At 36.7% G+C, this 144,179-nt stretch overlaps 3 protein-coding genes and 1 long non-coding RNA gene across 11 annotated transcripts in view; 2 read left to right on the top strand and 2 right to left on the bottom strand.

The window, feature by feature from the left end:
• Nucleotides 1–8,930, top strand: part of LOC115225117 — a 27,460-nt gene extending 18,530 nt beyond the window's left edge. The window contains exons 5-6 of one of the 3 annotated variants that reach the window (XM_036515007.1): nt 2,563–2,589; nt 8,878–8,930. In XM_036515007.1, coding sequence (XP_036370900.1) covers nt 2,563–2,589; nt 8,878–8,915 — 65 coding nt within the window. In that variant the 3' untranslated portion in view covers nt 8,916–8,930. Of the gene's footprint in view, nt 1–2,562; nt 2,594–8,874 lie in introns of all 3 variants that reach the window. The other 2 variants (XM_029796067.2, XM_036515014.1) reach the window with 2 other exon arrangements.
• Nucleotides 8,931–26,841: 17,911 nt separating this feature from the next.
• LOC115232328 (rhomboid-related protein 4) lies at nt 26,842–43,232 on the bottom strand. 2 transcript variants are annotated; one of them, XM_029802151.2, is made up of 6 exons: nt 43,077–43,232; nt 38,209–38,695; nt 33,269–33,415; nt 31,284–31,364; nt 29,272–29,463; nt 26,842–28,197 (listed from the first exon to the last, which is right to left on the bottom strand). In XM_029802151.2, the coding sequence occupies exons 2-5, from the start codon at nt 38,663–38,665 to the stop codon at nt 29,330–29,332; spliced, it is 819 nt and encodes a 272-aa protein (XP_029658011.1). In that variant the 5' UTR covers nt 38,666–38,695; nt 43,077–43,232; the 3' UTR covers nt 26,842–28,197; nt 29,272–29,329. The 2 variants fall into 2 exon arrangements, with proteins under 2 accessions (XP_029658011.1, XP_036370882.1); XM_036514989.1 differs by lacking the exon at nt 43,077–43,232 and adding an exon at nt 41,634–41,838.
• On the top strand, nt 33,471–45,650 carry LOC118768456. The gene is made up of 3 exons (XR_005004302.1): nt 33,471–33,553; nt 36,274–36,278; nt 45,639–45,650. It is a non-coding gene; the product is annotated as an uncharacterized LOC118768456 (long non-coding RNA).
• A 13,495-nt stretch (nt 45,651–59,145) lies between these two features.
• LOC115232649 (protein TFG) lies at nt 59,146–138,274 on the bottom strand. Of its 5 annotated transcripts, none has more exons than XM_029802649.2 (8): nt 138,105–138,260; nt 120,915–121,113; nt 117,030–117,113; nt 113,188–113,334; nt 112,079–112,237; nt 106,776–107,141; nt 98,276–98,595; nt 59,146–60,226 (listed from the first exon to the last, which is right to left on the bottom strand). In XM_029802649.2, the coding sequence occupies exons 2-8, from the start codon at nt 121,105–121,107 to the stop codon at nt 60,029–60,031; spliced, it is 1,467 nt and encodes a 488-aa protein (XP_029658509.1). In that variant the 5' UTR covers nt 121,108–121,113; nt 138,105–138,260; the 3' UTR covers nt 59,146–60,028. The 5 variants fall into 5 exon arrangements, with proteins under 5 accessions (XP_029658509.1, XP_036370859.1, XP_036370852.1 ...); XM_036514966.1 differs by lacking the exon at nt 59,146–60,226 and adding an exon at nt 77,808–78,441 and having other exon boundaries at nt 120,915–121,128; nt 138,105–138,274; XM_036514959.1 differs by lacking the exon at nt 59,146–60,226 and adding an exon at nt 77,808–78,441 and having other exon boundaries at nt 138,105–138,269.
• Nucleotides 138,275–144,179: the final 5,905 nt, after the last annotated feature.

The following is a 144,179-nucleotide window of genomic DNA, read 5'->3' as shown; positions in this document are numbered from 1 at the left end:
TATAGGGCAATGTGGTGGTGGAACAATGCTGTAGACAGGGCCATTAGAACAACGAAACAGGCCTGGAAGAGTAGAAGTAGCAGGGAACTGTATCAGGTAACCAGTAGGGAAGCTAAGAGACAGGTATATTTTGCCAAAGTAGAAGCAGAAAAGAAGTTTGACTATGTTCAGTGACATGAGGACCATAGATTGAAGTGTTTTGGAATGCAAGACAATGTGTGAGAGAAAATTGTGATTCATAGGAGAGAAACGTGTCTGCATGGATGATGGTACACTTGCATTTGGGAATTCTGCTAAGAAAGGGGCTTGGAGATGCGATTATGAAAGACTGCTGAACATGGAGAATGAATGGGAGGAATGGCCCAATTGAGGGACCAGCTACTTGAATCAACAGTACCTTGGTAGATAAAGCAATTAAGGATATGAAGACAAGGAAAGCATTTGGCCCATCAGGAATCACCTCTGAGATGTTTAAAATGTCTGGTAGTGTGGGTTATGGTCACCCATAAAGGTAATGCCTTAGATAGAAATAATTACAGAGGTACCAGATTGTTGGATCAGGTGATGAGAGTTACAGAGAGTCGTACTTCAATTAATTAGAGAGTTAATCTAGATGAGATGCAGTATGGTTATGTGTGTGTGTATGTGTGTGTTTGTGTACCTGTGCTTGTCTCTTCACCATCACTTGACAACCCATGTTGGTGTCTTTATGTCCCCCTAACTTAGCAATTCAGCAAAAGATACATGGCCACAGTCAAATGACTGAAAGCAATAAAAGAATAACCAAACATATACACACACACACATACACACACACACACACATACACACACACACATACACACACACACACATATATATGCATACATACATACATGCATACATATATGTATTTATATGTATGTATGTATGTATGCATATATATATTGTGAAGCCAGTTGCCACATCAAATTGGCTGTTGAATGTTACTACTAGTTTAACCCCAGGCAGATTCTCCGCCAGCTGCACTGATAACCAACAGGTGGAGAAACTACCTGTGGTTAAACTACTAGCAACATTCAACAGCCAATTTGATGTGGCGACTGGTTTTACTGTTTAGTATACCTTACTGCTCAATCTCTTCTTGAGATTTTATAACTAGCTACTTTGCTTGTTATATATATATATATATATATATATATATATATATATACATATACAAATACATATATATATATATACACATATATATACACTTACACATATATGCCCCACTGCCCCCTCTGCCCCCTCCCCTTGTCCATTGGAGTCTAAAATTGTGTAATTCTGCTTCTGTCTTTGTGAATGGATTCAATAGATAACTGTCCAGAAGCTTGTCATGTGTGTATATAAATATATATATATATCACCAGATCTGACTGGCCTGGTGCAGCCTTCGGGCTTGCCAGACCCCAGTTGAACCGTCCAACCCATTCTAGCATGGAAAGCGGACGTTAAACAATGATGATGATGATCATCATCATCATCATTTAACATCTGTTGTCCATGCTAGCATGAGTTGAATGGTTTGACCAGAGCTCGCAAGCTGGGGAACGGCACCAGACTCCAGTGTGATTTGGCATAGTTTCTATGGCTGGATGCTCTTCTTAACAGTAACCACTTTACAGAGTGTGCTGGAGGCCTTCACGTGACACCTTACAGGCACTTGTACATGGTGTCACACAGGCACATATCATCATCATTATCATCATCATCATCAACATTTAACAGCCGTTGTCTATGCTGATATGAATTGGACAGCCTGTACATACGTACGTATGTATGTATGTATGCATGCATGTATGTATGTATGTATGTGTGGATATATACAATTGTGTACGCATGTGTGTGTGTGTGTATGTGTGTGTTTGGTATGTGTTTATACTTGTGTGTATGTAATGTGTCTGCATGCAAAGTTTGGTTCATGCTGGATAACGAAGAAGTTGGCAAGCAACAGCAAAGGAGATGCTCAGCAGGACATCCTGATTGATGCAGTGCAGGCGAAGCAGAGGAAGACGTTCAATGTTTAAATGACCAAGATATCCATGAAGTTTGGTATTTTATTGTATGTGAGAAGTGGTATTCTCCAGACAATCCTTAACTAACAAATGAATGAACTAGAGCAGTTAAAGTTGAATATGAAAAGCTGAAGTTTAAGGATAGGAAGAAATTTAATAAGGAGTATAGAGTAGAGATAGAACAGAGATAGGAAAATGTTAACATAAATCTTATAAAGCAATTAGCTTGTCCTGAAGGCAGAAGTACAGAGATTATGGAGATATTTACAGAAAAAAAAGTGGGGAAACACTAAGTGTGAAGGGACCAGTTTAAGCAAAGTGCTAATCAACAAAGTATTTTTTTTGTCAGATAAATAAATATTTTAGACCTTCAAGTTGCTCATGACTGGAGATCTATGTCTATGTGTGTTTTTTTTATTTATTTATTTATTAGCGTATTTATGTCACTGTGTAGAAAAAGAAACAAGAAAATAACAGTAAAAACATCCCAGCAAACATTTTCAAAATGTCATTTCTTTCATTTCAGAACCTCCTGAAGTGATTTCCAAAAAAAGTAAGTACTTAATTATAACTAAAACGATAAAACATTTGCAAATTACATGTAATAACATATGTTTTAAACTTATATTTAATATATATATATATATATATATATATATATATATATATATATATATATATATATATTAAATACTCAAAGGAAACCTATATGGTTAAAGGTAATATGGAAATATACAGGGGTTGGACAAAATAATGGAAACACCTTAAAATTTCAAACAAATTAATTTTAATATGGAGTAGGATTGAATTCTACAAGGTGTGAACTCATACAAAGTTTGAATTGTTTCTAAAGGAATTTTTGTCCATTCTTCAGCTAAAACAGTCTCCAGTTCTTGTTGTGATGATGGTGGAGGATATCAACTCCTTACTTGTTTTTCTAAAATGCACCATAAATGTTCAATAATATTGAGATCTGGGGACTGTGGTGGCCAGATAAGATATTCAACTTCACTAGAATGTTCCTTGTGCTATTCAGTAACAACTTTAGCTGTGTGAATTGGTGCATTATCATCCTGAAAGATTTTGGTTCCCTCCAGAAACAGTTCCACAACCATACAATGAATTTGATCAGATAAAATGCTTAAATAGACTTGACTATTAATTCTGCCATGAAGGGAAACCATTGAACCAGCGGATTACCAAGATATAGTCCTCCGCCCCAGATCATTAGAGATCTTCCTCCATGTTTAACAGTTGGAAGAAGGCAGTCTGGGACAAATGCTTCTTTTGACTGTCTCCACATGTATACTAGGTTGATGGTTGGAAATAACGTAAAGGATGACTTGTCTGAGAAAATAACATACTTCCACTGCTCTAGGGACCAATTCTGTGGGTTTTTACTCCACTCTAAATGCTTTGCAGCATTTGTTTTTGAAAGTAGTGGTTTTCTGATGGCAGCCCTCTCATGAAATCCAGCTTTGTGCAGCTCCCGGTGAACAATTTTTGTGGAAACTGGGTTCTCAAGGTGATCATTAAGCTCTGCAGTAATTTTGGGAACTGTACATTTGTGATCCTTTCTAACAATTCACGTAAGATTCTGACGGTCCCTATCTGAAATTTTTGGTTTTCTTCCGGAGTTTTGTTTCGACAAAGAAGTTTTTCCCTCTTTCTCAAAGGCTGTCATTACTTTTGAGACAGTACTTCTTGATACACCAAACATTTTGGCTGTTATGCTAGCACCTGCCATATGAGCACCAACAATTTGACCTCTCTGAAAGTCTGATAGATCTGTCATTTTAATGAATTTTAATTACCTTTTTCTGATGATATCCAAAAAGAAACAGCAGTTTTAGCAAAACATATTAAGCAACATGAATAATAAATCAAAGAAGATAAAAATAAACAAGCTTTTGATGGTTTTATAGATATTTCAAAATTATGATGTTATGATGCTAGGTGTTTCCATTACTTTTTCCAATCCCTGTATTTGGAATTATCCAACAGAATATAACTCTGAATTCTTATCGTATAAGAATTATTAATACCTAACTGTGAGCAACCTGGTAAACATTTGGAGAAATCCCTTACTAATTACCAGTATATATATATATATATATATATATATATATACAACTTATAAACAAGGGCAAAAGAAAAAAATTTCAATGCCAAATATGCCGAAATGGACTTAATCGTAAATAACCATATAAGTTATCACTATAAGCAAACCAAGAGAAATTTCTAAAAAATTTCGTTATTATCGGATCGGTCCCAATTTCTGAGTTAATTCATTTAGAATTTTCTCGTCATCAGCGATAAATAAGATAAGAAAATAAATGAGATACTTACTTGTACCCATGGAAGAAATAAACACTAAGTCATAAGCACACTTAAGTACCCCAAGTACCTCGAGGTATGCTATGGGATTTCTATTTTGGATATATATATATATATATATATAATATATGTATATATATATATATAGTGGTTGTATACTGTCAACTCAATGTGACAGTCCCATAAAGGGAATCACACCACCCCTATTTAGCCCTAGGAAGCATCGACGCTTCCTGTCGACTTTGACACATTTCCTGTGTCCTTATATTTGCGAAGGGGAGGCATGCTCCCCCGCCAGCTAGGATTAGCACCTGAAGACATGCATGTTTCTGGGTCTTGCCCATCATCAGTCAAGAGTAGCAAGTCCTGCTAGCTGAGATGGCTGCAAATGGAGATTGTGGAGTTAATAAGAGTTTATTATCAACAGCAAATCGATCATTGTTCCTTACAGCTGTTTCAGTTATACAGTGAAATTAATTGAATATTAAGTTCATATTTCTGAGCATATTCTCTTCAAAGGGAAAATATACTCTTAGATGTTTTGTATGCTTGTAGATTCATCACACCAGACTCTATAATCAATTATACACACTAGTGTATAAGTGATTACATTGGTTTTGAGTCATTTTTTTACTCCGATTTCTAGCAATGCTGGTACTATCTATGTGCTCTTCATTGTAATTATAATATATTTATACATTTAAACACACACACACACACACACACACATATATATATATATGTATGTATGTACGTATGTATGTATGTATGTATATATGTATGTATGTATGTATGTATGTATGTATGTATGTATGTATGTATGTATTGTATGTATGTATGTATGTATGTATATATGTATATAGTAAGGGAATTGAAATATATAAGCCAAGCATTTACCATATGAAGCACTCCTATGCTTGGGGTTATCTAAAAGCTGAAATGTGGGAAAGTCTTTCAGGATGCCACTGCACCAATAATCTGAAAATCCACAAAACATCTGCAGAGTATATATAATAAAAAAAAATGTATTACAGAATGGAGTTAGAAAATTGCATTTATTACTTAGTTTACAATTGTTCCATCCATTTCAATTAAAGCAAACTTGCATCATGCCATTACTATGTACAATCTCTCCCATGGTTAAATCAACTCAATTAACCTTTAGTGTTTGCATTATTCTACCCAAATTAATGCTTTTTCATCCACATTGTTTTGAACTAGCCATGCATTATCTTGTAGCTATGAGATTTTGATGAGGTAGCTGTTAATTTTTAAAACGATATTGTAGGGTTGGTGTGAGAGACCAGATCTGGCCATAAAACAGGCAGAATACTTTTGGCCGGATATGGCCGGTTTAAATGCTAAAGGTTAAAGGCTGCAAAAAGCAATAAACTGATTGATTTTTCAATCTCACCAAAATCCATATCTACCCTTAAAGATATATGAAGTAGGTGGTTATAATTAAGAGATGTCACCATTGCTTTGGAAAAAAAAACTTTTAAAAAGTTCCATTCAACAAGTATAGGATCAAGAAATTTCATCTCATGCTCACATATGTCCCATTTTTCTTCAAAGTTGGAAATATTGATATAATCTGTGGAAATTACCTAAAAACACAAATATGGAAAGCACTCTTTTGTGCATCATCTTTTGGAAATGTGAGACCAACACCAATGGAATATCCAGATGTAATGAGCCCTATTATTCCTATTGTGAAGGAACCAACTTCTACTTGCCTGTGATTGTGCTGATATTATAATTTTCATCCTATCTTCAAATATATAAGAATAAAAAATATGAAATACCTTGTATAATGTGAATATGCTCTGACTTTCAGTACTAGGTTGGTAATGCACAGATATCAAAGGACAAATATATGCATGACAAGTTATGACAATGGATCGTATCAGTGTGTGTAGCACTGTATGTATGTATATATATCTATATCTATCTATGTGTGTGTGTATGTGTGTATTTGTATGTATATGTATGTATGTCTGTATGTATGTACGTACGTATGTATGTTATGTATATACGTATGTGTGTGTATGTATGTATGTGTGCATGTATGTAGTATGTATGTATGTATGTATGTATGTGTGTGGTGTGTGTATGTATGTATGTATGTATGTATGTAGGTAGGTAGGTATGTATGTATGCATGTATGTGTATATTTATATATTTTGTTAGTATGTATGTACATATGTGTGTGTATATCTATGTGTGTGTGTGTGTATGTATCACCATTTGAGCATGGCCATTGCTAGTACCACCTGACTGGCCCTTGTGCCGGTGGCACATAAAAGCACCCACTACACTCTCAGAGTGGTTGGCATTAGGAAGGGCATCCAGCTGTAGAAACTCTGTCAGATCAGATTGGAGCCTGGTGCAGCCATCAAGTTCGCCAGTCCTCAGTCAAATCGTCCAACCCATGCTAGCATGGCAAGCAGGCACTAAACATTGATGATGATGACGTTGATATATATATATATATATATATATATATATATATATAAAGATATTATACTCATACAAGGGGGTACCCAAAAGCAATCGGAAACGTTCTTTGTGGGATGAGCCTGTTGTAGTTTGGGCTTCCACCACTGGAACCCACTTGATTCAACCCTCAGGCACCAGTCTGCCAACCGGCATCATTGGATGTAGTCCTATTGCCATATGGTGCGTCTTTGTTTTGCAGTGCTTCTCCCTTGTTCATCGATTTTTGTGATGGCTGAAACAAGGGAAAAGTGAGTTTCTGTGAAATTCTGTTTTCTACTGGAGAAAATGGCAGCTGAAATAGTTGTCATGCTTCAAACAGCTTACAAGGATGCTATCATGAACAAAACACAAGTTTACAAGTGGTTTTCATGCTTTAGGAACAGTCACTTGTCACTTGAAAACCAATCTCATTCAGGGCAACCATCAACTTCCCAAACAAATGAAAACATGAAAATTCATAAACTGATCTAGGAATACCATTACTGACAGTTGACAAACTTGTTGATATAACTGATGTGTCCTTGAGCTCCTGCCAATGAATTCTGAGTGAGGAATTGCAAATGGAAAGAGTTATAGCAAAATTTGTGCCTCACATGCTCACAGAAGATCAAACGCAGTCGTAACTGAATGCATTTCGTAAACTGAAAGAACAGTTGGAAGTTCATCCAGACCTTTTTTCAAAGGTGCAACATTGGTGCTGTAGAATTGGCAGATGTGGAAGGGGTGAAGAAAAATGTAATGGAGGCATTAAAAGGCATCACTTCGCAAGAGCTCTAGCAGTGCTTTAAACAGGGGCAAATTCATCTGGACTAATGCATTGCTTCAAATCGATAATACTTTGAAGGCAATAAAAGTATAAACATATAAAACTAAATGAATAAAATAACATTGCAAAACTTTGGTTTCTTTGGGGTACCCCCTTGTATATATATTATAATGAGGAGGTAAATAAGAATTTAGAAATATAGGTATGGAAATAAACTGCAGGATGATCATATCAAAATACCGAAATTTTTATGTATGTAAGAGAACTGGCTGATGCAGAAGGGTGTTAATATTAGGTAAAAGACTCGAAATTTCTGTAACTGCCTCAAAATATCCGACTGTCAAAACTAACCACTTAATCCTTTTATTTATGGAAAACAAATGAACTGGATATGAGCTGGCATGGATAAATCTGATCGTCAAAGACATGGGATTAATTGTCTTCTCAAATTCTTTCTACTCCTGCTTCATCTTATTTACACCTTTTCATCCTGTATTTCTCTTAATTATAATTCTCTACTTCAGATGGCTTTGAGGATATATAGTATCTGGCAAAAATGAAAAGTCAACCTTATTGCTTTTGACAACATTTTAAGTCATATGAAACAAGGTTAAAAATTTGTGTGGGTGCGTACATGCATATGTGCATAGATGTGTGAGTGTGTGTGTGTGTGTTGTGTGTGTGTGTGTGCATGTATGCATGCATGTGTGAGTGCACATATGTGTGTGTATGTGTGCATGCCTCTGTGTGTATGCATGTGTGCATGCATATGAGTGTGTGAGTATATATATGTCTGTATGCATACATGCATGTGTGTGTGCATGTGTACATGCATATGTGTGTGAGTGTGTGTATGTGCATAAATGCATGCATGTGAGTGCATATGTATGTGTGTGTATGCATGCATGCGTGTGTGCATACATGTGTGTGTGCATGTGTGTTTGTGCACGTGCTTGTGTGTTTGCATGCATATGTGTGTGTAAGTGGGTGTGTGTGTGTGCATGTATGTGAGTGCATATAGGTATGTGTATGCATGCATGTGTGTGTGTGTGCATGCATGAGTGTGCATTAGGAACTGACTCGGACTATACCAACCTAACCCATGCTATTATGAAAAGTGGCAGTTTGATGATGCCAAATGTATTTATGCTTTTATGTCTACATATAAAAAAATAGAGAAAGAAGAAAAAAGATGGAACACACTTTCTAAAAGCAATAAGATTTCTTTTATTTCAGAAGTGATGAAATATGATGCTGAGTTTTTCACAGGTACGTGATAAATTAAATCTTAAACATAAAAGATTGTTGTTTTTCCATTTTAAATTATATTTTAAAAGAGACAAAGCAATTTATGAAATTTCAAGACACATATTTCCCATTTTATCTACTTTGAGTGCTAACTTAGAATTGGAAGAAAGGGAAGATATTTTATACAAGGCACCTGCATGGAAGTCTGGTTAAGGAGTTTGCCATCAACCCACATAGTTTCAGGTTCAGTCCTACTGCATAGCACCTTAGGCAAGTGTCACCTGCTATAGCTTTGGACTGACCAAGCCTTGTAGAAAGATTTGGCAAATGGAAACCAAAAGAAATATCAAATATATATATATATATATATATATATATATATATATATATATTATATATATATATACTAGCAGTATTGCCCGGCTCGTGTGCTCGTGCGTTCTATGCACGCGCGAATTAAGCTAAACTTGGATGAAGTTCAATCAAAATTCAATTATTTTGGTTTTAAAATCAAGCATTTAATGCCCTCTATTTTTATGCTTATGTGTTCCATTACCTCAATAGGAAGTACGTAGAAGCATTTCATAAATTTTTGTTGATCAAATAATTGCATTGTTGAATTATTCTTTTAGATCAGTATTTCTCAAAGGGGATTTCAGGGCAGAGTTTCAGGGAATCGCTGGCGATGTATCGTGATGATCAAACATCCAGCCCGCTAAATTTAGTTAAAGTGATTCAAACTGCAGACTCAACGCAAAATGGTTACATTTAATTCAAAGCGTTCATGTCAAACAGCTGACTGCATAAAGTTTACTATTCAATGCATGGGATAAGGCCTAAACAAACACATTATCAACTTTTGCACTTGCGAGATGAATTTCGGAACAGGAATAGTGCAGTTCAATTTTCATTCGCCTAAACTTTAAGTGACCCATTTTTGGTGGTTCTACGATTTGTTGGCTAGGAGGAGATGTGCCGAGAAGTAAAACACCAGACACACACACAGATACACACACAGACACACAAGTTGAGTTTTATAATATAGAGATATACTACCCGGTGTTGCTTTGGGTGTTTTCAACCCTTTAGAATTGGAATTTTGAAAAGTAAAATTTTGCATTATGCAACTTGTTATTCTCTCAAGTGAACATTTTCCAGCTGAAATACTTCCGAAAAAATGGTGACACAGCAGTCAAAAAATGTAAAAAATAGGATTTTCAAAGAAAAAAAGCCACCTTTATGATGTAAATAATTTTTTGTGTTAACATGGTCGATTTGAATTTTATTTCCTACAGATGAAGAGCAAGCCTTCTTCTATCATACTCTCAATTTTGGTCAACTTGTGCTTGCAGGGTCTCGAAGGAGATAGTGTTAGTTGAAGGCTACCAAACCTGCCACACCAGACAACTTCAGCTTTATATATAGATTTGCTACACACTACTTTCCATCCTAATAATGAAACTGGTAGATCCAAAAGTTAAACACACAGACACACACACAGATACACACACAGACACACACACAGATACACACACAGACACACACACATATACACACACAGACACACAAGTTGAGTTTTATATATATAGATTTCTCAATGGGGATTTCAGGGGAAAGTTTCAGGGAGTCGCTGGCAATATATCGTGATGATCAAAAATCCGGCCTGCTAAAATTTAGTTAAAGTGATTCAAACTGCAGATTCAACGCAAAATGGTCACATTTAATTCAAAGCGTTAAAAATGTTATGAAAGCAATTGGTATGTGTTCACAAAGTCCAAACGATTAATATGAAAAAACCCTCCAGGCTACATCCCGAAAATTCCTTTCTTTGCCGAATTTCTACAATGTTTACGGCGATTCGTTTTTATATTTTGATTTTTTATTTTCCATGCAATTTACGTATGCTTGCACGCGTGGTGAACACAGTTCACGTCAAACAGCTGACTGAGTAAAGTTCACTATTCAATGCATGAGATAAGGCCTAAACAAACACATTATTGATTTTTGCACTTGCGAGATGAATTTCGGAACAGAAATAGTGCAGTTCAATTTTCATTCGCCTAAACTTTAAGTGACCCATTTTTGGTGGTTCTACGAATTGTTGGCTAGGTGGAGATGTGCCGGGAAGTTAAGCACACAGACACACACACACACAGATACACACACAGACACAAGTTGAGTTTTATATATATATATATGTATATATAGAAATATATATATATATATATATATATATATATATATATACTATATATATAAATAATAATAATAATAATAATAATATTAGGGAGTAAATCCAAACTTACAGGGAAAAATTAGATTTAGGATTAAATCTAATTTTACAGTATAAATATATATTTTTATATATTAAATTAGAGATAAAACCACTATTAGGCAAATCAAACAGTGAAAAACATAAACCAAAACATAGAAATAAAATTAATTAATATAATATACAAAATATATAAAATATAAAATTCACAATTTAAATTATTTAAATTTAAGGGTAAAATTTTAAAAAATTTTAAATTATTAATTACTTATAAATTTATATATATATATATTATTTTTTTATTATTTTTTTTTATATATAACTATCAAAAAGTATTAAAAAGTTTAATAAGATAAAATGTATATATATATGTATGGTATATATATATATATATATATATATATATATAGAGAGAGAGAGAGGAGAATACAGTGTGTATTTAAACACATTAAAAATTTCAAAGATCTTTATTACCCTGATATTATTAAATAAATATAATATATATATATATATATAGTTATGGTATATTCTGTTAAGAACGTAGTGGAGTACAGTATAAAGCTTGTCCATCTTCAGATTTTCCCAGTGCTATCCAGTGGTAGTATTATATGTACTTCCAGGTTTGCATTTAGGCATCTGTCATGTGTGAATATATAATTGAAAAAATTGGAGTCAGTAAGAAGTGGTATGGTTGGACATTTATTTTTTAATCACTACAATTGTTTCCATGCAACATAGTTCTCTAGGTGTGCAGGTACTTCATTGTGCAACTGTTTCCCTGCATTATGAGATCTAGTTGTGTTTCCTCAGGCAATATTAAAATATTGTCTCCATAAGTTTAAAATCTTTGGCTTCAAGAACATTGTGATTAAAAACTAAATGTCCAGCTGTAGCCACTTCTTGTTGACTCGTTTTTTTCAATTATATATATATTTATATCATCATCATCATCATCGATTAACATCTGTTTTCCATGCTGGCATGGGTTGGTATGAGGTCTGGAGAGCCAGTGGCTGCACATGGCTGCAATCTGATCTATCAAAGTTTACACAGCTGGATGCCCATCCTAATGCCAACCACTAAGAAAGTGTATTGGGTGCTTTTTATGTGCCACGGCACAGGAGCCAGTCTGGGGATACTGGCATCAGCCATGATTGGCTGGTGCTCTTTACACGCCACCCGCATGGGAGTCAGTCAGGCAGAACTATATTGATATATATATATATAATATATACACACACACACACACACATATATATATACATATATACTTATTCATAAAATATATATATAAATAAGTTTGTATATGTAATAGATATATTATTATATATATACATATTTATATATATATATGTAGGTATATAATATATATTCATGCACACAACACACCTATATATATTATGTATAGATAAGTGTATATATATATATATATATAAAATATTATTTGAGACAAAAACCACTATTTTGCAAAACAAACAAGGAAAGACTTAATCATACATAAAATTTAATAAAAGTCAAAAAAACCGCCACTACAATCGTTTTTTGTCTTGATCGACACATCTTCAGGTGGACTTCCAATCTAAAAAATAAAATTTTAAAATATAAAAATAATACTTTTAAATAATAAAGTATTAAATGAAAAAAATTAAGTATATAATCCATATATAACCTATATATAATCCATATCGAAAATATAGACTAATTACCACGAATTCCTAAAAAAAAAAAAAACCATGATAAAAAAAAACTCTTAAAAACATATAACGATAAAATCTACCCTTTGCTAAACTCTATAACAAACCTATAAAGTAAACCCCCTAACTAAACATTCACACACAAATACACACATGTAAACCACAGACTCACGACTTATACACATACCTATACTAAACTTATACACCTCAATACACCAAAACCACTCCCTCCCCACACAGACAAATACACACATACATCCCAAAACCTAAAGAACAAAACCCATATACACATTCACACACAAACACACACTCACAGCAAAACACTCACACACAAAGATATCATATACTCCCTCACATATACGCCTATACATACTCACTAACTCGACATATACAACAATACTTACACACCCCAAAAACACTTTACATATTTCATTTATGAGCTGTTTAACTAAGGGTTGTTTTTAGGTCATTCGTGGTATATTTTGTCTATTTTAGGTGTTGGTTATTTGCTTTTACATATGTTGTCATTCAATATAATTGTTGAGTGGTTGTTCGTTTGCCACGTGAATAAAAGGGGTGGTGGACTAGCGTGTGTTGGAATGTGATGGAACAGTTGTAGTAGTGAGGTAGGCATAGAGAATGGGATTGGGTTACTGCCAAGTTGTTTGTTAGAGATGCTAAGGTGAGTTTTAAAGCTCATAAATGGTATAATGTTTTTGTGGGTGTGAATATTGTTGTATATGTCGAGTTTAGTGAGATGTAAGGCGAATAGTGAGGAGTATATGTATAATTTTGGGTGTGGAGTGTTGTGCGTGTGAGTGTGTGTTTTGTTGTGAAGTGTATATGGGTTTGTTATTAGGTTTTGGGATGGATTGTGTTAATTTGTCTGTGTGGGGAGGGAGTGGGTGTGGCGTATATTGAGGGTTTATAAGTTAGTATAGGTATTGTGTATAAGTCGATGAGTCTGTGGTGTACGGTGTGTATTTGTGTGTGAATGTTTAGGTTAGGGGTTAATTTTAGGTTTGTTATAGAGTGGACGCAAAGGGAGATGTTTATCGTTATATGTTTTAAGAGTTTTTGTTTTATCATGGTTTTTTTTTTTTTTTTAGGGAATTCGTGGTAATATGTCGAATATTTCGATAGGGGATTATATATAGGTTATATAGGATTAGTATACTTATATTTTTTCATTTATTACTTTAAATTTAAAAGTATTATGTTTATATTTTAAAATTTTGATTTTGTAGATTGGAAAAAGTCACCTGAAGATTGTCGATCAAGAAAGCAACGATTGTAGTGGCGGTTTTTTTTGACGATTTATTAAATTTTATTGGTATTGAGTAAGTCTTTCATTGTTTGTTTTGCAAAATAGTGGTTTTGTCTCAAAAATATTTTTAAGAGTTTACTATAAAATTGGATTTAATCCTAAATCTGATTTTTTTTCCCTGTAAATTTGGATATATTCCCTAATATTTATTATTATATATATATATAGATATATATATATATATGTGGGGTGTGTGTATGATGATTAATAAATATTCATGCAACAATCAAATACAACACAAAATAGATATATAGATATACTATATAACTCACAAAAGGTAAGTAAACTCAATTGCATATTAGAGTATCAAAGAATGTTTTTGAATTCAAATGAGAGGGTATCACAACATGTGAATTTAATTAAGCTAAATGACCGACACCATGTGATTGAGAGAGTGTTTTGAATTGTAATTCAATGTTTGATATTTTGCCAAAAAAAAATATAAGCAAGACAGAAGGCAGAAAGCCACAGCAATGCCTAATGAAGAGGTCATTGTCGTCATTGTCATCGCCATCGCTACCGCCGGTGTCGTTGTCATCATCATCATCATCATCATCATCCATATTCCATGCTGGTGTGGGTTAGATGGTTTGACAGGATCCAGTTTTAACAGCTGGAGGCCCTTCCTAATGCCATCCACTTTACTGAGTGTGCTTTATTTTTTTGTGGCACTCACACAAGTGATGATCATGCTGTAACTTGGAAGGCTGTGGCCTTAAGGTGGTTCCTATATATATATGTCAACTTAATATACAATTGCAAAATAGTTACTAATAGTTTCATGCTTTTATGACACTTTATATTGGCAGATTTATAAAACACACTATATATATCAAGGCAATCTTTCAGATTTTACCAATTTAAAGTATTATAAAGGATGAACCTTTTAGTAACTCTTTTGTAATTGTCAATTAAATTGATATTTATTTCTCACAGGATGGAGTATTTTCTTTTCATTGATTCCACTTACATCTCTCTCTATACATACATACATACATACATACATACATACATACATACATACATACATACATACATACATACATACATACATACATACATGTATATATATATATATTTCGTTTTTGGATTTGGTTTGCAAGATTCTTTTTGTTAGTTCATGTGTTGAAATATATTCTATTGTGTCTGGGGAGACCCAAAAAGAAAATGACTCTCCCCAGACACAACAGTATATATATACATATATATATAAGTAGAACTAGAGAAGAAGTTTCAGGTAAGGAAGCAAGGTTTAGAACTGAAGTGCTTTAGAGTTAACCTAGCAAAAACCATAGTCCTAATAAGTAGGAAAGTAGACAAATCACAAATCCTTTCAGGTGCATGGCTCTGCTTGATCTGTAGAAACAGCAGAGGTAGAAACTCCATAAGATGTACCCGGTGTAAGCTATGAACACCCATGAGGTGCAGTAATATGAGAGGAAGGTTAACAGGGAAAATAGTTTTGGTATGTGGAAGGTTCATATGTATAATTAACACTAAAAATGTACAGAAAACAGGCTCCATCAAATATCAGTGGGGAAGAATAGAAGTAGCCAATAGCTTCCATTACCTAGATGACCAAGTCAGTAGTGGAGGTGGATGCTCCACTACAACAGCTTTGGTTCTTTTTATCTCATTACACAAAACATTTTTATATATATCATCATCATCATCATCATCGTTTAACGTCCGTTCTCCATGCTAGCATGGGTTGGACAGTTCGACCGGGGATCTGGGAAGCCAGAAGGCTGCACCGGGCTCCAGTCTTATCTGGCAATGTTTCTACAGCTGGATGCCCTTCCTAACGCCAACCACTCCGTGAGTGTAGTGGGTGCTTTTTACGTGCCACCTGCACAGGTGCCAGGCGAGGCTGGCAACGGCCACGGTCGGATTGGTGTATTTTATGTGCCACCGGCACGGAAGCCAGTCGAGGCGGTGCTGGCATTGGCCACGAGTCGGTTAGTGCTTTTTACGTACCACCAGACCAGGGATCCTGGCTGGTTCAATTCGATTTCAATTTCGCTTGCCCCAACATGTCTTCGCAAGATATATATATATATATATATATATATATATATATAATATATATTCTTTAATTCTTTTATTCTTTTACTCATTTCAGTTATTTGACTGCAATGATGCTGGAGCACCACCTTGAAGGGTTTTAGTCAAACAGATTGACCCCAGGACATATTTCTTAAGCCTAGTACTTATTCTATCAGTCTCTTTTACAGAGCCACCAATTTACAGGGATGTATATATGTATATATATATATATATATATATATATATATATATATATATATGTGTGTGGGTGTGTGTGTGTGTGTGTGTGCATGCACGCACATGCATGTGTGTGTCTGTGTGTGCTAAGAAGCTTGCTTCCCAACAACATGGTTCTGGGTTCAGTTCCACTACATAGTACCTTAGGCAAGTGTATTCTACTACAGCCTCAGGTCAAACATTGCTTGACACCGATGTTAGTGTGGTTACACCTCTGTAACTTAGCAGTTCAGCAAAAGAGACCAATAGAATAAGTACTAGGCTTACAAAGTATAAGTCCTGGGGTCAATTTGTTTGACTAACGGTGTTGCTCCAGCATGGCTGCAGTCATATAACTGAAACAAGTAAAATAATATATACATATTATTATGTCTGAGGAGAGATTCTACTTTAATGCCTTATTACTTAACACAGGCACCAGTTTGAGTTTCACTCATTTAGTTATTTTTTCTTTTCTAAAATTTTCATTGCATCTTGCAACCTTTTCAACGGTCATTGATGCTGTCCATTATCAGAGCTGCATACTACTTGTTTGTTCGCTTGTACGCATGTGTATATATCAGTGTGCATGTTTATACACATATGTATGTATGTATGTATGTATGTATGTATGTATGTATGTATGTATGTATGTGTGTGTATGTATGTATGTATGTATGTATATATACATGTAAATATGTGTGTATGCATGTAATGTATGTATGTGTGTGTATGCATGTATGTGTGTGTGTATATATGTATGCATGTGTGTACATGTGTATGTAAATATGTATGTATAAATTCTGTTTATTGATGTGTTTGTGCGTTAATGTTTGTTTGTATGTATATGTGTGTGTATTTGCTTGTGTACCTTTGTCTCTTTGTTTGAATGTGTTTATGTGTATGGATTTGTGTGACTATGTACGTGTGTCTGTTATGTATGGATATGTCTTCATATGTGTCTTTGTGTATGTGTGTGTGTGAAGTGTGCAAGTATGTATATGGTCATGTGTTCCAATCTTCATTTCTGTATGTATGTGTGTGTGTGTGCTTGTCTGTCCGTATTGCCTATGTACCTATCTATTTATCTATCTGTAAACCTACAAATCCATTTACCTACACACACACACATATATATATATATATAATTCTACATAACAACCTACTAACAACACTACCTGAGTATATATAAACTGTGGGTATTGGTGTATGACTACCTTCTACGTATATTTCCTATTTAGTACTGGAGATGTTTCATTTATGAGGACATACTCCAGTGTTTGTCTCAGTATGGAGAGTCCTCCATACTCTGCCAACATGCCAAAGACCAACATGGAGGTACACTGAGTCAACTTGACATCCGTATTTTATCCAAGCACCCGAAGGACCTAACACTCAGACAAACACAGGAGTATGTCATCATAAATGAAACATCCCCAGCTGTGGCAGACTGGATATAAAAGTATTAGTTGCTAGGAGACAAAGGGGGCCCACCCACAACTATAGTGCTATCATTATTTTCTTTATTTATTTTTTTTATATATGTTTGTTAAAAGTATTCTTTTCAACTGTCTACAGACACAGCCAGGCTGAAATAATGCATTCTTCCAGGAGTGAATAAAAAATTTCCAAACTTGAGGAGATGGACCCATTACATACTAACATGGGCCCCCATATATGGATTTTAATGGCACAGGGGCCCATTTGCCATCAGGCAAGCTAACAACCTGGGCAGTCCAACACTGATCTCAAGTACTAAATAAGAAGTATACGTATAAGTAGGAAGTGGTCATACCCCAATACCCACAGTTTATATATACACAGAGTTGTTAGTAGGTGGATATGTAGACATGTGTGTGTGTGTGTGTGTGGAGGTAAATGGATATATAAGTAAACAGAAAGATAAATAGATAGATAGGTAAACATAGGTAATACAGACAGACAAGCACACACACACACCACATGTACATACATACACAAATGAAAACTGAAAAACATGACCATATACACACATGCACACTTCCCATGCACACAAGGACACAAATGGAGACACACATTCATACATAACAGATGTATGTACATGGTCACACAAACCCATACACATAGACACTCTCAAACATATACATACAAGGTGTTAGAAGTACACACACAAATACATACACAAACACACAAACACATGAATATGCAGAATACATACATACATACAAACGTAGACACATTCACACACACACAAATATGCATACACTCACACATACATACATATATACATACATATATACATACATATGTGTATACACATGCACACTGATGTACACACATGTGCACAAACAAGCAAACAAGCAAAAAGAACACAGCTCTGATAACGGACAGAGTCAACGACTATTGAAAAGGTTGCAAGACACAACGAAGATTTTAGAAAAAATAAATAAATGAGTGGAAATCGAACTGGTAAATGTGTTAAATAATAAGGCATTAAAAGAGAATGGCTCTCCCCAGACACAATAGAATATGCTTCAGCACATGAGTTCACATCAACCATCTTGCAAACCAAATACAAAATACAAAATATATATATGTGTGTATGTGTGTGTGTGTGTGTGTCGCCTTACTGACACGTGAAAAACATTCGAACGAGGTCATTGCCAGTGCCGCTGGACTGGCTCCTGTGCAGGTGGCACGTAAAAAACACCATTTGAGCGTGGCTGTTGCCAGTACTGCCAGACTGGCCCTCGTGCTGGTGGCACATAAAAGCACCCACTACACTCTCGAAGTGGTTGACATTAGGAAGGGCATCCAGCTGTAGAAACTCTGCTAGATCAAGATTGAAGCCTGGCACAGCCATCTGGTTCGCCAGTCATCAGTCAAATCGTCCAACCCATGCCAGCATGGAAAACGGACGTTAAATGATGATGTGTGTATATACATACATACATGTATATCATCATCGCCATCAACATTTAATGCCCATTTTCCATGCCAGTATGTGTTGGATGGCTTAACAGGAACTAGCAAGGCCAGGTGCCACATCAGGTTCCATAATTTGTTTTGTTTTGGCTTCTGCAGCTGGATGCCCTTCCTAATGCCAACTACTCTATGGTGTATACTAAGTGTTCTTTACATGGTATCACCAGTGCACTTTACATGCCACCAGTACTAGTGCTTTTTATGTAAGACCAGCACCCACACCAATGCTTTTAACATGACACCTTCATTTTAGCATATGGCTGTTATGGTGGGTGGGTTTTCTTGAGTACTGCAGGCTCACGCATGCTGGTTTCATGTAAAAACACCTGTACAAGTTCCACATAAAAGTGCCTGTATCAGAACCATGTAAAAGATCTTGTGCTGGTGCCATGTAAAAGTGTCAGTGCCAATGCTATGTAAAAATATTCATGTAGATGTCACAAATGAAGTACCCAGACCACTCTGTAAAGTGGTTGGCATTAGAAAGGACAGTCAGCCATAGAAACCATGTCAAAACAGACAAAATGGTGATGAAGGGCATCAAGCTGTAGAAACTCTGCCAGATCAGATTGGAGCCTGGTGCAGCCATCTGGTTCGCCAGTCCTCAATCAAATCGTCCAATCCATGCTAGCATGGAAAGCGGACATTAAACGATGATGACGATGATTATATATATATCAAACCAAATCAAAATAGATGAACATCAATGGAATTTGTATCCTTGTGGTACCAGTGCCGGTGGCACATAAGAAAACCATCCGAACGGGACCGTAGCCAGTACCGCATCGACTGGCCTCCGTGCTGTGGGCACGTAACAAACACCATCCGATCGTGGCCATTCGCCAGCCTCGTCTGGCACCTGTGTCGGTGGCACATAAGAAAACACCGAAAACACCATCCGAGCGTGGCCGTCTGCCAGCCTCGTCTGGCACCTGTGTCGGTGGCACATAAAATCACCCACTACACTCTCGGAGTGGTTGGCGTTAGGAAGGGCATCCAGCTGTAGAAACACAGCTAGATCTGACTGGCCTGGTGCAGCCTTCGGGCTTGCCAGACCCCAGTTGAACCGTCCAACCCATGCTAGCATGGAAAGCGGACGTTAAACGATGATGATGATGATATATATATGTATGTATACACACACACACACACACATATATATATATATATCATCATCATTATTGTTTAATGTCCATCTTCCATGCTAGCTTGGGTGGGATGGTTTCACAAGAGCCAGGCAGAAACCTGTGCCACACTTCTGTGACTGTTTTGGCAGAATTTTTATAGCTGGATGACTTTTGTAACACCAACCACTCAGTCGAATGGAGTTAGTGCCTTTTACTTGGCACAAGCACAGGCAATACATACATGCATGCATGCATACATACATACACACACACATACACACACACACACACACACATACACACACACACACACATACATACATACATGGTGGCTGCCCCCTCGTTATCAAGTATGGCCATTGCACAAAGCTTAATCAATGTTGTTATCATGCAATGCCTGTGCAAGAAGTTTTTTTTTAAAGTGAGGAAAGGCTGTGCACTGAGCCAATCCCACTCACTAAGCAACAGCAGCCATAATCCGAAAAGAAGAACAAGTCAACATCATCGGTAACCACTGAGCTGCAGGTTTTATGTCAGAGTTATCCCAGTTATCTGAGTTACCTTCTCCTAGAAGGATGCCCTAACAAAGGCTAGGAGTCCTTCACTCCCAATGGTTTAACCACGCGATCGGGTATTCAGTCCGATTATTTCTATGTCCCCACGCATGATACATCCTTAAGACATTTATTGGATGGCCGTTGACTCTCAAGAGTTAATCCGCCCTTTGACGGGTTTTGTTTTACATCACGCAGGGTGTCCAATAAACACCCTCCTCACCAAGCAAGCTTGGTGGGGTTGCCAGTTTAGTCGTCGATGACCCAACCATGCAACAGGTTGTACTGGGTTACATGTTACCAGTAGCACTTGAAAGTGACACATACATACATACATGCATCAACATCATCATATAGTGTCTGCTTTCCATGCTGGCATGGGTCAACGGTTTGACTGAAACTGATAAGCTGAAGAGCTACACCAGGTTTCAATCTGATTTGGCTTGGTTTCTATGGTTGGATGCCCTTCCTAATGCTAACCACTCCAAGAGTGTAATGAGTGCTTTTTACATGCCATCGGCATGGGTAGCAGTTACACCAGCATCAGAAGTTTTCTCAAGCACTGCATGTTGCCAAAGGTCTTGGTCACTTATCACCTCTGTGAGGCCCAACATTCGATAGGTGTGTTTTATGTGCCACCAACATGGGTGCCTGCTACATGACACTATTATCATTCACGATTACGGTTTCACTTGGTTTGACAAAGTTTTCACAAGCACAGCATATCACCAAAGGTCTCAGTCACTTATCACTTCTTTGAGATCCAATGTTCAAAGATTATGTTTCACCACTTTGTCCCATGTTTTTCTGGGTCTATCTCTTCCACAGGTTCCCTCCACAGTTAGAGATTAACACTTTTTTACTCAGCTGTCTTCGTTCATATGCATCACATGACCATACCAGCGCAGTCATCTCTCTTGTGCACTAAATCTGCTGCCTCTTATACACAGCTTTTCTCTCAAGACAGTTACACTCTGCCATACATGCACACTTACATTGCACATCCAGCAATGCATACTAGCTATATTTCTTTCAAGCTTACACATGTCCTCAGTGGTCACAGCCCGTGTTTCACTGCTATGTAGCATGGCTGTTCATATACAGGCATCATACAGTCTACCTTTCACCTGAGAGATAGGCCCTTTGCTACCAACAGGGGTAGAAGTTCTTGTGTACATAGCTTACACCAGGTACACCTTATGGAGTTTCTACCTATACGTTTTCTACAGATCAAGCAGGGCCATCTACATGAGGGGATTTGTGATTTGTCTGCTCTCTTACTTAGTAAGACTTTGGTTTTTGCTAGATTAATTCTAAGGCCCTTCTATTCTAGACCTTGCTTCCACACCAGCAATTTTTTCTCTAGTTCTGGTAGTGATTCAGCTATAAGAACAAGGTCATCAGCATAGAGAAGCTCCCAGGGGAAGCCTGTCTTAAATTTCTCTGTTATTGCCAGGAGAATTATGATGAACAAGAGGGGCTGAGGACTGATCTTTGAACTCCTACTTGTACCCTGAATTCATCGCTATACTCATTGCCAACCCTCACCTTACTGACAGCATCTCTTTACATGGCTTGTAAAGCTCTCACCAACCACTCATCAATGCCTAGTTTCTGCATTGGCCACTGGATAAGACAGCAGGGGACCCTGTCAAAGACTTTCTCCATGTCAGCAAAAGCTAAGTACAGAGGTTTATCTTTGGCTAGGTATTTCTCCTGCAGCTGCTTAACCAGAAATATAGCATCAGTGATGCTTCTCCTTGGCACTTAACCAAACTGCATCTAATCTAGACCAACTCTCTTACTAACTAGTTGGGTTTGGACCCTCTCTGCAACTTTCAGCACCTGATCCAACAATTTGATACTGCCATAGTTATTTCTACGCACACACACACCACCGCCATCATCATCATCATTTAATGTTCATTTTCTGTGATGGCATATACATATGTGTATGTTACTGTTACTTTGTCTTAACATTATATGATAGTTGTACATCAATGTTACCATCGTGCAAGCAGAGTCCTTTGTTTCCAATCTTCCATGAAAACATGCTTGGTTATGGGGAAATATTACCTTACTTGGAAACAAGTGAGGATTGGCAACAGGAAGGGCAGCCAACTATAGAAAATCTGCCTCAACAAAGTCTGTCTGACCCATGCAAGCTTGGGAAAGCAGGCATTAGAATGAATGAATGAATGATGATGATGCTGTTGTTGTCATGTACCCTAAGGCCATCTCTGATCAAACAGACCTTTAGGTCAAAAGTATTCCACCCATGATCATTCCATCTATTTCATGTATGCAAAGAACTGAGATCTATATTAACCAACATGTTTTTTCCTAAGATGGTGGGGCTGTAATTTGAGTATGATTTCTAGCAAGATGAGGAACCAGGTAGAAACTCCCACATAATGGTAGTGTAGGTGATGGTGGTGTTGGTGACGTTGGTGGTGTGGCTGTTGTTGCTGCAAATGTAATCTTTAATCACAAATTACATTATTTTTCATTGTAGGGTTACCAACTTTTTCATAAAAGAGAAACAAGAAAAGAAAAAGAAGGATAAAGAAGCTAAATATGATGAAAGAATGAGTAATGTATAAGAATGATGAGGAGAATATCAAAGAAAGAAAAGCAGAAAATTGGTCACCATGATACCAAAAAGCCAATCCACTGCACTACTTCTTTCAATTTAATGACAGTCCACTTTATAGTACAAGTTAAACAAAGTGATTAAAAACTCCCTTTAACATTAACCCTTTTGATAATAAACCACACTTAGTCCCATGGTACAAAAACTTTTTTTCCTAAAGCTATCTAAATTAAAACATTACACAAACATTTCATGTAAATTTTTATTGGAGACATCAACTTAATAATTCTAATTATAGCACAAGGCCAGCAATTTTGAGGTGAGGGGGCAAATCAATTACATCTCCCTGGTACTTGATTAGGACTTCTTTTTTATTGACCACCAAAAGGATGGAAAGCAAAGTTAACCTTGACAGAATTTGAATTGAAAACATAAAACTGGAAGAAATGCCATTAAGTGCCTTGTCTAGCATCATAACAATCCTGCCAGCTCATCAATTAATTAACGCAAGCTTGATACTTCTTGCTTTCTTTCTTAACATCAACTTCATAATGACACATAGACACCTGAGGTGAACCTGGAGTACACATGGTATGTCATTGATGGGCTCACAAACAGCAATAAATGGATTTTGGCAAACCTAGTCAATTGATTGACTAAATGATTAATCAAACAATTGATTTTTTTTAATTAGTTAAATGTTAATTAATAATTTTAAAAGAAATGAAACAGAACTAATGAGCGTGTTTATTGTTGGCATAATGATCCTCCCATGACAACAATAGTAGAGTCACTTCTATCTTGTCATTTTTAAAACAAAGAACATTTTCCCATTTTAAGATATATATATATTATATATATATATAGCACAAAGGTTCAGGCTCAGTAGAAGTTTCCACATGTCATTCCTGTACCCAGCATGGTTTGGTGAAGGCCATCATATATCCAGATAAACTAATGTGCAGAATTTAAGCCATGGGATAGCAATAATAAGTACAGGAAACATAATTATATTTTAAGCTTATAAAACGCGTATTTCTGTAAACCAATTGTTATGATTACACAAGGCAGTTAGTCAAATTGCATAATACAGCATTCTCAGTATAAAAAAAAAAACACACACACACAGCTCAGTGAGATGCGTAGTTTAATATATTCCAGTTTTGCAAATTACATTCAATATCATTGATATGGTAAAATAGAGTGTGAAGTAGTAGGATGATGTTAAAAGAAGACAGATAGATAGTTGATGAGAGAGGGGAGGTCGTCAGTCATACCTCCCCTCCATACATATTCAGGCAGACACAAACACATACATATCTGCACACATATTTATGCAATAGTAACAGGAGGTGAAAAAAGAAAAATACCCCAAGGTGCCATAGGCTCAACAATAATAACATTGGCAACAACAAAATAGCCACTATTGTAAAAACAGTCAGTGGCATATATCAGAAAGAGAACTGAGACAATGGATCAGTTGCTATGACAGGTCAATGGTATACATTGCCTCATGTATATTTCATTTTCCTCCCTCCTCTCTATGCGTGTGTGCGCCTGGCTATGTATGGAGGGGAGGAATGTCCACCACTACCTTCCTCTCATCTTTCTTTTTTAAACACAATCCAACAACTTCACATACTGTCACCTACTATTCTACCATAACAATGCTACTGAATGTAATTTACAAAGCTGGAATATATTAAAGCATGCATCCCACCGAACTTTGTATTTTTTTACTGAGAATACTGATGAGGTGAATGATTTTCTTTGTATTACACAATCTGACCAATTGTTATGCAAAATGAAAAGCAGTTTACAGTTTGTATACTTTATTAAAGTTTAAAATGCCAATTACATTTCCTATGTTTATTATTACTCTCTCTCGCTATATATGTATATAGGACCCCCTTTGGTGATGAATTACTATGGGATCCGAGGTACAAGTCTGGGCAAGGTTGTTTATGGAAGGTCAGCAGTCACCCATGCATACCAGCCTCCCCTCTCCACACCACTGATGTCATCCAAGGGAAAGGCAAAGGCCGATACAGCTTGGCACCAGTGATATCGCAACTCATTTCTACAGCTGAGTTAACTGGAGCAACATGACAAAGTGTCTTGCTCAAGAACACAGCACGGTTCGGGAATCGAACTCACAACCTCACAAATGTAAGCTTGACGCTCTAACCACTGAGCCATGCACCCTCACATATATATATAAAATGTGAGTGTGTGTGTGTGTGTGTGTGTATACACACACACACACATTAAAGTATTCACAACCAAATGCCAAAGATAGAATTAAAAATATAACTTTCACAAAATAACAAATAAAATGTAATGTTTATGCATCATTTAAATGCCAGACTTATGAATTACCTTGTATACATGGGACTCAACTCTGAGACAATGACTTTTATATGGGCACAAAGATACATATTTCTTAGGAAAGGAGACATGAATTTTCCAGAACCTTAGCAACAAACAGAACTATAAAATATAAGTACATTTGACATAGATTTTAAAATTGTAGCATTTTTTTATAGACACGCTGTTGCAGACTTAAAATGATTGGGAATGGGTTTCGATTCCCAAACCGGGCTGTGTGCTGTGTTCTTGAGCAAGACACTTTATGTCATGTTGCTCCAGTTAACTCAGCTGTAGAAATGAGTTGCGACATCACTGGTGCCAAGCTGTATCGGCCTTTGCCTTTCCATGTGTGATTAGGAAGTTTGTTTCCCAATCATATGGTTTCAAGTTCAATCCCAACATAAACTATCTTGGACAAATGTCATCTACTATAGTTTTGGGCATTGTGAGTGAACTTGGTACATGGGAACTGAAAGAAGCTTACACAGGTGTGTGCTTGCATGTTTGTTTACATATATGCTTCTCCAAAAATTGTGCAGCTACATTAGTGATTATTTGTTCTGTCAAGGGTTTGACTGCTGGCCTTATACTTGAAATGTAGGTAAACAACTAAGGGTTGGTGACAAGTAGAGCAAGGATTCAAATATATATTTCTTTAACCTCAGCTAGCAGGGAAAATAAATTGATGTAAAAACAAAGAAACTTGCCTTTTCCAAGGAAAAATAAACAACAAAAATAATGAAGTAAAGAGAACAGGTTACAACTGGAAATCATAACAAAACAAAATAATTAAAAATAATTCAGAAAATAGGGTATATTTTAATGACAATAGATTACAAGACAAAACATTCAAGTGATAAGATGTAACAGCATAAGATACCAATATACAAATAAAGCAAAATTAAAACAAAAAGGTGGGTGTGGGTATTGCTAAGTTTCATTCAAGTTTGCACAGTTAAAATCTAAGGGAAACCATACCCCTTTTTACAAGTTTTTAACTTTTTTAAATAAGCTACACATAAAAATAACATTTCTTTTTATTTTTTAGCAATAAATTTTCTTGAAAATTTGAGCAAAATACATCAAAATGTTTTAGAGGAACACTTTGTTAAAGACAGGAATTTTATCTTATTGTTTTCAATTTTATTTATCAGAATTGTTTTTAGTAATTTCAAAGGAACGTTATTATAAAAATAAATAAAATATTCAAAAATTTTTTTTTTCGTTTTCAATTTTAATTTGAAATTAAGTTTTAGAAACAAATAGCAGTGACAACTGCATACATACGTATGTATGTATTTGTTTCATGTGTGTGCTTGTGTGATACACACAAAGTGTTTAACTTATAGAGTCTAATATATGTTTGTTTGCATGAAAGATAAGCAAGATTACATATCTGACCAGGGTTTCATTCAATCAATTTTCTGGCAAACACTACACATCTGTGGATTTCTTTAGCAAAATTCTTTTCAATCCACTAATGCAAACAATCAACCAAAAACGTTAATTAAATGATATTTTACTATGCATGCATGCACATACATACATACGTACATATGTATGTATGCATGCATGCATGTATGTATAAGAACACCATTACAGTATGAAGGACACATATTACTCATTCAAAATCACATAAAAACTGTTAACCCCACTTACATATATTATTTGGTGTCAAAATTTTCATCAAACCAAATGCAATCTGGGACACTCATGATCCCACTGCAGTTAGTGCCAGGAAAATTTTAACACAAAATAATAAATGTTTAAATGAAGTTGGCATTTTTTGAGTGTTTTTCAAAAGATAAAATGTATCTTTTACATTGTAATTGCTTTAGTTTCAAAACAGTCTCAGATCACTAGCCTGGTTAGTACATCTCCAAAACATATATAAGCACATGCAATTTAGGGAAGGAGGGGATATCTGTGTGTGTGTGTGTGTGTGTGTATGTGAGTGTATAATGCATAATAATGTAATTCAGAGTTTGATGTGTATACAGAGTTTCATTTGAATTCCAATATTCATTTGTTATAGTAGGGCCAATACATGAATTTAGTAGTAGAGGGGAAATAAGCAAGTTGCATTTCTTTTAACATGGAGATCAGATTTTAAAAATAAGAAATACTCTGAACATCTTCTGGCACAATCTGCAAATAAATAAAATAAATAAATAAATAAAAATTGGGGGCATTGAATTGTAACAAGGTAAAATTGAAAATGTATTAGTTAGAACAAAAGGAACAATAGTAAAAAAAAATATGGTTAGGAAGCACTTTTCTACATGGTTTAATTGAACAAACTGTAAAATAAAGACTAGTCCCACCACATCATTTAATGGTCAGCATAAACATATCTGTGTGATTAAGAAGCTCACTTGGCAACCACATTTCAGGTTCAACTTGGACAAGTGTCTTCTACTATAACCCAAGGCCGATCAGTATCTTGTGAGTGAAATTTGGTAGACAAAAACTGTCCAGAAACTCATCGTGAGTGCGTGTGTGTGTATTTGTATTTGTTGACGCAGTTTCACAACCAGTGTTGATTTGTTTACATCCTTGCAACTTAGCAGTTCAGCAAAAGAAATTGACAAAAGTACTTAAAATTACTAATGAAGTTAATTTGTTTAACTAAATCCTAGCATGGCCAGAATGCTCACTTCTCAACCAGTTGCTTTCGGGTTCAATCTTACTATACAAGTGCCTTCTACTGTAGGCCCATTCTGACAAAAGCTTTGAGTGTATTTGGTAGACAGAAACTGAAAGAAGCCCATTGTGTGTGTGATTGTATTTCTGTCTTGAAATTGCATAATAATTGTAAACAAATAACAACCACATAAGCTGTTTCCAAAATTCTGTGAAAACATGTCTGGCTACGGAGAAATATTATCTTGCTTGGAAACAGGTGTGGGTTGGTGACAAATGATGGGCAAGCAGCCATAGAAAATCTGCCTCAATGAATTTTGTCTGACTCAAGCAGGTAAAGAAAAGTAGACGTTAAAACAATGATGATGATGATAAAGCCAGTCAGAGGAGAGGTGAGGGCAATTCCCACAACCCTGCAGGCCCTTCCAGCAAACCATATTCAGCATGAACATGTGTTGTGAAAGCATGATTGGAGGAACGAATGCCAAAGGGTCTCAGTCCTGGAAAGGAAGGACTTGGTAAAAGAGAGGTGTGTCCCCATATGAAAAAATTCCTAATGAAAATAAATGGCACAATTACCCAAAAAGTGGATCTCAACAAACAGGAGATTGTCATTAAGAGTGTCTCTTTAATATCTTCAGAACCTTCTGTAGCGGAACCCATATGGTGTATATGGAGATTGATAAGCATCATAATGCGGTTGGTGACCAGGATATTGATTATATCTATTACTAGAATATGGATTTTCATGCTCACTCTCACTTCTTTGATCTGCAACAAAAGAAAATAATGTGAAGTGTTTACTAAATTAACACAATATTAACACCATAGCATAGTAAAAGATTCACTAACATTCTCATACAACAATATAATACTTAAGTATTAACTTTCATTCTTATACTCTTTTACTTGTTTCAGTCATTTGACTGCAGTCATGCTGGAGCACCACCTTTAGATGAGCAAATCGACCCCGGGACTTATTTTTGTAAGCCTAGTACTTATTCTATTGGTCTCTTTGCCAAACTGCTAAGTTATGGGGACGTAAACACACCAGCATCGGTTGTTAAGCGATGTTGGGGGGACAAACACAGACACACACACATATATATACATATATACACGGGCTTCTTTAAGTTTCCATCTACCAAATCCACTCACAAGGCTTTGGTCGGCCGAAGGCTACAGTAGAAGACACTTGCCCAAGGTGCCATAAAGTGGGACTGAACCCTGAACCATGTGGTTGGTAAGCAAGCTACTTACCACATAACCACTCCTGCACCTGCTAATATGCCTCATATTTCAGGTGTTGGATTTATAGCTGTAAGATTGTAGGTTTGGGAGCGAGAGGACCACTAACTTTATTAGCATTATATTCAACCAACCAACATTTATATTGGCTACCCATGCTGGCACCACATAAAAAGTACCTGTACTAACGTCATATAAGAAGCACCCATGCTGGTGCCAGATAAAAAGCAGGCAGTACAGTCTATAAAGTAGTTGAGGTTAAGAAGGGTATCCAGCCATAGAAACCATACCGTATCAGATGACGGGAGCCAGGTGCAGCCCCCCCCCCCCCCCCCGGCTTGCCAGCTCCTGTCAAACAATCCAATCCAATATAGTCAGACAGTGTCAAAATTATGATGACATTTGGTTGACAACTGATGAAGGGTAGAGCTTGTCTGTATCTGTTGTCTTTTCTGCATTTTTGTATTCCCTGAAAATTTGTCTGAATCACTTTTTACATTATGCATATATGTAAGAGCACAGATCTTGATGCTAGTCAGAAAAAGTGCAATTCCAATATAATCAACTGCAAATATTGTATAACTATTTAGATGCAATAGCATAGAAACAGAGTAGTACCAAAATAATAATGAGCTAAATTCATTCTTTGTCTTCTCTGGATTAAATACACACCCACACATACATATACATCACGGCTGCATTTGCACAGCACCTGTAATGGGACAAGTCCATATATATGAAGGGCAACAATTTTACTTGAGAATACACATCAAGTCATGTAAAATCTCTGCAATCCATACAAAGAGGCTTGTTCTTTTACAGGTGTCAGTGTCACATTTGTGCCAGTGCTGCATAAGTGCACCCTTGACAGTGGCACATAAAAAGCACCCAGCACACTCTGTGAAGTGCTTGGTGTTAGGAAGGGCATCCAGCCATAGAAATGATGCCACAAAACACAATAGAAGTCAGGGCAACTCCCAGCTAACCAGTTACTATCAAACTGTCCAACCCATGCCAACATGGAAGACGAAGGGCATCCAGCCATAGAAACCCTGCCAGATCAGACTGGGCCTGATGCAGCCTTCTGGCTTCACAGACCCCAGTTGAACCATCCAACCCATGCTAGCATGGAAAGCGAACGCTAAATGATGATGATGATGATGATATATATATATATATACATATATATATATATATATATATATATATATATATATATATATATATATACACACACACACACACACCACAACATACATGCACACACACACTGACACACATAAAAACCAACAGTCAGACACATGCATGTTCTCTGCACTGTACAATTATGAAATATACTTTACCTGGTGGGAATATTCTGCTGAAAATATCTTTCAAGGGAGTTTTACAGTATATCAAACCAACAATGATCCCAGATATATGACCTGAAAGTTAAACAGAAATTAAATCAATCAAATATTTAGAAACAATAAATATATTTGTTATAAACACTTTCCCCCAAGTACCATCTTAAGACACAGACACAACAGCTTGTTTCCAGTTTTGTGTGGAAACATGTCCAGCCATGGAGAAATATTATTAATCAGGTGAAGGTTGAGGACAGTAAGGCTGGCCAGTTATAGAAAATCTACCTCAATGAACTGTGTCTGATCCATGCAAGCATGGAAAAGTGGATGTTAAGCCAATGATGAATTTATGTAATACGTAATCAATCTGAAAAAATGACTGCTACCCCAGTGTGTACACTTCAGCTAAAATGTCTTCTTACTCAAAAATTCTATTGTCACTTGTCCAACTTTTCGTAAACAGTTTGTTCTTCAGCTATAACTAAGCAGTTCAGTAACAGAGACTAATACAGTAAGTACCAAACTTTAAAAATACTGGGGTTGATTTGCTCGACTAAGGGTGATACCCCAGCATGGCTGCAGTCCAATGACTGAAATGAGTGAAAAACAAAATATAAAGAATATATTATCTTATCCAATTTTTATAATGGCAGGGTATATTTTCTTCATGGCTTGACCAGAGGAGAAAAGGCAGTGCTTATGAACTTTTTTCAGGATTCTCAACAGTGGCAGAAGAAAGAGCAGAAGGGACCACACCTCGTGAGTTAGCAACAAAACAACAGTGAGACGTCAAGTTATTCAACCTCAGGACCAACATATGTTCAGTTGTTTTACAACAGAGTGTGTTCTGCTGAAGGCACCCTGCTTCAAAGACCAGGTGAAGATATTAAAATAGCAAACAGATAAAGGTCTAGCATTCAAATTAAGGTCATCTGTGAGATATTTGGCTGCTACTTCTAGCAGGCTGAACAACCAACATGATGAAGCTCTCTTATTGGCTTATAAAAAAAGGGTTACTGCATTATAGCTTTGGGATGAATGTGCTGATTAAATTAATGCTGTGTATTTATGGAGTGTTATTATTTAACCCCTAGTCAGTCCCAATTGAGTAGATATATAAACAAATAGATTCCAGCCATAACCATCTCATTTTTTGACTTATGTGCAGGAAACCTGCATGTAATTACTAACTAGAGAGATTTTGGTGCTATTTCCTAAGAGACCAATTAACCAATCATAGTATTGAAGTGCAATAAAATAGATACTTGTCATCATTTGTAATTTACGTCTGCTTTTCCATACAAGCAAGGGTTGGATGGTTTTTCTAAGGCAGTGTTTTACAGCCAAATGCCTTTCCCCACCACCAGACTTTTAGCTGCTTCTTATAACATGCAGGAACAAGGTGTACCAACTTCTAAAACCATGATGTGCACAGTACATTTCATCATGTGTATGTATGTACCATCATCATCATTTTTAACATCCACTTCTCCATGCTTGCATGAGTCAGACAGAATTCATTGAGGCAGATTTTCTATGGCTGGATGCCCATCCTGTTGCAAACCCTTGTATGTTTCTAAGCAAGATAATATTTCCCTATAACTGGACATGTTTTCACAGAAGACTGGAAATGATGGTGTTACTTGTTTATTACAATTCCTGTATAATAAGACACATACACACACACAAGGATACATGTACACAGACACACACACACACACACACACATATATAACAGTCTTCTTTCAGTTTCCATTTTCTACACCCACTCACAAGGCTTTGGTTGGCCCAGTGTTATTGACACTTGCTCAAGGCAGCATACAATGGGACTGAAACTGAAACCATGTGGTTGGGAGGCAAACTACTTACCACACCACCATGCTTACACCCATACACATATGTAGCTATTTATTTCAACAACATTTAGAGACTTCTCAAAATGATTCACTATTGAGAAAATGCATACAATTACAGATAGTTACCTAAGAATGAGGCTTGTGGAACTATGAGCTGAATCATAACAACTTCTAACCAATGTATATACTTATATGGAATTAAAAAGCCTCCATAAGCATGCTGTTCTTGTGGATTCATGTAATTAAGGACGACTTTAATGGCAAATATCACAGCTGTAAAGATAAAAAAAAAGAACATACATTTACTGTAAATAATTTATCTTTTTAATCTGTTAGATATGAAAGAAGTTTTTCTAATCAACTTAACTGTCATAATAACAATCATCATAAGACATGCTAATTGTCTCTAAGGTACAAGGCCAGTAATTCAGAGGGGAGTGGGTGTTAGTGAATACCATGAATCTCAAAACTTGACTGCTGCTTAATTTTATCAAATCCAAAAGCATGGAAGATAACCATGGCAGGATATGAACTTAGAAGATAAAGAAATGCCACAAAGCAATTTTTTCGGGTGCTCTAACAATTCTAATTCACTTTAAAACAAATAAACAAAATCATCACCACCACCACCACAACAACAAATAATAATGCCCTGATGCAGTACCAGACAGTGACTCATGGTTCTGATCTTAACTGATCGGAAGTGATATCATGTACATTGTTTTGTTTTGGGTATAAAAAATAGGCTACAGTAAATATTTTGTTCAATACCACAGATTTGCTTGTCAATTGTTTGACCACAAGCAGTCAAACATGTCCCTTAATGATTGATATGTGCATCTCTGATCACAAATAGAAGTAGTGTGGGAGCATCGTAGTCATGTGTTGAGAGGAATTCTTTGGGATTTGAATAATTCACCCATGGAAACATGGGTGTTTCATTCAACATACTTAACCCTTATTCAGGGACCTTTTGAGCGGGATGGCTACTCAGCCTGATTAAAATTCTAACTGGGTCCCACCTGCAGTCATGTGCTGTTTATCTTGATAGATCACCATATCGTGCACATATGGTTGTGATGCATGTGCCTGGTGTACCCATATCAGACAGGTAGTCATGATGGGTATACTAGGCTTCATATATTTTACCCCAGTATCACTTTGATGGCATGCCCCGCTCTCTCACTCAATAATAATAATAATAATTAAAGATTTTATATTTTAGCAGAGAGCCAGTTATCTCATGGGGAGAGGTGAGTCAGTTATATAGACACCAGTGCTCCAAAAGAATGAAAGAACATGTTGATCTTAGCAGTATTTTAAGTTAGAATGGAAAGAAATAACACATGGTAATAACTCTTTGTTATAGGGACAAGTCAATTAAACTGACCCCATCCAGTGGTCAACTGGTACTTATTGTATCGACCCTGAAAAGATGAAATGGGAAGTCAACATTGGTGAATATGAACTCGGAGCATAAAAACACACAAAATGCTGCGATGCATTTTGTTAGGCATGCTAACGATTCTGCTAGTTTGCTACCTGAAATAATAATAATATAAATGGTTTCAAATTTTGGCACAAGGCCAGCAATTTCAGGGGAGGGGCTAAGTTGATTACAACAACTCCAGTCTCAGCTGGTACTTATTTTTATCAACCCTGGTGTGCTAACAATTCTGCCAGCTTGCTGCCTTAATAATAATAATAATAATAATAATAATAATAATCCTTTCTTTTTCTAGGCACAAGGCATGAAATTTTGTAAGAGGGGTTAGTTGATTGGATTGACCCCAGTACTTGATTGGTACGTTTCATCAACCTCAAATGATGAAAGGCTAAGTCCACCTAATAGATAAACAAATAAGTAATAAATAAAAGGTAAATAATCTGATGGCAGAGTTTAAATCATGATAATATATTATCTGATTTTCATCACAGATATCATCATCATCATCATCATCATCATCATCGTTTAACGTCCGTTCTCCATGCTAGCATGGGTTGGACAGTTCGACCGGGGTTCTGGGAAGCCAGATGGCTCCACCAGGCTCCAGTCTAATCTGGCAATGTTTCTACAGCTGGATGCCCTTCCTAACGCCAACCACTCCGTGAGTGTAGTGGGTGATTTTTACGTGCCACCTGCACAGGTGCCAGGCGAGGCTGGCAGATATAACATAACAATAAACCAGGAGGAATTTCAAGAGAAAACAAATGGTAATATATGACTTCCAATATTTCACCATACTAAAGCAGTGCAAACTAGGTAACTCCAATTTATTGCACACAACCAGTTTCATCACACATGGAAAAATTTGGAACAGAAATAAGTTAGAAATATTTTAGCCAACTAGCCAAAAGCAGAGATACTTGCCTTTTTTTATTTTCTTATTGGTGTTATGTTGAGTCCTTGGCAAAAATGCTTACCTCTAAGATCCATCTTTCTCTAAACAGGTACCATGAAGAGACATAAGTTCTTCCTCAGGAGGGTGACATGACCATACTTGCATAACCATCACTCCTGCACATTTCACTCTGTCTTGAATACTCACCACACACACACACACACTCTGCTCACTTGTGGTCAGCCTTCAATAAAGGTTAACATGACATCCATATTATCAACATTCATCTCATTTTCCTCCAGCCTTTCCCTCCCACATCTAATGCCTATATCTTGCTAACTTGTAGCATTATATTTATTCAGATTTGCCAACAGATGAAAGTTCTGGAATTTTTCCCATTTTCTGCACTAAAAACATCTGGTGAACAGTTTAACTTGTTCACTGTCTTCATTTTATTAAGACCCCAACTTCACTTCAGAACTATGTGTGTGTGTGTGTGTATGTGTGTGTACATACATTAATAATAAAATTCAATATTAAATTCTTGTAATGGCCAATTTACCAATTGGTTTCATACCAGGGGCTGAGAAAAAACTCAGCAATCATCAGAAAAGGTCAAAAGGAATAGTATGATATGGGTTCTTAACCGATGGAGGTCTGAGAGTGCTACATCTGGTTTTCAGATCTTAAGGCTGTTGTGAAAAAAACACAAAACAAAATCATACAGAGAAAAAAAATATCTCTTAGACCATTTGTTTCTTGCATTGGGAGCAAAAAGAACCACCACAGTAAGGGTGAGGGTCAAGCTGAGAGCAAAGGTAGTAGTAGAGATGTGGGGGAGACATGCTATTTAGATTAATAGAGTGTCATTTTTCTGACTCTTAGATTTTTAGACATCGGTTGGTCAGTCAGTAGGTAGGCAGGTAGATGATATACATATATATATATATATTCGTTTTTTTTTTTACATGATGGATGAATGAGGTGCCATTTTACAACTCGATGCTCTTCCTGATGTAACACTTATCTGCTTTCCAAGCAAGGGATCTCTTATTCCACACAACTTTGAAAGTACAAAATGTGTAGACAATTTATTGACAAGAGTACTTCCAACAAGATCGCTCAATCATTGTGACCTTCACATGAGTGCAGATGTAAAGAAATACATAAATACACACATGTGCATGCATATACACACACAATGTGTGTGTGTATTTACATAATTTAACTCCTAACATAAATCTGGTGCCCCTCCCCCACTTTTTGGTTTGTAGTCTTGCAAGGAAAGAAACCATGTTATAATTTCACTGGTGTTGATGACATGAAACAAGCAGCCAGTATACACTGTAATGTAGCAGACATTAGGAAGAGCCTTCAGCTGTAGAAACCATGCTGAAACAAACACCAGAACAGGATGCAGTCTCATCGAATCTTGTCAAACTGTCCAACCTTTGCTAGTTTGGAACACAGATGTTAAATGATGATGATACATATTTCTGTTTCCATTGACCAAATCTGTTCACATGACTTTGGTCAACCTGGGGCTATACTAGAAAACACCTGCCCAAGATACCATGTAGAGAAGCAAATGCATATGAATGTGTGTACATATATCTTACATGAGCATATATTAACCAGCTCGCTACAAACTTGTAACAAGGTGCTATTTACAAATTTAGAGATAAAACAGACAAAAATTTATAAGTTTCTACCTATTTACTTCCTACATGTAGAACAAAGACAGATTATTCTAAAACCTTATATTCTGTTATGAGGTGTTTGAACTCTAAGCTATGCTTAAATGCTTCAGAACTTTCTCTGCAACTCTTTAAAATATTTTGCAATCTGAAAAAAGTCCTTAGCATATCAAAGTTTTAACGATTACCAAATCTTGATTTTCTTTATCCTGCAGAACTATAGTGAATATAAGTGAGTAAAACACCAATGTCTAGTGAACAGCTAGGTGATCACTAAATTTGTCTATGAACTTGCTGCCAGTAGACTACAAAGTGTGGGATACTGATAAAGGTCTTCCACAAATCAACAAATTCAAATTGGAGCTAATTGTTCTTAACTAAGAACATTTCTTACAGTTGCTTTACCAGAAATATGGCACCTGTTGTTCCCCAAACCTAACTTTACTAAAAAATTTCTGATTTAAAGGTTTGGCTTAGAAGTTTAAGAATTCCATAACTGCTCCTATCTAGTGTATCATCTTGCCCTTATAGTATATAACAATTATTTGAGATAGCACCGCATATTAAGTGAGCTACTGGCATTCAGCCTGTTTAGTCTGATACTTTCAGCATCTCAGAAAACAACCCTTATTGATCAATACCTTCCACTGCTTTTGTCATCTTCATAATCTTATTAACCTTCTAACATCTCATTAATTCAACTTAAGGCAGCACTCGCTATTCCACTCATAATTCTTATTCAAAACTTTTTCATAACAGTATTTCTATGTTTCCCAATCATAGAAGGTTAGACCACTGTATCATTGCAGACACATTTCTCTCAATAGTAATTTCAATACTTACAAGCATACTGCCTTGCAATTTCAGAATATCTCACACCTCCACTTAGAATCCAATATGCAGAACAATAAGAATATCTCTTACTATTAGCATCTCTTCTGGACTAAGATATATGTGTATGAGTGTATTTTATTCAGTGCATATCTATATATGATTGTGTGCTTAAATGCATTCAATAGTAACTCACCTGAGAAACCAACAGCACAAGTCAGTTCATAGGAAGTATCATTAGTTAATATCATCATTAAAATATTTAGTGCAATAAGAACGACACCTGAAGCTACAGTACAAAATACCAATAAAAATCCAAAGTGTTGTGATGATAGCCTTTTTTCTAGGCGGATACCTTTCGAAAGGAAAGAAACCATGTTATAATAAAGATGTAGATCATCGAGATGGAAAAATGCTCCATAGATTAGTCGTTTCCATTGCAAATGAGTCCATACATGAAACACACTGATGCAAGCAGTTTCTACTGATGGGAAAATCGATACGGGCATAAAGAAGTTCTCAAAGTGAACAGCTACATTCACTAAGGTGACAAATAATGTAACTGGTGGGATTACAGAAAAGCCACCAAGATACATTAGATGATTAAGTAACTGTAGTAAAATGAAGAAGGAACCTCTGCCTCTTCTATCCATCGTTGAAAGGTCAGATCATCCAAACACAAACTAAAAATAAAAAAGAAAATAATCAATTAGAATAATAATAATAATACTGATGATAATGATAATAATAATAATACTGATGATAATAATAATAATACTGATGATGGTAATAATAATAATAATGGTTTCAAATTTTGCTACAAGGGTAGCAAATTTAGGAGAAGGGATGAAATGATTACATCGACCTCAGTGTTCAACTGGTACTTATTTTATTGAGCCCGAAAGGATGAAAACAAAGCCGACCTCAAACTCAGAATGTAGCAATGGGTAAAATACTACTAAGCATTTCATCCAACAAGCTAACAATTCTACCAGCTCACCATCTTAACAACAGCAACAACAATAATAGGGCTATGGCAAATATTCTGCTCAATGCAACAGTTTTGCTTGTCATTTGCTTGACCATAACCAGTTGAGCATGTCCCTTGGTGGCTGACGATATGTGCATCTCTGATCATGAGTAGAAGTAGTAGGGGAGCATCATAGCCATGTGTCAAGAGGAATTCTTTGGGGGTTTGAATAATTCACGTTTGGAAACATGGGTGTTTTATTCAACATCCTTAAACAAGTCTTATTCAGGGACCTTTTGAGCAGGATGGACTACTCAACATGAGGAAAACTCCAACTGGGCCCCACCTGCAAGGTCATGCACTGTTTATCTTGATATGAGGTCACCAGGTCATGCATATATGGTTGTGATGCATGTGCCTGGTATACCCCTTATCAAACAGGTAGTCATGATGGGTATATTGGGCTTCGTATATTTGTACTCCAGTATCACTTTGATGACATTCATTGCTTTCTCACTCAATAATAATGTTTCCAATTTTGAGACAAGACCAGTAATTTTAGGAGTATGAGGTTCGTCAGTTACATCAACCCCAGTACTTGACTGCTACTTTATTTTTATCAACGCCAAAAGAATGAAACCAGAAGAAATACCACTATGCATTTTGCACATAAAAGCACCCATTACACTCTCAGAGTGGTTGGTATTAGGAAGGGCATCCAGCCAAAGAAACCATGCCAAATCAGACTGGTGTCTGGTGCAGCCTTACAGCTTATCAGCTCTGTTCAAACCATCAAACCCATGCCAGCATGGATAATGGACTTTAAATGATGATGAGGATGATAATAATTCTGCCTGTTGACCACCTTAATAGTGATAACAACCATTTAATGGTCATGCTGACATGGACTGGGTGGTTTCACAAGGCCGAAGGACTGCATTGGCCCAAGGACTGTATTGTGCTCATCTGTCTAACAGCAGCCGCTTTACAGTGTGTCCTTTATTCATGTCACCAGCACTAGTGAGGCTATCATAATGCCTGCGAGACTATGAGCCCTGAGAGAGGTGACTTTATGCAATGAAATGAAGGATTAAAGAAAGGGCCAGAGCAGAAGAGGTTTCTTCCAGTAGAGGAGTTTCAGGGTACTTATATTTTAGAGGGGGTTGCAGGGGTAAGATAAGAACAGCGGTGCTGCAGTGTATGGGTGGACCCTCACGGTACAAAAGAAAAAGAAGTGAATGGAGATAGAAGAACTGGAAATGTAGATGGGCAGAGGTTACTAAAGTATAGGAGAGAGGGAGAGATTGAGGGGGCTATATCATGAATGAAGAACAAGTGTTGAGTGGATGATAAGTAGGGGAGATAGAGTAGACTAGGTGACTATTGTAGGGATTAGATAACGTTGAGGGATGGATGTAGGGAATGGTGGTTAAGGGGTGGGAGAGACCAACATGAGGGTGAAGAGTAGCAGAATAGTAAAGATGGTACAGCAGACAAGGGAAAGATGAGACAGACAGACAGAGATGACAAGTGGTTGGGTAGGTTGCAACAGCACAAGGGAGGAGAAATAGACATAATGCATGGAAAGAGTAAAAGACATTAGATAGTGGAGGTGAGATGGTATGGTGGTTCGGGTGGAGAGGACAGTATTAAAGATGAGGGATGTATATCAAGTGAAGAAGTGAAATGTGCGCCCCACCCCCATCAGAGAGAAAGATTAGTGGTATCATGGAAAAGCTGCAGTTAGAGTATTGAAGGGTGAGAGTGGTGTCTTGAAGACGAAGTTAGGCAAAGGGCCCAGTTGTTCCCATATATATATATATATACACACACACACACACAACACTTCCAAAACAGTTTCATTAAGTTGGGTACTTCTTGAGGACTAAATATTGCCAGTCATCCCAGTCCCATGTTAACTCTTCTGTGAGGTCCAAGATCTTGAGATCACCTTCACCTCTTCATCCCAAGTTTTTCTGGGTCTTCCTCATACACCTTAAGTGATCAACACTTCTTTATACAGCTGTCTTCATCCATATACATCACATATCCATACCATCACAGTCTTCTTTTTTGCACATCTAATTTCTCTTATGTCTAGTTTTTTTCTCAGTACATTTGTGCTATAAAATTCAGGCCCATTTACACAATGGAGCACACTCCTTTATTTCTTTCCAGTCTTCTCAAGTCCCCTGCATTCAAGGCCCATGTGTCACTACTAAACAGTATTGAAGTTCAAACACACATATTTTACCCCTCACTCTAAGAGAAAAAACTTTTTCCAGCCTACTCTTACCAAGGCTACGATACTTTCAGAGCAACCACCTGCCTTGCTAAATACATCCTCTAGAGAGCAAACACTATTGACTGCTTCTAATCAGCCATCTGGGCATGTAAGGGAATTTTATTTCTAGTGTGCTCTAGGTATGTGCTGCTCCAGTGCATCTGTTGTATATGAAGCATACTTTCTTAGTTAATCTGCCAATAATTCTACTACACCTCATGCATCCATTGCTTACACTGAGTTGGATACAGCATATAGATTTTATAGTTACTCCTTCTTTGCATATCAATCAAGATAATTCCCTGAAGATATCAGGGTCCTGTTTTCTTTCTAACTTAATAAAAACTTTAGACTTTGTTAAATTTACCTTTAGACCCCTTAATACTAGAGTTAGCTTCCATGTCTGGAATTTATTCTTTAATTCTGCCAGAGATTCGGCTATGAGAACAAAATGATCAGCATATGAGAGTTTCCATGGACAGCAACTCTCAAATTACTTTGCGCGAAACCACGATATTTTGGTTCATTGACTGACGAGGAAAACTCTGCTGCGAATATGTCGTGTATCGTGTCTTTGTCTATATTCCCCGTCCGTTAAGCTTCCCGTTTGCTCAGTTTTCGTCTAACTTTTTCTCCTTGTGTTCTGTCTGTTCAATCCTTGATATATCCATGAAGCGCACACACACACCGCTTATTTGGCGGCACACAAAGTTGTTCAGTGCATGTTCCTGTTAGAAATGCGTATAAATAGATTCTTAGTTAGAAGTTGAATACAGTCGACAATATGGTACGTAACCCTGTTTACCAAACAACTGACAAACACAACCACTACCACACATCATCTTCACTCTTACATCTACTTTGATACAAACATATCCATATACAGAAGTATGAATTCCTAGATCCGAAACTCCGATAAAAATCATATTTGTATTTTCCACTATACCCCGGTCGTGTTTTCCGTGGAGGAGATTCGTCTTAGACACCGGTCTCCAAAAAGACAGATTGTTTGTTTATTTTAGTCAAGCGATATATTAAAAATGAAAAAATATCAAACACAGAAAAGAAACAAATAATTACTGATTTATGTTCTTTAAACGAAAGTACCATGCTTCTTTCTGTCAATCGAATTTCAAGAAGTTAACTTATACAAAAAAAAATAATTTATAAACATTTTTGTATTAAAATAATATTACAGGAATATTATAGACTTAGAATAAAAAAAGATTATTTAAAAACAGAAAAAAAGTGAGAAGTGTCGGATTTGATCACAGAGTATAAATAAAACAATTTTACAAATAAGGCTTGCAGGTGGAAGTAGTATTTATAGACTAAGAGAATAATAGCTATGAAAAAGTTGTCGAATATGTAACGTAAACGGCCGCCGGTACGAAACAAACAGGACCATATAAAAAAAAAGACATACCATATTCACCCAGTTTAGAAATAAACCATCATTTTATATAAGTGACTTGTAAAATTAAACTGCGTTAATCACCATTTATGGTAAATTTTAGATATAAAACAGAACAACTTGGAATTTATGTAGGCATTCGGTGATTTCACACGTGCATAGTGTTAAGTAATACTTGATTAGCTAATGAAGGAGCCTGTGATCACTGAGGCTAATTAAACTAACTTAGCTGACGTTTTATAGGATATTTTATATAGAATAAGACATCGTTAGAATTTTTGTCGTTCCTATGTTAGACTCTGTGTGTACGGGTAGTGGTTGTTTATGTACATATTTGACAACTTCATAATAATTTCTGGTTTCTTAAATAGTAATATGAGTAAATTGTATATTTACGAAATATCGGGAAACCTGTATAGTAATATGTCTGTTGGTTCTGAGGCCAAATGATCGATGAAACAACACTTGAGAAATAATTTCTCAAATCATGGCAACTATTACAGGGGAGATAACTGGCAATTGTTTGTTTCGTTATTGTTGTTTTTTACGTTTATTTACAGAAGAGTGGGCAGCATGACCCATACAGGAATTACTGTTTAGCTCCTCGTTTACCATGGTTCGGCAGATTTTATCGATTAATGGCATATTATATCCTGTATGTCCTTTATATATAGCTGGGAGTCAACAGTTTAAGAGGGATTTTAGCTGCAATTTCCATTATTAAACCGTGAAAGCCATTTACTAAGTTCAATATTCTGACCACATCGCTTGGGCAGAACTTAATGTGCAGCTTTCTACAGCAGCAACACCATGAGTTGTACTTTCTTCCTTCCTCGTTCTAGTCTCGGAAGCCCTATGAACAATCTTTTGTTTCATGTACAAATAACAAACAACAAAATGAAAGGAAACAATTGTCTAGCCATTACGCCATAAATCACAGTTTCGTAGGAAGATCGCCCTTACCATATTTCTAGAAAGCAAGTATCTGAAGTCTCTATGCATGACACGATCTTTGCTTTTGATGAAATTCCATGCCCCTTCTATTGTGTAATATTGCATAGTTGGGAATCTATGAAATAAAGACTAGTGTACCGTGCAATGGTTTGTCAGTTGTTTTCCTTTTATGTTGTCTTCAACTGTATGGACGTAATACGAAAAGTCACCGACTTTCTACAAGATCATGATCATTGCCCTTCTACCTCTGACTAAGCTGCAATCAGTAATCGAGGGACAGCGTAGAAGCTCCGTCGTTCCCTCGTTGTTAGAGTTTAGTCCCAGTTTACGAAGATTGAATAGACCTATGCTCAAAGACTTTCCCATTGTAACTATTCTTTTATTCAGATTTCAGTTAGAACTACCGTATCTAATGTGTTCTTTTTAAAAACAATAGTGATTAGCGGAGAATATGGTTGCTATTGATTGCAGATTGAACGACTTCGTAGTGTTTCCCTTTTAAGCTTCACCAAAGTCCGTTGTTATTCGTGGCATATAGGTTGTTCACCGAAAGACATGGTGTGAACCACGGATCTGATTTCATAGTTAAACATGCCTTCGTCTCGCTAAAGACTAAACTACACGCCTACCTGCAGTGATGAATCATATGGAGAGCAGTATGACAACTCAGACATGTTACACTGACTACCCTTGTCTGTACACCCATAGAATTCGAGAGTGATCACAGTAAAGGCGGACAAGATCGGGGCACGACAGTTGATGCGCCTCTGCAGTTATTACTGACGCTCTGCATTTCAGCAGATTATATGTGTTTTTGATATTACAGACATTCTTGTATGTGTTTGAGGTTTTTTTTTCTGTTTCTCTGGGTTATGTAAGAGAAGTGGTGTTCCCTTAGGGCGCCGTTGTAGTTGTTGTCTGAGATGCAATGGTGAAACTGGAGTGTGTGCGGGCCAGGCAACCCTTGGGTCTCCCCACCGCGAGGATTTATAAATTTATACAGCGAACCCCAATAGTACCACCCGAGGCAGACCGCTCTTCACTTTCTCCCAGCTATGCTACAGCCTGGATGTTCTATATGTGTTTAGGTATTAAACGTGATTTTGTCTTGTAGCTGTGGTGACAGGGAAGACGAAATTTTCTCCGAAAACAAACTCTTCCCCAAACATGTTTAGGTGGTCTCTCGGTCTGGCAGCTGACTTGGCAGACACCCATAAAATTATTAACCATCTTACAAACAATTACTCTGAGCACCTTTTCAAACTCCACCTGTCTAACACCCGTGGACATGTTTACAAAGTCAGAAAACAGCACCGCTCCCATGGCTTTCAGAAACATTTTTTCACGCTAAGAGTTGCTGAAGCATGGAACAGACTGCCGGCATTAGTTGTTAGTTGTCGGAGCACTGCATCTTTCAAAACTTCTATGCTTCCTGAGATTCGCTAACACTACACCTGATTTTCTCCCCTCCATACGCACGCAAGCATGTATCTGACTCATACACTGTTCGCTTTCCAGACATTTGTACATTACTGCATATACTTTATACGCACATTTTGACAAGTTGTGGTGCACTTGAGCACTGTATACAATAATTTCAATATTATTATTATTATTAATCGTTAGAACCTGAGCAGAAATGCCATGAGACTAGTATACGACGAGGACCAAAGGCAATTGTAGTATCAATAATAAACACAGAGTAAGAAAACAACATGTTTGTGGGCCAGAAGTTGAGGTGTATTAGCGAACTACTTCGTGTCTATCAGTCGTAAGGCCGGATATTTGGGAAGGGATAAACTGATACCAGTAACCTCAGTATTCGTCTGGTATTTTATTTATCTTCGCCGAAAGGAATGAATGTTGAAGTCGACCACTGCAGAACTCGAATTCAAAACGTAGAGTCGAAACAAACACTGCAAAGCATTTTACCCAAAGATAAGCATTTTATCTAAAGATTCTGCCAATACACTAAATGATTTTAATATTGGTTTCAAATTTTAGCACAAGACCAGCAATTTCGGTAGTGTGGTGGTGGTAGTTGTGGGTAAATTTATTACATCGACTCTAGTATTCAAGTACTTATTTTATCAACTCCGAAGGGCTGAAAGGCAAAGTCAACCTTGGTGGAATTAGAACCTAGAACAAAAAGGTAGACGAAATGTCACAAAGCATTTTCCCGGCATGCTAACGATTCTTTTTTCTTTATTGCCAACAAGGAGCTAAACATAAAGGGATTAAGTCGATTACATCGACCAGTGCGTAACTGGTACTTAATTTATCGCCCCCAACAATTCTGCCAGTTCGCCGCTTTGACTATTTTCATTGTAGGAGTTACTTCCCTTTGACCATGGTCATTCTATTTTACTCGTTAGGCAGATGACTGCGGCCATGCTGGGGCACTGCCCTGAAGAATTTGGTCGAACGAATTGACCCCAGTACATATTCTGCCGTTCTCGTTTGCCGAACTTCTAACTTACGAGGATGTAAACAAGCGGAGGAGTGGCTGTGTGGTAAGTAGCTTGCTTACCAACCATATGGTTCCGGGTTCAGTCCCACTGCGTGGCACCTTGGGCAAGTGTCTTCTACTATAGCCTCGGGCCGACCAGAGCCTTGTGAGTGGATTTGGTAGACGGAAACTGAAAGAAGCCCGTCGTCTATATGTATGTGTGTGTATATGTTTGCGTGTCTGTGTTTGTTCCCAAACATCGCTTGACAACCGTAACTTAGCGGATCGGCAAAAGAGGCCAATAGAATAAGTACTAGGCTTACAAAGAGTAAGTCCTGGGGCCGATTTGCACGACTAAAGGCGATGCCGCAGTCAGATGACTAAAACAAGTAAAAGTGTAAAAGAGTAAGCCAACACTGGTTGTCAAGCTGTGGTAGGAGGAAAGTATAGACACACACATACACACATCCATGAATGTGTCTTTATACTATTATATACACGATGATTTTCTTCCAGTTCCCGTCATCTATATCCACTCTAAAGGCTTCTGTCGGCCCAGGGCTATATGACATTTGATAAGATGCTGCACTATGGGGCTGAATCCATGATTACACGGTTGGGAAGTAAACGTTTTAATCACACAGCCACCCATATTTTCTGGGTATAGGCGAGAAACATTTTATTCTTCCTTCAAAACATGCCCGTGCGCTCGCGCACGTAATCAAGCCGAATATGAATGACAACATAAAGCGGACGTCACGTAATGGTGCAAAACGGAAAGGACGTGGCAGACGAAAATAGAAATGATTAGCAGCCGACACACGTTATATATAACGACACACGTTATAACATATTTCCTGTCTGTCTGTCGCGCTCTCTCTCTCTCTCTCTCTCTCTATCTATCTATCTATCTATTATGTTTACTCTTTTACTTGTTTCAGTCATTTGACTGCGGCCATGCTGGAGCACCGCCTTTAATCGAGCAACTCGACCCCGGGGCTTATTCTTTTGTAAGCCCAGTACATATTCTATCGGTGTCTTTTGCCGAACCGCTAAGTGACGGGGACATAAACACACCAACATCGGTTGTCAAGCAATGCTAGGGGACAAACACAGACACACAAACACACACACACGCATATATATATATATACATATACACGACGGGCTTCTTTCAGTCTCCGTCTACCAAATCCACTCACAAGGCTTTGGTCGGCCCGAGGCTATAGTAGAAGACACTTACCCAAGGTGCCACGCAGTGGGACTGAACCTAGAACCATGCGGTTGGTAGACAAGCTACTTACCACACAGCCACTCCTGCGCCTATATATCTTATCTATATATATATATATATATATATATGTTTATATATCTTTTTATTTTATTATTTTGTTTCTGGCTTTGTCGAACCGCTAAGTTACGGGGACACCAACACTGGTTGTCAAGCAGTGGGCAGATGCACATAGACACACACATTATGATCATCATCATTTAAGGCTTCCATGCTGGACGATTTGACTAAAAACTGGTAAGCTGGGAACCTGCACCAAGTTCCAGTCTGATTTGGCATGGTTTCTGCAGCTAGATGCCCTTTCTAACGTATAACAGTCTTCTTTCAGTTTCCATCTACCAAATCCAGTCACAAGGCTTTGGTCAACCCAAAGCTATAGTGAAAGTCACTTACCCAAGTTGCCACACTGTGGGACTGAACATGGAACCATGTGGTTGAGAAGCAAGTTTCTTACCACACAGCCATGCCTGCACTTATGTATATATATATATATATATATGTATCATAGCGAATGCCGGACAGAGGGGTCACAGAGGAGAGCTAGGAAGAAGGGGAGATAATAAAGTAGTGGTGATCCCAAAACGAAGGTGCGCATGCGTATGTATAAGAGAGTATGTATGGTCATGTGGAAGAGGGCTGGTGTCTTTGATGTGTGTATGTGTAGGCGTGTGGCTGTGGGTCTGGGAAGTGGTCAGTATCAGTGTGTGCATGGTGGTGTGATGTGATGGTGTTGAGAGTTGGGGAGGCAAGAGTGGGTAAAGCAAGGGTGGGGGTGTGGCTAGGCTGAGGGTGGAGGTAGAGGTGGGGTATGTGAGTAGGCTGAGGATGGGGTAGAGGTAGAGTATATGGGAGTGGGTGTAAGGGATGGGATGGATAGGGAAGGTGGAGTTGGATTGTGTAGGAGTGGGGTTGGATTATGAGGGAGAGAGGTGATGAAGGGGGAAGGTGGGTAAGAGTGAAGAGTAGGAGTGAAGAGAAGAAGTAGGAGTCGGAGCAAGAGAGGGGAGGTGGGTGGGAGGAAATAGATGTGAGGGGGAGAGAGGAGAGTTGAGCCCATGTGACGCAAAGGAGCGAAGAGAGAAGATAAATCCCTGTTCACGGCACAAATGGGAGTCCGGATGGCCTCTGTACAAGGACAATATATATATATATGAACCAACTAAATTGTTTCTCCATTTTCTTATTTGCATTATATATATATATATATATATATTACTGTATGTATATATATATATACATACGCACACATAATGTCCTGTTAAATAACACAAGCAGATGGGTAGCAATGATGAAAATCTTCAGGCAGCAGTGGTGAGAATGCTATTGACAGATACTCATTTCTGCGTCTTTGGGCTTTGTCAGTTGTATGAATAGCCTGGCAACCACATGCTAAGATAAAATCCATTGTCATTGATATAAAAAAACCATGATTGAGAAATCTGTCATTGCATTTAACAGCTCAGCTGAATAAAAATCTGTTATATGCAGCAGAAGTAGTAATTAATTGCAGTATTTATCTGGAGAAGATAAAAGTACCAGGGTTGATGCAATCAACTTGACCCCCTCCCCTCAAAATAGCTGACTTTATGCCAAAATTATAAAGAATTATCTTTGATCTTTTACTTTTTTCAGTTACCAAACCGTGGCTGTGCTGGGGCACCACCCTGAAGAATTTTTTGTTGAATGTATCAACTCAGGTGCTTAGTTTTTTTTAAAGCCTGGTACTTATTTTATTGGTCCCTTTTGCTGAACAGCTAAGTCATGGGGACATAAACACACCAACACTGGTTGTCAAGCAGCATGAAGGGACAAACAGATACAAAGACACACACATAGATATACACATGTGCAATAGACTTCTTTCAGTTTCTTATTTCATAATTGCCCACAAGGGGCTAAACACAGAGGGGACAAATAAGGAAAGACAAAGGGATTAAGTCAATTATATCGATTCCAGTGCATAACTGGTACTTAATTTATCGACCCCGAAAGGATGAAAGGCAAAGTTGACCTTGGCAGAATTTGAACTCAGAATGTTATGGCAGACAAAATACCACTAAGCATTTTGCCCAGCATGCTAATGTTTCTGCCAGCTCACTGCCTTTCTGTTTACTGGTATTGTCCTGGCTCTCCATCAGTTCTGGTGACAAATGTTCCAGTTGATATGGCCAACCTAACAGCCTGCTCCTGAAATTAATATGCAAGTGACTGAGCACTCCACAGCTGTCAACCAGATCCACTCAGGAAGCTTTGTTCAGTGCGAGGCTATAGTAGAAAACTAGAAGGGACTGAATCCTAAACAATGTGGTTAGAAAGCAAGTTTCTTGTCACACACCTGCACCTATTAATTATCTTTTATTTTGTTTCAGTCACTAGGCTATGGCCATGCCAGGGTATGGCCTTGAAAGGTTTAATTGAACAAATCAACCACAGTACTTATTTCTTCCATCAGACTCCCTTACTGAACTGCTAGATTACAAGGACATAAACCGACCAACACCAGTTGTCAAGCAATGGCAGTCAATGAACATGTACACACACACACTTGCTTCTTTCATCTACCAAATCCCACCAATGCCAATGCCCCCTGACTGGCTCCTGTGCTGGTGGCACTATCTGAACATGATCAATGCCAGGGCCATCTGACTAACTCCTGTGCCTGTGGCATGTAAAAAGCACCCACCACAGTCTCATAGTGGTTGGCATTAGGAAGGGCATCCAGCTGTAGAAACATTGCCAGATCAGGATTGGAGCCTGGTGCAGCTACTGGCTTTCCAAACCTCAGCCAAACCGTCCAACCCATGCCAGCATGGAAAACGGACGTTAAACGCTGATGATGATGATGAAGGCCTTGGTTGGCCTAGGGCTATGTAGCCCTTGTGCACCCTCTCCTCATGCCAGCCACTTTACAGTGTGTACTGAATGCATTTTTCATGCCACCAGCCCTAATGATGTCACCTGGCCTCTGAACTTGCTATTGTATATCATTATTGTCAAGCCCACTCCTTGTTTTTCTATCTAACCTTATTCCCAGATCCTCCTCTAAACACTTTACCCAGTCCCTCCGAACCTGAACAGGAGACCATCAAAAGTTCTTCCTTGACCATGTTCTTACAGATACCGACCTATAAATGTTGAAACTGACAACTGAAAGGATAAAAGACAACATTGGCCTTCATGGGATTTGACCTCTTTAAGAAAAGAGGAAAGTGATTGAATACAGTAAAGCAGTAGTCTAGGGAGAGGAGCCTTATCATTTATATGGATCCCAGGACTTCATCATCATCATCATCATTTAACGTTTGTTGTCCATGCTAGTATGGGTTGGACAGTTTGACCAGGCTGGCAAGTGTAAAGGCTGCACCAGACCCCAGTCTGATTTGATATGATTTTCTACAGCTGGATGCCCTTCCTAATGCCAACTACACCGAGGGTGTAATAGGTGCTTTTACGTACCATCAATTTGCATGACACTGGCATCTGCCATGACTGTGACTTTGCTCAGCTTGATGGGTCTTCTTCTCAAGCATGACATATTTAATCAACCCAACAAGAAATTGCAATCAGAATGTCATCATGGCATTCTGTCGGTTATGATGACGAGGGTTCCAGTTGATCTGATCCAACAGAACAGCCTGCTCATGAAATTAACGTGCAAGTGGCTGAGCACTCCACAGACATATGTACCCTTAACATAGTTCTTGGAGAGATTCAGCATGACGCAGAGTGTGACGAGGCTGGCCCTTTGAAATACATGTATAACAGAAACAGGAAAAGTGAGAGAAAGCTGTGGTGAAAGAGTACAGTAGGGTTCACCACCACCCCCTGCCGGAGCCTCATGGAGTTTTAGGTATTTTTGCTCAACAAACTCTCACAACACCTGGTCTGGAAATCGAAACTGCAATCCTAGAACCGCGAAGCCACTGCCCTAACCACTGGGCCATTGCACCTCAGAATGTAGAAAGTAGCAGAAGTAATGAATTAGCATTGGTTTTAACAATGAGGGTTTGGTTGTTCAATTATGTTACACCACTATATTTGGTGGCCATTTAAGCAATGTGTTTGTGGATGGGTAATGGGTTGGGTATAGAGCTAAATAAGGAGCAAAAACTCCTGAAATACACACATACTTCCATTACCTACTTTGCTCCCTTTGATCACATTGTTTAGATAGATATACTTGTATATGAAATATTCTAACACATCAGGAAATTTGTAGAGAATAGTGGCGGCATGTAGATAAAATTAGTTGAGGTGTTGTTGCTGCAGAAAATTTTTAGCCGTTGTTTTAATACTGTGTAAAAAATATAAAAATAATATTTATACATAAACTTGATTGGGTTGTGTTTTAGCCACTGCCGGGTAGTGTTTAATTTGTTCACTGAACACCGCTGCAAATACCCCCTTGTTTTTTCAAAAATCCCCACTAAATCACAAAATAAGGGGGGAAAATCTGCTCTATTTTTCAAATCCTGGCAGTAACACAGTAACTGGAAGCAGGATAATAATCTAATTCTACACTTTATCACATTCAAGAATATAAACACGTTTTTCAGCACAACACATGCGGAGTCAAAAAGAAACACTACCTTTCACCAGCACACGAGGGTCAGCACTGCGTGAACCACAGTGCTCTCTCTCCCTAGCAGACAGCTTCCTATCTCGGACATGTGGCCATGCCAAACACCATGTCCACATGCATCAGTGCATGCTTGTTTGCTTCCAGTGCCAAAATGAACTGTCACCAAAACAAGCTGAATGTCCAGTCAATCATGCCAGACCATCAGTATCGAAACAGCTGTACCCAGTCATCTCTTTCTGAATTTCAGTGCTTCACTGATATTTATTTTATTAACCCGAGCAAGATTTGATCTCAGAACATACAGAAACACACCTAAATACCACAAGGTATTTATTTCGTTGCTCTACAGATTCTGCCACCCATCACTGCTTATAATTAGAATAAAAATCCTTTCTGCTATAGGCACAAGGCCTGAGATCCTGGAGAAGGGGATAAGCCAATAACATCAACCCAGTACTAAACTTGTACTTATTTCATCAACTCCAGAAAGATGGAGGACAAAATCAACCTCGGTGGAATTTGAACTCAGGATATAGAGACAGATGCAATGCTGCTGAGCTTTTTGTCTGGTGTGCTAGCTACCAGCTCACTGCCTTATATAATTAGAATAATAATGATTTCTAACATTAACCACTTGTCTTGTATCTCACCTAAATCTGTCTTGTATCTTACCTCAGATAATCCCATGGTGTGCCAATGGAAGTTCTATGTCCTACACATCTTTGTAATGCCAGAATGCCAGAAACTTCTTTAGTCCCTCCCACACTTCTTCCAGGACATTGACGATCTACTTCCTGTCACCCTAACAACACCCATCCTTCACTCCTCTCTTAACATTCCATACACAAATACCATCCACATGCAACCCAGATGCATCAAGTATGTAAACTTCCTGAACAGAGATCTCTGAAGCATTCTCTAATGATGATATGCTAACCTCATCACCTTCAACAACACATGCTTATATACAAAGGAAACACTTCTAATTATAGACAACAGGCAACTAAAAACCTTCAAAGTTGCAGCAAAAGATAGGCCTTAACTGAGGAGCTTTCCTGGCAATCACATCAACAATATATTAAAACTGGCCTTCAATTCAAGGTTGTGTTATTAAGAAGTTTGTTTCCCAACATGATTTCAGGTTCAGTCCCACTGCACAACACCTTGGGCAAGTGTCTTCTACTATAAGCCCAAGTCCAACCAAAGGCTTATAAGTGGATTTGATAGATGGAAACTGAAAGAAGCCTGTCATAGATATGCATACAAATTCATAATAATATATGAATACAGTATGTACAGCCATATCTTGACATCATACAATGGTTGTAGTTGAGCATCATCAGAATATGAGTGAGGCTGTTCTTTAGTTTTTTGCTAAACACATATGGCCATGAGGAAATATTACCATGCTTAGAAGCAAGTGCAGATTGGTGACAGGAAGTGCTTCTGACTGTAGAAAAGCTCTGCCTCAACAAATTTCATCTGACCAATGCAAACATTGAAAAGTGGAATATAAGATGCTGATGATGAAGGTGAGTGACAGAGAATGCCTGATATATTTCTTATAATACTAGTAAGAGAAAATACATGGTCCAGTGGCTAAGGAACTCGGCTCATGATCGTTAAATTGTGAACTCAATTCCTGGTGGCATGTGTTCTTCAGTGAGGTATTTTATTTCTTTTTGCTCTAATCCATTCATCTGACAAAAATGAGTAGTAGCTGTAATTCAAAGGGTTGGCCTTGTCATACCCTGCATCACACTGAATCTCCCGGAGAACTACATTAGGGGTACGTATGTCTGTGGAGTGCTCAGTCACTTGTATGTTAATTTCAGGAGCAGGCTGTTAGGTTGGTCATATCAACTGGAACATTTGTCACCAGAACTGATGGAGAGCCAGGCCAATACTAGTAAACAGAAAGGTGGCGAGTTGGCACAAATGTTAGCATGCTGGGCAAAATGCTTAGTGGTATTTCATGTCTTTATGTTCCGAGTTCAAATTCTGCCGAGGTCGACTTTGCGTTTCCTTTCAGGGTGGATAAATTAAGTACCAGTTGTGTACTGGGGTCGATCTAATCGACTAGCCCCCCTCCCCAAAAATTTCGGGCTTTGTGTCTAGAGTAGAAAAAAATACTATTAAACAGAAATTCTCTTTTAAGGCTTGAAAATTTTTACACTTGAAAAACTAGCCAAAACAAAATAAACCTGACCAGTTGCGTATAGTTTGTCCAGTTAACATCCATTTTTACCATGCTAACATGGGTTATATTTTACTTGTTTCAGTCACTGGACTGTGGCCATGCTGGGGCATTACATTGAAGGGGTTAGTCAAACAAATGAACTCCAGTACATACAGTATCAGTCTCCTTTGCTGTACCACTAAGCTCCTGAGATGTAAACAAACCAACACCAGTTATTGAACAGTAGGGAGACAGAAACACACACATTTGCGTATACATACACCCAGTTTCCAACTACCAAATTCACTTACAAGGCATCGGATAGCTTGGGATTACAGTAGAAAACACCTGCTCAAAATACCATGCAGTGGGATTGAACTCTAACAACACATGACTGCAAAGTGAGCTTAAATCACACAGCCACAAGTTTTTTCTAAAGCTCAAAATATATGCTATATATAGTAGGATCTCACGTATGTAATAAAGAGAGTTGGCAGACTTCAATTAAGACACATTGTACATGAGATTAACAAAACCCCGCTCTAGTGTACTTAAAATCTATGCTGTGCTTTTAGCCAAAAGGTTAAAAACTGAGTTGGTGCTAAAAATTTTTAAAAGAGTAAGGAAGGTAACTCTAGTAAAATCAATTAAATGAAACTTTTGAAAACTACAGAAAAAGCAGTATTGAAGTTGGATTTTCTGTAGCTAATAAATGGGAGATACTGTTACCAGGTTATGTTGTGATCACAAACAACCAGAGTGAAATAGAATCAAAGAAACTAGTGACGGTCTGCATTAGGTTCCAAGGGACAGCATTTTTAGTTGCCAGTGCCACTGGACTGGCTCCTGTGCAGATGACACGTAAAAAACACCATTTAAGCATGTCCGTTGCCAGTACCGCCTGAATGGTCCTCGTGCCACAACACCTGCTACACTCTCAGAGTGGTTGGTGTTAGGAAGGGCATCCAACTGTAGCAACTCCACTAGGTCAGACTGGAGCTTAGTGCAGCCATCTGGTTCGCCAGTCCTCAGTCAAATCGTCCAACTCATGCTATAGTATGGAAAGCGGACATTAAACGATGATGAACTATATTCCCAATGGAATGTAAATTGCTCTACCAGACAAACTTAACTCAAATCTCATGACCTAAGCTCATCCCAAGTCAATTCCAGTCGATGCCATTCTGACACTACAAATCAAATTTTAGCCCTGATATCATATTGATACAACACAATACTGTGTGCCTTTTCTAAGTAATTCCAATTGATCTTATTGCAGTTATCTCCCGAGCTTGGATTTTTTTCTAAGATCACCCCTGATTCTATGATACAAACTTTCTGTTTTCAAGGGATCTACATTGAAACCTTTCATCAAAATTTCATACTCTTTTACTTGTTTCAGTCATTTGACTGCGGCCATGCTGGAGCACCGACTTTAGTCTAAGAAATCGACCCCAGAACTTATTCTTTGTAAGCCTAGTACTTATTCTATTGGTCTCTATTGCCAAACCGTTAAGTTACAGGGACGTAAACACAGCAGCATCAGTTGTCAAGCGATGTTGGGGGATACACACAGATGTACAAACATATATATATACACACATATATACGATGGACTTTTTTCAGTTTCCATCTACCAAATCTACTCACAAAGTTTTGGTCGGCCCAAGGCTATAGTAGAAGACACTTGCCCAAGGTAGCACGCAGTGGGACTGAACCCGGAGCCATGTGGTTGGTAAGCAAGCTACTTACCACACAACCACTCCTGCGCCTATGTTTATATTCCAAAACCCAGCTCAATAATCACTTATTTCATTAAATTCTTCTTTATTTGCAAGAACTCAAATAAAGCTAGGACATTTCAACAACAAAAGTACACCACACCCTATAATCACTTAGAGCTTTTCACTTCACTGTTACGCCTCTGAGATGGGTAGGAGATATTTTGGCGCAATTGTTTTGGTAGGCTGATTTATCTGATATCAGACACTTTAATGTGTCATGCATTCTCTCTAATTCTACCTGGTGTGTATCTCCTTATGTTTCTCTATGTATAATCTCCCTCTCTCTTTTTTAATTTCTTTGACCCCAGAAAATTGTTTTATTAACAACATACTTTTACAGGAAGGAAAAAAGAAAAAAAAACATTAAAAGTATAAAAGATCAAATTATCAAGAAAAAATACTAAAGAGAAAGAAAAAAATGGGTGGGGGTAGAATTAAGCAACAGAAGATGATGTGGGGAGGGGGTAATGAGTTGCACACACCTGTATATTTCTGTGCATGCTAGTGTGTGTGTGTTTACCTCTAGTGCCAAAACATACTGTCACCAAAACAGATTGAATGTCCAGTCAGCTAGCCATGTCCAATCATCTTATTCTGATTTGAGGCCCTACTGCATTTCTATTTAGTATACAGAATGCTACCTGGAGCTCTACATTTCTTCAGCCATATTGTTTATACTTTGGTTGAAGTCTAAGAGAATATAACAAAATAAAAAATGAAACTATTTATACAAAAAGGATAAAAGAAAGTGAACAACGTGGTGCCCCAGCCTGGCTGTAGTCTGACTGAAACAAATAGAATTTCCAAAACAAACCTGGTTGGAATTTAATTTTGTCTTAGAGAAATTATAGATAAATCTTATTTTTCACATCTATTTTGAAGCAGCAAATGAAGATGATATAACAATCCTTTTACTTGTTTCAGTCATTTAACTGTGGCCATGCTGGAACACTGCATTTAGTCAAACAAATCAACTCCAGAACTTATTCTTTGTAAGCCTAGTACTTATTTTATCAGTCACTTTTGCCGAACTCCTAGGTTACAGGAATGTAAGCACACCAACATCTGTTGTCAAGCAATGGTGGGACAAATACAGATACACAAACACATACACACACATATATATATATATATATATATATATATATACACATGACAGGCTTCTTTCAGTTTCTGCCTACCAAATCCTCTCACAAGACACTTGCCCAAGGTGCCACGCAGTGGGACTGAACCTAGAACCATGTGGGTGAGAAGCAAGCTTCTTACCACTCAGCCATACCCATGCTATAAGCAGAAAAAATTTTTGTTACTGAGGGTGTTCATAAATTATGTTTACAATTTATTCTATCTTTTAAAGTGGAGATCCATCCATCAACCTGCATGCAAACAATGGAGTCCAAGTGAGTGTTCTGATGCTTCTAGTAAAACTTTGTTTGCATATGTTTTCCAATGTTTGCATATGCTATCCTTATTTTTAATTTATTTCTTTTTTCAAATTGTAAAAGTAATTTTATGGACACCCTGTTTAATCTTAAACAGATTTCTTAGGTGCAAACTTAAAGCATAATAAAATTAATAGCTGGATATTCTTGCTGTTGCTGATCCTCTACAACATGAATTGGGTACTAAGTACAAAATGTGGGCTCACATACACTTTATAATAAATGTTCCTCATATCCTATATAACACTTAAAGGGTTTATTATTTTAAATAAGTTAATATTTAACTTAACACATTTTCAACATCACTTTTAGATGCAGTATAGTATTTGTAATTTAAACACATTCCACCATATTAATAGAACTATATTGAAATTTATCTTACAGTTACTTCAGTAATCCCAGTACATTAAAAGTACTCTTTTCATGGCCCTCTTAATCTCTGGTTTCCTAATTTATGGCATTAAGCAAATTAAATCTTCCGCTAGATGAAACAGCAGTCTACTGCAAATAACTTTCTCTACAGGAGTAATGAAATTCAGCATTGTAGGACAATGGATCCTTAAATTTTACAAAGCAGCTATTGTTTAGAGTTGTGAATTATACCACCTGTTGCACATACAAAGAATGAACTAAACTCAAGTGTTGAGAATCAAATATCCTGTTTACAGCAGTGAATTATAACAAAATAGTACTTCTCTTTGCAATCTTCTTTAGCATGGTACTGTGGGCAGCCATCTACATCCATTTCAACGGTGATGGGAACATATTCAACCTTCAACAGCTCTTTGTTTGCACAAAAACACTGGAGGAGCTCATCCTTGACCTGTTGTTTGCAGATGACTGTGCTCTTCTAGCACACATACAGGAAGTCCTCCAAACAGTCATGTTTAACTTCGTTAAAGCAGCTAAGGTTGCTTTCAGACCACTGCAAGTAATGTTGAGAAGGCCAGAGCAACTGCAGTGGATGAGAAACACTAAAGAAGGCAAGAATCATTGTTACAACCCCCATCTGATCAAAACCTATGTATCTTCCACAAGTGTGCCAGAGCCTGTTGTTCAAAGATTGGTTTACATATCCATTTAAGGGCTTGTTGTTCTTCCTCATGCTCGCCAGACATGAAGAACAACCATCATCCATAACTATATATAATTAACTGAACTTAAGCATTGAGAATTGAATATTTGTTAACAGCAGTGAATAATATCATTGAGAAGTACCTACATAGAATTAACTAACGTGTTTACAGTTAAATGTCTCATTTACAATGGTTTAAAACAGTAGTACCTATATAGTATTAACTGGATTCAAGTATTGAGAATTAAGTGTCTTGTTCATCGACTCAATGTTGTACTGGTGAGAAGATGTGAACTGCCAGTTCATATTCTGTTGATGCAGCTATATATACTCACCCATTAGGTGATATGAGATAACTTTAAACAACATGAATGCTGTCAATAAACTTTTACAAGACAATGAAGTGGATAAAACAAACAGGATGTTGGACTAAATAGCATAATAGTATTTAGTCCAACCTGGTTACATTCTAAGTTCAAATTCCACCAGTGTTAATAAAAGAAGTATCAGTAATAATACTGGAGTCAATTCAGTCAACCATACACAGCCCTCTCTAAGATTTGTTAGTGGATAATAGAAGAAATCCCAGCCCCTATAAAAGTTCCTTGTGAATAATAATAGACATCAATTTTTAAATATTTCAAATACAGAAGAAAACTAATTCGCAAGGAAATACTTTTAAAATAATTCAATCTTTATAATATTAAGGTTTTTTTTTTAATTTTTGCTTTCATTTTTTATTTCTAAAAACATTTCAATTTAGTGATCAACATGATAACCACCACACACACATCTTTTCAGAAGGAGTAGTAAAAGAGAACTCCATTATCACTGATACAAAAACTTAACAATGATTGTACTGAAATACAATAAATTAAAACTGTTTGATAAGACACAAGAAAAAAAAAAAATAAAGTAGTCAACTGTGCCATTTATGAACATGTTTTGCTTTTTTTTTTTTTCTTTTTCAGTTTTTTCCTTATAAGGTAAATAGATTATACAATAATATACTCAATAAGATGTATACATCAACAACTGTTTATTGATCTTTACAGCCTTAACTGAACAAAATATATCATTCTAGAGACAAAAAAAAAAATGAAAAAAGAAATGGATAAAAATTATATAAAATTAAAATCAAGCTTTAATCCAGTATTAACATTGTTTGTATTTTAAATTTAAGGCTGCAATAATCCTATTTACATACACAGGCTTTAACTCAGAACAATAACATATATAATGCAGTAATTCCAATTTGAATATTTTTGAAAAGATATTTTACAATATAAAGCATCACTTGCAATACAAACATCTCTTACGAGTTTCTGATTCCTTTTAACATAGGCTATAAATATAACCTGTCTATTTGTACACAATAGCAATCTTTTATCAACTATTATTATTATTATAATTATCTTTTCTTTTTTTAGAAACAAATTCCGTTTGAAGACTGTTATAGAATGGTGTGTTGGAGAATGTTACGGTATTTTTGTTATTTTTAGTTATTATTTGAACCGAGTCAGAGTTTGGTAAATGCATTAACAGTACCAGTGAAACAGTTATTCTAACACAGTATGTGCACTTTCGGGTCTTCATAATGGGGGATATTTAGCAGCTGGTCGAGGATACCCTCCACCATAAGTTGAACCTGGGCCTCTAGCATAAGGGTTTGATCCACCTTCAGACATTGGGGGCGGTGTGGCAGAAGTACTGCTTACTTGAGGGCTGTAGCCAAACTGTTGGTTTGCTTGAGACTGATGTGGAACTTGGCCTGGCATCTGCGGTTGACCCTGTGGTAACAATAATAATAATGACAATATTAGTTTCTGGTTTAAGCACAAGGTCAATAATTTCAATAGAGTGGGATTAATTGTCAACATTGACCCCAGTACTTGACTGGTACTTTATTTTATTGGCCTTGCAGGGATAAAAGGCAAAGTTGGGCTCAGCAGGATTTGAACTCAGAATGTAAAGAGCCAGAAGAAATACTGCAAGGCATTTTGTCTGAGGCTCTAATGATTCTGCCAATCCACCACCCGAACAACAAGAGGTTTATACTGCCATAATTGATAGACAAATATATATATTAATATACTCATCGCAAGGCAAATAAAATTGAACTGAAAAGAATAAAACTAAAATTTATAAGTTCATACTTTTAAGTTAAGCAATTGCAAACTCACATTACTTTCAAAGCATAAATTCAAATAAATAAATAAAATAAATAAAACTAAATAAAAATTGCAATCACAGAAGTTATTTGAGTTTGTATACACTGAATGTCAGAATAACAATGCATATTCTTTGTTCAATCTTAGATTAGTTTTCAACATATATAATATGAATTTAATATTAAAATTAGTTATTCATATAAGTGGAGTCTCTTGTGATATCATACAAGTAGTTACTAGTTTACTTATGTGAAATGAACAAAACTGTTTTTTTTTTTTCAGCATATATTTTATTCATTTCATTGATTATAAGCACACATACATACACATGAGCCATGTATATCACCCAGAATTCAAGATTAAGTCACTTCATGACGATTTGATATGTAATAATATAAACAAAAATTTCTGATATCAAAGGAATCAATGAAATACATACCTATTATATATATATATATATATATATATATATATATATATATATAACTACATAAGAAACCCGTTTTAATAAACACAAAGCTAAGATTGATGGAATTGAAACATTCCAGTAAAAAGGAAAAAAGAGGTGATATATCTGAAGTTCTGCAGTTCAAATTTTTGCTGCATCAAAAAAATAAACCTAAAGGACAGTGTGCTATATACAGCAGAGGCTGGCATGTTAACAATAGTTCCAATCTTAACTAGAAATCTAGCCAGAACTGTTTCAGTATAATAAACTAGCATCTTGTCCAAAAGAAAATGTTCCTCAACTAGTTATTGAGATGAATTCAAACTTTATCAAAAACCCCTAAATATTTATATTTTAGGGGACAACAACTTGGAACCATGGAAGACACATGGTTCTAGCTAAATAGAAGGCAAAACGGGAGTGGAGTGGTATAACTTAAAGAACCATAAGGTTTACATGTCAGGTCTGAAAAGAATGGAAGATACTAGGGAGCAAAGAATAATATCTCCAGTAGCTTGAAGAGAAGCCAGCTATCAAGAAATATTTAGCAAGGAGAGAAGCAGAAAGTAAGAGGTCTGCCAATTTTCTATCAAGTAAGGGTTAAAGGTGGGAGTTGTTCTGCCTCACAAACCAATGTACCAGCATTAATCAATATAGCATTGGTGAAAAGTATGAATATAATAAGAGTTGCACATCTCCCTTGACAGGTACCAAGAAAAAGCTATAGAAATGCTGTTACATGAGGATGCTGAATGAGATCAGTGCTCAGAAGAGAGAAAGAGCTAAAGAAAGGCATTATTTGAGGTAGAGTCAACAGAGATACTGGCTAACAGAGGGTTCAAATGGTATCAAAGATATGAAAGCAAGGAGAGCAGCCTGACCACCAGAGATAGTCACAGAGAGGTTGAAATAGGACATGTACTATCTGACTGACTTGGCAAGTGACTAGTACAGGATGTTAGTGTCCATTAAGAATAAAGCATAAATGAACTGAGAGAAAAACTGAGTTGAAGAGGAATCAGATGTAGTGTGCAGGAGAGCAGACTGAATTGGTATAGAGATGTGATGTATGTGGAGAATGACAGCTGGGTAAAAACAAAATGCCAAATGATCCAAAGAGAATGAAACAGCAGAAGATGAAGGCCAAGAAAGATATGTGAAGAAGTGGCAAAGGCTGCTTTCAGGAGGCTGAACCTGACAAAGGATGACAAGTGGCAAGATGCTGTGCTGGAGAAAATTTGATCAAACCATACAAGCATGGAAAAATGAAAATGAAATGAGGATGAAGATTATATCTATATACATGTTTTTTGTAAGCATATAACATGAAATGCTTAACAAATTTACTGTTAACTGTGTTTATTTATGAGTTGGTAGATCTGTGATCAAATATTTTTGGTGAAAGACTTCATAGGAAGAATACAGACCAATACAAAAATAGTATTACATTGTGAGGATTAAACCGATTTTTGAAAATAAAGTTACAGAATGCTTATTCAAATTATTCAACAAAAACATTTCAATCATTTTTAGCTATTTATTAAAGTTAAGGAATATTCTTATTAGGACCAAATTTACACTTATTCTTGCAATTGTCCATATCAACTGGAATGTTTTAGGTTCATATTTTATCAATGGAAATATGCTATTTCTAGGTCAAAAAATTCTTTTAATGGCTCAATTCAACAAACTGCAAAATAAGTACAATGTAGAAAAGCAATGTCTAAATTACCATTGTAAAGAATAGAAAGAATGCTGTGCTACATAAAATTTTGCCAATTTGTAGAGGTAGGTTCAAATCACTCCCAACCCACAGGCAAAGCATGGAAAAAAATTTGTCAGAGCAGATAATAGATTTCCTACACCTTAATGTTTTGAGAATGAACAACTACAGAAGACACTCTTCAATAATGGAGGTGAATGAAATAAGAAAACAATAAATAATTTTAATAATATGGAAGAGATTTCTGAAAATTTTATGAATAAAGATAGAACACAGAAAAATAGACTAATGGAAATTCAAATATTGTTTATATGAATATTTGATCATTATGTAAATAGTTTGGTGGCACTAAAACTTTTTACATAATAATGGAATATGGGAAAGAGAAAGCCTGCTTAACTACAAATTTATTACTGACTTCCATAGTTCAGAGGTCTCTTGTGTGGGTGGGTGGGGGGTTTAAAAAGGGTGAATTTACTGTGCATGGGCTTCCATTTATTTGTCATTCAAAATAAAGAAAATAAAGCATTGATGCACATAGAATGGTAATTTTCTTTTTGTTTCTATGCAATACATTTATGCCTAGAATTGAAATTAATATATGAGTTTTTACAAGCAACACTATATATATATGCATATATAACTAGAATGAGAGAGAGAAAAGTATTGAGACAGTCTTCTTTCAAGTATTTCTTGCAATTAGAACAATTCCTTTTAATAATTGAAACCAGCTATCTTACTACCTCAAGATTACCAGTTAAAATTGGTGTTCTTTCATATAATGACCAGCTTAAGAAAACCCACCAAAAATAATTTATACAACATGATTAATAACCAACTATCTTAAATACTGATAGGAAACTTTTGGTCGATATCAACCTTGAAGAAGATATACAAGTAAGCTGAATTACAGGAAGTCTTTAGGTTTGACTGTTTTTTTAGAAATTATTTTTCACTGAGAAATTACACTCACAACAAATGTTATGTTAATTTTAAATATTCATCTTAGTAAGCATTTGGTTCATTAATAAAATATCTGATTAGCTAACCACCAATAATTGCTGGTATGATCACATAAGCGGTACCAATGCAACAAATTTAGACTTACAAAGGTATGTATGTATGTATGCATGCATGTGTGTGTGTGTGTGTGTGTGTATATATATATATATATATATATAGGATGTATGTATGTATATATAGGATGTGTGTATGTGTATATATATATATCTATATCTATCTATATATGTGTGTGTATATATATATATAGGATGTGTGTGTGTGTGTGTGTGTCATCATCATCATCATCCTTTAACGTCCGCTTTCCATGCTAGCATGGGTTGGACGGTTCAACTGGGGTCTGGGGAGCCCGAAAGCTGCACCAGTCCAGTCAGATCTGGCAGTGTTTCTACAGCTGGATGCCCTTCCTAACGCCAACCACTCCGAGAGTGTAGTGGGTGATTTTATGTGCCACCGACACAGGTGCCAGACGAGGCTGGCAAACGGCCACGCTCGGATGGTGTTTTTTATGTGCCACCGACACAGGTGCCAGACGAGGCTGGCAGACGGCCACGCTCGGATGGTGTTTTTATGTGCCACCGACACAGGTGCCAGATGAGGCTGGCAAACGGCCACGATCGGATGGTGCTTGTTACGTGCCCACAGCACGGAGGCCAGTCGATGCGGTACTGGCTACGGCCACGTTCGGATGGTTTTCTTGTGTGCCACGTGCCACCAGCACTGGTACCACAAAGATACAGATTCCATTGATGTTCATCTATTTTGATTTGTTTTGATTTTCACTTGCCTCAACAGGTCTTCACAAGTGTCACAAGAAGGAAGGTATGCACAGGTGGACTGACTACGTCCCAGGTAGGGGCCATGGGTTATGGCCTGACTAGTCTTGCCGGGTCTTCGGATGGTGTTTTTATGTGCCACCGACACAGGTGCTAGATGAGGCTGGCGAACGGCCACGATCGGATGGTGTTTGTCATGTGCCCACCGCACTGACTACAGCACTGATGGATTTCTTGTGTGCCACAGGCACTGGTACCACAAGATACAAATTCCATTGATGTTCATCTATTTTGTCTATTTTGATTTCATTTGATTTGATTTTCACTTGCCTCAGCCGGTCTTCACAAGTGTCACAAGAAGGAAGGTATGCACAGGTGGACTGACTAGTCTTGCCGGGTCTTCGGAAGGTGTTTTTATGTGCCACCGGCACAGGTGCCAGATGAGGCTGGCGAACGGCCATGATCGGATGGTGTTTGTTACGTGCCCACAGCACGGAGGCCGGTCGATGCGGAACTGGCTACGGCCACGTTCGGATGGTTCTCTTGTGTGCCACCGGCACTGGTACCACAAAGATACAGATTCCATTGATGTTCATCTATTTTGATTTTGATTTTCACTTGCCTCAACAGGTCTTCACAAGTGTCACAAGAAGGAAGGTATGCACAGGTGGACTGACTACGTCCCATGTAGGGGCCATGGGTTATGGCCTGACTAGTCTTGCCGGGTCTTCGGATGGTGTTTTTATGTGCCACCGACACAGGTGCTAGATGAGGCTGGCGAACGGCCACGATCGGATGGTGTTTGTCATGTGCCCACAGCACGGAGGCCAGTCGATGCGGTACTGGCTACGGCCACTTTCGGATGGTTTTCTCTTGTGTGCCACCGGCACTGGTACCACAAAGATACAAATTCCATTGATGTTCATCTATTTTGATTTGTTTTGATTTGATTTTGATTTTGATTTTCACTTGCCTCAACAGGCCTTCACAAGTATCACAAGGAGGAAGGTATGCACAGGTGGACTGACTACGTCCCAGGTAGGGGCCATGGTTTATGGCCTGACTAGTCTTGCCGGGTCTTCGGATGGTGTTTTTATGTGCCACCGACACAGGTGCTAGATGAGGCTGGCGAACGGCCACGACCGGATGGTGTTTGTTATGTGCCCACAGCACGATGGCCAGTGATGCGGTACTGACTATGGCCATGTTCGGATGGATTCTTGTGTGCCACCGGCACTGGTACCACAAGCGGTACTGACTACTTTTTATGTGCCACCGACACAGGTGCTAGATGAGGCTGGCGAACGGCCACGACCGGATGGTGTTTGTTATGTGCCCACAGCACGATGGCCAGTGATGCGGTACTGACTACGGCCACGTTCGGATGGATTCTTGTGTGCCACCGGCACTGGTACCACAAGCGGTACTGACTACGGCCACATTCGGATGGATTCTTGTGTGCCACCGGCACTGGTACCACAAAGATACAAATTCCATTGATGTTCATCTATTTTGATTTGTTTTGATTTTCACTTGCCTCAACAGGTCTTCACAAGTGTCGCAAGAAGGAAGGTATGTACAGGTGGACTGACTACGTCCCAGGTAGGGCCCACGGGTTATGACCTGACTAGTCTTGCCGGGTCTTCGGATGGTGTTTTTATGTGCCACCATGTTCCCACAGCACGGAGGCGAGTCGATGCGGTACTGGCTACGGCCACGTTCGGATGGTTTTCTTGTGTGCCACAGGCACTGGTACCACAAAGATACAAATTCCATTGATGTTCATCTATTTTGATTGATTTTCACTTGCCTCAGCAGGTCTTCACAAGTGTCACAAGAAGGAAGGTATGCACAGGTGGATCGACTACGTCCCAGGTAGGGGCCACGGGATATGGCCTGACTAGTCCTGCCGGGTCCTCTCATGCACAGCACACTTCCATAGGACTCGGTCTTCAATCATTTCCTTGGTGAGACCTAAAGTTCGAAGGTCGTGCTTCACCACCTCGTCCCAGGTTTTCCTGGGTCTACCTCTTCCACAGGTTCCCTCAACTGCTAGGGTGTAGCACTTTTGCACACAACTATCTTCAGCCATTCTCGTCACATGACCATACCAGCGCAGCCGTCTCTCTTGCACACCACAACTGACACTTCTTAGGTTCAACTTTTCTCTCAAAGTACTTACACTCTGACGATTATGAACACTGACATTACACATCCATCGGAGCATACTGGCTTCATTTCTTGCAAGCTTACGCATATCCTCAGCTGTCACGGCCCATGTTTCACTACCATGTAGCATGGCTGTACGTACACACGCATCATATAGTCTGCCTTTTACTCTTAGCGAGAGGCCTTTTGTCACCAGCAGGGGTAAGAGCTCTCTAAACTTTGCCCAGGCTATTCTTACTCTAGCAGTTACACTTTCAGCACACCCACCCCCGCTACTGACTTGGTCTCCTAGGTAGCGGAAGCTATCAACTACTTCTAGTTTGTCTCCCTGGAACGTGGTAGAAGTTGGTCTCTGCACATTTCCAGTGTTTATTTCTCTTGAGCATCTGCCACAGACAAAAACTATTTTCTTAGTTAGCCTTCCTTTGACATTGCTGCACCTCTTATGTGTCCATAGCTTACACTTGGTGCACCTTATGTGTGTGTATATATATATAGGATGTATGTATTTATGTATGTATGTATGTATGTATGCAATGAATATAGTATTAAAATATGACCCATTGTCTCAAAAGAAGAACTATGTGCATTCATAGGATTAACAATATTCTTTATGTATTTTTTTCCACGATTAAAGGCAATAATTACAGTTGGCACTGTTAGAGACATGGTGTAAAATATACAAAAAAGAGATTTTAAAAAACAAATGGACTTCACAACTGACAAAAAACAATATATATATATATATATATATATATATATATATACATATGAAAGCCAGTATTAGTAATTACAGCCACAACACGGAAGCATTACAAACTACATTGAACTGTCACAATTTATAACAGTAGAACCACAATTATAATACTACAAATACAATTACTAATGTACAATTGCTACTGCTTCTACAACTACTACGATAACTACAACTGCTAAAACTACTACTACTGCTGTAAAAACATGGACATACAGACAAGGATTTTACAACAAATAACACAAACATTGACAGCAAACAAGTTAACTTTACACAACATTAAAACAAAAAGAAAAAGAAAAAAGAACAACAAAAAAGAATTTACCATTTCCATCTAATATGTACTATTTTAATGCTTACAGATCTGCCACCCTTCCTCATCTGTCAACCCACAGATATACAGAATTACCTATCAACCAGCTTGTTACATCAGCTCTACTCTTCAGTAATACTCACCTTATTTATACTGAATCAAGAGGTGAAGGAAATGTCTGGACTCAGGGGTATAGAAACACTAGATGAAATAAACTTTCATTTAACAAATAATCTTTAACAATAGTTTCCCATATAGAATAATTGAAGGGCATCAGTTTTCCCACATGAACACAGAAACAAATACCACATATTTTTCACCATTATGTCTTGTCCTGTCAATAGGCTTACATTTTAGGTTGTTGATTGTTTAGAAGACACAGCTGAATTATATCTAGTAAAATCATGATGTAAATGTATTAGTCAAGCTTTAAGGCAGGGGTCTCCAAACTTTTCAACATAAGGGCCATATTGTATATTTTGCAAAATTAAGCCAACCAAAGCAAAAAAAGCCTATTTATAAACGTAAAAGGTTCATAATACATCAATTCCTGTTAAAATGTGTTTTGTGTATATTTATTGCTTTCATGCAACCTTTTTGAAATCAAATGAAATTATCCATAAATCCATATTAATTTTCTGTAATTAAAAATATTCCCATGAAAATTTGTTTTCATCCTTTCCCTAAAAACGCTATTTTCAATAGACTTCCCAAAAATTTTTTTTAATGGGAATTTATAGAAAGTAGTAAGAAAATTTTTTAATTTGAAAATGTCATTAACTTGAAAGTTAAGTTTCTTAAAATCATTGATAAAATTGACTTTAAATGAGCAGATAAATTTGCTCTATAGAAGGATTTGAGATCTTTCATTTAAGTAAACTTTATTCATAAAGTAGTAACAAAGATTGATACAAAACCACAGGAAAAGTTCTTTAAATCAAGAAACCTTTCATTTAAAGTTTCTTAAATTTCCTTCTTTATATTTGTCTTTCAACATGCTTAATTGAAAGTCTGTCATTTCTATTCATACCAGGTTCTAATCTGATTTGGCATAGAAACCATGCCAAATCAGATTGGAACCTGGGGCAGCTTTCCAGTTTACCAGTTTCAATCAAACCTTCTGACCCATGCCAGCATGGAAAGCAGATGCTAAATGATGATGAATATGATAAACTTCTTCAAATAACTTGATTTGAAGAAAAACTTGATTTCTACCACTTTGGCAGAATCTACTTCTATAAATTCTTCCATAAGGCATATTAATGAAATTATAAATTTTATTTGGGCTTGACGAATGTGAACAGATTATGGATCAAATTGTGTTCTCCTTACAATTTCAGATTAAATTGACCTAAATGGCCTTGTCAAATGCAAAAAAAAAAAAAAAAAAAAAAAAAAAAAGCCAATTTCCATATCCAATCATGGTTTGACAAAAAAGTGGTCCTGGTCAATTCTTCTGTGAGAAAAGATTTCAATTTCATTTCTAAGGCAATTTTTTTTTTTTTCATAGAACCTTTCTACTACTAAATCCTAAAAATGTTTAACTCATACATAAATGCATGTATGACTAAATGTATGTATTATATCTGTGGGACTGCAAGTTGCCAAGAGCCCATAGAAAGTGTGTTGCAGGTTGAATGTGACCCGCAGGCTGAATGTTGGAGACCCCTGCTTTACAAGCATGGAAAATGATTTACAGCTAGCCAAAACAATGTTTGCTTCCTAATTTATAAATGATAGGCAAAAACAATCATTCAACTAAATTACTGAAGAAGATACCACAACTCATTAACAAATTCTGCAGTAGATCTCCGAGATCTCTCTTAAATGCTTTACACCAAGATAACTTGGATTAATCCTGCCACATAGGATATCTTACTGTACTAAGTGTACTCAAGGATATTCTACCCAATAACTCAGCCCCAACACTGTTCAATCAATACTCCAAACATTGCTCAAGATCAACAGATTTAAAAAGCTAAATTAGTTAATGTTATTAGCTAATGAAAGACATCTTTCAACACAGAGTGTTTAAAATTCTCTACCAAAAATAGAACATAACAAAAGCAAACAAGTGCAAAAAATAACAAGAAGAAATTAACTCAATTTCAATGAATAAATCAATTATTGCTTTTTATTATTATTATTTTAGAGAATTTTTAAACTTTTTCAAAGCTAAATGCAAAATCTTTTCTAAACCAATTCAAAGCTAAATGCAAAATCTTTTCTAAACCAATTCTAAATAAATTTTATCTTTATTTATTTATTTATTTTTTGCCGGTTTCAGCTTTTAGCTATGGTGATACACAACTCAATTTGTTTTATTTAATTATTATTGTAAAATGTTATCATCAACCTTTATTTCAAATCATTTAGAATAAGATAATCAGTGGGTCTTATCAACATAATAATATTTCTATCATTTACTAAAAAGTAAGTTCTGCAGGGTGGTACATAAATCACTCCTGTTGGCATGCAATACTCAAAAACTGATGAGTGGTCACAGATTTCCAATGCTACATTCACTTGCAGCCACAAGAAAAATTATTTACAATCAGATTGGTGTCCAAGCTAAAGTATTTATTTTTAGCTACAACTATCCCTTCGTATTATGTCTGGAGAGAGTCTTTCTCTTTTAGTGCCTTTGTATTTTGGGGATATTTTCCTGAAATTTAGTTTACAAATGAAAACCACATTCTAAAGACACTAGATTTGTTGACAACTTTGCTATGTTAAACAAGTAGCTTACTTAAAGAACTTTTCATTGACTTTAGTCTTCTGTGTATAGCACATCCTATTCTCTGTAATAAACAATTTGGTTCTAACACCTATAACTTTTCTTGTTCTTCCTAAAGCCAAAGAAATATGCTTCACCCAATAGAAATTAGTGAAACATTGTCCAACAAGGAACCACAATGTCCTCAACAAAAATGTAGCTCATTTCACATTGTTTCTTAAACTTACTGAATACTGAAAAATAGATCTTTAATGAACCCTCAAACTAATTATCATTAATACACAACTTATTATTTAAACCAAAATTAAAAATAAAAGTCCCAAATAACTTTTTATAATTACAATATACGAAAGTGGGTGCTGAGAGGCTAAACTATAAATGGAAAACATTTAAGGATTATATGCGTGTAATACTAGAGCGTTACATTAATTTCTAAAATAGTCACTATTAGAATTTAAATGTATGTATAAAATACAACAACAATAATGAAATATCAAGAAAGAGATTTTTTTTTATTCATGTTTATTGCCAAAATAATTACTTACAAATGTTAAAAAAGGAACAAAATTGATAAAAATGATCTATTCAGTGACAATGAATTTACACAAGTATCTCAGAGATTTCTTTCTTTTCCTTTAATATTATTTGTAATGATAAAAATGCTCTTAGAAATCAAGACAAAACACACAACTTTTCACAACAAACAAATCAAATAACATTCAACACAAAAAAGAAAAAAGAAAGAAAAAGAAATATTTACATAGTAAACTAACATCGAGAACAGAATCTAAACATTGGAATGTAATTGTAACCAGTGACTTTTGTTTCCGCTAAATTTGGTATGTATTGAGAAGATTTGCATCACTAACAGATAAATATCTGATAGCCAGACTCAAAATGAAGGGATTCTAGATATATTCACTAGAAAATAGTTTGATAGAATAATTCAGGCTATAAAACACAAAGCTATCCAGACTTAATACCATTTAAAACAAAAATAAATTAGAAATTTGAAGTTTAAATATTTGCATGTTACAGAAAGAAAAAGGACAGAAGAAACATTCAGTTTCAAATGAAAATTATATTTATATTACAGGTCACACTTATTAGACATTATAACATAAATCTAATGCGTTCTTGAAACAAATGAATTCAGATTTACTTAGCATGATTTTAACTAGTGACAAATCTTCAGATACAATACCCAAAATACCATTCTTTTGCACAACATTAATTTCTTAGACACACATAATAAAATCATTACAAGAGAGAAAAGAAATGAGACTGTGGTGATCAACAGCATTATTAGCACAAGCTACAACCAGGATCAAAATTATTGTGTGGACTAGGCTTGGTGGGAACTTCTATTTTACAGAGGGAATAATACTGATTTCAATTTGGATCTCTTGATCTAAGTTATATTGGGTTCAAAATTATACCAAATTAACCCACAAGATTATAGAGGGTTTGTGGTTAAGATGCTGTGTGGTTAAGAAGCTCACTTTATGCAGTTTGGGGTTCAATTCCACAGCACAACACCATAGGCAAGTGTCTTCTATTATGGCTCAGGATTAAGCAATGTATTCTGAGTAAAATAATTCGGAAGACAGAAATTATGCAGAAGCTTGCCGTGTGTTTGTGTGTGTGTGTGTGTGTACCTTTTGTTCATAGACATCAGTGAAAGATATAAACATCAGCAAGGAAACTCATAAAAACCAGTACCTTCAAACAAAAATATTCATTTTGCTACTCCCATCATCACTTAACGTCAGTTTTCCATGCTGGAGAGCTGCATCAGGTCCCAGTCTGATTTGGTATGGTTTCTACAGCTGGATGCCCTCCTAATGCCAACCACTTTACAGAGTGTACTGGGTGCTTTTACGTGACACTGCATCAGCACTTTTATGTGGCACCTGCACAAATGCTTTTTACATGGCACTGGCACAGGACTCTTGCTGGGCAATCATCTTCCCCAGAGAGAATGGCCTCAATACTTCTGCTGTGGAGTACAGGTTTTATTGAATACAGCAAGGTACCAGGTATCTCAGTCCTTTGTTATCTCATCTGAAAATTTCTGCATCTCAAAGTTGTCATTCAGTACTTTATCCCATGTCTTCCTGGGTCTCCCTCTTCCACGTATTCCATTTACTTTGAGAGACTGGCACTTCTTTATAGAGCTGTCAGTATCTATCTGTATCACATGACCAAACCAGCACAGTCTTCTCTTTTGCACACTGCATCTAATTCCTCTTATGCCTAACTTCTCTCTCAATATACTAACACTTTGTAACACATGTACACTTATATTACACATTCAGTGGAGCATACTAGCCTCATTCCTCTCCAGCCTTCATATGTCCTCTGCATTCTGGGCCCATGTCTCACTACCATGTAGAATTGCTGTCCATATACATGCATCATACAATCTTCCTTTCACTCAGAGAGAGAAACTTTTCATAGCCAACAGAAATAACAGCTCTCTGAATTTCCTTCATGCTATTCTCATTCTAGCTATTACACTCTCCGTACATCCTTTCCCACAACTAATTTGATTCCTTAAATAGCAGAAATTATCTACTACCTCCAATGAGCCACCAGGACAATTTATATTGCATTTTGCAGGAAATTGATTATCTCAAAATGTGATACAAATAAATTTTAATATAAATAAATAACAGATTTCATTTCAGAATGGTGGTATCAAAAATGACAACTTCACTGGTAAAATTGGTTGTTATCAATGAAGAAAATGTATGTAAGTGCCTCGCATTCTTAAATTACTAAGATTACATAAATACAGATTATCCCTTGGTTTAAAGAAAAAAGAAAAATCACAATTAAGCACTGGCCCCAACAGCCTCCCTGAGTTTAAGAGACAATAACATTTTGTAATCAATACAACTGCTATATGTAGTGAATATTTACATGGCATACTTGATAATGAACTAAAAGAAACCCAAACTATGTGACAATATATAACAATGTGCCTAAAATTATTGGTAGCAATCCAGATATGGAGAAAACCTGTGTATAGTCAGAAAATAATCTATTTATCCAATAAATTGAAACCTGAGAGTTGTACAGAAGGGGAAATGATTTTCATATGCAGGGCTTCCTTGTGATAAAGTGAAGCTGTTACTTCTGACAATCAAAACAATGGTACCATCTTGATGTTACACTATGGTGGCCCATCTGCACAATAGAGAAATCTTAAATAGAAACAGATGTTTTAGCAGGATAAACTGGCAGGATAGTTCAAATCAAACTTTATATTGTAGTGTTTGCACTTAAGCAATGCTATTCCCCTCCACCTTCTACATAAAAGGGACCAATATTTAAATATTTCTATACAAAAGGAATTCAATCAGACATCGCAAAAGTAAAAACAAAACACTAGTATTTTTACTGGTCATTTGACTATGAACATGCAGAGCCACTTCCTTCAAGAATTTAGTCAAGCATTTCAACTCTAGAATTTATTTTAGCCTGACAATATTTTACTGATCCTTGTTAGTTGAACCATAGAACACAAAGGGACGGGGACACACACATACACACACAGATAGACATACAGTTTCTGTCAAGCATATTCTTCTAACATTAGTAATGAAGACATTACCCAAAGTGGTGTGCAATGGGATCAAACTTGGAATCACAAGGCTACAAAGTAAACATCTTAACCACACAGTAATGAACAGAGGGATATAAAAACATTCAGAGTGAGGGACAAAAGAGAGAGAGAGAGAGAGAGAGAGAGAGAGAGAGAGAGAGAGAGAGAGAGAGGGGACCAATTCAAGTCAATAGAAGTCACAAAATAAGACTAGGTATCAAACTGTTAAAATGAGTTAGATTTATTTTCTTGCATGAATTTCCATAAAAAAATATTCAAAAGAACTGTGTTCATCTCCTGTTTGTCAAACTTGAACCTTTTAACATGCATAAAATTAATGAGGTTAAATATGTTGATGTATAATAAATAAAAGTGAAATTATGAAGCTAAGGGAAAAGTGATATAGTAAAGGCTAATCCTGTCACCAAATGTGCTGCCAACAAGACCAGGCATGGCTGGTTTCATATAAATGGCACTTTCTTTATGGTGGCTGGATTTGGCTGGTTGGAATGTTGAAAAGTCAAACAAGAAATAACAACATCTCTCTCTAAGAGGATATGTTCTTTTTAATCTATCACAGTTAAGTAAACTAAGGCCAACAAAATTAAATTATCCAGGAACAACAAAACATCTAGAAAAGACTATGAATTCACATAAGAAATCAAAATGCCTAGTATATATTTTGGCATTTAACATTTCAGAAAATATTTGGCTGATATTATAAATTTAAAAAACATCAACAGCAATAACTAAAGACACAGACTATAATACAAATGACTAAAATACAAATGAAAATAAACAAAATTTAAAAAAGACAAAGATGACTTAAAATTTGGAATGTATTATTAGAAGCAATCACATCAAAAACCGATAGATGCATCTACACTATTTACATATTTAAAAAAAAAATTGGGAATAGATTCAAAATAAAAATTTAAAAACACTCATAAAAATAATACTGAAAAGCACATCAAAATACTGTACATTTTAACCATAACAATGGAATGGAAATTTTTGGATATATTCTCTTGTCACTTTTCCCCATATATATATATATATATATATATACACACATATATACACATATATACACATATATACATATATACACATATACACACATATATACACATATACACACATATATACACACATATACACATATATATATATACATATATATATATATATATATATATATATATACATATATATATACATATATACACATATATACATACATACATATATACACATATACACATATATACACATATACACATATATACATACATACATATATACACATATATACACATATACATATATATATACACATATACATACACATATACATACATATATACACATATACATACACATATATATATACACATATACATACATATATACACATATACATATATATATATACACATATACATATACACATATACATATACACATATATATACATACATATATATATATATACATATATATACATACATATATATATATATATATATACACATATATATATATATATATACACATATATATATATACACACATGCATATATATACACACACACACACATATATATACACACAGACACACACACATATATATATATATATAGGCGGTGAGCTGGCAAAATCGTTAGCCGTATTTCATCTGCCACTACGTTCTGAGTTCAAATTCCGCCGAGGTCGACTTTGCCTCTCATCCTTTCGGGGTCGATTAAATAAGTACCAGTTATGCACTGGGATCGATATAATCGACTTAATTCGTTTGTCTGTCCTTGTTTGTCCCCTCTATGTTTAGCCCCTTGTGGGTAATAAAGAAACATATATATATATATATATATATACATATATATATAGCACTAACCCAAATTATATAAAACCACAAACACACTAATTATGGACTGTCTTACTTTAGTGGAAACAAAGAATTTATCAGCCAAGCCAATGAACAACTAACACATGAACAAGAGAATAGATCCAAAAAAAAAAATAAAATAAATAAATAAAAGATTTCACACTACAATTTTACCTTGAACAACAAGTTTACAAAACAAATTGAGACAAAACTAAAGAAAAGAAAATTTTCAAAGCTTATATATAAAACAATACTAATTTGGTTTTTAAGTTAATTTCTAAATATAATGAATAAACCAGTTTTCAGCTTGATCTGACAGTCTGCATGAAATGCTTTCTCATGTGTTTTTTTTTTGATATTAAAAAGAAAATCTTTTTTATATAAAAAAAATAGTAATAGATAGACTAATCAGAGTTGATGTAATAAATATTAATATGACAGAAAACTGTTAACTGAAAGGATTGCAAAAAATGAATAGATAAATGATTATACAAAGTGACTTTCTACATAATTTATAATGTTTTAAAGTAATTGGATCACTGTTAGTTCCAACAATGAGTATTCCAGATGTCTGATCAACTGAACTGCCAACTCACTAAATTAGCATGTAAGTGACTGAGTGTTCCACAGACATGTATATACTTAATGTAACATTCAAACTGAATCAGTGTTACATAGCATATGACAAGGCTGGTGTTTCAAATTACAGGTACAGTTTATCCAATGGGTTTCAATGCAATTTCCATTGACCCAATTTCACTCATAAGGCATAGGTCAACTTCAAGTAAAAGACCCTTACCCAGAGTGCAGCACAGAGGAGATTGAACCTGGGATATCATGATTGCAAAGCAAACTTCTGAACCAACCCAGCTGCAGTGACACCCACTAGTTTAAAGTAAAATGATCATGTCACTATATCATAAAGTTACATCATTACTATTATAGGAATGAGTGAACCAGAGTACCATCATTACCCTCTATCTTAACTCTTTAGCATTTAAACTGATCACATTCGGCCCAAATATTCTGTCTTACGTTCAAACTGGCCAGATCCTGCCTCTTACACCTAGACTACACTTGTCATTCTAAAAATAAACAAGCACATCATTGAAATCTTGAAGTTATGAGATAATGATTGATTAAGGCAAAACAATGTTAATAAATAAGCATTATATTTGCCAGAAAAATTTGAATATTAAAGGGTTAATGCTTAAAATTCTAAATTCTTACAAATGAATTTCATCTGCCAATAACTATTATTAGCTATGAAAACAAAACTTATCTAAAACAATAAACCAACAACCAATCAAAGTTCTCTCTTAAGTATAAACTAATTTTGTTAACAAATACAGTTGATTTTATTTGACTTAACGTATTCTAATACAATTTTTCTTTCTTTAAAGAAAATGTTTCAAAGAATCACAAAAGAAGGAAAATTGGAAAAATGCCTGTATTAAATCTAAACATATCTATTAAAGTAAAGAATCAAATTATTTTAAATATAACTATAGAGATCAAACTGATATGATGTGTAATTTATTATATATTGTACATCACACTTAGAATACTGCAATCGTTACACCTGCCAGAAGATTTATAAATACATAGAATACAACAATTTACTTCTGAGAGCAATCAAATTTTAAGTGTTTAAGACCCATATAAACAAAAAAAGAAAGGGTTTACTAAATAGAACTTAGCAATGAATTCCAGAGCAAACAAGTATATTTTTCATGACTCTTGCTGAATAAAGCTAAAATATTTGTTTTTTATTAAATATTATCCATAGTACACTGAGCTTAATGAACAACTCTATTATGTTGTTAATATTTTAAGAAACCACTGGAAAAAAAACTTATGATATAAACAGTAATAGTTTTCATTTCAGCTATTAGATCTTTGGTTACAAAATATCATTTTCTTATTGACAGCAACATTAAACTACAGACTTGCTGCAACTCATAATACTGTTAATGAGAGAACAAAAAACAAAAAACAAATCAAAAATAAGATTTTCTTTTCTTTTTTTTCCAGTTTGATATTGCCCTTATAATTGTTTGAGATTATCCTGTGCCTTTTAACAAACAGGAGCTAATTTTTACAATTCTGTTCTCTCACAATAATTTACTTGATTAAAAGTATGTCTGCAATCAAAATCGGCCAGGAAAGCCAAGAGCTGTTCGAAATCTGCTGGGATAGGGAACTCCTCGAGTAAGTGGAAGGGAACTGAGAAATGACATCATGTTCTTCGGGGTAGGTAACAGTGCCCGTGACAGAGGGCCAGCTCCTACAATTGAGCGCTGAGTGCTAGCCGCAGCAGCAGCCAACATTTGGGCGGAGGATGCCCAGTGCCGCTGATGGGATCGCTTCAGCTGCAGCAGAGGACCGAGCAGTTTGCCCTGAAAGTGTCAATAAAAACACAATGTCAGACTTATGAGACAGGAGAGAGGCCGAAGAAGAGCAAGGGAAATTACAGGCTGACAACCTGCAATAGTGGAAGTGGCAATACAAAATGTAGTGTGAATTGCGGCTACATTTTTTTAGTTTTGGCTTAACTAAAATTGCTTTCATTTTATAATCTAATTTTGAAAGTTGTATGTAGATTCATAAAGTTTGGTTATATGGCATTTGGTGTAATTAATATGGCTCACTATAAATGTGTAATTGTGTTCTGGCTTATTGATATCGGTTTACAAAAAAAAAAAATTAAGTAAAAGAATCTTTAAACATAAAAGAAAGCAACTTTTTATTTTGATATGGGAAATCATAGATGATACAAAAGTCTAATCAAGATGCTATTGTGAATTATTGAAATTCTGTTAATCAGTTGCTAAATGTTATCAAATATACTTAATAAAGGTAATAGAAAAATAATTTCTGTGCTTGGAGATAGAAAGAGTGCACATATGTGTGTGTGTGGGGGGGGGTATGAATGTATGTGTGCGTGTTGATTTTAAATACTGAATGTACATCTAAAAGTTGGTGGAAAAAAAAAAAGTAAAAGACAAACACCAAATTTCCACTGAAATACATTTAGAATCATTACTTTCTACTTGCACAGAAATCAAGTAGTAAAAGTGGTCATCATATTTTATAAAGATTTCAAAGAAATGTTTGTCAAAGGACAATTATTTGAAATGTAAAAAGAAAAATGTTATCATCATAGAGTACTGCATAGAGATGGACATTAGACAATGAACACAATCACGTTATTAAATGAGGATGAAATGCCAACAATATACATTATATATTCCAAACTCTAATTGGATAATTAATGTCTGATACACTTCAACCTTCTGTCCTGGCTGAACTCATCCTACTTCCATCAAACTTTATTCATACAAATGTATGTTTGTATATATACACACACACATTCACATATCATCATCACTTAACATCCACTCTCCATGATGACATGATTTAGATGGTTTGACTGGAGCCGACAAGCCAGAGAGTTGTACCAGGTTCCAGTCAGGTTTGGCATGGTTTCTATGGCTGGATGCCCTTCCTAATGCCAACCACTCCAGGAGTGTAATGGGTGCTCAATTAAAAGTGTGTGTACACACATATGTATGTACATACATAATAGATGTAGGTACAAATACATGTACACAAATACATGTGTGTATGTGCGTGCACATACACATGCATTTATGTGTACACACATATACATACAAAGACTGCAATGCCTAAAGCCAGACATAAACACTCCAGTCATTTTTTCTTTCCACCAATATCCATATACATTGTTCTGACTTAGAACCCATTCTACATCTCCTGCTCACATCTCCTATTCCTCTCTCAGATACAAATCTATCAACCACTATCTCCAACCCATCTGAGCTGGCCACATTACACTCTACTCAAACTTTGGTCCAAAAGACTGTCAGTATTGACAGACTACTTTCTTATCACTCACTTGGAAAGCATGAAGAATAATGTGAGATACTCTGGATCAAAGTCTTACTCTCTCACTCCATCATATACATCTGCACTCATCTACCTCCCCAATTCACCATCATCATCGTTTAACGTCTGTTTTCCATGCTAGCATGGGTTGGATGGTTCAACCGGGGTCTGGGAAGCCAGGAGTCTGCACCAGGCTCCAGTTTGATCTGGCAGTGTTTCTACAGCTGGGTGCCCTTCCTAACGCCAACCACTCTCTAACCATATCTTCCTCTGCATTGAAGACGTATATCATCCTTCATACTAACTCCACGACCAGAGAACTTGAACATGTTCCAGCAGGGACATCAAAATCTTATCTCTCATATCACAAATACTACTCATATTAAAAAAATATCATCTCACTACACTCCTCTTACTGAAGAGCAGAACTCAAAATCACTCCAACTGTTAGGTCTCCCTATCACCAAAAGAAATTTCCTGGTGAAAGCGCGTCCTGAATAAAACGACGACTGAATCCAAACAAATGATTCTACTCTTAGATATTTCAGCCCCTAAAAAATTATTGAAACTCTACAAAGCTTAGTTGATGCTCACAGAATGTAGCGACGGGCGAAATACCACTAAGCATTTCATCCTGCATGCTAACAATTCTGCCAGCTTCCCACCTTACTTGTTCTTAATAATAATATGCTGAATTAATATTTGCACACACACACAGGGTTGTATCGCAGTTTCTGTCAACTCATCTACAGGGTCTTGCAGATAAACTGAGACCAATTTTAAGCAGTTGAATTAGTGGGTTGAACATTTCATTTTTTGACAAAACCTTGCTTGAAAATCTAATCCTTCTCTTTATTTTTCAGATAAATAGCAAACTTATTTGACAACAGAAAGTCATGGAACAACAGAATTGTTCCGCCTGTTTTACTACACGCTAGGCACACTTCCAATAAAATTGTTAAGTTGATGAAACTTGCAAAAGCAACAGTTTATCATGTCTATAAACAATTTAAAGAAGCGGGAAAGATTGATAGAAAAGAACACAAGACTCAAAGTGATTCCAAGTGCAATCCAAAGTTTTGCACTGGCCTCAAACACTCAATTGAAGGCAACCCATCCACATCCATGACAACTCTTGCAAAGAAATGCAATGTATCCCTTTCCACAGTATCCAGAGCTGTGAACAGGAAACTTGGCATGACTAGCTATGTTCAATGACACCATCAACTCCTAACAGCCAAGGCCTAAGCAATCAGAGCCAAGTGATGCCCAAAGCTTGTCATTCATCAAGCATCAAGGTGCAGGAAAAACTCTTGTGTTTGTGGAAAAGAAGAATGTCACTTTGGACACTGAGAAATTCTTAAGTGATGGTATACAGCCTTTCCAACATCCCTACTTTATTTGAGACTAAGAATCCTGCCTCTGTGAGTGATGGAAGTGTCACGGATTCACACTTCATTGAGTCTAGCTTGAAGATCGGCACAAAAAGAGTATCTGGACATCCTGAAGAACTCTTATCTTGGATGGAGCAGAAGTTTGAGCTTGACAATGTGGTACTTAGCCAAGATTCTGCACCATGCCAGGAGCCAAAAGCAACACAGGCCTTCCTTGGTGAGAAGGTGCCATTTTTTGTGAAGGCTAACATCTGGTCCAGTCATAGCCCAGATCTCAACCTTCTCGATAACTTTTTATAGGGATGTACTTCAAGCATGTACCAATGCTTTACCACACTCGAAAACCTGCATTGTGCATGCAACATGCAAAATCAAAATGGCAAAGGTAGCAGCAGCTGCAAAAAATTTCGTTCTTGTGAGGCAGCAGTAAATGCCCTAAAGGTCAACCATACTGAACTGAGTGATGTTTTAGTTGTAATAAATGTTACTTTAAAATTATATTTGGCTACTTCCATTATTTTAGTATTCATAACCAGTTTTATGCATTGTAAAAACTGTTTCAATTTATCTGTAAGACTCTGTATAGTGTCATGTAGTGGGAGTGAGCCCAAGACTGTGTTGTTACTAAGTGATGCCTGCACATGCACACAAATATGTCTATCATACATATCATCATCATTTAACGTCCGCTTTCCATGCTAGCATGGGTTGGACTATACATGTATGTGTGTGTGTGTATATATGTGTGGGTGTATATGTACGTGTGTATACACATTTGAGAAGAATTATCCGATTCAGTGAAAGTGAGTTGTGCCCCAGCATGGCCACAGCTCGTGAGCAGAAACTAGATAAAATTTTAAAAAATAAAATAAAATAAATAGGTTCCATCCACATGTAATGACAATAAAACTTTTCCACACTCTACCCCAACAAACCAAACTACATCTTTTCTCTTCCTCACATTTCCTCCTTTCATGCGTTATGCTTATCTCTTGCTCCCCAATCCTGTCCTCACTGCCCTGCTCACTTTACCATGGCTATCCTGCTTCTCCCCACCTTCTCTATATGCCCAGGTTGTATCAGTCACTGTATTCCCCACACTCTTTGCATTCTGGTGAAATCTCTACTTCCTATTCATACACCTTGGCAATACCCGACCATTTATATTCTAACCAGTATCTTGAGGGTATGCCCTTCCACTGTCACCACTTATATCTCCCTTCCTCTACCATCCCATTTATATTATGACCTCCACCTCTGTTCCTTGTGAGCATGCTCTGGCACTTTGCCAACATCTCTCTCTTGCAGTCCTCCAGTCTCTCTCTGAACTGGTTAACCATATATTTCACCTGCAACACATCTGTTCTTAGCCTCAGTCTTGATCACTCTTTCTCTCTATGGCTAGGTAACCATGTATCTCCTCTACAGCAAGACACTTATTTCTGTCTCGATGTCACACTAACCTTTCATCATCTGGCACAAGATCATCTTCTCTAAAGCTCCATCTCCTCTCAAAGGACATTTGTCTTGCAAGTTACCTGATGACTCTGCCAGTGTTGATGCCATGTAAACAGCATCCAGTTCACACTGTAGAGTAGTTAGCATTTGGAAGGGAATCCAGCTGTAAAAACACCATGCCAATACTGACCTCGCCTGTGCTCATGCCAACTCCACTCTACAAGGTGCTCAGTGTTTGGAAGGGCATCCAGCAGTAAAAACCATGCCAAAACAAACAGAAACATGGTGCAGTCTTCTGCCTAGTCAGCTCCTGTCAAACCATCCAAATCACACCAGCCTGGAAAGTGGACATTAAATGATGGTGATGACACACACACACAAAGTGTCCATCATTTTATGCCCACTTAGCATTTTGATATGAGCTGGAAAAGTTGTTACTGTTCTCTTAGGCAAGACAGAGGAAGATATCTCACTCAAAAGTTTCATTTGGATTTGATTTCTACAGCTGGATGCCCCTCCAAGCACCAACTGTAAAGTACAATTTTACTCAATGTACTGGGTACATTACTATGATACTAACACTTGAGACAAATCTCTTTGACAATGCAGAACTACCCTCTAGATCCTAAACTTTACAAAATTACGAGGTGTATTTTATCATGGTAATAGTACTAAAGAGAATTGCCATAAGCTTAACTGGATTAGAGAAGTGCATCTGACGCCCATGATACTGCTTTCCAACCACTACAGAGAATATAATGGACACATTTTATCATGGCACTAGCACTAGTGAAACTGCCTTTTAATCTCTGATTTTTTTTCATTCACTGAAGATAAGGTATCAGAGAAGATACTTGTTTCAGTCACTGTACTATGGCCATGCAGGGCAACTGCTTTTAAAGGTTTTAGTTGGAAAGATTGACCCCAATACTTATTTTTTGGTCTCTTTGGCCAAGTTACAAAGTTACATGAACTTAAACAAACCAACATCAGTTGTCAGATAGGAGTGAGGACAAACATACAAATATATCTACGACAAGCTTCCACACAGCTGTTTCCGTCAAACAAATTCACTCAAAAGGCAACTCATGGCTATAGTAAAAGACACTTGCTCAAGGTGTTGTAGTGGGACTGAACCCAAAATCATGTGATTGCAAAGTAAGTTTCTTACCACACAGCTATAGCTGAGCCTGTAGATAGGCAACTTTTCTGAAATACTTATAAGAAAATCAAATTGAACCAAATAATTTCAGGAATTACTTCAAAAATTATCATCGACCAATTTAATCCTCACTGATTACATTTTTGCATGCTAATGTGCAGATACTTAATATTTGCCCAGCAAAAATAAAATGTGCATACTATGTCATATGATGTGGGGAGAATTCTGGAAAGTATCCCATGATCAAAATCAAGTTAACTCAGTTCCTGTATCTCAAGTGTACTTGCATGGAACCAAGTAAGGATTATACATCATTTTGCTTGTATACTAAGTTTGATTTGAAATGAAGAGCTTGATTCCAAACTATAGTAAAATAACTAAGTACATGCTTTTTAGATTATAGTATGCAGGTTTTTCTTGTCCTTTTCTTTTTGAGTGGGGTGTGAGGAAGAAATCTCATAAAAATTTATTTCAAAAATGATTTTTACTACTATAAAATTAAAAAAAAAAAAAGATAATTCAGTATAGGTTTAGTTACCTAGTGCATTCATAAGAGTATAAAATATAACTTAGAATATAAGATAATCTGTATAGTATTCCTGTAGGAAGAAAAACAAATCTTTCCACAGATAGTTTACATTAAAAATCTAACAGCACTATACCAACGACCAACATTTCTCTATCTATTCAAGCTTTAAAATTAATCAAATTTAGATCTAATACATCTTTTTTTGCCTTATGGCTTAGTCAGGCAGGGAAGTGACAGTACCTATGTCTCTTTTCAGAGCTTCTGATAATCAGTGGAAGGGAATTATCTTTAGCCAGAGATCTGGCCCTAATGCATGTAACAGAATACTGTTAAGGACAATTAGTCATCATCATTGTTTAACGTCCGCTTTCCATACTAACATGGGTTGGACGATTTGACTGAGGACTGGCAAACAAGATGGCTGCACCAGGCTCCAGTCTGATCTGGCAGAGTTTCTACAGCTGGATGCCCTTCCTAATGCCAACCACTCCGAGAGTGTAGTGGGTGCTTTTCCGTACGACTGGCAACGGCCATGCTCAAATGGTGTTTTTTACATGCCACCTGCACAGGAGCCAGTCCAGTGGCACTGGCAACAACCTCACTTGAATGTTTTTTCACATGCCACCAGCACAAGTGCCAGTAATGCGAACCTGGTAACGATCACGCTTGAATGGTGCTTCTTACATGCTACTAGCACTGAAGCCAGTTAGCTACTCTGTCAACGATCACTCTCGGATGTTGCTCTTAGGGTTCCACTAGCACGGATGCCAGTCATCGAATTTGATTTCGATTTACTGTTAATAAGGCACTGGATTAAGTCTACCACTCAAGGTCAAGTACTGCCTCTTTTGTGGGTTTCTCTGGTGGGTTGAGCTGCTGCTGTAATACAAAACATTTGCTCAAGTTGCAGCACAGTGGAGCTAAGCTCAAAACCATGTAGTTACAAAGCAAAATCCTAAACCACATTGCCATGCCTGCATGCAGAATCACTCAAACTGCTACAAATAGCTTTATTCTTGATTTAGCTTTTAACCTAAGTCAACAGAAGTAAATTTCAACTTGTAGAATATTTCTATTCACCTTAGCAAGTGTGTATGTCTGTGTTGTGCATACACACAATGATATAAACAACTATCTGATGATCAGTTACATGAAACTGAGTAACAATTTGTGAAGTCGCTTCAGCTTCAATAAATAACTATATTTTACCTTTGGTGTTGGAGTGCTATTTTCTGCACCTTACTTTACAAACATACAAGAGTATGTGTGTATCAAACTTCTCAATATATAATCAGTAAACATTACAGAAGTATTTAAATGAAAAACAATCCTACTCTCATATTCTCAATATAACAATCTACCTGACTTTAAGATACAAAAGTGTAGCTTTAAGATACAAAACCCTTAGCTTTTCTTATGATAGAAAAAGTTTCTGCAGAATTTCAAAACAGAAACAATATCAATTTCAGTTCATTGCAGATACCAATTTGTGGCAAAATAAAGATATAAAAGTTGTAGAGACACACAGCTTTGCATTATAGATCAAATGTGATAGGTTTCTCTTTCTCACATACGAGAGGGTGCTGGAAAGTTCCTGGCATTAAGTAAAAGAAAATACTGGAGGATCAGTCAATTATGATTTTATTCAATATATTCCCCTCTCTGATTCACACACTTATTGCAGCGGTCCTTCAATTTCTCTAAGCCTTGTAAGAAAAACTCAGAAGAATGGGCCTCCAACCAGGCCTCTGCAGCAGCAATCACTTCTGAATCAGAGTGCAATTTCATTCCCTTGAGATGTTTCTTCAGTAGTGGAAAGAGGTGATAGTTAGAGGGGGCCAAGTCAGGAGAGTAAGGCGGGTGGTCTACCAATTCAAAGACAAAGTCACATATTTTCCATAGAGTTTCACGTGCTGTGTGTGCTGGTGCATTATCCTGCAAAAACAAGACACCACGGTTTAGCTTTCCACAGCATTTCTGCTGCAAAGCTTCATGGAGTTCGTCCAACAGAGACATGTAGTATTCTGCATTGATGGTGTGACCCTTTGGCAGGTATTTCATAAGGAGTACCCCATCTTTGTCCCAGAACACTGAGGCCTAAATCTTTCCAGATGACTTCTGGGTCTAAAAGCTCTTGAGATGCAGTGAATATATGATTGCTGCTTGGTTTGGGGATCATAATGATGAAGCCAAGTTTCATCCAAGGTGACTAAAGTCATAAAATCAGCCTCCCCTGCTGCAAACTGGTCCAAAATCACCTTTGATGTCATCACCCTGATGCGCTTCTGATCTGCATTCAGGTATTTTGGCACCCATTTTGTGAAAAGCTTTCTCAAGTCCAGAATGTTGTGGGTGATGTGGCCAACTCTTTCCTGAGAAATCCCCAGAGTCTCAGCAATGACTCTAGCTGAAACCCGGCAGTCCTCAAGAACTTTTCAGCACCTTCTCATACAACTTTTTTTTCAAGAAAACAACAACAAAACTGTGAACTATATTTTATTGTGTTATGATTAACACTTTCCATGAAAAGAAATCAACTTCATTACCAAAACAATGCTGTTTTGAAATATTGTTTGAAGAACTAGAGGTATACATTAATTTCTGTAAGAGAGTAAGGTTTCTCTTCTTTATTTCTAAAACAAAGTGTACAGTGAAATATAAATAATGCAAATCTAGCAATATTTCCATTAATATTGAAAATGATAGCACCACCATATGTATTGATTGCCAAAATATTCTTTGAAACTAAATAGAGGCTAAACATGGCAAAAGTTGGTAGAATAACAACAAATGTCTTGCAATCACAAGGTCCGTATGGATCATTTAAATATCTATCAGTACATATATGTGCATGTCTTTGTGCATGTTTATATTTATGTGTTTTAGAGAATGTATGTATGTTGCCATCTGTCAAGACAGGCAACAATATTTCGAGCTAACAAACATGCTTTTTTCTTCATATTTTCTTTTTGTTTCTTTTTTTCCTTCTTTCTTTCTTAGTAAACACAACTGTGTTGCCTTAGCAACAGAACTACATTATCAGATTCACAATGTAACATCTACACAGTCTGACTAATAGACATATTCAGTACTTTGTTGTGTGTTACTTTAATAAAATCAGAAAATACAGGGTGAATGCACCCAGACAAATTAGAAATCATATTAAAATGTAGCTCAGCTGACATAACAGGGCAACTGCTTCTCTAGACAAACAGAAGCTTCCATATATACATGTAAGAATGTAAATTCTTTATATATATATAAAGATAGATAGATATAGATAGACTGAGAGAGAGAGAGAGAAAGAGACCCTTTGACCACGAATAACTAAGTACAAGTCCAGGCTAAGTTGTTTATGATAGACCAACAGTTGCCATGCATACCAATCTCCCCTCTCCATGCCACTGATGTTGTCCAAAGGAAAAGCAAAGGCCAATACAGCTTGGCACCAGTGACATTGCAACTCATTTCTACAGCTGAATGAACTGGAGCAACATGAAATAAAGTCTTGCTAAAGAACATAACACACAGCCTGGTCCAGGAATTGAACTCACAACCTCATGATTGTAAGCCCAAAGAGTTAACCACTGAGCCATACACTTTCTCACACACACACACAAAAGGAGAGAGAATGTTCAAATGTACTTTCTTTTAACATTATTTTTTTAAAGATGTTTGCTTTTAGAGAGATTATGTGTATACATGAGTGACTGATAGGATGTGTGTGTTGAGTTGGTAAAAAATATTAATTTAAGACAACATACTCCAACAGGTGCATCATTTCGTCTGTTGTTGGAGTATCACAGTCGGAATGTTCATATGCATTTCATATATTTAATTATCATGTATGAATCCCAGTCAAGGTTTCCAAGTGTGTCAAAATTAAAGTCATGACTAATGAGTTCATTAATAAGAAATGGAATCCTGCATGTATATATGTAAGCAGGCAAGTATGATATATCTATGTCCATATGTACATCATGCATATAATTATTGTATTACATCCAGCAGGGATTTCTTGCATTTCAGAAATTAATGAGTCACAACTAATGATTTTATTAACAAGGAAAAGAACTGAATACAAAAAATAATAATATCAGGCTAATTTCCAAAGATATTTCATAACCTATCTTCCCAATTTCATGGCCATAAACTTCAAAAAAGAAAAAAAAGAAAAAAAAAATCAAATGAAAGAAGAGTTAAGAAACTGGTAAAACATCATCAAAATTAAGCAAGTGTTAATAATGTTAATTAGACTAATGTAAATGGGTAGATTTTATAAATATATATATATATATACTAAATGCAACAAACATGGAATGCTAAATTCAAATGTATATCATGAAACAAAAATAAGATTAATAAAGAAATGTTGCTACACATTAAACTGTAGTATAATTTCATATATGCATGTATATATATATATATGCATGTATCATCATCATGCTGAGACCCCCTTCAGTCATGACTGACCATGGGATTGCACCTAGAAAGTTACCCTCCCAGGCACAAGTCTGGGCAAGTTTGTTTTATGGAAGACCACCACTTGCCCATGCATACGAATCCCCCCTCTCCACGCCATCGATGTTATCCAAGGGAAAGGCAAAAGCCGATACAGCTCAGCACCAGTGATATCACAATTCATTTCTTCAGCTGAGTGAACTGGAGCAACTTGAAATAAAGTGTCTTGCTCAAGAACAAAACACACAGCCCGGTCCAGGATTTGAACTCACAACCTCATGATTGTAAGCTCGATGCTCTAGCCACTGAGCCATGCACCTTCACATATATATATTTTTTTATATGTTTCAGCCCTTAGGTTGAGGCCATGCTCGAGCACCACCAGTGTAATCACCTTTTCAATAGCCAATCTTACGTGATTGGCTTTTGGTAAAGGATAGGATTTGATACAGCTGTGCTCTTTTGAGTTTCTTGCCATGATATAGTTTCATCTGGGACCTTGGATAACAGGAGTTGTTTCTTGAAAACATCTACTCCTACTTCATGAAGATCCCTCAGATGTTTTGGCAAGGCATTAAATCGCTGTGAGCCCTTGAATACCAAGCTATTGCAATGCATAGTCCTCACTCTAGATGGGATAGCTGGGAGCCTTGGAACAGTGCAGCGACATCCATTTGGTGGATGGTATAGCTCTTGACACCAAAGTTTGATACCAGCCCCTCTAGGATCTTCTATACATAAATTACTGCATACCTCTCTCATCTTCACTCCAAGGAGTAGAGTCATAGCTCTTTCAGTCTCTCTCAGTAGCTCAGCTGTTCCATTGATGTCATCTTCCTGATATAGCACTGCTGAACTACCTTAAGTTCCACTATCAATTTGACACTGTAGGGTGATCACAGTTGAGAGCAGTAGTCCACTCCATAGAACCAGCATAGTTTCCTGGTCACTTGTTCTGAAGGTTCTCAGAATCAATCTGGCCAGACACCAGCACACTGACACCATCTTGGTGATATGTACCTGAAATAAGGCATCGTTGCTTATATCAATCCCCAGATCACACACTGTATGTGACTCTGGAATTGTTGCTCCTTTTGGTCCAAAATATCATTGTTGCGATTGGAATGCCCATTAGCTGGTAGCGTAAAGACTTAAATTTACCTACATTAAATTACGTTTTCTTCAGCCCATTTATATATCTTTCTGTAGATTAGCATCAGAAGGTTTGTTGACTGTTTGTACTACTTTTGTGTCATCAGCATAGCTAGTAAGTGCAGCTGCCTGTGTAATTGATGGCATGTTTGAATATATATATGCAAATGCATATATATATATATATATATATGCATGCATATATCTATATACCTATATATGCGCACACACACACACACATATATACATCTATATATCTATATGCGTATGTGTATGTATGTATGTATATATATATATATATATAAAATTAAATAAAGTATTATTACCATTATCAATAATAATAATAATAATAATAATAATAAAGTACCCAACAAGTTTAACCTATATAGGTACAATATACAAATGAATGGAGTAGGGTATTAAAATACCACTTGCTAGAAAGAGGAGTTAACACTCCAAAACCACAAATTCATATATACATATCATCATCATTTAAGGTCTGCTTTCCATGCTGGCATGACTTGGACGGTTTGGCAGGAGCTGTCTAGGCAAAAGATTGCACCAGACTTCTGTGTCTGCTCTCGTATGGTTTTTATGGTTGGATGCCCTTTCTAACATCAACCAGCCACCCACAGAGTGGACTTAGTGCTTTTTTACATGGCGAGGTCAGTTTTGGCATGGTTTTTACAGCTGGATGCACTTCCAGATGCCAACCATTTTATAGTGTGGGGTAGATGCTTTTTATGTGGCACCGGCACTTGCAGGATCACCAAGTAACTTGCATCATCATCATCATTTAACATCCGTTTTCCATGATAGCACGGGTTGGACGGGAAGCACAGATTATATATATATATGTGTGTGTGTGTGTGTGTGTGTGTGTGGAGGTGCAATGGCCCAGTGGTTAGGGCAGCAGACTCGTGGTTGTAGAATCGCAGTTTCGATTCCCAGACCGGGCGTTGTGAGTGCTTATTGAGCAAAAACACCTAAAGCTCCACGAGGCTCCAGCAGGGGGTAGTGGCAATCCTTGCTGTACTCTTTCGCCACAACTTTCTTTTACTCTTTCTTCTGTTGGCCTGCTCGCTTAGCCAGCTGGGTGTCATCATTTGAAGGCTAAAACAATGCGAAGTGCATTGTGACCAGCAATGTGTAGCAACATCTGATAGCCTGGTCGGTCACGGTGATATATATATATGACTCTCTGAGAGTGAAAGGTAGACTATGATGCTTTTGTGCAAATGGCTGTACTTCATGGTAGTGAGACATGGGCACTGAATGCAGAAGACATGCGTAGACTGGAGAGAAATGAAGGTTAGTATGCTCCATTCAATGTGCAACATCAGTGTGCATGTAAGACAAAGTGCAAACGTATTGAGAGAAAAGTTGGGCATAAAAAGAATCAAATGTAGTATGCAAGAGAGAAAACTACATTGATCTGAATATGTGGTGCATATGAATGAAGACAGCTGTATAAAGTGCCGATCACTAAAAGTGGATGGTACCTGCAGAAGTGGGAGACCCAGGAAGACATGGGATGAAGTGGTAAGGACTGATCTCAGTATGTTGGGCCTCACAGAGGAAATGACCAATTGGCTGAGATGTCTGGCTATATGAAGTTCTTGAGAAGTCCCACCCATGTCAGCAAAACTGATTTCCAGAAGTGCTGTGTTCCATCCACACATAAGAGAACTTTTCACACACCCTTCCCCAACAAACCAAACTACATTTCTACATCTCTTCCTCACATTTCCTCTTTCATACACTATGCTTACCTGCCACACTCCATCCTGTCCTCTTGGCACTGTTTCACTGCATCATTGCTATCCACTAGCCCACCAACCTGTGTGTTCCACCCACACATAACAGAAAAACTCTTCACACATTCTATCCCAAATAACCAAACTACATCTTTACATTTCTTCTTTTCCTTGCATTTCCTCCTCCATGCACTATGCTTACCAATCACTCCCCAACCCTGTCCTCACAGCCCTGTTTCTTTGTATCACAGCTACCGGTGCCCCCCCCCCCCACATACTGCTATATACTTAGGTTTTCACCATTCACTGCATTTCCCTTCCCCATTTTCAACTCATACTTCTTTGGCAATGTCTTTCCACTTATATTATGACCTTCGAACCTCAAGATTATGCACCATTTATATCTCTCTCTTCTGCTATTCAACCATCCCATTAATACCCTGATCCCCATCCCTTGTGATTATGCCTAGCACTCTGTCACCATCTCTATCCTACTGTTTCCCACGTTCTCTCTCTCTTTTGCTCTTCCCTCAGGTTAAGTAACCATGTATCTCCTTTACAGCAGCACACCTGTTTTTGTCATCATTCCTGAGCTCACTTTCTTTCTATCTCTCTCTCTCTCTAGCAGGGTAATCTTGTACCTCCTCTACAGCAAGACACCTGCTTCTGTCTCTTTCTGTCTCACTATAACCATTCATCAGCTGACACAAGATCACTTCCTCCAATGTCTCCACCCCGCTTAAAAGACTTTTGTCTTGCAAAGTTACTTGGTGACCCTGTCAGTGCAGGTGCCACTCAAAAAGTGCCCAATCCATGCTGTAAAGTGGTTGGTGTTTGGAAGGGCATCCAGCTGTAAAAACCTTGCCAAAACTGACCTCACCTGTGCTTGTGCCTTGCAAAAAGCATTAAGTTCACTCTGCTGAGTGGTTGGTATTAGGAAGGACACCCAGCTGTAAAAACCCTGTCAAAACAGACACAGAAGTCAAGTGCACTTCTGTCTGGCCATCTCCTGTCAAACCATCCTATCCATGCAAGCATGGAAGGCGACATTAAATGATGATGTCTATGAAGGTGTATGGCTTAGTTTTAGGGTAATCAGTTTACAATTGTAAGGTTGTGAGTTCAATTCCCAATGGCACATTGTGTCTTTGAGCAAGACATTTTATTTCATGTTGCTCCAGTCCACTGAGATGGCAAAAATGAGTAGTACCTATAATTCAAAGGGCCAACCTCGTCCCACTTGGTGTCATGCAGAATCACCTTGAGAACTACATTAAGGGTACATGAGCCTGTGGAGAGCCCAGCTTTTTGCACTTTGATTTCACAAGCAGGCTGTTCTGTTGCTCAGATAAACTAGAACCCTCATTATAACAGATGGAGTGCCAGTTGTATCTACCTGACTGGCTCCTGTGCCAGTGGCATGTTAAAAGCACCCACTACACTCTTGGAGTGGTTGGCATTAGGAAGGACATCCAGCTGTAGAAACATTGCCCGATCAGACTGGAGCCTGGTGTGGCCTCCTGGCTTGCCAGTCTCCAGTCAGACCATCCAACCCATGCCAGCATGGAAAACGGATGTGCGATGAAGATATATATATATATATATATATATATATATATCATCATCATCATCATCATCATTTAACGTCCGCTTTCCATGCTAGCATGGGTTGGACGGTTCAACTGGGGTCTGGGGAGCCCGAAAGCTGCACCAGTCCAGTCAGATCTGGCAGTGTTTCTACAGCTGGATGCCCTTCCTAACGCCAACCACTCCGAGAGTGTAGTGGGTGATTTTATGTGCCACCGACACAGGTGCCAGACGAGGCTGACAAACGGCCACGCTCGGATGGTGTTTTTTATGTGCCACCGACACAGGTGCCAGACGAGGCTGGCAGACGGCCACGCTCGGATGGTGTTTTTATGTGCCACCGACACAGGTGCCAGATGAGGCTGGCAAACGGCCACGATCGGATGGTGCTTGTTACGTGCCCACAGCACGGAGGCCAGTCGATGCGGTACTGGCTACGGCCACGTTCGGATGGTTTTCTTATGTGCCACGTGCCACCGGCACTGGTACCACAAAGATACAAATTCCATTGATGTTCATCTATTTTGATTTGTTTTGATTTGATTTGATTTTCACTTGCCTCAACAGGTCTTCACAAGTGTCACAAGAAGGAAGGTATGCACAGGTGGACTGACTACGTCCCAGGTAGGGGCCATGGGTTATGGCCTGACTAGTCTTGCCGGGTCTTCGGATGGTGTTTTTATGTGCCACCGACACAGGTGCTAGATGAGGCTGGCGAACGGCCACGATCGGATGGTGTTTGTCATGTGCCCACCGCACTGACTACGGCACTGATGGATTTCTTGTGTGCCACAGGCACTGGTACCACAAGATACAAATTCCATTGATGTTCATCTATTTTGTCTATTTTGATTTGATTTGATTTGATTTGATTTTCACTTGCCTCAACCGGTCTTCACAAGTGTCACAAGAAGGAAGGAAGGTATGCACAGGTGGACTGACTAGTCTTGCCGGGTCTTCGGAAGGTGTTTTTATGTGCCACCGACACAGGTGCCAGATGAGGCTGGCGAACGGCCATGATCGGATGGTGTTTGTTACGTGCCCACAGCACGGAGGCCGGTCGATGCGGAACTGGCTATGGCCACGTTCGGATGGTTCTCATGTGTGCCACCGGCACTGGTACCACAAAGATACAGATTCCATTGATGTTCATCTATTTTGATTTGTTTTGATTTGATTTTCACTTGCCTCAACAGGTCTTCACAAGTGTCACAAGAAGGAAGGTATGCACAGGTGGACTGACTACGTCCCAGGTAGGGGCCATGGGTTATGGCCTGACTAGTCTTGCCGGGTCTTCGGATGGTGTTTTTATGTGCCACCGACACAGGTGCTAGATGAGGCTGGCGAACGGCCACGATCGGATGGCCAGTGATGCGGTACTGACTACGGCCACGTTCGGATGGATTCTTGTGTGCCACCGGCACTGGTACCACAAGCGGTACTGACTACGGCCACGTTCGGATGGATTCTTGTGTGCCACCGGCACTGGTACCACAAGCGGTACTGACTACGGCCACGTTCGGATGGATTCTTGTGTGCCACTGGCACTGGTACCACAAGGATACAAATTCCATTGATGTTCATCTATTTTGATTTGTTTTGATTTGATTTGATTTTCACTTGCCTCAGCAGGTCTTCACAAGTCGGAAGGTATGTACAGGTGGACTGACTACGTCCCAGGTAGGGCCCACGGGTTATGACCTGACTAGTCTTGCCGGGTCTTCGGATGGTGTTTTTATGTGCCACCATGTTCCCACAGCACGGAGGCCAGTCGATGCAGTACTGGCTACGGCCACGTTCGGATGGTTTTCTTGTGTGCCACAGGCACTGGTACCACAAAGATACAAATTCCATTGATGTTCATCTATTTTGATTGATTTTCACTTGCCTCAGCAGGTCTTCACAAGTGTCACAAGAAGGAAGGTATGCACAGGTGGATCGACTACGTCCCAGGTAGGGGCCACGGGATATGGCCTGACTAGTCCTGCCGGGTCCTCTCATGCACAGCACACTTTATATATATATATGCATGCATATGAGATTTGGTCAATGAGTATCTGAACTGTTGCCATAGTAACGAAGCTAAAAAACACAGAATGAAGCCACTTGGCAAAGATTGACCTTGAACACATCTGTGCATGCACAACAGAATTCAAGGTTCATCTGTGCCAAGCAGCTTCACTTCATGTGTTTTGGCTTCGTTACTATGGCAACAGTCCAGATACTTATTGATCAGACCACGTTTCTCTCTCTCTCTCTCTCTCATATATATATTTATATATAGGCACAGGAGTGGCTGTGTGGTAAGTAGCTTGCTAACCAACCACATGGTTCCGGGTTCAGTCCCACTGCGTGGCATCTTGGGCAAGTGTCTTCTGCTATAGCCCCGGGCCGACCAAAGCCTTGTGAGTGGATTTGGTAGACGGAAACTGAAAGAAGCCTGTCGTATATATGTATATATATATATAAGTGTGTGTGTGTCTGTGTTTGTCCCCCTAGCATTGCTTGACAACCGATGCTGGTGTGTTTACGTCCCCGTCACTTAGCGGTTCGGCAAAAGAGACCGATAGAATAAGTACTGGGCTTACAAAGAATAAGTCCCAGGGTCGATTTGCTCGACTAAAGGCGGTGCTCCAGCATGGCCGCAGTCAAATGACTGAAGCAAGTAAACGAGTAAACGAGTATATGCATATATGTATATATGAGGGGGTGCTGAAAAGTTCCTGGCTTTAAGGATATTGTGAAAGAGTAGAGCTGTTACATTTACAGGGGAGATAAGACAACTATTGAGAAGATATGCAAACAATCGATGGTATACAATATATTTTTCTCTTTTTTGCAGATTCAACGCAGGATGGCAGCTCCTACAGTGGAATTTGGTAAAATTGAAGTACGAATAGTCATGAAGTTCCTCTTTTTGCAGGGCAAAGGAGTTGTGGAAATCCATGGTGAGATGAAGGAAGTCTTGAAGGATGGCTGCCCATCATACTCCACTGTGAAAATCTGGGTGTCAATTTTTCAGGCTGGTCATTTCAAGGTCACAGATGAACCCCAGTCAGGACAGCCAGCTTCTGCAACCACAGAGGGCAAAGCTGATGCTGTGCATATCATAATTTTCAAGGACTGCCGGGTTTCAGCTAGAGTCATCAAAGGTGATTTTGGACCAATTTGCAGCAGGAGAGGTTGATTTTAGGACTCGTTTAGTCACCATGGATGATACTTGGTTTCATCATTATGATCCCCAAACCAAGGGCTTTCAGACCCAGAAGTCAGCTGGAAAGATTTTGGCCTCAGTGTTCTGGAACAAAGATGGAATACTCCTCATAAAATACCTGCCAGGAGTTGCACCACCAATGCAGAATACTACATGTCTCTGTTGGACAAACTGTGTGAAGCTTTCATGCAGAAATACTGTGGGAAGCTGAAATGTGGTGTCCTGTTTTTGCATGACAATACACCAGCACACACAGCACATGAAACTATGTAAAATACACGACTTTGGCTTTGAATTGGTAGACCACCCACCTTACTCTCCTGATTTACCCACCACAAAGTAAAGAAACATCTGAAAGAAATGAAATTTCACTTTGATGCAAAAGTGCTGCTACAGAAGTCTGGTTGTAGGTCCTTTCTTCTGAGTTCTTTTACAGAAAAACTGAAGGACTGCTGCTATAAATATATGAATCTGAGAGAGAAATATGCTGAATAAAATCATAATTAACTGATCTTCCTGTATTTTCTTTTACTCAAAGCCAGGAACTTTGCAGCACCCCCTTGTAACTATGTGAATATGCATAATTGTTGTTTGTTTTGTTGTTTCAATTTTTTTTCTTTTAAGATATAGATGAACACTAAGCAATGTGAAGTAAACCCAACCATTGCCAAAAAATAAGCATCAATCAATTATAATTAATAACAGTAAATAATAATGTAATTCATAAAGCAGATTAAATTTGTATAAATAAAATATATAAACAGAAATATAAATACATACACAATTAAAAAAATCTCAAAATTACACATGATTAGTGCAAGCACTTATAGGCTATGTACTTGCAAACTAATTCTATTATGAAAGGCTAATGGTCTAAAAGACGTTTTAGCCATTATGAACTCATTCAGCTTAGTTAATATAAAATATATTTAAATTGAAGTTATACCTGTTGTCATTTTCATTGATGCATAAATATCTTATCAAGGATCAGCTATAACATGTGTTACCCAAAATATAGTCCCTCATATTTTCAATTAAAAAATTTGTAAAATTATATGCAATTATTTTTTTAAAGACAGCTTAATACTTAAAGTAATAATGAAAAAACAAAAATTTAATTGCATTAATATTTATTTGGAACCAAAAACTGTTTGTAAATTTCTTACAGCTTTAACGTGACAGCAATAGTTTCAGATTTTTTTACTTGCCACATGTGAAAAGTATTAAATTTATAAAGTAATTTATGGAAAAAAATTCAAGCAAAAAAAAAAAAAGAACCCCACAAAATCCTAAATAGACACTCTCAAGTATGAAATGTCATGTTTCACATAAAAAAAAAAAACAGGTAAATGTGGATGAAAATTCAGGTGAGTAAATATCTTAAGATAAATCATATAAGCCCAATTTTTTATCAAAAAAATAGAAACTTTTTAAAAATTCCAAATTTTTTAAAGATATTAAAGTAGAAAGCTGAAATACCCAGAAATATAAATTTCTCTCTATTTTTTTTTAATTACATTTTCCAGCAAATATCCAAATTTATTCCATATAGCTAATAAACAATTAACTCTCAGATGTCAAATAAGCACAAGAAACAAAATTTATCTTACCTGTTGATAAGGGTTATAAGCTTGTGCCTGAGGTGGTTGTTGCTGTTGTGGTGGTTGTTGTTGTGGCTGCTGCTGCTGCTGTTGTTGCTGCTGCTGTGGGTTTGCTGGATAATTAAAATTTTGAATTGGTTGATTGGTTTGATTAGTAGAACCAAAAGGACTAAGAGCTGAAGATGGTTGCTGTTGGGGAAATTGCTGTCCTGGCATCGTTGGTCCAGAAAACTGCTGCTGTGGTGGTAGTTGTTGCTGTTGTTGTTGTTGTTGTTGTTGCTGTGGTTGTGAAGGTTGCAGTTGTTGGGTTGATTGCTGTGCTTGATAACCTAATAATAGAAGTATGAATCACAAGGGTAGTATTAGAAATCTTTTGTCAAAACTTGAACTTAAGAAAAACAACAAATGACAAAAAAATTAACCTTTTTGTTACCATATTTATCGAAATACACTGTTTTTGTCTCAATTAATTTTGAAAATAATGAAAAACTTGGTAAAATAACCATCATTTGCTATATAAACAAAAATTTTTGACAGAAGATTTTAATTCAGATGACTTTAAATGAAATAGATTTATCTCAGGTGGATTGGTATCAAAATGGTTAATGAAGATTTTCACTATATAACCATTTGTGCCAAAACTTATTTGAAACAATAACAGGAAAAAACAGTGTTAAATCTAAAAGATAGACAAGAGCCAGCCATTGAAGAATTTCAACCAGTAGTATCAAGCAAATAGATTTAAGGATAATAAAATTAAAAAGGAAGAAGAAAAGAAATGAATGAAAGACATCCAATAGTAAGATAGATGGTTCTGCAAAACTGAATATTTACATTTGAATGGATGATACAAATATAGCAACTGAACAGCTTTGGTCATCTCTGAGCAGATTTTATAGACGGAAAGATAGCCAATCAAACACTTCAAAGGTCAAAGCAGTCTTGGGGTCACCCTGGACAGAAATTCTGCATCTACTTAACAGTCAAATGTGTTTATGTACAAAAAAGTTTGGTAGCTGCCACCAAAGAGAATGGAAAATTGTATGACTAATTCAGGAGTGTCAAACTTGTTTGGTTTTGCAAGCAGGACTGAAGCCTAAACTATATCCTTCAGAGTTTTATTCCTAAAACCGTATTCATAATACAGGCCAAAGTAAATGGACAAAGGAATCATTATAGATCATAACAATAGTAACAATAAAGAACAGAAAGAATATGAGGCATTAGCAAAATCCCTTAGAGTGGGAATGGGGGTATAAATAGTACAAATAAATGCAGAGTTCTTCAAAAGACCAGTGTGGCAGAAAGCTTACTGTCTTAACTGCAAAAACTTTCAATATTGTTCATGTCACTAGAAACTATTTGAATGAACAAAGTGAACATGACTGAAGGTGACATGTATAGACAAAGTGAAGGGGAAATATGTTGCATCAATTGGTATTTGGATTTGTTAACTTCTTTTCTATTGGTTGAAATAAAAAAAATTTCCTTAAGATGTGGGGCACTTCTTTACCCAGCTGTTCTCATCCATACCAGCACATTTTGTCTCTTTTGCACACCACATCTGATGCCACTTATGTTCATTTTTTCTCTCAAGACATGCTCTGTTGCTCATGCACAATGACATTGCACATCCAGCAAATAATAATAATGATGATAATAATAACAATAATAAAAATATTAATAATAATAATATCCAATCCAAATGACACAAAATCATAAGCAGCAGCAGCAAGTGTAGTTAATTGTGTCGATCCCAGTATTTGCTTGGTTAGTTATTTTATCAACTCAGGAAACACAAAATGTACAGTCAGCCTTCATGTAATGAAACTAATGAAGATATCAGGGAGTCTTTTGTGGGGGGGGGGGGGTGACTGAATGTTCTCTCTAAAGTATTTTTACTTCAGAATAAAAATACATGTACAAGTTGGCTAATGTGTGTATAGTAGAACAAGTAGAAAGATAAATTTTTCAGTGTGTAAATACTGATAGAACAGCATATATAGGATAAAATCCTTTCAGAGCAGAAAAGTTTGTCAGCAACCAGCCTTTTATCCTATGTATGCTATTCTATCAGTATTTACATGTTGAAAAATATATCTTTCTACTTGTTCTACAATACATTTCAACGCTTCAAAAACAAACTTGCTTGTTTACATATGGTGTAACGTATGTATAATTTTCTTCTCTCCTTTTTCAACTGGGGTAACCATATATCTTAACAGCAAGGCACCTATATCTGTTCCTCTATCATAATTTAAACTCATCTCCCACAAAACCACCCCTCAATATTACACCCTTCTCAGTTGAGGGTTTTTGTCTTGTGAGTTATTTGGTGACCTCACTAGTGCCAATGCCACATAAAAAAACACTTAATACACTCAGTGAAATGGTTGGCATTAAGAAGGACATACAGTTTCAAAAACCATGCAAAAGCAAGCATTGGAGCTTGGCAGGGTCCTCTAGCACATCAGCTCTTGTCAAACTGACCAACCCATGCCAGCATGGAAAACAGATATTAAATGGTGATGACGATGATGAATAAATCTCATTTTTACACGAAGAGGTGATATTTCAAACTAAGAAAACTCCTTATTAAATTGAAAGGAGTGGGCAGTTAGAGGTGAAACTTTTCCAAAAATGCTCTCATTGAAGTTTAGCATGCACATTACTAAACTTCATGTTTATTTCAGTACATATGTCCACTAGATAAAATAACTAGTAAAAGAGAAGGAAGAGGGGCAAATGCAACAGAGGAGAAAGAATAGAAAAGATGGATATGTTATCACAAGGAGAGATTGGTTATAATATTAAACTGAACCATTTGATAAATACAAAATAATGGATGGTGGTGATACTAGATCTTCATATGCCTGTCTATTACCTTCTTTTGATGTCATTATAGTTGTACTCCTATTTTGATGTTATTTATAGACAAGTTATTAATACATATAGAAAAAGAAACATTGAACATAGTATCAGGAGGATGCACTGCTGTCACTTCATAATTCTAGTTTGTTAATTATCAATTGCATGCAGTCATGTTGCATGCACTCAAGATTCATAAAGAAATGGTTAAATATCAACATTCCACTCAAACATAGAAAAAAAAAGTCTCTTCAGCATTCTTTCAAAAAGGAACTTTCTCAAAACAGGTGCAGACATGGCTATGTGGTTAAGGAGCTCACTCTGCAAATGATGTGGTTTAGGGTTCAGTCCCACTGTGCAACACCTTGGGTAAGTGTCTTCCACTATAGCCTCAGGCCAAGTAATGCCTTGTAAGTGAATTTAATAGACAGAAACTCATAGTGTGTATGTGTGTGTGTCTCTCTCTCCTTCTCTCTTACCACCAGCACTGTTTGAAAACAGTCCATTTTTATAATTATTGCATGGATCAGACAGTATTTGTTTAGGCAGGTTTCCTACATTTGGCTGCCCTTCTGTTACCAACTGTCACCTGTTTCCAAGCAGGATAATATTCCCTGGTAGCTGGACATGTTTTAACAGAAGATATGAAACATACATCATTTGTATGATGGTGCCACTCATTTGAAACTATCATGTCAAGTCAAGACAAAGACACTCATGTATATGCACGTGTGTATGTGTATGTATGCATGCATATACAAGATCCACTCACAAAACTGTAGTTAGCCTGAGACTAAAATGGAAGATACATGCCACAAAGTGGTGTTAAACCTGAAACCATACGGTTACAAAACAAACTTCTTAACCACCCATATTTCTCAGAAAGATTACTAGCTATGAGGCCATTATTTTAACTTCTATTAATCAAAGTGCTCTAATTAGTTTTCCTATACATGAATTTTGGTTAAAATTAATTTACAACTTTCAACCTATGTCAACCAATCTGCAACCTTTCTTATTTTTCTTCCTTTTGAACTTTTGATAGTGATATTTCTCAAATAACATGTGTAGAGTGCCTGAATACAAGAGTATATTTAATCAATTTCTGTTTTATTCCAATGTCAGAGAATTTATCAAATGTTTAGTTGTTGTTCAGTTGTAATTATCCTTCTAAAATATTTTTAAAGGTTTCAAGATATGTATAAATATATCAAACATATAAAGTCACAACTGAAACACGCTAGTCAGGAGGCATTTCCTTATTAACTTGTTTTACAAGTGAACAATGTTTTAATAAGATTTATACCCACAAAAACACTTTCTAACATCATACATCATAAAATATTCAATATAACCTTATATTTTCCTTTTTCAATTTGAATTTTATTCAGCCTGTTCAAACAAATTTGTCAAATTTCAACTAGTATTTATGTATAAAACAAAAATTAGTCTGTTTTCAGAGATAAAGAAATTCTGTAACACTACAAATAACAAATATTGTTATAAAAAACATCTCAAAAGGATGACATAAATTAAAAGCTAGTAACACACATAGCACATCCAAAAAAATCTACCACATACATATGTGCACACATGCCAACACCACAGATTCTTTTGAAAAATTAAAGAATTATTTTTGAGCAAATAAAAACAGGCAGGAATTTACTCTTTTCACCAAATCATCAATTGTGTATTCCTTAATACTGTAGCCAAAACTGAAAAGAGTATCCTACATAGAAGTATTTATCAATTTTGGTCAGTCTTTATATGACCTGAAAAATACCTAATCTTCCATACTGAGCAAGTACACTGATCCTCTGCTCTGGATTCTGGCAATTCCCTCATATATATGAGACTATTTTCGAGTGCTATTCTCAATGGATCTGCATACCATTTACATGTGAAATGGTTCTGATCTTTGTATCTACTATCATATATCCTGCCTCCAAATATAGCTCCATTTAACAGTTAAGATTGTTGAACCAAATAGCATATTTTGCTAATAAATTTCATTTACTGACCAATTATATAAAAAATAAACCTATATTTTGAATCTACAAAGACCAGGCATTCCATTGAAGTACTAAGGATTTCTGTACAACTAGAAAAGAACACAAGAAAACATTTTGGAAAAGTTAATTACATACTTTAATAATGTATATCTTATTGAAACAGAAAGTTACTACTGACAGATAAAATATAGTTATATTCAAACATGCTTAAACATGTCACAGATTTAAGGAAGAATGTAACTCAGTTAAAAATCTGAAACATTACTGTACCAAATTAGATAAACTGGATATCATTCTATATAAGATACAGTTGAGCACAAGCATACCAAGTTTAATTGTCATACTATGAAAGTTTGAAATATTTCACTTATAAACATTAATTACCAAAATTTAGTCATTTGTCAATTATATATTTACAGACAAAAATTTTGCTGAAAATTAGATTTTCAAAAGTCTGTTGCTCAAATGCACAAATGAACTATACATTTGACTTATTGGGAAACTGAAAAAAAAAACATATGAGAAGTTCAATACCTAATGTATTGAATACCTAATGTATTTATGTACATAGATTTTAAAATGCAGGAGTTTAAAACCACGAACGTTTTTTTTTTAGCCAAAATGCATTTCATGCCAGAATTTGCTACGATGTGAAAGGAATTTAAACCAATGCTAAAGCCAATATATGTATATCTTTCACCAAACGAAATCTGTCCTTAACATCATTTAAATGCAACCATCTTTGTATATATTCCATGTATCTGAAATTCTTGTGTGCTATACCTCATAAGATTTAGTTGAAGTAAAGAAACCACACCCAGAGCATGCAATTATCAATGGATTAAGACTACAGCAAAAAGGAATGAAGGGTAAAGAAAAAGGCAGATATGTTTTAAAAGCATTAATAAGAAGAAAGGAAATTATATTGTTTTATTATTTCAAATGTTAGAAACCATTCCTCTTTTTTTATTAGTAAGAGATGGAAAAGTAAAAAATATTAAATATTTTTATTTTAGCATTCATGTAATGAAAAATTTGATCTCTATTTAAAATAAAACAGCCTCAGCATGCTATTAAAAGGTAGCAATGAATATTCATAATAAAAGTATACTTTAGATTAAGTGGCAGATACTGAAATATTATCTAACATATTTATTTCTGAGCTTCTACAGTAAAGTAAGAAATTCAAATTTAAACCAGTTATTTGATGTATTTAGTTACATTAAAGTAACATTAAATAGAAATGACTCAAGAAACTTTTCAAGTCTAAACTTTAGTTTAACATCAGGAATTTTTTTTATTATTAATGAGTCCACCAATAAGAAAATGATAGTCTATTTCTATATAACCATTTGCCACATTTAAACAAGTATGTGTTTGCACACATAGCCTATCAGCAGCACTTTTGCACCTCCAGAAAGATGGATGGAATATGTCCAAAATGCCACACTGCGCCCCATACAAACAAACATTGCACAAAAAATATTTGGGATATCAATTGCTGGACCAAGAAATAATGATGTTCCTATGAATTCAGATAGCTTCCTTTGTGCTACAGTCTTGCTCAACAAGGTTTCACTAGTTGATAAAGTTTAGAAGACTTGACAAATCCACTGTATCCTGTAAGACAAGGGCCCCAACTACCAATCCATTGACCAGCACTGAAGCCATGGATCATTAGGTACCAGACTGCACATAAAGAATAAAGTTTTAAACTTTATTTCTCTTTCAATGACAACTGCAGTGCGCTGGGTATTTTTGCATTATATATGTATTGCATATGTAATAAATTAGTTATCTATTCTATTTTGTTATGCATATGATCCCCTGGTCCATGGAAAAATTGTCTTCCATGAAACAAACGCTAGGTGCAAAAAGAAGTTAGGGACTGTTTCAGTAAAAAGAAATGTAATAATGAATAATCCCTTAACTTATAAAGTACTCACCTTCTTTAGTAAATTTATAATCTGCTCAACACTTTCCGTCATTTTTTATGTGCTTTCACTCACATTGGAAACTAAGCAGATATTCAAGTTTTCTTGAATTGACTGACATAATCAGATCAATGAGATGAACATGCAGCAATAATTATCAAGTTAAAAATTATGAACTAAAGAATGGCCCAGATAAACAAGAGTTTTCAGTTTAATTCAGCATAGTATATCACCTATCTATGTCCTGCCTCTCACAAAATGATTCACTATTAGTGCTGGTCAAAGCATATTATAGGAAGAAGTTAGGGCTGTGAATAGAGTGAAAGAGAAAAACAAGGATGAAAACACTATAGAGCAAAGAGCTTTTAAAGTTCAATGCCCAGAGTTATAGCAGATGCAATATAGCTGCCTAACATGACTAACCAATGTCTTTCAGCCAGAAATATACAAGATTCAATAGCTGAATGAAATATTCATGAATAGGTCTTGAAACTATAAAACCAAGATGAGCTAAGAGGGAAGCCACAATGTGATCACTTGAAATGTTAGAAATAGTGGCTAAATCACCCTCAAATCACACCCTACTCCCTTAAAAAAATAATTTTACCAATAAACATATTTTTAAACAGTTTAAGCCATTTCTCTATTATCAAGGAATGTTTGAGAATGAAAGTATTAACTTTAAATCTCCATGTCTTCCTTAATGCTAATACTACTTTTTAAATAAGTTCATTAAGGTAGGAAAATAATGTGTTATGTGTGTATATAAATTTGAGAGTAATTATCATGAGTACTGATGGAAATATTTTTGAATACCAAATGTTAGTAATACTTTATTATGCATATGATAAAGTATGGTGCCTGATGACAACAGAAACTGAACAATTCAAAATTGCAGATATTTACTAAAACATAACACAACAGATGAATTTATGGACCTTATGGTTTCTCTGTCAACACCGAATCTTTCTTAAAAATCACAACACAATGAACATAGCAACATTTAATCAGATATCTTTTTTGTCAATAGGAAACATCTGGCTTTATAATCATGCCATTTTAAACAATAACCAAGAACAATGGAAGAGATTAGTAAAAAATAAACAAAAGAAAGTTGAGTAATTTATACACTAGAGAAGAGATAAAGCAAAATCATGGAAACCATTGCATTTAGTATTTGTACTGAGTTTAGACAGACAAAAAGCCTTATCTTTATACTCTGCTATGTTACACCTTATAAATTATATTCAAAGCTACCTTGTATATTTTCTGGTGAATTTATTCTAGAACAAAAATCCTCCCAACTCCAAAACATGAATCTAAAAAATACAGATCCTTAAATTTTAAAGGTTTTCTACTTTACTTAAAATTCATTCAACCAATCTCTCCAATTTTTGTTAATTTACCAATTTGAATCAAGCTTAAAATGCTTACACATGATTATATGTTCCAAGGTACACTTCTCTGTCAATAGTTTAAATATATCCCTATTAAGTAAAAAGTGTCCAAAAAGAAAAAGAAAAATCTGAAAAATACTTAATATTTTACTTTACCATCCACTGTAAGGAATTTATGTAAACACTTGTTTAGTAATAATACAAAATAAAAGAAAAATCTATTAAGCAGCCGGGGGTTAAAAAGTTATTCAAACAGCCACCTGAACTTGCCAGCATTCATAGTAACAGTAACACTCACCTGGTTGATGCACTCCAGTATTAGGTGGGAATGTTTGGGGAGCTGGATATCTCATTGTTGGAGTCATCTGCTGGCCTGGTTGAAGAGGACCAACATTAACTGTTCGCTGTGCTTGTGGGTTTACATGATACTGTGGGTGGCCAGCAACATTGCTAGCAGGTATTTGCTGATTAAGAGAAAGACCTGGTGCTGGGATGGGTGAGGGAGTAGGTTGCTGATGTGAAAGTTGCTGGCGCTGTTGTAAATGATATTGGTTGCTTGCCGAAGAACTAATACTTGATACACTGTCTGGGCTTCCGGGACGATCCGGAGCAGTGATGGCAGTTGGCACTGGTGTCTGAGCAGAGCTTTCATTTGGTGTGGGCCCTATATGATGGACAGGGAAACATAATCGAATCTAATGATATACTTATCAGCAGCAACAGCTGCATGTAGCCTTAGAAAGACTATAGCTTATGTTGCAAGTAAACCCCAAAAGTAACTTAAGCATAAAGAAAACTATACAGAACCTTGATTTATTTTCTTTTTAATCTGAAATCTTTTGTAAGATCTAATGAATTCTTTTTAGATAATCCATTAGATTAATTGAAATTTTGAATTTTAATAATTAAATTAAAATTAGCACCAAAATAGGTATTGAAAATGTTATAAATACCCAAATAGCTACAGATACCAAGAAAAGCTGAGAAGAATGTTAAATAATGCTTAAACTAGAACTTAAAATAATCCTACATATAAAAAAACAAAAAAAAAAACGGTTTGAAATGATACTTTATAATGTTCTTTTCAGTAAGCCTCAACTGTATAATAATCTGTCTGATTTAGTCTATAAACATGTAATAAATATATACAACTAAGATTGAATATTTAAATTAAATTCAAAATGTCGCCTGTCAAGAAGCAATTTATCAACTGTTATTCTATTCAGTGCAGTTTATTACACTTATACATAAGCACATATACAACAGACACACACCACGAACACTCAAGAAATGTTTGGCTCACAATAGTCTACAAAACTGACCATTGAAATATATCAAGTAAAGCTTTCTCTTTTTCTTTTCTTCTCATGATAAAAAATGGAGAGAAAAAGTAATATATTCCTTCTCATCTAGCAAGAGAATGGAAAACAATAAAAGAAAAGAACAACTTATAAAAATAAATTATAAACCACCCACTTAGGCTAAGCAGGTGTCTTAATAGTTAAGTACTATCTCAGAAAATACATGGATAACTGCCAAACAGTTGCAGTTTCAAACCTAGTCAGGGAAGGATTTCAAGGAAAAAAATTGCAATAAAAAAATTAAATACCAATAGTACAGCATGATGGTTGGGATAGAACTTAACTTGAAATATGGAATCTTGAGTCATCATCAAGCATAACTGGCTACTTTTACCACCTGGATATGCTCATCAGAATTGACTCAGGTGAGAGGCTAACAGACAGCAACATTGCATTACAAGTTAAAACTGGTTTCTACAATGGTTATACTACATTCAGTGGTTCACAGCAAGAGTGCAGCAGTGCATCTTGGAACTAACCTCAGTTGATAAAGTCTATACAAATGTAATTGTAATTTCTTCCTTTACTGGAGGAATAAACCATATGGATTTGCTAAGGATGTAAATTTAGAAAAAAATGCATTTTTATATCTATTATAATTTATTGTATGTACACATATACATACTATATACTTACACACAAAGTGAGTACAAAATATTTTTAAGCATCTAAATAATGATTTAAAATAATTTACTAAAATTATCTTCACTTAAATGCATGGACATCCAAGTGAGAAATGTGTTATTGATAGCATCTATCTTAGTGGTAGCATCTACACACCTGTTTCTAACTAAGCCAAAAGTGCTACAGTTGCTAGACTAAATAAATATCAATTTTTAACCAACATAATAAATACATAAACAATAGCTTGTTTGTACATCAGCATTAAGAAATATTTTAATTCCAAGTATATTTCTGTTATTTCCTAATCAAAACATCAGCTAATGCGAAAAAAAAAAGTATTGATTAGGCAGAAACTAAATACTTATAAATACGGTTTATAGCACACTGAACTGATTTCAATGTATTGTTCGCATTTATTTTATCAAATCCAAATGAAAGAAAAGCACAGTTTGGCCCTAGTGACATTTCAACTCAGATCAATGAGGGAAACACTGAACTTTGGATATCAAAAGGAATCCAAGCTGGTTTTCAACATCCCATGCCATCTCCACAATCCTATATGCTATAAAAACAATTTGGCTTGTATACATCCATCCAGACATGCATTTCAGCATGCTCTACTCCTGGAAAGATTGTTGAGGTAGAACCTTCAACTAATTCATTCATAGGGTTCTATCAAAAGTAACAGGTCACTTCCCTGCTAGATTCCAAGCATCACCAAGACTATGGAAATTATCCAACCATCTCACTCCTGGTCTATTCCTAGCTCTCCTGCCAGCTGGCTTGGCTAGAAGAATCTGTCTTGTATACATCAATTAACAATATTCATCTAATTATGCTCCAGACATTCAGAATTACTTCATCCCTTTGCTGCATATGATATGTTAGATGTTCCTGAGTGGATTTCATCATAATAGATCATTATTATTGAAATCAAAAATGGTTTTAGACAAAATTCAGATTCTGTTTTCATTTTCAAGTATAAGAACTTCGAAGTAGAACAAATACACAGAAATGTAAGCAGCAGGGAAACTGGCATAAATACATTTATATCATTGTAAACTCTTGCCAAGAAGATAACTCCTTTCATTTAAATAACTGAATTACTAATTTTAATTAGAAAGTATAAATGAATCTATTAGATAAATAAAACAGCTAGGCCTAAAGTAAAATTTTGTTTAATTTTAATTCAGGGTATTTCAAGAATATAAATTATGTCTAAGGTTATGATTAATTGTGACCATAATTTGTTTGGACTGTTAATCTCATCTTTAGATATATAAAATGTTTAACCCTTTAGCTTTTAAACCAGCCACATCTAACCGAAATATTCTACATGCTTTATGTTTAAACCAGCCAGATCTAGCCTGTCATCCCTACCCTACAATGTTATTTTAAAAAGATATTTTCACATCATCAAAATCTCAAAGCTACATGATAATGCATAATTCAAAATCATCATCATTTAACATCTGCTTTCCATGCTAGCATGGGATGGATGATTTAACTGAGGACTGGTGAACCAGATGGCTGCACCAGGCACCAGTCGTGATCTGGCAGAGTTTCTACAGCTGGATGCTCTTCCTAACGACAACCACTCCGAGAGTGTAGTGGGTGCTTTTACATGCCACCAGCACGAGGGCCAGTCAGGCAGTACTGGCAACGGAAACACTCAAATGGTGTTTTTTACATGCCACCTGCACAGGACTCATCCAGCAGTACTGGCAATGACTTCGCTCCAATGATGTTTTTCACATGCTACCAACACAAGTGCCAGTAAGGTGATGCTGGTAACGATCGTGCTTGAATGGTACTGTTTACGTGCCACTGGCACAGAAGCCAGTCAGCTGCTCTGGCAACGATCACGCTTGGATGGTGCTCTTAGCACTCCACTGGCACGGGTGCCAGTCATCGAATTTGATTCAATTTCGATTTCACTTGCATCAACAGGTCTTCGCAAACAGAGTTTAGTGTCCAATGAAGGAAAGATGCGCATAAGTGAGCTGGTTACACCCCTGGCATACACCATGGGTTATGGTCTTACTTGGCTTGCCAGGTCTTCTCTCGCACTGCAAGTTTCCAAAGGTCTCAATCACTAGATATTGCCTCAGTGAGGCCTAATGTTTGAAGGTCATGCTTCACCACCTCATCCCATTCCTGGGTCTACCTCTTCCACAGGTTCCCTCAACCACTAGGGTGTGGCACTTTTTTAAATACTACATTTGAAAAAGTAATCTGAATGCTTACACTATGTTTTGATTAGTTCAATCTGTGGTCATCATTAGCTGTATTCCTGTATGTATACATATAACTGAACTGGATTCAAATAAAGAACCTTTATTTCTAAACTAAAGGTAGTTTAACATTTTTATCCACTAGGGCAAATGTATGTTTCAGTGGCCTAGTGGATAGGAATGTTACTAGCCTTAGTTTAGAAATAAAGGTTCCAATTCAGTAACAGCAAACATAGCATTGATGAAAATATTAAAAACAGTTTTATCTCTAAAGATAAGGTTAAAAGAACAATTAGAATCACATAAATTATATTGTTTTATACTAAGTCTTAAATAAATATGCATACATATAGTAAGAGAGAGATAATATATAATTATAATAAAAATTTGGCCTTATTCCCTTCTAGAGTCTAAAACATTGAAACAAAAGCTGTGTCTGAATTAAATTTGCTTTGTATGATATCTACAAGATTCCTCCATTCTATTCTTATACAGACATTGTTGTCATAACTATAGTTAATTTTTAACTATTTACTAAGCCCATGTGTTGAGACATGATTTGTAAAGCCTATGTGTATCTGTTCTCTACATATATCAGTCCTGAGCTTGTTTGAGATTTTAAATTTCTAACCTAAGCCAAGCAATTTAGTTGCTTTAATCAGCCTCAGTAAGACAGAATTCAAGTCCACATATATAATATGTTCATTTCATTCACTTTATACTGACCAACATTGAGCTGAATCATCATCTTCACCACCATCATCATCATTTTACACCTGCTTTCCAAGCTGGCATGGGTTACTGCTCTCCTGGATAGGTTGGAAAACCACATCTCAGTTGTAAGTTTCATTTTGGATGCCTTTCCCAACACCAGCCAATTTACAGAGTGCATATTTTATGGCACCAGCAGAAGAGAGGCTGTCATGTCTTATTCCCCTTGGGCTGATGGAATGTATCCTCAATATAAAAACATAAACTTATGTCCTAAATGTAATATATAACTATCTAGGTTTAAAATATCTGAGATACCTCCATTCTGTTTTATTTCCTTCACAGTGACGTTGTGATAGCTCTAAGTTTTAATTATTTATTGAGTGCTTTCATTGAAAAGTAGCTTAATTTTAGACAACTTGAAATATGTACTGTGGAGACATGTGTATTATATGTCCATATGTACATGAACATATATAGATATGATAACTTAAACTGTGCAGGTATTTAAAAAAATCAAATTGAGAAGTAAGGAAACCTTTCTAGAGAATGAAAAATATATGAACTGCTAAAGCAACAAAAATTGAAAAATGGAATAATATAAAAAAAAAGAATAGAACAAAAATCAAATAAGATAACAGAAAATTTACTAGGAATGACATGAAACTTACCATCAGTGGAAAGACCAAAAGAAGACATTACTTTATTTTGTGTGTTTTCTTCCACAGCCCTTTGAGAAGACAGTGGATCGAATTCCTTGCTATGTGCAGCATTGGCTGGTAATCCACATTTGATACTTGTTTGTCGTTTGCCATTTGTTTCACCATTTCCTGAAAGTAAAATGAAATCATGAATATTGATACACACACACATGTGATCATCGTTACATTTATTTTTCAATACTAGCATAAGCAAGATGAATACATTATTGATGCATTGTTTTACAGTCAGATGTAGTGCTAGTGCCATGTAAAAAACAGCTATGTCAGTGCCACATAGTAAGCACCCATGCCAGTACCACGTGTAAAACATCTGTGCTAGTGTCATGTATAAAGCATCCATGTCAGTGTCACATATGAAGGACCTGAACTGGTGCCACATATAAAGAACTGGTGCTGATGCCACATTAAAAGTATGGGTTGAACAGTTTCCCAAGAGGTGGCAAGCCAGAGGACTGCACCAAACTCTATATCTGCTTTGGCTTGGTTTTTACACTCAGGTGTCCTTCCTAATGCCAACCACTTTACAGAGTGTACTGGGTGCTTTTCACATGGCACAAGCACTGGTGGGGTCAACAAGCAACCTGTAAGACAAAGATTCCTCAGCTGGGAGAGGAAGTAGTATTGAGGGAGGTGGCTTTGTGATGAGAGGTTAAAAAAATAGAGGAATAGAGATACGAGTCTTGCTGTAGAAGAGAAACAAGGATACCCCAGTTGGAAAACAAGAGAGAGAGAGAGACTTAAAGAGAAAGCTATATATATACACACACACACACACACATATATATATATACATGCGCACGCACACACACACAGAGGAGATGCTAAAAAGTTCCGGGCTTTCGGTAAAAGAAAATACAGGAGGATCAGTTAATTATGATTTTATTCAACATATTCTCCCCTCAGATTCTCAAGCCTATTACAGCTGTCCTTCAGTTTTTTTCTAAACCCTGTAAAAGACCTCAGAGGGTTGGGCCTCCAACCAGGCCTATCACAATACCCTTAAAACCAGGAACTTTCCAGCAACCCCTCATATAGTGAAGTTGTTAAATGATACTAACTTAAAGAAGAGGTTTCTCCATCATCTGAGTATACTCCAGGTGGTTCTAGTACATCAAGAAGTTGATTAATTCTGTTTCGTAAATCTTTGAGCTCCCGACGAATATATTTGACTTCATCACTTTCCAAATGTCGTGGTAATCCATTTACTAAAAACATAAAATTAAACAATAATTAAACAGTTTCTCAATTTCTCTCTCTCATATATATATATACATACACACACACACAAATATACATACATACAGACACATAAATACGCATACATATTAAGTCAGTTTCCTTTATATTTAAAAACCTTTGTAAAAATTTTTATTTTCAAACATTGCCAATTACGTTGTTAATCCTTACAAAGTAACAAAGACAATCTAGCAGCCCCACCACTTTTCTGGTTTAAACAAAGGACCAATCTCTTACAAATATTTTTTTGTCTGCATGTGCCACACCCTAGCGGTTGAGGGAACCTGTGGAAGAGGCAGACCCAGGAAAACCTGGGACGAGGTGGTGAAGCACGACCTTCGAACTTTAGGTCTCGCTGAGGAAATGACTAGAGACCGAGTCCTCTGGAAGTGTGCTGTGCGCAAGAAGACCCGGCAGGACAAGTGAGTCCATAACCCGTGGCCTTCTACTTGGGATGGAGCCAGCCTACGTATGCATACCTTCCCTTCTTGGGACACAAAACTCTACTTGTGAAGACCTGTTGAGGCAAGTGAGGATCAGAATCGAAATCGATCAATGGAAATTGCAGATGTGTTACCAGTGCCGGTGGCATGTCGATACTCTACTTGTGAAGACCCGTTGAGGCAAGTGAGGGTCAGAAATGGAAATCGATCAATGGAAATTGCAGATGTGTTACCAGTGCCGGTGGCATGTCGAAACTCTACTTGTGAAGACCCGTTGAGGCAAGTGAGGATCAGAATGGAAATCGATCAATGGAAATTGCAGAAGTGTTACCAGTGCAGGTGGAATGTAAGAGAACCTTCCGTTTCGCGACCGTTGCCAGCACCGCCCCGTTTCGTGTCTGTTGCCAGCCTCGCCTGGCCCTTGTGCCGGTGGCACATAAAAAGCACCATCCGTTCGTGGCCGTTTGCCAGCTCTGTCTGGCACCTGTGCGGGTGGCACGTAAAAAGCACCCACTACACTCACAAAGTGGTTGGCGTTAGGAAGGGCATCCAGCCGTAGAAACACTGCCAGATTTGACTGGGCCTGATGAAGCCTTCTGGCTTCACAGACCCCAGTAGAACCGTCCAACCCATGCTAGCATGGAAAACGGACGCTAAACGACGATGATGATGATGATGATGTGCAAATTTAAATTCCTTTTTCTTTTTTAACAGAATTCTAAGTAATAATAGCTATGTTATATTTTCTTTTTATTTCCTTTATGATAGACGCCTCAGTGAGCACTATACTCAAAGGCTTAATGGTGATCTTATTCTACTTCACAACCATAAATTATTTCAGGAAATCACTTTGCTACTATGACAATACATGAAATCAGGCCTTGGATAAGAAAAACACATTTAAAAAAAAATTATCCCTTGACACCTGTCGCACTGATCACCACAAGTGATCTATTCTTTCCAATGACCGTGATGCCTGGCATCTCACTGTCTTCCAGACAACAGTTTCCTTTGAAGATACCTGCAGACCATCCATGCAGACAAAAGAATAAGGAGGAAAATCAAGGACACTATGACAAACCCTAACCGGCCCTGAATAGGAATCATTGGGCATCAAAAAGCCTGCAATGGACATAAACATCCTCCCCATTAATCTTTGCTTGCAAAGCCAAGCCAAGAAGATTTTCACTGACAACAATTTTAGACCTTGCTTCCACACCTGAAACTTCCCTAGTTCTGATAGTGACTCAGCAATTAGAGCAAGGTCATCAGCATAGAGAAGCTCCCAGGGGCATCCTGTCTTGAATTCCTATGTTATTGCCTGGAGGACTATGATGAATAAGAGGGGGCTGAGGACTGATCCTTGGTGGACCCCTTCCAGGAATTCTTCACTATACTCGTTGCCACTCAGACAGCATCCCTGTATATGACTGGTACAGCTCTCAATAACCACTCATCTATCCCTATTTTCTGCATTGACCACCAGATAAGGGACCGAGGGACCCTGTCAAAGGCTTTCTCCATGTCAATGAAAGCCAGGTACAGAGGTTTATTTTTGGCTAGGTATTTCTCCTGCAGTTGTCTTACCAGAAATATAGCATCAGTGGTGCTTTTCCCTGGCACAAACCCAAACTGCATCTTATAATAATAATAATAATAATAATAATTGTGTACAGTGCTCAGGTGCACTACAACTCATCTAAAGTGTATATATAATCAGGTGTAGTTTCGGCGGATTTCGGAAAGCATGAGGGCCTTAAAGGATGCAGTGTCATGGCAGTCAACAACTGACGCAGGCAGTTTATTCCACGCTTCAGCAACCCTGAGCGTGAAAAAATGTTTCCGAAAGTCATGGGAGCTGTGTTGTTTTCTGACTTTGTAGGCATGTCCACGTGTGTTAGACACATGGAGATCAAAAAGGTGTTCAGTGTTGTTGTTGGTGAGGTGGTTGATAACCTTGTGGGTGTTTACCAAGTCCGTCGCCAGACGCCGGAGCTTCAGTGAATCCATGCCCAGGGAAACAAGGCGCTCAGAATATGGTAAGTGTCTGATGGAGGGTATGCGTTTGGTTGCACGTCTCTGGACAGATTCCAGAAGGTCAATGTTCTGAGCAAGATAGGGATTCCAAACTGATGATGCGAATTCCAAGTGTGGTCGTACCATAGCTGTATACAGTTTTAAATAGATGGCTGGAGAGCGGCTAACAAAAGTCTTGCTGAGTGATGCCATCTTGTCTAAACTGACTCTCTCCTTTATTAGTTGGGCTACGACCATCTCCATGACTTTCATTTCTTGATCAAACAGCTTGATACCTCTGTAATTATTTGTATCTAATGCATCATCTTTACCTTTGTAGCGGTTGACTATGATGCTGCTACACCAGTCATTGGGTATGACTCCTTCATGTATCACCAGATTGACTATACGTGTGACTAGACTACAGCCGATACCACCAGATATTTTAAGCATCTCTGCAGTGATTCCTGATGGGCTGGGGGTTTTCCCTGTCTTCATACCTTTAATTGCTTTATCTACCAAGGTACTGTCAATTTGGATTGCTGGTTCCTCTGTTGGGTCGACATTCAGCAGACTCTCTTTCATTCTCTTCATTTAGCAACCTTTCATAGTGGCATTGTGAATGTCTCTCTTTGCAGCCTCATTAAATGCAAGTGAGCCATCATCCATGCAGACACATTTCTCTCCTATGACATCATGATTCTCTCTCACACACTCTCTTGCAACACAAAACACTTCAAGTCTTTGGTCCTCATGATGCAGAACATAGGCAAATTTTTCTTATCTGCTTCTCCTCTGGCTAAGTAAACCTGTCTCCTAACTTCCCTTCTGGCAATCTGATACAATTCCCTGTTTCCACCATTCTTCCGGTCCTTCCATGCCTGTTTCTTTTCCCTAATGGCCCTGTAAACTACATTGTTCCACCACCATGTTACCTTGGGTCGAGAGGGGACTTTGCACCATCCACAGATCTGGTCAGTAGCCCTCAACAGGTTGTCTCATAGGAACCTCCAGTTGTCTTCCACATCATGTGATGCTATATCCCCCTCTATTTCGTCAAAAGCTTCAAGCGGTATTTACTAAATCCTTCATTATTTTCAAAATTAAGTGAAATAAAAGCTGTGTATTTCAACAGAAATATAACAAAGGAGTTGAGCAGAAAACATGCAAGATAAATTATACATAAGAAATACAAAATTACTTACCAAATAATGTGAGCTTCAGTATCCGGCTACACTGAATTGCAAATGAAAGGTCAGAGCTGTCAAATATTGTTATCAAATCTCCATCTGGAAGTAGAATTTAAAATTTTATATCCATAAGACAGTGTGTATGAAAGTAGAGAGTAATAAATAATTGTAAAGCTTATACACATGTTGAAGTTCAAAGCTCATTCTGTTGCTGCTCTAAAAAACAGGATTATTTTAGCAAAATTTCATGTAATTGTTTTTTTTTTTATGTCATTGTTTGATGTCTACTTTTCTAAGCTTGCATGGATCAGATGGAATTTGTTGAGGCAGATTTTCTATGGCAATATGCCTTTCTTGTCACAAACACTCACTTGTTTCTAAGCAAGGTAATATTTCCCTATTGCTAGACATATTTTCATAGAAGATTGGAAACAAACAACATTGTTTGCATAACAGTGATGCTTGTTTACAACCCTCACACATCAAGACAGGATATACAAAACAAATACACACTATATATTTATATATATATGTATACACATATACATGACAAGCTTCTTTCAGTTTCCATCTACCAAATCAACTTTGATCAGCCTATGGTCATAGCAGAAGATGCTCAAAGTGATACACTATGGGACTTAACCCCAAATCACATGGTTGGGAAGCAAGCTTCTCAGTCACAAAGCCACACCTACAGCCAATCATAGTTCATCAATCATCATCATCATCGTTTCATGTCCATTTTCCATGCTAACCTGGGTTGGACAGTTTGACTGAAGTCTGGAAAGCCAGCAGCTGCACCAAGCTCCAATCTGAACAGGCAATGTTTCTACAGCTGGATGCCCTCTCTAATACCAACCACTCAGTGTAGTGTGGGTGCTTTCATGTGCCACTGGAACAGGAGCCAGTCAGGCAAGCCTGGCATCAACCACATTTGGATAGTGCTTTTCACGTGCCACTGGCACAGAAGCCAGTCAGAGGGCACTGGCATCAGCCATGTCCATATGGTGCTTTTTACGTGCCACCAGCACAGGAGCCAGTCAGGCAGGCTTGGTGAGTTTAGAAAAAAATATTTTAGACTTGTTAATGAGTACAGCTGATTGAATGGTCAATTGCATGAATCCTTAAGTTTTGATGAAATAATTCTGTTTACCAACATACAATTACAACAGATTATATAAACATTTGTAACATAAATGTATTCAATGTTTTTATATGAAAAACAAAATACTATAAATCTGTTTGTGTGCATTTACTAACTTACATTAAATTAAGATACTGGCTAGTTTACATGAATTTAGAAATTTCACTTAGATGATCATAGATTAATTTTACACAACATGCCATCCCATCAAGCAGCTTTTCTCTTTACATTAATACTAAACATTATGGCAACTGATTAATTATCTTATGTAATTCAATCTATACTTCCGAACTATAGCCAATCCTTTTGGTCTCTTGCCAAAATAACTTCTGCCAACTTTGCAGAATCCTCTTTCCCTCCACTTCACAACACTAGTTCTGTTAGTAGTAACCCCATAGAGAAGCCTTCATGTCCACTGTGCACAATTGGCAAACCTCCAATTTATCACCTTCGACCTTTCCAAATCCACTACTTGTATACAAACCAAGTGTTAAAGTACATTCAGTCAGTTCAATCCAGTAAGGTCATCAGTCTCTTACATCACCCTCAAAAATTATATCTCAGAGCTACCATACTCAATCTCTCGTTTACAGGGATCTACCTTGATCTTTAGAAACATGCTAGTGTCCTATTCCTAAGAAAAGCAACTTCTCTGACCTACCAACTGTTGCCTGACACATTCACTTCTAATATCTCAAAGGTAATAGAGACAACATCAACAATGAAGTCCTTCAATATCTTGAACCTTCACAATTGCTCCATTTGTTGAGCCTCACTGTCACCAACAATTTTTTTGGTAAAAGCATATCTTTAATATTCTAAGTACATGGCCCTTTTCTTCAGAGTCAAAAAGATATTTTAGCCAGCAACAATCACCGTTACTCTACAAAGCTTATTTGTGGCCCACAACAGACAATTGCTTTCACATGTGAGGTGGTGCTACTGCTGTACAGACACCTTAGACCAAATGCAGAAAAAGGATCACTTAATTGGCATAACATCATCTATACACTTCAGCCTCCAGCCCACAGGCATGCTGTCTCTTTTCTCAGTCTTTTCTACCATTACTACTATAGCCTTTGCTCCATGGAGCAGTCTAGGCTCATACACACTTCACTCAGGCACTTCTATTTGACTCATCTTTCTTCCTCATATAGCCCTGGTTGTGCCTAAGCCCTTTATCTCTACACTAATCACTATGTCTAGTCCTCTCTTTTTAGGATAATAGCAATCTGGAATTCCTTTCTTGCAGGTGTTTGATTTGCAAAGGTTCAAGAAGAACATTAATGACATTGATCTCACTGCTCCAAATGGGCCTGCAAAGACCAAAGGCATTACCCCTACTATATCAAATATATAAAGAATAGTCAGAATAATGATTTCAAATTTTGGCAACAGGCCAGCAATTTTAGTGGGAGGGATTAGTCAAAAAGCAAAGTTGACCATGGTGAAATTTGAGCTTAAAATGCAGCATGCTCGAAGAAATACTGCAAAGCATTTTCCCCAACATGAAAACCAAAGTTCATGCTACTATGTACCCGTGGAAACGAAGGCACATAGCTTAATTGTATCATATCTTTTCCTTTTATAATTATATATGGAGAGCATGGGATGGTTGAATCTAGTTAAAAAGTGACAACTGGTAATCTGTTACTAAAACTCTACTGTCAAGCCCAAGACACTTTCAAACAATCCAATCCACATCAGTGAAAATAGAGTAAGAACAGCTTGTAGGATGTTGTAAACAGTGATAGCACTGTCCTTCTATCATACTTAAACCTCTCATTACCCAGCATAAAGCCACCTCCCTCAATGCCCTCTTAGTTGAGAGAGTCTTGATTTGCGAGATACTGAGTGACCTCACTGGTGCCAGTGCTATGCAAAAAGCACCCAGTACATTCAGTTAAGTAATTGGCATTAGGAAGGGCATCCAACTGTAGAAATCATGCCAAAGTAGATATTGTAGCTTGGCACAGTTCTCTGGCTCACCAGCTCCTATCAAACCATCCAACTCATGCCAGCATGCAAACAGATATATGATGAAGAACTGGATCCCACTGGTCAAATTTGAAAAACAATAGATCTGATGGCTCTTGTTGAATACCTTTAATAATATAAATGTCAAAGTAATTGATTTGCTCTTTTAACAGATAAAATACAGACTTACACATAATTTAAAATTTTCATTTTCCACTGAAAATAACAAATCTAAAAATAGTACTACAATTTGTAACTATTCACACTACTATTGCAACTCTGATTTAGCTTTATATTTCATAAATAGAAATTTTTTATCATTTAGTTTAATGATAAGGGCAGAGCCCAAAGATCTCTCAGAGTGCAAACAATTGCAATCAGAAGAGTCTTAATAGAATAATGTTTACCATAACATTTGCAGATAAATGGTAGCAGTGAGTATGTAGGTAGTAAAACAACCCCTGTGAAGGATAGTGTTTGGAGTGGAGTTTAGTAAGTAAAATACAGGAAAGATGACAAAAAAAAGAGTTGAGTGGGTGAGTTTATATGGAAGGTGTTTTTTTGTTTTTTTTTTCAGATAAGAAACTGCTTGATTAAACAAGGCAAGGACTCAGAATATGAACATAGCTTGATAGGTGTGAATGATTGAAGAGTATTGGGAAGTGAAGGCTTATCAAACAAGAATCCAAACATAAAACAAACAAGAGCAAAGTTAATATCTGCTATCTAACATAACCTATTTTAAGCAATATGCAGCAAAAAAGAAATTATCACCTTACCTTCATCTTTGTATTTGATTGTAATATCATCATTTGTGGCTAGCTTTCCTCGATACACTCGCTGCATCATTAGAACTAATTCGTCATATGTAATGTCCACATTGTGAATTGGGATTCGACGAATATCATCTCCTAATTGCACTTTGATAATTAACTTGCCAGAAAGATCCATCTGTTGGTCGTAGTTATTCATATTTATCTGCAATTAAACAATCTAGTAATATCATAGGTAGAATATCATTTAGCTGATAAATGATAAATGCAAAACTTTATACATACACACAGACGTTTTTTACATTAGTTAGTTTAATGAAAATTGGCGATTGTTTTGTTCTTTCTAGACAAGAAGTTAGTGTAATTAATATTCAAGTTGAAGAGTTAGAGATAAGGAAATTCCAAAGGAAGTTCTAAAACAAAAAAAAATAATCCTGCACAAACTGTTCAGTGGTACTGAGAGCAGTGGTGGGAGAGCAACTAACATCCTGTAAGTTGTGGTTTTAGAATGGAATGGAGAATGTTGGTAGATCAAGGAAACAGACACTATCATCTTGTCATCATTTAACGGCCATCTTTTATGCTGGCATGGTTAGAATAGTTTGAGAGAAGCTAACTAGGCAGAAGACTGCACCAGGTTTCACTGTCTGTTTTAGCAGGGTTTTTACAGCTGGATGCCCTTCTCAAAACCAGATGGCTGCACCAGGCTCCAATCTGATCTGGCAGAGTTTCTACAGCTGGATGCTCTTCCTGACACCAACCACTCCGAGAGTATAGTGCGTGCTTTTACGTGCCACCAGCATGAACACCAGCCAGGTGGTACTGGCAACGACCATGCTCAAATGGTGTTTTTTACGTGCTATCTGCACAGGGACCAGTCCAGCAGCACTGGCAATGACCTCACTCGAATGCTTTTTTCTCGTGCCACCGGCACAAGTGACAGTAAGGTGACGCTGGTAACGATCACGCTCGAATGGTGCTTTTTACGTACCACCGGCACGGAAGCCAGCTAGCTGCTCTGGCAACAATCACGCTCGGATGATGCTCTTAGTGCTCCACTAGCACGGATGCCAGTCATCGAATTTGATTTATGCAAGATGTATATAATTTATTACACATTTAACCTTTCTTTTTTAACATAAATGTGTGCACACATGTGTAAATAAAAGATTAACATCACATCTAGAGCCTGATATCTAATTGAACAACCATTGTTTTATAACAAATGAATCAATGATTTCTTTCTCTAACCTTGAAGTAATTAAAACAATTTAATGTTTGTGCATGACCTTTTTTTGAAAAGCCATGACACAGTTATCAGTTAACTCCTACAATCATATCAGCTCTTTCTTCCACTATTTTCATGCCACCTCTTCTAGGTGAGCACAACACAAAAATCAAATAGTTGCATATGTATGCATATGTTAATGAACATAAGTGGGCCAAGTGGTTAAGGAGTTTGCTTTGCAAACATGAGGCCTAAGTTTTAATCCCACAGTGAGGAATCTAGGCGTAAGGCATTTTAACACAGCTTTGTGTTAATACAATTTCACTCACTACAACTGTCAGCAGGACTATAACTGTAATTCAAAGGTTCAACTTCATCACACTATGTCATACAGATTCTACTCGAGCTGTTAAAGGTACATGTCTCTGGAATACTCAGCCAATATGCATGCTAATTTAATGAAAACTGAACACTCATAAATCTCAACAATAAAACTCATTATTTTATGTGTGTGCACGTGTATAATACACACACATTTGTAGTGTGTGTGTGTGAGAGAGAGAGAGAGAGGTAGTGTCTTTGTATTTGCTGAAAACAAATGTCTTTGTCCTAGAGGCAGTGTTCTTCATTTCCAAACTTCTGTGAAAACATGTCCAGTCATGGGGAAATAGATGAGGGTTGCTGACAGAAAGGACATCTGACTAGAAAAATCTGCCTCAACAATTTCCAACAAACCTGTGCAAGCATGGAAAAGCAGACATTTAAAATGACAATGATGGTATCCATGTGTGTGTGTGTCATTATTATAAACTTTTCCATGCATGAAGGAGTAATGCAGAATTTGTGGAGGCAGAGTCACTAGAGCCAGATGCTCTTCTCTTTACTAACCCTCACCAGTTTCATCATCATCATCGTTTAACGTCCGCTTTCCATGCTAGCATGGGTTGGACGGTTCAACTGGGGTCTGGCAAGCTCGAAGGCTGCACCAGGCCAGTCAGATCTGGCAGTGTTTCTACAGCTGGATGCCCTTCCTAACGCCAACCACACCCCAAGCAAGGTATTATTTCCCCATGGCCAGACATTTTTCTCAGAGATTTTGAAAAGAACAACATCACTTGTATGTTAGTGAAACTCATCTATAACCATTACATGATGTGAAGACATGGACGCACACAAACAGGTATATGCATGCACACACAAGGGTCCTTTCAGTTTTTACGTAGCATATCTACTCACTGGTCTTTGGTCAGTCAAAGTGTCATGTCTACAGTAGAAGACACTCATCCAAGATGCCGGTCAGTAGGATTTAATCCAAAAGCACACAGTTGAGAAGCAAGCTTCTTAACCATACAGTTATGCTGTGTGTGTGTGTGTATGTGTGTGTGTGTGTGTGTGTGTGTGTGTGAGAGAGAGAGAGGGAGGGAGAGAGAGAGAGAGAGAGAAAAAGAGAGAGAGAGAAAAAGAGAGAGAGAGAGAGAGAAAGAGTGATTGGTCTTAATAGGGTTGGAGAAGCATTTCAAACTTGACAAAGCCCATCTTTCTCTATATTTGAACACAGCCAATTTCTTCTTTCTCTGAGAGAGAGAGAGAGAGAGAGAGGGAGAGAGAGAGAGAGAATTAATTCAAGAGCTGGAGTGGTACTTTTTCAGGGAAAAATGACAAAGTTGGCCTCAACAGGATTTGAACTCAAAGTACAGAAAGTTAGAATGTGTACCAAAGGCATTGTACAGCCAAATGCTCTCTCTGTCACCAATCCATACTTGTTTTCACTCAAGATGTAGGTGTAGGCACATGTAGAGGTGACTGAAAAGCTTGCTTCCCAACTATGTGGTCTTAGGTTCAGTTCCACTGTGCAGCACCATGGGTAAGTGTCTTCTACAATAGCCCTGGGCCAACCAAAGCCTTGTGAGTAGATTCAGTAGATGGAAAGAGAATGAAGCGCATTGTGTGTGTGTGTGTGCGTGTAAAACATTATCTAGGTATCATTTGATGGTGGTAAATGAGCATCACTGTCATAAAAGTGAGGTTGCTGGTTTCCAGTCTTTCATGAAAAACGTGCCTGGCTATGAGGAAATATTACTTTGCTTGGAAGGAGGTGATAGGAAGGCCATTAAAAATCTGCCTCAAAATGCCATCTCACCCTTGCAATCATGAAAAATGAATATTATGATGATGATGATGATAAACACAAGCACATATATACTCATTCATTATTACTTCTGGTTTTCATGCAAGGATTGGTTTGATAAACATATCGAGGAGCTGATTTATAGTCTTTCCTTTTGTTCGCCCTTACCCGTTTTTCAAGTAAGGAATCTATTTCACATATCATCAAAGTCATAAACCAGTGCACATTTTGTTGACAAAGGAAATGGGAAGAGTTTTACATGTGACATTGCTGTTTTTGGACACTAAGGAACAATACTTGAAAACACATAAAAATAGAGTCTGAATGCAAAAGAGAGAAAGAAAGTGAAAGGGAAACAAAGGCTGCACAGTATGAGAAAGAGAGAAAGAAACAGACAGGCAGATAGAGAGAGGGGGGCTGGAGCATATCAGTATATATGTAATCACATAAGCACACACAATTTAATTTTTCAATGTATACTTATAATGATAATTAAGCATTTATCCATATTGTCACAGTGTATAACAAAAAGCATAAATAGTGTTTAATAGTATGTAGGCCCTTTAACAACTAATCAGTCAGTTACAAATTTCTTAATTATAGTAAGCATTTATGTTTGGCAAGCAGGGTAGGGTTTTAAAATATTGATGTTTCTTTATTAGCCACACTGGGCCAAATACAGAGGAGACAAAATACAATGTAGAGCTTTTCTTTTGAAAAAAGGAGAAAAATAAAATTCCGATCAAAATGGATCGTGAAAGAAAAGCACCAATCGAAAGGGATCGTGTATCATAGAAAATATTGTAAATGTTACAAGAAAGAAAAACAGATTAGGTTTATTCGTGGAAAGAAAAGCCTACAGAAAAGACCATGGTAACCCTGGGCAATAATGTCCAATAAAGACACATTACAGTAAGTGACTCTTTTTTTTCCCCCTTTAAAATTATAGATAGGTAGCCAGACTTACAGACAAAGTGTATGTATGTATATATGCATGCATACATGCACACACACACACACACACACACAAAGACTATATGTATGTATGCAATAATGCATGCATGTAAGAGTATAATATCAACAAAAATGAACAACAATGCAGAATGTTTCAAGCCTATGACAAATAAATTGGTCACACCAGAAATAAAAAGGATAAATTCTCACTGACCACCAAACAGAACATATAAAAGAAATATATATTTATATAACAGATATATATATAATAGATGTTTCAAAAAATTTGCATCATCATCATTTAATGTTTTCCATGCTGGCATGGGTTGGACATTCTGACAAGAGCTGTTGTCTGTTTTGGAATGGTTTCTATAGCAGGATGCCCTTCCTAACAGTTATATTGATTTTAAAAAATGATAAGCATTCAATTTTCTGAATAAAATTTTTTAATAATGTAAACTAAGTTGGTTCAATTCCAGTTGAGATAGAGGAAAAGTCAAATAAATGCTTAAAAAGTATTAAAAAAAGACCAGAGAAAGAATGAACGAAAGAAAGAATATAAAAATGCTACCTATGTGAAAAGAGACATTCTTCTAATGATATGGAATGTATCTGTTGCAGGAGCAAAGATTACAAAACTGAGAAAATAATGAAAGAATGGTTAATGCAGGAGTACATCACCACAAAAAGAAGAAAATGACAAGTAAATCTAATGCAATGGAACTTGAAACTCTTGAACAAGCAACATACAGGAAAACAAGCCAAAAGATTCTCTAATGCAAGGGTACAATGTGTCAAATAAAGGAAAAATTTGTATTTCACTCTGAAATATGTAATAATGATTGGTTTTAGTAGCGGAACTCAAAGATAAAGCTATAAATAACAGTATGTAAAATACTTGGTTGGAACAAGTCAAAGGCTGGCTGTGAGACACGAACCCACATTTTCTGGGGCAGCCTTCAACTTTTTCCATCCAAAGGGTTTTTTATTTACTCCAATATTTTACACATTTTAGCTTCATCTATTTTGAGTTCTACCATTAAAAACAATGTATTTCTTTATTTCAGGTCTCTCAAATTCTTACAATGTAAACAATATAATGATGATATATTGTAGAGAGAGAGATAGATAAAGTCAACTGACTGGTACTTGTTATATCAACCCCAGGAAAATGTTGACTCAATCAGGATGTGAACTCAGATAATAAAGGGATAAAGATGAAAGGTCATTATGTCCAGTACACACAAGGCTGTACATTTAATAGTGTAGGAGGAGTTAACTAGTTAGCAGCAAATGAATACTGCATGTGACTGGAAATAGGACACAAACTAATAATGTAGTTTGAATGGAGAATAGGTACTGAAATGAAAGAAGAGAAGGCAGGATTGTTTGCTAACACTTTAATTGATATGGTAGAAGTCAGAAAGTGCTCCAACAACATATTCAGCATCTCAGCAACAAATGAGACAGTTGTAAACTCATATGTAATAGACTGAAACGTAGTCCCATCCATAGGCAAAGTTGCAAATTGCATTTTCACTTGCAAGTAAATTTCTATTAATATAATGCAGTAATTAGGAAAAGACACTGACAATAAGCAATGCATTTCACACCATTTTTCTTAATGGCAAATAAAGAATTATCTGCAAAATTGCTTCTTCTCCTTAGTAACTGATAAAACTAATTGACTAATTAGCCCCAAGTCCTTCTTACATTGTTACAAATACTTTAAGAATGATTTCACTGAGCCTGTTTAGCTTACTAGCTTCAAATCTTGGTGAATTAATAACTTTGTATGCTGTGGAATGTATTGTTAAATAGGGGGTCCCACTGTTAAAAAATATATATCCAGAGATATAATAAAATTATGTTGTTAACAGAAATTATCAACCCTTGTCATTTGTCATTTAATGTCCGCTTTCCATGCTGGCATGGATTTGACAATTTGAATGAGAATTGGCAAGCTGGGAGGCTGCACCAGGCTCCAATCTGATTTGGCAAGGTTTCTACAGCTGGATGCCCTTCCTAACACCAACCACTCTGAGTGTAGTGGGTGATTTTACACGTCGCCGGTACAGGTGCCAGTTAGGTGGCACTGGCCACGCTCAAATGGAGCTTTTTACGTGCTATTGACATGGGTACCAGTCAGGCGACACTGGCATCGACCATGACAACAATTTCACTTGGTTCAACAGGTCTTCACAAGCACGGCATGTTGCCCAATGATTAAGGGGTGCTTTTGAAAGGGCCAGTTATGCAACAGTGGCATCGGCCATGACTACAATCTTACTTGACTTGCTGAGTCTTCTCAAGCACAGCATATCTCCAAAGGTCTCAGTTGCTTGTCATTGCCTCAGTGAGGTCCAACGTTCAAAAGTTGTGCTTCACCACCTCACCCCATGTTTTCCTGTGTCTACCTCTTCCATAGGTTCCCTCCACTTTTAGGGTGTGACACTTCTTCACACAGCTGTCCTCATTCCTACACATCATATGGCCATACCAGTGCAGTTTCTCTCTTGCACACCACAGCTGATGCTTGTCTAGTAAGATATCTGAGCAGTTTATGAGCATTTCAACTCCTACCTATGACTGTATATCACATCACATTTGAATTATTCATTTTTCTGTCATTCTTCTGGAGATCCCATTGCACCTTTTGTGTATCCATTGTTCACACTGATATCAAGTTGCTGCTAATTCCTTTCCCAGATATTGGACAAAGACACTTGCTAGATGGTCTTCTGGATTTTGAAGCCTCTTACTAACCACCATTTATGTGTGTATGTGTGTGCACACATTTTACTGAAGCTGTATAAAACTTCACAGAGTTCCATGTAATTGATCTTCACCTTTTTTGCACCTACATGCTTGTATGTGTGTATATATACACATATAAACACACACACACACACATATATTACACATTGACCCTTTTGTTGCCATATTTTTGCTGATACACATTGGCACGATTCCATTAATTTTGGAAATGATAAATAATTTAGTAAAATAATTTTATTATTAAGCTAGTGCTTGGAGCATAAATTAAATTTTTGAAGTCCAGTTTTAATTTAGATCACTTCAAAATATGAAGTTTATATCATAGAACCAGAAGCATTCTTCAGCAGCTTGATAACAAAAGGGTTAACAGTCATTCATACACAAGAGATATTTTTAATTTGTTGTTCTTTTATTATTGCAGAGTAAAAGAAAACCATGTTAAAGGAGTAATGGACAATTTGCTAGAAAGTCAATGGTTCATATTCTGCCACTGCACCTTGGCCAACACATCTTTTAACTCTTTCAGTCCAACAATGATAAGTACCACCCCACAACTAAAAAGTTATCCCTAAAATTTCAATTCGTATGGAATGGGTTCTTTTACAAAACCCTGTCCACTTCTATGCACTCTCTTAACCAGTATTTCACAGAAATGCTGAGGAAACTGCTAGGATTTCTATATTCCCATTTAGGTCTTTATTTTATACAAAATGTGTGTGTGTGATGCAAGAAATACAGAAAAAGACAAGGTAAAAAAAAACACAGAATTAGATTGATGCTCAAGAAATTGGAAAAAAAGGAGAAAAAGTCTTTTTCATTTTGAGTATCCACTCATATTCTGGAATTTAAGACAGACAAAGTGAGAAAAGAATGGAGAAGGAAAAATTGAGAAATACAAGCACATGTGCAGGCATGGTTGTATGGCTAAGAAGTTTGCTTCCCATTGCATGGTACCTTGGCCGAGAATCTACTATAGCCCCAAGTTGACCAAAGCCTTGTAATAGAATTTGGTAGACAGAAACTGGAAGAAGCTTAATGTATATATGTATGTGCAATGTGTATTTTGTTTACATATATTCCAAATATCATGAGCTACAAGTCATAATGCTATAGTCATTTCTCCCGTGAACAAACTATCCACTGGCTTTGTGCCTTCAAAGGTGTGTGAAATAAATCCTTTACTTAAAACACAGGTGAAGCTTAATAACAGCAGGGATGTCTAGCAATATTGCAATTCCTCAATGTATTTGTCAAATCCATGCCAGCATGATCGTCATCATTTTAACATGCATTTTCTCATGCTTGCACAAATCAAATGGAATTTGTCACAGCAGATTTTTCAACATGTGAATTCCTTTGGAAAACTGGAAATGAACAATGCTTGGTTACATCTGTCACACAATGTCAAGAGGAGGATGGGGGAACATTATACAAACACAAGTGTGTGTGTGTGTGTGTGTGTGTGTGTGTAATGTTCCCCTCCTCCTGACATGTATACATATATAAATATATACACACGAATCCAGTAACATGTCCTACACCACAAAAAAGTGGGATCAGTGTAAAATTATTAGATGTGTTGTTAGTTTACAGTACTAGGTTCTTGGTATCCTACCAATCTGGTGAAAACAATAGGAACCCAATGAACTAAAGTCTTCCTTAAAATTGTCTAAATACTGAGTTAACAGAAGTCACTTTTGACTCATTGGCTGACTAATAACTATTATAGTCTATGTCACTACCTAAATGTCTTGTTTGATTCATGATGACATAAACATTCATAAACAAAACGATTCAAGAGACTTTCTCTATTAAGAGATGAAGTAAGATTAAAATAATTAACAGAGAGGCAAGTTCAGTATTACAACAAACACATCATCCCCCTTCCCAGCATAAATTAGAAGACAGGGAAATGTAAGAACAACTTTATATTATGTAAGTATTGCAACCAGTATGCACAAGACAATGTAACTTAATTTGACATGGGTTGGTATTGAATCAGCACTTTGAATTTCTTTGAGTGACAAGAAAGGAATTATGAGCAACATCACACTGCTAATAGATTTGATCCTTGACACCCTCAAAGAACATAATGCAGAACCTCATCCTATTTTTAACCCTTGATATATAGCAATGTATGAATGTGCAACGTTATAAATTTCATAACTCAAGTAATAATAGTAAAACATCTCAAACACTGAACAAATGAAGAAAATAGCATACAAGTTATATATGTAGGTATGTATCATCATTTAAAGTCCATCCTCCATGCTAGCATGGGTGGGACAGTACCACAAGAGCTGACCAAGCTGAAGCCTGCACCAGACTTCTGTGACTGTTTTCGCAGGATTTGTATATATGTATAAATGAATACACACACACATTTTCATATCCACTATACTCTCTTCCTATACTATCCTATACTCTCTCCTGAAACAGGAGTGGTCATGTAGCTCATATTCAGCAAGAAACTTGTTCTGCTCTGATCCATTTCCCCTCAAACTCAACCCCTTTTCTATGGTTTATTTTCCAGCATAAAGTTTCCCACTCCCCACCTGAGGTTTGTCGTCTTGCAAGCTGTATGGCAACTTCCTTACTGTTGGCAGCATGGAAAAAAGCACCCAGTTCACACTGTAAGGTGGCTGATATTAGGAGGGGCATCCAACTGTAGAAAACATGCCAAACAGACACCGTTTCACCTCTCTGTGAAAAAGTATCAGATGTGCCACTATGAGATTGCTGACAATTTTTCAGTTAGCAGTGTTGAGCTTAAAACTTCCTGATACAAATTACAGAGGGATAGATAGGATTTTACTATATTGATCCACCTCAACTGCCCTACATGAAGACAAAGCTTTAAGTTGTGCTTTGATGAGCTATTGATTTCACCACCATTCACCACTTGAAGTGAGCTGGGAATTACAAATGAAGGCCAAATATCCATTCTTATTTCTTTCAGCATTTGGTAAATTCTTGCAATCAAATTGTGTTTAATTTCTTTTATGATGCTGATTTCACAATTCTTGAATAGGACTTTCTTAATTCTGCTATCAAGCTAATTATATAAGAACATACACAGCTAAACTCATCTCATCCTCTTCAAATGACAAGCCTCGTTAACATTTATCACACCATTCTTGACCATATCATATTCCCTTACATTATATTGTATCATCATGAAAAAAGTGTGACACACTGAATAATGTGATCCAAGGTATACAATTCCCAAAAAAGGATGGAATGGAATACTGACCAGGAGCTAAACCATAACAACAAAGCCATCAATTCCAAAGTAGGATTATTAACAGTACAATTACCATAGTAGCTTAGTCTCCTCCCAATAATGCCCTACTGTCATCAAAAAAGGAAGGACACATTAGATAATATAGCCATAGATACTCTATGTCTAAAAAAAAAAAGATGCTGTCTGACCTGGGGTAAAGTTAACAGACTTAGGCTAAACAACAACACACAATTCTGGCTTGCAAACAATTTCTCAAATTGTCAAGCATATGTAGTATCAAAGAATACTTAAAGAAACTGGAAGTTTTTTTTTTTTTTATAAAGTACCATAAGGATCTATTTTTACACTAACTCTTTAATCTACATCTACTGAAACAATTCCCCATATCACCACAAAACACATACAGCTGAGCCAATGAAAAAGTGTTTATGCAGTCACTCGAAGCACCAAATACAACAACCAAATTCCTCAGAGTAAACCCTGATGCCTCATCACCACTATCTTCACTTATTTTCCAGCTGAAGTAGCCATATATCTCCTCTACATGATACCTGTTCCTTCCTCTATTATATTTTAACCTCTAATCACCTGGTGTTAGGCCACATCCCTCAATACTACACCTCCACTCAGTTGAGAGGCTTTGTCTTGCTAGTCACTTGGTCACCTCATTAGTGCCAGTGTCACAAAAAGCATCCAGTACACTCTGTAAAGTAGTTGGCATTGGGAAGAGCATCCAGCAACAGAAACCATTCCAAAGCAGACACTGGAGTCTAGCACAGCCTGTCCTGTGCACCAGACATTAAATGATGATGATGATGAACACATTGTTTTTTTAATCAAATCTATCCAATCAAGGCTACACGATAAACCACACGACTACTCCAAAACTATAACAGTCACCTAGGAACCTAACTCCAAAATAACAGCGCCTATCAAATTCAATGACTCCTTTCTTACTAGAAACACTAGAGAGCATCAAATACAACCAACTATCACACCCAAGTGCAACAATATTTACAGCATGTATAGAAGCAAAGAAAACAACAAGACCTACCTCAGACTTCAATCTCTAAACAAGAACATACAACAGTGCACCCCATACTTAAAATGAAAAATTTGGAAAAACATGTGCATAATATATTCCAGTAGCAAGTTCCAGACCTAACAATCATTACCATTCTATGCAAACTTACTCTTAAACACAGACACATCTTTCAGTTGTCTTGAAATCATTATTCCTTCCACTCAGTCTTTGCAAACAAACATGTACTCACAGTAAAATAAAATGAAAAAAAGCATAGTATTTGAAAAACTTAAAATACTATCCTGAGATAAACCACTAACGGTAAGTACAGAGGAACAGTAAATGTCAAGCCCTGACCAAGTCCACCTTGCCCATCTCAACCATGGCTACAACAAGAAGCTATATGTGTACAGGTATATGAATAAATAAGAGTGCCTCTATACTGTTGTATGATCTGCAACAAATGGCAGACAAATACTCCTCAAGTCATACTGCATGCTTTTAAAGGGGTAAAAACACATAAGAAAATGCACTTTCTAATATTAAAAAAGATGGAGGTAATGTTTGAAAAGGGTAGACCCAAAATGTGGAACAAAGTGGTGAGAAAAGATCTTCAGACGTTGGGTCTCACACAGAGGATGACAAAGGACAGAGACTGCTGGTGGTTTGCTGTGCTTGAGAAGACACATCAAGCTAAGTTAAATTGTGGTTCTAACATACAGGTATATTCTCTACATACCTCTTCAACTGAGTGATCCTAATCTTGCAGGCTTGTGGGTGCTGGTGTTACATAAAAAGCATGTAGGTGCCATGTAAAAGCGCCCATGCTGGTGCTGCATAAATGCACCTATTACACTCTGTAAAGTGGTTGATGTTAAGGAAGGGCATCCAGCTGTAAATACCATGCCAAAACAGACATGGAGTCTGGGCAGCTCTTCAGCTGCTTAGCTCCTGTCAAACTGTCCAACTCATACCAGCATGGAAAACAGACATTCAACAATGATGATGATGGATCAGTCATAGCTAAAATGCCTTTGATCATAAGTCTGCTCAATAACTACAGGCGTACAGAAGCTCACAGGAAGAGAGTGAAGTATATATAGTCACACTGATGTAAACATGAATAACGAGTACATGTCTGATGTGAGATATAGTACACCTGGAGTAATAGGTCACAACTACTCATTAGATTGACTACCAATGTGCAATAATGATGTAACATCTGGCTGCTTAACTCATTAGATAGTACCCAAATCTCCTCAAATCATACCATACCATGTTAAAAAGGGAAGAATCTATATTAAAAATGCAGTCTGAAGATGTACCAGGTCAGGAAAAAAAAAATGTGATTGACACAGCTGGAATGTCTCCAATCATAATTCTGCTGCATCAGAGCTGACAAAAGGCTTAACAACTAGTCACACAGAATGATTCTAATATTGATGCATCTTTTGTGATACAGTCAGACCATGACTGACAAGTCCAATCCATGCAGGCATGGACATAAAATTATGATGATGAGAATTTCAATTGAAATTTTTGTATTTTCAATATTTTCATTTCAATAAATTACGTATTTTAACACTTCCAAATTGGTAAAACAATCCATACCTTTTGTTTGTTATTGGATTGCAGCCATGCTGGGGCACAGCCTAGTAGAGTTTACTTCAACAAATCAACTCCAGTACTTATTTTTATTTTAAATTTGGTACCTATTCTATCAGCCACTTTTACCAAACCATTAACCTATGGGGACATAAAACAAAACAACACCAGTTGTCAAGCAGTGGTAAGGGACAAACACAAATACATACACACACACACATACATACATGACAGATTTCCAGTTTCCATCAAACCCATTTACAAGGCATTGCTCGACCTGAGGCTGTAGCAGCAGATATTTGTCCAAGGCACTGCACAATGGAACTGAACCTGTTTCTAACCACACAGGAATTTTCAAGATCTGAACCAAAATCAACTTGTCAACTCCATTACATAGTTATGCAACAAGTATTATTTACTATTAAGAGTGCAAGAAATAATTATTCGGTTAATTAATGAAAAAAAATTCACAGAATTTCACTCTTTTATAGGCATATTTAACATAATCTATTTCCATTATGAATTGTCATGTGAGAGAACAAAACCTCTCATGCTATTTAGGAATTGTTTAATATCATTTGTTAGGAACTGAGATAAGAATGGGAAGTAAATGGAAAACAGAAAGGATACCTAAACAGTAAAATAAAAAAAAAATAAGCATCCATAAGAAAAGTTAAACTATCCTATGCATATTTCTGAAATTGCATAACTATCATTTCCTTCTCTTCATGAAGAAAAAGAAGTTATACTTCTCATTTAGTAGTTTTTAGATAAAAGGCCAGATAATCATAGGACTAATTGTATTTCAATAGACAAAGCTCTCTCACTCAATCCTCAAGTAGTATAGCAGCAGCAGTTATGGTTGTTGTCAATTTGTCAAGTCAACTGATTGAGCAAACAAAGCTCTGATCAAAGGCATTCCAGTCATGACCACCCAGTGTTTTTAGTGGTATTTAGGACATCATTCTTTGTGTTCAGTGTTTAAGATGATGGTGGTCGTGGGGGGTAATTTAAGGAAGAATCTTTTTTTAAATTTTGCTGCTACTTTTAGCAGGTTAACAATCCCTGAGGGCAGTAAGTAGCAGGAAAAGTATACCTTTTAAGAAATATATTACAGTAAATGATGTATCACATTAGCATAAGACCACAGATTTGTGAGGAATATAGTCAATTACATCAATCCAAGACATGCTTAATACTGTGATGAAAGGTAAAACTGATCCAGTAAAATTATACATACCACAGGTCCAAGAAACTACTGAATATACACAAGAGGAACAAAGATCTGACTTTATAGAATACTTTAAAAGGTTTAGTAAAACAAACGGGAGAAGCACCATCCGAACATGGTCGATGCCAGTGCTGCCTGCCTGGCTCCCATGCCAGTGGTATGTAAAAAGCACCCACTACACTCTCGGAGTGGTTATCGTTATGAAGGGCATCTAGCTTTAGAAAACTTGCCAGATCAGATTGGAGCCTGGCACAGCCTACTAGCTTGCCAGTCCCCAGTCAAACTGTCCAACTTATGCCAGCATAGAAAACAGACATTAAACGATGATGATTGTAATCAGCAGACAGTTACAAAAGTGACTCAAGTGGAGTTTCATGAAAAGAATTTTGTCTAAGGCACTTATAGTACCTTAGACGAAATTCTTGGGTCCTGATTCATTTTTGTAACTTTCTACCAACTAAAAATTAAAAAAAAAAGAGATTACAGTAATTATTAATCTTCCAAAAAGCAATGGTGTATGGCCAAGACAAGAAAATGCCAAACTAGATGCTTTACTTAAACTTGGCCTTGTATCTTTGTTTTCAATTCAATCAGCTAAGCTCATCCCTCCAACACAAAACTGACCTTGTACCATAACAAAATGACTTGATAATCCAATTAAAATACCTAATTGCTTACATATTAATTTCTAAATCATAAGCAAAGGATTAAGCTTCCCAGTGAGCTGAATCAGTGACTCAGTTGTAAACAATTCATTTTGTTTAAGCTGACTATTTCTCGTAAAAGCTATAATCAACCATTTTCCTTAGACTGTAATTCCAAAAGCTTAGCTGCAATTATATATTTTAAAAAATCTGAAATTGCAAAACCTTGCAATTTCATGCTCAATTTTAGGTTTAAACACTTCCTAAGCTGAAACTTCGAAGTTACTGTCAATCTTTATCTTGTATAAAATTAATAATGTACTCTATTAAAAAGTATTGAGTGACCCTTCAATTTAATGTCAAATTGTTTTTGTAACCTCACATAAAACAAGCATTACATATGTGCGTTTGTGTGTGTGTGTGTGTGTGTGTATTAGTATAGAGTAGCTTGGGTGAAGCATTGTGATATAAAATTAGATAAGAACCTGTTGAGACCGAAACAATGCAAAATGAATTACAAAAGAAAATACTAAGCAAAATTTCAATTAACATTCTGCTTTCACTTTTGTATTTCCTTTTGCAAAGTATCTTTACTTGTTTCGGTCCTTAGACTGCGGCCATACCGGGGCACCACGTTGAAGAATTTTTTAATCGAATGAATCGACCCCAGGACTTATTTTTCTTCAAGTTTAGTACCTATTCTATCAATGTCTTTTAGCCGAACCGCTATCAAGGGGATGTAAACAAACCAACACCGGTTGTCAGACGATAGTGGGAGTCAGGCAAATACACACACACACGACGGGCGTCTTTCAGTTTCCGTCGACCAAATTCACTCAAGTATTTGGTCAACTTGAGGCTACAGTAGAAGACACTTGCTCAAGAGCCACGCAAGTGGGACTGAACACGGAAGTATGTGGTTGGGAAGCAAACTTCTTACTATACAGCCATGCCTATATATATAGAGAGAGAGATACATACAGACGATCAAAGAGAGATGTAGATATATAATAAACGGCAACGCATGAAACTCGGCCCTTTAGTCACTCTAACTTACTTTGCCGTTTATTGATTACACAAACACAAGTCATGACTTCAGAGAGGTAACCCACTGTCCGTTTTCCCATAACTCTTAAAAATACGTATTATTAATGAAATGTTCCAGAGATACATTTTAGGTGGTGTACAAGACTATAATTATGTGGCGAGGACATGAAAAAAAAAATTATAAACAAGGAAGGAGGAGATCTTCCCCTCCTCCTCGCCGGTTGTAATTTCTTTCCTGAATCCATGCTATAGACCTTGCAGACGAAAAACAAAAATTGGAAGAGAAGAAATGGCAAAAACAAGAGAGATAATTAGATGAAAGGATTAAATTATTGCGATTTAAGATAAGTTTGTTAGTGGAGAAAATTTTGGAGAATGATGATGATGCCACTCAGCCTAATTTAAATCATGTTGGGGTACCTTTTACTAATGAAATATTACCTGAAATATAATTTAAGACAATGAAGAATTAGAAATATAAGAGCAGTGTATTTCTTAATTAAATTACATGGCAAGAATAAAAGTGAAAGGTAACTTATGGTTCTAGGAGTTAATCTAATGAATTTCAGAACCAAAATTGAGTTTATATCACTATATACTGATTTTGAAAATTACCTTTCTAATATGCTACAATAATGGATCTAAAAATTAAATAAAACCAAAACATATAAATACAAACAAGATAAAACGGCTCTTTTTAACCCTATGTAATATGTAATGTTTCGTGTTATTTTAAGAAAATCTTGTGACAACACATATCGGATTTGGTACGTCCCACTAAATTTGTCTGAGTCAGGTTAAATTAGTGGACTTGATTTTTTAAAAATAAGTTAATTATTTGTTAATAATATCAGTAATTATCTTCAAATTTGAATAATTTATAGCATATAAACAAATTCTAAATAAATATTGGTTCTAATATTATAAGCATCATCTTACAAGCTCAGGCACTTACAGGAACACACACGCAAATTGAATAACACAGTTACTTTATTTTTTTAAATATATCAAAATAACGTTTGAAAATATGTAATATATATGTAGTGGATGAAATAAAAGCAAATATTATATTTAAGTAAATATCGAGCAAACGATTAGAGCAGGTAAGAAGAAATATTAATAAGTCATTCTGTATCGCATACATAGTAGTCGACTTCAGACAAAGGCGATTTACAGAAAGAATATGAATAATTTTGCTTTTACAAACAGATATATGAAATGCATTTTACTCGGCGAAGACAATTTTACTGATAAAATAATAATAATTATTATTATTGAGGAAAAAAGGAGAGAAAAAAGCGATATACAAGTACCTAGAAAAGATGTAATGGGAAAGCTCTCAGTGACAAACAGCAGATGAGTCAATGTCGGGATGTGGCAAGGTCTCTTACAACGTTCACAAATCTTTAGGCCCCCACACTGCCTTCATAAATAGCTTGTTACTAATAATTAAAGCAACATTTTTCATGCCGTTGTTAACTAAGTTAGCTAGTTAAGCGTGCTATCGGCAATTTAATTTTTTTAGCTTATAAATATCTACCGAAAATTTTTTTTTAAGTGTGAGTGAACATGTATTTTTTTTAATTGATAAATAAAAATTAGAGCAGCAGTTTTCGTAAATGTCTAACACAGCAAGATTTGGCATTTACCATGGCCTTTCCGTTAACCCATACTTGAAAAAAAAATAAATGCTTAATAATCTATTTATATCTTATTAGCGATGTTATATATTTTTTCCTTTGGGAACTATACATATTTAAGGAATTCGGGATGTTTAACGGGAACATTTATCGCTTTACCAATTCTTGTTCACTGATTCAATTCCATTGATTTGTCAACAAAAGAAAATATATGTGAAGCACTGAAGCTTAAATGATTTAACAAAGAAAGATAAAATACTTCGCGTGTGAATACGTATCAGACGAAAAATAACATTTTTTGAAGCCTTATTTCGGGCAAAATTCTCGACGAACGAATTCCACAATCTGATTTCGTTTCTCAGTTGTCAAAAGTTTACTCAACTAAAGCTTGCTTGCAATTACCATTGAGAAAAACATAAATGCCATAACTTTCTCCTTTTCCTCTTCTCAAACCTGAGTTGTGGTATATAATAAGGAACCATTATTGATGCCATATGCGTTCACTGTATGAAGTTGAGCTTAGCAATAAAAACAGTACATATTTATTCAGTGAAAGCTACAAACATATATATATATATATATATATATAAAAGAGGAAATATATTTAAAAAGAATGGAAGCTACCCTGTTAGTTTGCAATTAGTCAATGAAAACCATCTCCAAAGATTCAACCCAAAATAAAGTAATTTATATTTCATAATTCGTTGTAATTTTCTCATTCTTATCCTCTTGCTTTGTAAAAGTGTGCCAAGAGATTATGGACAAATTTCTGAAAGAATCAATGAAGATTAAGTGATTGTTCTTATGTAGTGGCCTACTAAAATACAATACTATTATTTATCCAGAAGGCTGCCAATAATGAACCAATTTCGTTCAAGGAATAAATGATACACCAGCATCACTTGAGCATTAGTGAATTTAGGTCAAAGCAGCTATGATTAAAAAATACATTTTTCTTTCTTTAAGTTATAGGTACATTCCTTTCCTTGAAATACTATATATGAAATAATTCAAGCTGTTTTAGCATCAATTTCACTAGTTATTTTTTTGAAACATTTCATTTTATTTTAATCTCTGGATAAAATAATGAACAGCTTATATATCAATAGACAAGAATGTAAGGTTCTCAATGTGAATTTATGCATTGAAATAAACTTTGTTATATCTCAGAAGGGTCATTAGGCCATTAATAAACACACACTGGTTTTATTTCACTTATAATTCATTAACATTCAACCAGTTAACTAATTGATTGTTTGATTAATTATTCAGTCAGTCAATCAGCCAGGTTTGTCAAAGTCCTTTCATTACCATTCATGACTTCATCAATGACATGCCCTCTATTCCAGGTCTGCTTCAGACAAATGTTAACTAACTGATGAATGATAACAAAAGAAGTGAAACAGAACTACTGCATTTGTTTATTATTGGCATAATGACCCTCCTGAAATACAACAAAATAAGCAAGTAATCTACCAATTTTAGATACAACATTTCTATGGAGATTGTATGCAAAAAAGAAAAAAGTAAAAGATGGTCAAGTGCTGGACACTCTTGGGAAATATCAGCAGTTCTTTCCCAATCATTGTTGGATAACTATCCATAACAAGCAGTGGCAGCATCGTGATATTGGTAAGTCTTTTGTGAGGTTGCAATAAGTAAAGCCATTAGAAATTGCAGCTAGAGCCAAGAGAGAGATGTGGTTTTGGTAGACAGAAATTCTGTGGACGTTTGTGTGAGTATATGTGTGTATATGCATGTTTGTGTGTGTGTGTCTTGCCACTTTATAACTGAAGTTGCTTTGTCTACATACTTGTAACTAAGCAGTTTGGCAAAAAGAAACTAATGGAACAAGAACCAGGTTTTAAAATAAGTACTGGAGTCAATTGGATCAACTCAACCGTTTAAAGTAGTGCTACAGCATAGCCACAGTCCAATGACTGGGACCAGTTAAAAACCTAAAAGACTAAATGTCAACTCTTTTTACTCACTGCTAAAAATTTTAATTTTCATACATGCTGGTGCCCTGTAAAATACACCTGAGCTGGTGCCGTGTAAATAGCACCCATGCCAGTACCACATAGGAGGTACCTGTGCTAGTGCCACATATAAAGTACTCTTGTCAGTGCCATGTAAAAAGCACATGTACCAGTATCATGTAAAAAGCACCCACACTCATGCCATGCAAAAAGCATCTGTGCTGGTCCATGTAAAAGTACCTGTGCTGAAGCCACATCAGAAGCACCTGTGATGGTGCCACATAAAAGGCACCTGTACAAGTTCCACATATGAAGCACTCATGCTGGTGGTGTGTAAAAAGCACCCAGTACACTCTGTAAAGTGGTTGATGTTAAGAATGGCATCCAGCCATAGAAACCATACCAAAACAGACAACTGGAGCCTGGTGCAGCTCTCTGGCTGGACAGCTCCTGTCAAACTGTCCAAACCATACCAGCATGGAAAACAGACGTTAAATGATCGTCATGGTCATCATCATCATCATCATTCTTCATCCAATCATGCCTATATCTTTCTTTATTTTTAGCCATCAAATAATTTGAGGGGCATATGGCCTGACTTATTTTCTTGTGCTTCTTGATTTTTGTAGCTCAAGCAAGGTTGTGTTGTGAAGAAGTATACTTCCCAACCACATGGTTTTGGGTTCCGTCCCACTGTGTGACACCTTGCACAAGTGTCTTCTGTTATAGCTCCAGGCTAACACAGCTTTTTGACTGTGTGGTAAGAAGTTTACTTCCCATCAACATGCTTCCGAGTTCAATCCCACTGCATGACACTTTGGCACAAGTGTCTTCTACTATAGCCTTGGGTCAACCAAAACCTTGTGAGTGGATTTTGGTAGACAGAAACTGAAAGAAGCCTGTCGTGCACATGCACGCGTGTGTTTGTCCCCACCATTGTTTGACAACCAGTGCTAGTGGGTTTACATTCCCATAACTTTGCAGTTTGACTAAAAGAGCAAGATAGAATAAGTATCGGGCTTAGAAGAAACTATTTGGGTGGGGGCCATTCATTCAACTAAAATTCCTCAAGATGGTGCCCCAGCATGGATGCAGTCTAATGACTGCAACAAGTGAAAGATAACGATAAAAGATATGTGTATGCATGAATGTGTGTATACGTTTGTGTATCCTTGCCTTCACATTATGTGATAGTTGTAAGCAAGTACTTCCATCATATAAAAGTTATCCTTCCTTTCTAGTCATGTGTGATTGTGTAAACAAGCGCAGCCATGGGGAAGTATTACCTTACTTGGAAACAGATGAGGGTTGGTGACAGGAAAGGCATCTAGCCATAAAGAATCTACCTCAACAAATTCCATCTTACCCATGCATACAAGTCCCATCAAGGTCATCTTTGTCTTCCATTCTTCAAGGGACAATAAAATAAAGTACCAGTCAAATATTGTGGTTTATAGTGCTGACTAACACACCCTAATTTCAGGCCTTGTGCCTATATTAGAAACACATAAAGTAGTGAGTTGGTAAAATCATTAGCACATCAGGAAAAATGCTTAATAATATTTCTCCCAGCTCTTTATGTTTTTAGTTCAAATTCCACTGAGGATAAGTTTACTTTTCATCCTTTTTGGAATTTTGAGCAAATAAAGTACCAGTCAAGCACTGGGGATGATGTAATCAATTCACTCCCTCCTCGAAAATTGCAGCCTGAGTGCCTATCATTGAATAAAATAAATCATTATTATTATTTATTGTATCTATATGTCTTTGTCAAGAAACCTTATTCTTTCTCTCTTCATCCCACCCTTTCTGAGCTTTGTTGGTCAAGCACTGTTTAGCAAACATGGCTCTACTTCCTGCTCCAATATCCTATCATGATAAGTATAACCAGCCATAATTATACCAATTAACCCTAACCAATAGTCTACTGTACACTCCTCAAAAAACCCCTTTCAACTTTATTTAAGCTACCCAATCTTCCTTTCACCACATTATTCGATAACGAAGTACTTCATTTCCATCAAACTGCTCTCAATCACTTTTGTTTTTTTCTTTCTCAAGCTCTCTCCTAATTAAGCATCACTTAATACTTGGTAATCAACAAATTTCTCATAAAGGAAATCAAAATCAATGCCTTCTAAATATTTTACATGTTGCATAAAGCCTTTTTTGACATTGACCCAGACAGCATTGTGAATCAATTCATCACTGAAGGAGAATTTTTGAATGATATAAGCCAGTGGTTGTTTAGTGAGGATAGTCACTAGTTTATAGTATGAAAGTGTTTGTAGAAAAGTCCAGTAAATAAGCTTTTGAGAGGTATGTGTAAATAAATATCAGAAGGCAGTTTTTAAACATATAATTTAATTTATCGAATTATCACAAGAGCTAACAAGTAGTAAGAGTGTAGCCTCTGTGTGTATCAGGGAAAGCTTTATAGCTTTAGTTTGAAAAATAGATTTAGTTGGAAGTTGTCATAAGCTAACAGAAATGGAGTTGGCCTAAACAAAAATGTACCACTCATAATATGGCAGAGTTGTGGCTGATGTCATCCAGAATTTCCTGGACTGAAGTGGGCATAAATGAAATAGGCTGCTCATGATGTGGCAAGTCAAGAGCCGATATTATTCAGAGTTGGCTACACAACGTTGGTGTGAAAAACGAAGTTATTCCATGTTGAAAGTGAGATGTTGCTCAACTGCCATCTATCTGGTAACTGGTTGAAATGCGTGCTTCACTTCATGAGCAGAGAACTGACTCTAGTATTCATACATTCCCAGCCCTGATTGACTGAAGGATGCCATAGCACAACAGTGCTACGATGTGACAACTAAAATAGCTTCCCTGACATGCTACAGTGTCCCCTGCTCACACTACAAGTCGATACAAGCAACAGTAATTCAGCAAGAAAAAAAGGAAGATAAAATGCAAAACAGAATACTCAAACAAGGGGGAAAAAATGAATACATCAAGAAAAACAATATTACAAATGCAAGAAAAGGCAAGTATACAAAAAGTGAGAAAATGATAGGCATTTAGGGCAAGTTCATATATATATATATATATACAGTCTTGCAAAATTTCTTGGGCCAATGGACACGAAGACCACTACAAGTGTAAAACTACTAGGAAAGAAGATCTGATTGAGAATATATGTATGTACCATATGTCAGGTGAGTACAGCCAAATGTATGAGTGTGAATGACTGAGTGAACGATTCCTACATAATCATAAACATGTACAACAGTGGGTCAATGTAGTGTCTGTCAGCGGGTCAGTAGTTGCACATTTATGTGCACTTGAATATGGGTTGTACAATCTTTACTAGTGGGATGGTATAAGGAAAGAATGCAGTTATTTCCAAGCTTAGGAACACATGCAGCTGAAGTCAGATAGGATCCTCTAACTTAGTGATTTTTATGTATACTGCTAGCAATCAATGTTCTTGCTAAGTGCCTGTGTGCACATTGTGCATGTGCTAGGTGGTGCTTGATTTCATGTGTGTATACCAAATGTATGTGATGTATACATGACAATGTGTGTGATACATTCATGGTTAAATGTATGTGTGAGTGAGCAGAAAGAAGGTGAAATCAGTAAGAAAAATATTTTTTGATGAAGAAAACAAATCAGTTTTTTTTCTGTTTTTTACGAAAAAAATTTTACTGCAATGTTGAAAGCGTTTATTGACTTAATCTCATTCTTATCTCTTGAGCCAATGGAAATGGTGTAAGAATGTCTGTTTGTTCAGGTGTTGTTAGAAACTCAA

The sequence above is a fragment of the Octopus sinensis genome, linkage group LG2, assembly GCF_006345805.1.
Source record: "Octopus sinensis linkage group LG2, ASM634580v1, whole genome shotgun sequence".
NCBI classification, from domain to species: Eukaryota; Metazoa; Mollusca; class Cephalopoda; order Octopoda; family Octopodidae; genus Octopus; species Octopus sinensis.
The sequence above is the reverse complement of the archived record's forward strand: the minus strand, read 5'-3'. Positions and strand labels throughout refer to the sequence as shown.

Coding starts and splice junctions, on each gene's coding strand:
- LOC115232328 (XM_029802151.2), bottom strand. CDS start 38,665: ATGGATAGAAGAGGCAGAGGTTCCTTCTTCATTTTACTACAGTTACTT. Junction 33,416..38,208: donor TTGTGCTGTTGGTTTCTCAG/GTGAGTTACTAT, acceptor TTATCTTTACAG/CTGTGATATTTGCCATTAAA. Junction 31,365..33,268: donor TCCACAAGCCTCATTCTTAG/GTAACTATCTGT, acceptor TTTAACTTTCAG/GTCATATATCTGGGATCATT.
- LOC115232649 (XM_036514966.1), bottom strand. CDS start 121,107: ATGAATAACTACGACCAACAGATGGATCTTTCTGGCAAGTTAATTATC. Junction 112,238..113,187: donor TGGAGAAACCTCTTCTTTAA/GTTAGTATCATT, acceptor TTTTACTTTCAG/GAAATGGTGAAACAAATGGC. Junction 107,142..112,078: donor TTTTGGTCTTTCCACTGATG/GTAAGTTTCATG, acceptor TCCATCATATAG/GGCCCACACCAAATGAAAGC.